At 39.5% G+C, this 125,272-nt stretch overlaps 29 protein-coding genes across 29 annotated transcripts in view; 12 read left to right on the top strand and 17 right to left on the bottom strand.

Annotated features, from left to right (window-relative positions):
* The window catches only part of EAF02_010890 (uncharacterized protein), a gene marked incomplete at both ends in the record, with an annotated part of 1,165 nt that extends 220 nt beyond the window's left edge, over window positions 1-945 (bottom strand). The window contains 3 exons of the mRNA XM_038906938.1: window positions 1-385; window positions 484-633; window positions 831-945. The exon at window positions 1-385 is cut by the window's left edge and continues 220 nt beyond it. Of these exons, the coding sequence (XP_038753228.1) occupies window positions 1-385; window positions 484-633; window positions 831-945 (650 nt within the window). The remainder of the gene's footprint in view (window positions 386-483; window positions 634-830) is intronic.
* A 777-nt stretch (window positions 946-1,722) lies between these two features.
* Window positions 1,723-4,001, bottom strand: EAF02_010889 (uncharacterized protein). Its single transcript, XM_038906937.1, has 3 exons — window positions 3,676-4,001; window positions 2,172-3,561; window positions 1,723-2,125 (listed from the first exon to the last, which is right to left on the bottom strand). Exons 1-3 carry the CDS (start codon window positions 3,714-3,716, stop codon window positions 1,865-1,867), a joined length of 1,692 nt encoding a protein of 563 aa, XP_038753227.1. The 5' UTR covers window positions 3,717-4,001; the 3' UTR covers window positions 1,723-1,864.
* Window positions 4,002-4,155: 154 nt separating this feature from the next.
* On the top strand, window positions 4,156-5,247 carry EAF02_010888 (uncharacterized protein; the record flags this gene model as incomplete). The annotated part of the gene is made up of 1 exon (XM_038906936.1): window positions 4,156-5,247. The coding sequence occupies one exon, from the start codon at window positions 4,156-4,158 to the stop codon at window positions 5,245-5,247; it is 1,092 nt and encodes a 363-aa protein (XP_038753226.1).
* A 1,129-nt stretch (window positions 5,248-6,376) lies between these two features.
* On the top strand, window positions 6,377-8,705 carry EAF02_010887 (uncharacterized protein; the record flags this gene model as incomplete). Its single annotated transcript, XM_038906935.1, has 2 exons — window positions 6,377-6,715; window positions 6,792-8,705. 2 exons carry the CDS (start codon window positions 6,377-6,379, stop codon window positions 8,703-8,705), a joined length of 2,253 nt encoding a protein of 750 aa, XP_038753225.1.
* Window positions 8,706-9,851: 1,146 nt separating this feature from the next.
* On the bottom strand, window positions 9,852-11,213 carry EAF02_010886 (uncharacterized protein; the record flags this gene model as incomplete). The annotated part of the gene is made up of 1 exon (XM_038906934.1): window positions 9,852-11,213. One exon carries the CDS (start codon window positions 11,211-11,213, stop codon window positions 9,852-9,854), a length of 1,362 nt encoding a protein of 453 aa, XP_038753224.1.
* A 323-nt stretch (window positions 11,214-11,536) lies between these two features.
* Window positions 11,537-12,059, top strand: EAF02_010885 (uncharacterized protein; the record flags this gene model as incomplete). Its single annotated transcript, XM_038906933.1, has 4 exons — window positions 11,537-11,566; window positions 11,722-11,793; window positions 11,850-11,924; window positions 11,979-12,059. 4 exons carry the CDS (start codon window positions 11,537-11,539, stop codon window positions 12,057-12,059), a joined length of 258 nt encoding a protein of 85 aa, XP_038753223.1.
* Window positions 12,060-12,328: 269 nt separating this feature from the next.
* EAF02_010884 (uncharacterized protein) lies at window positions 12,329-13,009 on the bottom strand (the record flags this gene model as incomplete). Its single annotated transcript, XM_038906932.1, has 3 exons — window positions 12,329-12,519; window positions 12,572-12,686; window positions 12,833-13,009. The coding sequence occupies 3 exons, from the start codon at window positions 13,007-13,009 to the stop codon at window positions 12,329-12,331; spliced, it is 483 nt and encodes a 160-aa protein (XP_038753222.1).
* A 236-nt stretch (window positions 13,010-13,245) lies between these two features.
* On the bottom strand, window positions 13,246-18,540 carry EAF02_010883 (uncharacterized protein; the record flags this gene model as incomplete). The annotated part of the gene is made up of 7 exons (XM_038906931.1): window positions 13,246-13,480; window positions 13,534-16,338; window positions 16,401-16,586; window positions 17,109-18,116; window positions 18,164-18,239; window positions 18,295-18,380; window positions 18,512-18,540. The coding sequence occupies 7 exons, from the start codon at window positions 18,538-18,540 to the stop codon at window positions 13,246-13,248; spliced, it is 4,425 nt and encodes a 1,474-aa protein (XP_038753221.1).
* A 575-nt stretch (window positions 18,541-19,115) lies between these two features.
* Window positions 19,116-22,635, top strand: EAF02_010882 (uncharacterized protein; the record flags this gene model as incomplete). The annotated part of the gene is made up of 5 exons (XM_038906930.1): window positions 19,116-19,135; window positions 19,196-19,335; window positions 19,395-21,580; window positions 21,743-21,830; window positions 22,073-22,635. 5 exons carry the CDS (start codon window positions 19,116-19,118, stop codon window positions 22,633-22,635), a joined length of 2,997 nt encoding a protein of 998 aa, XP_038753220.1.
* A 5,015-nt stretch (window positions 22,636-27,650) lies between these two features.
* EAF02_010881 (uncharacterized protein) lies at window positions 27,651-29,138 on the bottom strand. Its single transcript, XM_038906929.1, has 2 exons — window positions 28,473-29,138; window positions 27,651-28,245 (listed from the first exon to the last, which is right to left on the bottom strand). The coding sequence occupies exons 1-2, from the start codon at window positions 28,702-28,704 to the stop codon at window positions 27,866-27,868; spliced, it is 612 nt and encodes a 203-aa protein (XP_038753219.1). The 5' UTR covers window positions 28,705-29,138; the 3' UTR covers window positions 27,651-27,865.
* A 3,202-nt stretch (window positions 29,139-32,340) lies between these two features.
* On the top strand, window positions 32,341-36,940 carry EAF02_010880 (uncharacterized protein). Its single transcript, XM_038906928.1, has 8 exons — window positions 32,341-32,666; window positions 32,752-33,175; window positions 33,235-33,279; window positions 33,329-33,883; window positions 33,933-34,283; window positions 34,334-35,157; window positions 35,215-35,708; window positions 35,766-36,940. Exons 2-8 carry the CDS (start codon window positions 33,073-33,075, stop codon window positions 36,085-36,087), a joined length of 2,694 nt encoding a protein of 897 aa, XP_038753218.1. The 5' UTR covers window positions 32,341-32,666; window positions 32,752-33,072; the 3' UTR covers window positions 36,088-36,940.
* Window positions 36,941-37,085: 145 nt separating this feature from the next.
* On the bottom strand, window positions 37,086-38,375 carry EAF02_010879 (uncharacterized protein; the record flags this gene model as incomplete). Its single annotated transcript, XM_038906927.1, has 3 exons — window positions 37,086-37,977; window positions 38,044-38,219; window positions 38,271-38,375. The coding sequence occupies 3 exons, from the start codon at window positions 38,373-38,375 to the stop codon at window positions 37,086-37,088; spliced, it is 1,173 nt and encodes a 390-aa protein (XP_038753217.1).
* A 381-nt stretch (window positions 38,376-38,756) lies between these two features.
* EAF02_010878 (uncharacterized protein) lies at window positions 38,757-39,623 on the bottom strand (the record flags this gene model as incomplete). The annotated part of the gene is made up of 1 exon (XM_038906926.1): window positions 38,757-39,623. The coding sequence occupies one exon, from the start codon at window positions 39,621-39,623 to the stop codon at window positions 38,757-38,759; it is 867 nt and encodes a 288-aa protein (XP_038753216.1).
* A 6,076-nt stretch (window positions 39,624-45,699) lies between these two features.
* Window positions 45,700-47,137, bottom strand: EAF02_010877 (uncharacterized protein; the record flags this gene model as incomplete). The annotated part of the gene is made up of 4 exons (XM_038906925.1): window positions 45,700-46,396; window positions 46,446-46,584; window positions 46,643-46,905; window positions 46,959-47,137. 4 exons carry the CDS (start codon window positions 47,135-47,137, stop codon window positions 45,700-45,702), a joined length of 1,278 nt encoding a protein of 425 aa, XP_038753215.1.
* A 479-nt stretch (window positions 47,138-47,616) lies between these two features.
* EAF02_010876 (uncharacterized protein) lies at window positions 47,617-49,213 on the top strand. Its single transcript, XM_038906924.1, has 2 exons — window positions 47,617-48,346; window positions 48,396-49,213. Exons 1-2 carry the CDS (start codon window positions 47,804-47,806, stop codon window positions 48,963-48,965), a joined length of 1,113 nt encoding a protein of 370 aa, XP_038753214.1. The 5' UTR covers window positions 47,617-47,803; the 3' UTR covers window positions 48,966-49,213.
* Window positions 49,214-53,821: 4,608 nt separating this feature from the next.
* On the bottom strand, window positions 53,822-56,188 carry EAF02_010875 (uncharacterized protein; the record flags this gene model as incomplete). The annotated part of the gene is made up of 1 exon (XM_038906923.1): window positions 53,822-56,188. The coding sequence occupies one exon, from the start codon at window positions 56,186-56,188 to the stop codon at window positions 53,822-53,824; it is 2,367 nt and encodes a 788-aa protein (XP_038753213.1).
* Window positions 56,189-56,858: 670 nt separating this feature from the next.
* On the top strand, window positions 56,859-57,329 carry EAF02_010874 (uncharacterized protein; the record flags this gene model as incomplete). Its single annotated transcript, XM_038906922.1, has 1 exon — window positions 56,859-57,329. The coding sequence occupies one exon, from the start codon at window positions 56,859-56,861 to the stop codon at window positions 57,327-57,329; it is 471 nt and encodes a 156-aa protein (XP_038753212.1).
* Window positions 57,330-60,319: 2,990 nt separating this feature from the next.
* On the bottom strand, window positions 60,320-61,514 carry EAF02_010873 (uncharacterized protein; the record flags this gene model as incomplete). Its single annotated transcript, XM_038906921.1, has 3 exons — window positions 60,320-61,037; window positions 61,090-61,153; window positions 61,205-61,514. 3 exons carry the CDS (start codon window positions 61,512-61,514, stop codon window positions 60,320-60,322), a joined length of 1,092 nt encoding a protein of 363 aa, XP_038753211.1.
* A 3,020-nt stretch (window positions 61,515-64,534) lies between these two features.
* EAF02_010872 (uncharacterized protein) lies at window positions 64,535-65,967 on the bottom strand (the record flags this gene model as incomplete). The annotated part of the gene is made up of 4 exons (XM_038906920.1): window positions 64,535-64,618; window positions 64,727-65,022; window positions 65,088-65,235; window positions 65,866-65,967. The coding sequence occupies 4 exons, from the start codon at window positions 65,965-65,967 to the stop codon at window positions 64,535-64,537; spliced, it is 630 nt and encodes a 209-aa protein (XP_038753210.1).
* Window positions 65,968-67,150: 1,183 nt separating this feature from the next.
* Window positions 67,151-68,170, bottom strand: EAF02_010871 (uncharacterized protein; the record flags this gene model as incomplete). The annotated part of the gene is made up of 3 exons (XM_038906919.1): window positions 67,151-67,214; window positions 67,342-67,520; window positions 67,655-68,170. The coding sequence occupies 3 exons, from the start codon at window positions 68,168-68,170 to the stop codon at window positions 67,151-67,153; spliced, it is 759 nt and encodes a 252-aa protein (XP_038753209.1).
* Window positions 68,171-70,891: 2,721 nt separating this feature from the next.
* EAF02_010870 (uncharacterized protein) lies at window positions 70,892-71,619 on the top strand (the record flags this gene model as incomplete). Its single annotated transcript, XM_038906918.1, has 3 exons — window positions 70,892-70,991; window positions 71,055-71,149; window positions 71,224-71,619. The coding sequence occupies 3 exons, from the start codon at window positions 70,892-70,894 to the stop codon at window positions 71,617-71,619; spliced, it is 591 nt and encodes a 196-aa protein (XP_038753208.1).
* A 1,589-nt stretch (window positions 71,620-73,208) lies between these two features.
* EAF02_010869 (uncharacterized protein) lies at window positions 73,209-73,513 on the top strand (the record flags this gene model as incomplete). Its single annotated transcript, XM_038906917.1, has 2 exons — window positions 73,209-73,223; window positions 73,268-73,513. 2 exons carry the CDS (start codon window positions 73,209-73,211, stop codon window positions 73,511-73,513), a joined length of 261 nt encoding a protein of 86 aa, XP_038753207.1.
* A 144-nt stretch (window positions 73,514-73,657) lies between these two features.
* EAF02_010868 (uncharacterized protein) lies at window positions 73,658-76,888 on the top strand. Its single transcript, XM_038906916.1, has 4 exons — window positions 73,658-74,232; window positions 74,431-74,585; window positions 74,929-75,054; window positions 75,170-76,888. Exons 1-4 carry the CDS (start codon window positions 74,205-74,207, stop codon window positions 76,256-76,258), a joined length of 1,398 nt encoding a protein of 465 aa, XP_038753206.1. The 5' UTR covers window positions 73,658-74,204; the 3' UTR covers window positions 76,259-76,888.
* Window positions 76,889-92,120: 15,232 nt separating this feature from the next.
* On the bottom strand, window positions 92,121-93,954 carry EAF02_010867 (uncharacterized protein; the record flags this gene model as incomplete). Its single annotated transcript, XM_038906915.1, has 3 exons — window positions 92,121-93,611; window positions 93,693-93,776; window positions 93,829-93,954. The coding sequence occupies 3 exons, from the start codon at window positions 93,952-93,954 to the stop codon at window positions 92,121-92,123; spliced, it is 1,701 nt and encodes a 566-aa protein (XP_038753205.1).
* A 1,756-nt stretch (window positions 93,955-95,710) lies between these two features.
* EAF02_010866 (uncharacterized protein) lies at window positions 95,711-96,749 on the bottom strand (the record flags this gene model as incomplete). Its single annotated transcript, XM_038906914.1, has 4 exons — window positions 95,711-95,779; window positions 95,834-96,038; window positions 96,095-96,173; window positions 96,476-96,749. The coding sequence occupies 4 exons, from the start codon at window positions 96,747-96,749 to the stop codon at window positions 95,711-95,713; spliced, it is 627 nt and encodes a 208-aa protein (XP_038753204.1).
* A 1,731-nt stretch (window positions 96,750-98,480) lies between these two features.
* EAF02_010865 (uncharacterized protein) lies at window positions 98,481-101,646 on the top strand (the record flags this gene model as incomplete). Its single annotated transcript, XM_038906913.1, has 8 exons — window positions 98,481-98,684; window positions 98,734-98,824; window positions 98,931-98,965; window positions 99,013-99,271; window positions 99,340-99,559; window positions 99,611-100,910; window positions 101,007-101,515; window positions 101,598-101,646. 8 exons carry the CDS (start codon window positions 98,481-98,483, stop codon window positions 101,644-101,646), a joined length of 2,667 nt encoding a protein of 888 aa, XP_038753203.1.
* A 14,397-nt stretch (window positions 101,647-116,043) lies between these two features.
* Window positions 116,044-116,553, bottom strand: EAF02_010864 (uncharacterized protein; the record flags this gene model as incomplete). The annotated part of the gene is made up of 1 exon (XM_038906912.1): window positions 116,044-116,553. One exon carries the CDS (start codon window positions 116,551-116,553, stop codon window positions 116,044-116,046), a length of 510 nt encoding a protein of 169 aa, XP_038753202.1.
* Window positions 116,554-117,666: 1,113 nt separating this feature from the next.
* EAF02_010863 (uncharacterized protein) lies at window positions 117,667-118,592 on the bottom strand (the record flags this gene model as incomplete). Its single annotated transcript, XM_038906911.1, has 2 exons — window positions 117,667-117,702; window positions 118,041-118,592. The coding sequence occupies 2 exons, from the start codon at window positions 118,590-118,592 to the stop codon at window positions 117,667-117,669; spliced, it is 588 nt and encodes a 195-aa protein (XP_038753201.1).
* A 3,579-nt stretch (window positions 118,593-122,171) lies between these two features.
* Window positions 122,172-125,272, top strand: EAF02_010862 (uncharacterized protein; the record flags this gene model as incomplete). Its single annotated transcript, XM_038906910.1, has 4 exons — window positions 122,172-122,889; window positions 123,142-123,651; window positions 123,704-123,874; window positions 123,927-125,272. Coding segments are annotated over 4 exons (2,745 nt in total), but the record flags the coding sequence as incomplete, so codon positions are not given.

Below are 125,272 nucleotides of genomic sequence, written 5' to 3'. Positions count from 1 at the left end.
TTCTCGATCTTCCATTCTCTTTCTCCTTCTCTATTAACACCTGTATTAACACCCGAAGAAGAACAAGCCGAAGCAAGCGCACTCCTCATCCACGCCTCATCAGGAAAAAACCAGGGATCCGCCTCCCTCGCCCTCTTTAATCCCCCCTCACAGCGACGCCCAATAACACTCAAAAACGCAGTGCGCATCTCGGCTACATTACCCATACCTCCCATTTCGAAAACGAAAATGCCGTTGGGTTTGAGAAGTCTTTTGACTTCTGTGAAGAACTGTATACGGATGGATTCAGGGCGGAGGATCCAATGGAGTGCGGCGTTGGAGAAGATTTTCGTGTAGCTTTGGGATGGGAGAGTCGAGAGATCTTGAAGGGAAGATGCGTCGAGGACTGGGTTGTGTTAGGGCAGTGTAAGTTTGGTGTGGAGAATGCGAGAGTGAATAGATGGATAGGAGAATGGGAGCAAAAATGAAAATGTAAGTAAGTACCTTGAAATGTACAAATTCCCGGAATCTCTTCACCCCCTGCAACAGCAGCCTTTTTGGCAGCAGCAATCATATCCTCCGAACTGTCAATTCCATGGATACTTCCTGATCCTTTGGAAAGCGTGTGCGCGATCTGAACGGGGATAATTCCATCTACATAGGCGAGCAAAGTCAGCATGTTTGTTCTCGTTCTGTTGCATTTCCTCTGGTTCTTCTCTCTTCATTCTTCTCCCCACTCCTCTCTCGAGTAAGACGATTCCCGAAAGAAACGATAGCCCAATCCAATACATCCACCTCGCGCACCAATACATTTGCAAGAGAAAAAAGAAGAAGAAAACACAACAACTAACCACCACACCCAATATCCAACACCACATCATCACTCTGCACATCCAACCAACCCAGGACTTTCCCTGCAAGTTTCGGAACAAAGGAAGCGGAGTTTGATAGGCCTATTTCATACATGTTAGCTTTATTTTCTAATCTTCATTCTCCCCATGGATATCATTTTCTTATTCTCCCATTTTTCGTCACATTTTGTGGGGAAAAAATTGTATGAAGGAACAATATCAAAGAAAAGTTAGAACAAAGAAGAAGGGAGGGGCAGAAGAAGAAGAGGGAACAATACCGAAGCAGACCAGTGATCCTCTTGATTCTTAGCTTTTTCCATGATTTTCAATCACAGAAATGATAGTTCTAAACTTGAATTTCGGATTCGAGATCTCTATCCTAGAGTTTAGTTCCTAATCGTGGCTGTAGTTATAGCTGTTGTCGTGGACGTCGTGGTGATTCGATGAAAGGTCGATTCGAAATGAATTAAAATATCGATACCAAGAAATCCAAGAACGGTAAACAACAAGTAATGATCACTTAATAAGATCGAACTGTCGAATTTTTGAATTGGGTGCAGATGTCTTATCTCTTATATACCACTAGCCCTCCCGTGAGATGACATCGAATGTAAAGTTGAGGTTCAGATGTTCACCTCCGATGTCGGCGCGATGCGAGATAGGGGACAGAAGCGAACGCTCGAAACCCAATCCACCATTGCGTTTTCCTGCTTTATGTTTATGATTTTAAAGCACGACAGCTGAGTTGACTCGGGGGTTAGTTTAGTTTGGAAGAAATTCTCAATATATGACAGTGACTCCGATCGCGCTTCGAGTTATCCCCCCCTTTTGGGTCGGTCGTTCAGGCTACGACCATTCACAACTTTCGAATTTCACACTTATGCTAACATACTAGTTTTAGAGGGTATTTTAGATATTGATCTATTCTATCAACTAAATCTCACTACCGTGTCAAAAACATGCTCAATATTCAATGACCTGCCTCCCAACTCCGAGTTCGCTCTTGAAAAGCAGTCATACGTAAGATCACCTTCTTAATCGATTTCCAAAAGTTTATATTTATCCTCATCCAATAAATCTTCAATCCTATGCATAATAGCAAGAACCTTTTCCTCTTCCAATCTTTGACCCACCACTTGTATCGCTACCGGAAGTCCATGCATAGCGTTTGCGTCGTAATGCTTATAAGCACCGTATGCGACACCATTGAGAGATTTAAGGGAAAAATTGGATGGGAGTTGATCGAGTTCTTTATCGACATGGGTAATAGGCATAATACCTGCAGTGTAGTCGAGCTGTTTTGTTAGCTGTGAACTTCAAGGGGTTATGCAATAGACTCACCAAGTTGAATAAGAAAGTGTAACCACAACTGCTGACTGCATCTTTCATTCCGTCGTGAGGCAGCGCTGGTGTGGCATTTGGTGGAGTGATCATGAAGTCGAGTTTCACTTCTTCTTCCCACCAAGCATGGAATTTAGCTTTGTAAGCTTCTCTTTTGGCGACGAGTTTCCATTGCTCATAAGCAGATTTCTCATGCCATTCCTTGATCAATCCAGCCCAAGTATCATCTCTTCTAACGTATTTGACCCAGGCCCAATACATCCATTTGAATGGACTTGGTAATGACATAAGAAAGCTCATTGCTTTTGCTCCAGGATCTTCCCATTCGCCAGTTCTGAAGAATGATTTGAATGTCTTGCAACCATCAGCGTTGAGAAGTTGTGAGCCAAGATAAAGTGCTTCGTATGGAGATGGTGGATTAACATCATAGACTTCGTGGCCATCTTCTTCCAGTACAGCCACCACTTCATCCACAGCTCTCATACAAGCGGGACTTGGATCCACAACACCATCAGTTCTTAGTACACCAACTCTAAACTTCTTCTTTTCGCTGAAATCCTTCCATGCTTCCTTTCTCCATGGAATAGGGTGGACACTATGATCATACTTCCATGGTTGCATACCAATCATAGACTTTGTGAAATATGAGAGGTCTTCCAAAGTTCTTGTCATGGGACTAAACACACTAGGAATACCTTCTTGACCTGGCATACTTGTGCACATACCATTCTTCGGCCATCTTCCAGTTGAGCACCTCAAACTATAGATTCCCGAGAAATGCGCTGGAACTCTAACTGATCCAGCAACATCTGAACCAATTCCAATCCTTCCACCACCAGCTGCTAATAAAGCAGATTCACCACCGGTAGATCCACCTGGCGAGTATTTGTTATTATGAGGATTTGTGCATCGTCCCCAAAGATCGTTTGTTGATTCGAAACTTAGTAATGTAATGGGAAGATTTGTCTTGACATATGGAATGGCTCCAGCATCTTTCAATATCCTCACCATGGTTCCATCCCTCTCTACCTTGTTACCAACATTGCTACTGTATCCTACGGTTGTATCGAAACCACCAACTACAATTGAATCCTTTAGACTTATAGGGATACCTGCTAATGGCCCCTTGAAATTAATACTTCCATCTGTAGTCCAACCTTCAGCAGCGTCAATCATAACTTCCGTTACACAATTTGTTTTCTCATGAGCTTTGATTGCAGCTTTTCCGTATGCTCGAAGGATATCAATTGGTTGGATAGCTTGATTGTGAACATCTTTGACTAGTTCCTCAATGGGTTTCGAGAGAACTTGTCTTTCTGGATTGGTAAATGCTCCATGATAACTCGTGAGGCTTTGTATTCGTTGAGTTCGTTCTGCTTGTTTGAATTGACTATATGGAAAGTTAGATATTGCTGTGCTTGGCATTCCCCAGAGTTCCTCTCTCGCACCAAGGTGATTTTGATAACGATAAGATGTGAGCATGGAGCGTGGGATGAACACTTACCAATCCCTCCTGTGTTGGAAATAATCAAGTAGGAAAACCATTTTGAATATGAACAAGTAGACACTGCGCAAATATGTGAGGGTATTTACAATATCAACGACACAAATAGGAAGAGAAATCGACGAAGAATGTTGGCTCAAGTTATAGCTAGACGGGGGACTTTAAAGCCATTGATATCCGGCCTGGAACGGAAGGACCCCTCCCTCCAGATAAGCGGCTGTACATTCCTAATTTGGCCAATTAGTTAGAATTCAACGCATTCCAAGGTTTAAACGTATCAAATCAGAAAACAAGCATATTGCGGGGAAAAGTGGTGTAGCGTGCGGTATCTGTGGTGTGTCAAACAAAAACTCGACCAAAATCTTCAAACAAATCATATCAGGGGAGGGCGTCAACACCATCTCCTGATCATCTGACTACTTTCTACCCCTCTTTTTATACATTTTCCAACACTGCCACATAGTTATCTTTCTTATCAAGATGTCGACTCATTCAACTCCATATTCTTCCATCTCGACACCGGCAGCCATAGTTCATGACGGTGCTGTTCACGATTTCGAAGATCTTCGTCACGAATACCAAACCCCACCGGCATCCATCATGTCCAACTCAGAACATCTACTCATATGTACAGCATGCGGTACACAGTTTGATGCCGAAGAGCGATCGATTCTTACCAGATGTCGAATATGCGATGACCCACGACAATTTGTACCGCCCAGTGGTCAAGCATTCACTACACTTGCGGCTTTGAAAGCTGAGGGTCAATATAAGAATCAATGGAAACAACTCGATAACGATGATCGATTCTGGAATATATGGACCGAACCTAAATTTGCCATAGGACAACGAGCGGTTCTTATCAAGACGCCGCTTGGGAATGTGCTGTGGGACTGTATAGCTTATTTGGATGATGAGACTGTGGACTGGATTCATGGGCTGGGTGGGTTAGCGGCGATTGTGATATCTCATCCGCATTATTATACTACACATTTGGATTGGGCAGAGACATTCGATTGTCCTGTCTACTTGAGTTGGGAGGATAAGAGTTGGTTGAACCGACTTGATAGAATGGGAAAAGCTAGAACATTTATTGAGGGAAAAGAAGAGGAGCTTGAGATACGGGGTGAGAAGACTGGTGTTAAGATGTTGAAGCTCGGTGGGCACTTTCCAGGAAGCTTGGTTTGTCTTGCTCATGAAAGATTATTGGTAGCGGATACTCTGGTAACCACACCAAGTGCATTGGGAGATTGGAGTAAGGGTCCTGGGGGAGGAAAAAATACAAGACCGGATGGAATGAATAGTTATGCTTTCATGTGGAGTATTCCTAATATGATACCCTTGAGTGCAGACGAAGTAGCTGGAATGTGGGAGGTATTGAAACCTCATGGCTTCTCAAGTACACATGGAGCTTTTGTAGGCACGGATGTGGTTGATGGTAGTAATGGAAGCGAGAAAGGGGTCAAACAGAGAGTACTTGAAAGTATGCAAATTCAAGTGAGGAGAATGGGTTGGAACAGTCATGTCTTCTTGAAAGAGAATCTGGATGAACAGGAAGAAGAAGTTCTATGATACTTATGATAACGATAATGATGATTGATACCCCCATGTTTCAGTATAGATCTATATTGTCTTATCTGATTTCGCCTGGGAGTTTTAAATGTTTCTGAACAAGCTTGGATGTTGATCAGAAATCATACTTGGTTTATATCATGTCCTTATATCGCTAATGTCTACTTCAGTCTTATTTCGAACGCAGCGAGCAAAGGGGGTTTGGGGGCTTGCCCCCTTGAATGGGATTATACTGATCGCATAAAATCAACAATTTGCTGGCCTTTATAGTATGAGAGACTTGACTATTTGCAGAGCTGACTATAGTACTAAATTTTGTAAGATGGATGTTTGAGTAGGTAACTTTAGATGACGCTCCGCTGGCCCTCCGGGGGCCACTGCCGTGGAGGCAGACTAATCGTGAGGGAAGAGATATATGTATATGATCTGATTTAGTATCCAATTTGAGTAGCCAGTCTGTATAGTTTCTATATACTTTAACAACTTTCTCATTCTTTACTCTGTGGCGTCTAGTCTTGCTCTATAGTTAGCCTGAATGTACCTAGTACTTTTATATAGTAATAGATACGTTTCTGTAGTTATGTTTGTATATAGATATATATATATATATATATGGAAACAAACATCTAGATTCTCAAATATGGACTCCGCTCTCTTCCAAATTGTTTCATATAAAAACCTTATAAGTAAATAAATAAATGAATGTATAAACTTTCTTTCACCTAGACGACCCTAGTCGAAGCCCCTGAATATCAACCCTTACCTATCCATCGTTATCGCACAATAATCTACAGGGTCCTTCCAGGGCTCAGCCTCTCATCTGATCCCCAATTTTAGTTCCTGCAAGCTCCAAGCTTGAATTTCCCAGCGTCGTAATCAAATAATTTCCATCGAGGACACAAAAAAGTCATTTACCCCAATTCTAGGTATGCACAGAGAAGAATACGAATTCTCCCACAAATACCCAGAGTAGGCATTGTATTACACATAGGAGGAGTACGTACCTTAATATAACATAATTTTTGGTCATCATTCCTTGGTACCGAATCTTAGCCAAGGGGATTCGGGTATGGATGGCATTTGATACTACATAGGTAGGGGAAGCAAACCACAAGTGGAAATTGTCAGAATGGCAGCTTTTTCTCATCATCCTCAATATACCCATTCGACGCGCGATCATTTTAGGGAACCTCCTTCGATCTGGAGAAGGTTATTATTGGTTCTGCCGACGGATCTGGCCGTGTCTTTGCAGAGGATGGCAGACCAACAGAATTCCAATATGGTTGGGGGGAAGACATCGAGAATACCGAGGTTAGTGAGGGGATGGATGAGAGATTGGAGTTGGAGACGAGCTTTCAGTTTACCGCATTTGTTGGTGTGTGTTTGGGTGGTTGTCTTATTGTCTGGAGAGCGCTGGGTTTTCGAGGAAGCTGTGCGAGCTTGTGCGTGGGAGGAATGGGAGAGATGGGTGAGTTTTCTTGAGGAGGGGGCGATATTCTTGAGATGGATAGGACGAGGCTGATGAATATGTTCTATTTGAATAGCCTCCAAATACTACGCCCCATCACTTAATCTTTCTGGCAGACCCTCAATTAACGGATCCGCATTCATACCCTGATAGGCCATGGCCGTTGTCGACTTTCACCGTCTGGCACACGGACAATTATATGAAGAGGTCTTATATACAGCTTTCGAAGCAATTACATCCAGATACTATATTTTTCTTGGGGGATTTATTTGACGGAGGAAGAGAATGGAAGACCGCGCATGGAAATTCAGAAGATCAAGCATGGGCAAAAGGAAGACGACCAGAAAAAGAGCAAAAACATGTGGAGAGTTGGGGGAAACGATACGGAGAGGATTTTTGGCTGAAGGAATATGGTCGATTCTCTAGAATCTTCTCGGACAATTGGAATTTAGGAGGAACAGAAGCTGGAGTTGGGCAAAGAGGACGAAAGCTCATTGCAAGTTTACCAGGGAATCATGATTTGGGCTTCGGCGCACAAATTAAGGTTCCCATTCGGGATCGATTTGAGGTTTACTTTGGAGATGTAAACAGAGTGGATGTTATTGCGAATCACACCTTTGTTTCTGTGGATTCGGTATCATTGAGTGCTGGAGCATCAGAACGTCCAGTTAGTGAGACTGCACCTATTACCAAACCAGTCGAGGAATTTCTGAACAATGTTCAAGTCTCCAAACGAAAAGCCGTGGCTAGAGAGTTGGACTTTCAGGCTGGAAAGGAAAGAGTTATACAATATTCTCATTCCGTTCAAGATGTTGAACTAGCAGATTACGCACACTTACCAACTCTTGACCCTGGACCAAATGGTGCTGAATTTCCTACTATTCTTCTTACGCATGTACCGCTATATCGAAATCCTGGAACTCCATGCGGTCCTCTCCGAGAACATTGGCCACCAACTCCGCCACCAAAGGGTCAGACCATGCCAGTCACACCCGATCATAGAAATGCCATTAGTGTATCCAAAGGATATCAATACCAAAATGTCCTCGGCGATGACGACTCCAAAAAACTAATCTCAAAAATTGGCAATGTAGTTTCTGTCTTCTCAGGCGACGATCACGATTATTGCGAATTAGTACATCCAGAAGACAAAAATCACGCCCGAGAAATAACAGTCAAAAGTATGAATTGGGCAATGGGAATTCGAAAACCTGGTTTTCTCATGCTGAGTATGTGGAATCCAGTTGGCGCGGATGGAAAACCTTTACATGCGATTCCTACGGGTCATGGGGCTAAAAACACGCATACTTCCACGACGATGGAATCGCATCTTTGCTTATTACCGGATCAAATTGGTATTCTTATAAATTATGGCATTTTAGTGGGTATATCACTTCTTCTCCTGATTATTCGAGCGATCCTCGTGCCTTTTACAAATCTTACCCCTTTCGCCCTCGATTCAAGAGGGTCTCCTTCGGGCCCGGGTAGTCCAATTGATTCGGAATTCTCGCTGTTGCCAACTAGTATCAAAGATCTCAAACGCGAAGATGAAGAGGAAAAAGACCGGAGGAGTGAAGGGAATTCGTCAACTTCGAGTACGGCTACGGTTAATAATCTCGCAACTCGGACTTCTAGAACGAGAACCTCGAGTCCGGCGAATGGATATGGGTTACCAGGACAGGGATATTCGAATGGAGGTCTGTATCAACAGGCTCAGCCGTTGATTGAGAAGGCGGGGTATTATGGTGGGTTGGAGGGAAGACTTAGGTGGGAAAGTGAGAGGGAATTTGAGATGGAGATGGAAAGGGAAAGGAAGAGGAAAGTGGAGATGGAGAGGAGGAGGAATTATAAACCCTGGAAGATAGTGGTCTGGTGGGGAGGATTTAGAACTACGAAAATGGGGAGAATACTGAGAGAGATGGGGTGTAGTGTTTGGAGAGTGCTGTGGGTGGTTGGTGCCGTTTTTATGTGGTTTACTTGGTTTGGTTAGGGGGCTGAGTAGCTGGGTAAATGAAACGAGCCGAAGAGGAATTTTAAGTTGTGTTTTTATCTTATTTTTGGCTGTTTGGCGGGCGCATTGGCGATGGGGCATTTGAAGCGTGTCTGCTTACCTACTTGTGTGCTATATACTTTATACTTTCTACCGTCACTTTTGCTTCTACTTGTAATTGGGGATGGGCTCAGGCTCAGATCTGTTTCTCTTTATAAACATAAAGACAAGCTTCGATCTGGGTTACTTGCGTCGCTAGCGGTTGATTGGTTGCATTGGGATATGGTGGTGGATGGTGGGATACGCTGATCTGCATCGGTCTGGGTTATGGATGGATGGATGGATCGTTTTTTATTATGATCGAAGGCTGGAACTCAAAAAAACAATGGGGTTAGGGAGAGGATTGCTTTTGCAGCCAGCGTTTGTTTGTTATGTTGCTGGGATAGCTGGTATGGTATGGCATGGCATGGCATGTAGGTAGCTGTTGAAAATGGAAATGGAAATAAACATTTGGTTATGAGGCAAGAAAGGAAAATGTTCAAATTGGATGGATGGTTAGTTGTGAACAGTGATTGCTTGCTTGCTTGACTGATTACACAGATTGGTGAAACGGCAAATATTGGATGGAGAAAGGGGGAAGTAGACGAGACGAGATGAGGTAGATGGGAAAATGGAGATAAGAGGTGATATGTATGCCTGACGCGATATGGTACTAAGTAGATAGTGCTGGCTTGGTTATGGCGTGGTAGGTAGGTATTCTTGGTGGTTTTTGTGGATGCAGTGATGAAGATTTTTGAGTGTGGGAATGATGGTGATGATAATGGTTATTTGTAGCTGTAGACGATTTGCTCTTGCTGAGGTGAGTATTGGAGGGTGTGGTTATTGGAGGGTTGGAATGGGATGGATATCCATATATATGTATTATGAAGAGTGCTTTGGAATTACTTGTGTATGTATGTATAAATGAATAAAGATGATTTTGACATTGGGGATTCGGACACGATTTACTATGAAGCTACCAAGTACCTACCTAGGTAGGTATGTAATTTAAGCTTCTCAAGGCTGACCAAAAGTACCCACGCCAGGTGATTTTTGATTCAACATCTATAATGGTATCAACGTCCTATCTTACAAATCCCATCTCTCTCAAGACCCATCAACAACCTCGTCCCTCCTCACCGGTGTATTCCCAAAGCTCTCCAACCCCCTATCACCAGCTCCAATCTTCTCTTTTGCCATCTCGCTAGAAGCATCCACGAGACCCTTCACATCATTCATTTCCAATTCCTTGATACTCGCATCTGCTTTGAGCGCCGCATATCTCTGACCCGCTTGCGTTAACAACACTTGAACTTCCTGTTCCCTTTTCCCAATTTCCAGTTTTTCCTTTTCTCCTTCTTCAATTTTCTTTTTTCGCTTAGATAATTCAAGTTCCATCGTACTCAACGTATTCTGTAATCTTTCCAAACACTCCGATAACACCGGAATCGGTGTGATTCTCGCCGGAACCTGATTTTCTTCCCTCGCGGCAGCCGCATCATCATGTTTATGAAGACCATCCATACCTGCTCTCGTTTGGGCAGCTTCATAAGCGGCTCTTCTTTCCGCTTCTGAATCATCACTTTCTTCATCCGAGCTTCCTTCGGCTTGTTGGATCAGATCTGCCATTTCTTTCTTCCGACGTCGTTTCTCCTCGCGTTCTTGTTTTTTCCCCAAAGAAATCCGTCCATCGTCTACGAATTCTTCAAATCCTTCCATGATTTCTTTATCGTCGCGCACTAATCTTGATTCTGGTTTCTTTTGTCGGGGAAGAAGTGAGGTAATTCTTCCTCCATCTGGTTCATCATCATTTAACGAGATGAAATCTTTTTCCCTCGCCATTCTCGCTCTTCTTTCTTTCTTTTCTCTAATTTCCGCTTCGGTAGGTATGATCGCAGCACTCCCTCCAAATCCTCCAACTATATCTCCGTTCCCGTGTAAATCCACAATCATTGCTCCCTCCAGCTCACTCGCATCGAGGAACGGTTCTTCTCCTCCCCCAACTTCTACATCGGCCAATTCTCTCATGGCAGAAGCCTGCGAGCTCTTTAATTCTTTCAAGTAGTCTTTACTATAACTCGGTCTTCCCATATCTGAATCCCCATCTCCATCCCCATCTTCATCCCTCGTCCTCATCGGCAATGGTACCCTCGTATTAATCTTCTTCGCATTTCCCTCTGTAACCTTCCTCGAAAGAGGTTTCTTCACCAACGTAAACGATTCATCTTCCTCGAGATTCTCAGCATCGGAGCCAGATATTATATCGCCTACTCCAAAGGAGAGACGGGAAGATGCGGGTCTCTTTTTCTTTTTGAAAGAGGTCGTTTTGACGCTCGGGGGTTTGTTTAAGGAGCTATCGTCGCTGGGAGTATCGATTTTCGACGTATGGTCTTCATCTTGTGTTAGATCTTCGAATGCGATACTCCGGCGCAAATTAGATTTCTTGAGGGGTTTGCGAACTGCCGACATCTTGTCTCTCTTCAAATCTGAAGTTTCTCTTTCCGTAAAACAGGTATATCAATCAGTATCCTCTGCTGTCCAATTAATCAAAAATACTGTCCTCAAGTCGTAACAAACAAAGACGCGTCTTCTGCAATGAAGCTGTCTTCCGCCTCGCCATCCCGATAAATAAAAGTCACCCAGATGCACCTTCTTATCACCACGTGACCCTAACATCAGCCTCACGAAACCTCAATACAGCCACGAAATTTTGGTGTGTATTCGTCGCAAGCAGTCAAGCTTCCAATTTAACACCATCTACCCGACGCATTCTACAAAAATATATCGTCAAGATGCCTCAAGCTCAGCCTGAGCTTAAGAAGGTATGTGCGATTTCTGATGTTCCGTATCTCTAGGAGTTGGCGGCAATATGAGCAGGCAGGAGATTGAAAGCACATTGATCAACTCGAGCTACTGCGTGAGAGTCAGGCAATATGGGAGAGTTGAAATTAATGGCTGATACTATACGACGATGTAGTACCTCGATAAGAGACTATTTGTGCAGTTGAATGGTAGCAGAAAGGTTATTGGTGTATTGAGAGGTTATGATGTGAGTTCCTCTTCTTGCGCGCATTCCAATTCATACTAGCTAACGCGCATAAACAGGTCTTCTTGAACATTGTGCTAGACGATGCAGTTGAGGAGAAAGACGGTGGTGAGAAAGTAAAGATTGGAATGGTTGTATGTTCTTGCATCTCCCGCAGACTCACACTCAAACGTTAACAAGCCCTTTAGGTTATCCGCGGAAACTCAGTTGTTATGCTCGAGGCATTGGAGAGAATAGGTGGAGGAAGGGAAAACCGCGAACAGCATTAGGGTTATCAAGGGATTCGATTTGTTGGAGAGTTTGAGGATGGAAGATGAATGGGAAGGACATCAAAGTATTATATCTGGACCCGGGCGTTTACAGGTTATATGAAATACAAATTGCATATTGAGGAGCACGGAAGAGGAGATGAAACAATCTGTTTGGCAAGATGAACCATAATTTCTCGAGCTGATGCTCTTTTCAGAGGAACTTTTGCAATTCATGGACTTGGGCCTACTATAATGTGAAATGCGACTGAAAATAATATCTGTATCTCTTACTTCAACTCCTCCCACTTCCCCTCCTCAAATCCATCCATAAGCATCCCCTCAAACTCTTTCACCCACCCTTTAATACCACCCTTCAAAACCGCAACTTCCATATTACTTTTCTTTCCAAACTTCGCTACATCATCAATGTAATCCTGCATCCAGCCTGCACATCTTGGTCCCCTCCCAGTTGATGATCCTACATCTCATAAGCATCTCATTTCTCAACCCCAGACACGAAAAGTACATACCACAATAGAAAATGACCTTTGTGATACCCGCTCTATTACAGAGTTCATACAGCGACTTGCGAGTTTGATAGAAACTCTGAGCGGGAAGATTGAGTGAAGTTTTGATGGTTCCGCCCTACACACACATACATCAGAGATATCCAACCTCAACCTTGAACTGAGTTTCGTAGAGAATGGTATGGTGTCCTAGATTCCCGCTCGAGAAAGCTCTCAGAGTACGTAGACTATATCTCCAATGCGATATATGAGGAATATACATACCACCCAATCATCTCTTCTAACATCTACCAACAAAAAAGATCTCGGCTCAGATGTGATATCCATATCATCAAACAACTTCATCACATCATCCGCAGTGAGCTCTGAACATTTTGCTCTGGCTTCAGGGAACGCTTTCCACCATGGAGCTTCTGACTTTGTATCTTTTGTGTCCGTCATGATTGTTTTGATATGAGATGAAAGATGTGTAAAAAGTTTAAGAAGTTTGAAAAGTTTTGTTTGGTGGGTGTGTCATGAGTTAGGCAGCTTTTCTTCCATAGGTGGCTTGCCAATCTCACGCATTTGCACCATGTCATTAGTTTCAGATTCACGTTCATTAGTCGAAAAGCTCAATATATGTGATATTCCATATCATTTCGTTCATTAAAATACAGAGGTATATACAGGATGTTGGATTAATACAACTTGAAAACGAGAAAACTAATGACCCTTTTTACCACCTTCTTCGCCTTTTTATGCGCCTTTTCACCCATCTCCTGCTCATAGATTTCTGCAGCCGATTCTCCTGCCTTTCTCTTGGATTTCGCACTCTTTACACCAACCACTATATCCTTCTTTCCGGATTTAGCAGCATTTTTGACTTGCTTCTCGGCTTCTGCCCACCCTGGTGCTCCTGCTTCGATTTCATATCTGGTCAACGGATTAGTATTGTAGTATCTGAGATGGCTAGATCAAAAACTTACTGATCTAAAGGGAGAGCATCAATAAGCTCCCTTTGCTTCTCCTTCAAAGCTTTCATAGCTTCATCTCCACCTTCCTCCAATTCTTCTTCGAGTCCCTGTTCTAGAGGTACGAATCTATCATCTACAACCTCGTCGTCCAAAGCTTCATTTGCATCTTCTCTACTGACACCGATATTTTCCCGACCTGGCATCTCAGCCTCAATGGCACCAGAGACCAAGTCACCAAAATGTGAGCTCATCTTACGCATGATTTTGATGAACATGGCCAAGAGTTGAGATGATGGAAGAGACAATTCGGACTCAATGGCGGTCAGATCCTTTCTCTGCAAGCCAACGGCAAGTAGTATCGATGATTGAATACCAGTGAGTTTAATGTTGGACTTCAAGCGACCAGTGAAATACAAGTTTGCAAGTGTTGGAATGAGATCCAAAATGACGTGATAATCAAGCATGTTATTTGCATATGATTCCAAGCGTTTAAGATCGAAAGGTGACATAAGTTTGTCTAATTCTTCTTTTGAAAGTGGCTTGGGGGCGGCTTCTGGGTCGGATTTTGAACCAGCGTTTGCTGATTCGTCAATGCTCAAGGCCAAAACTGAAGGGAATTCGCGGAATTGGTATGAAAGAAGGGATAAGAATCTGCGATGGAAATCTCTAGAGAACGCAGACTCCCATTCTCTATCTTCACTATTCTCCAAGGTGCGAACCATGACACAAGTGTGCTCTCCTGTCAATTCGTTTGGTGTTTGACGAAGATAGAGAGGTACAAACGAAGCCCTTTTCCAGAATCTGTGCAGAGGTTGAGTAAGGCCGTAACTCACACCAATATAATCTAGGTTGTCGGGTCGCTTTTCGGACAATTTTGAGAAAAGGGGTGGCATCTTTCTGATGTCTCTAACCTTGATGTTATCCTCAAGAAGAGATGAACTTGTCAACTCCTCGTCTGTGACACGAGTGATTGTCTCTTCTACGTAGTCATTCGTAACTTCCGAGAGGTTGGTAAACTTCCCTTCGGAGAAAGCAGTAAGGAGCTCGAGCGCTTTGCTTCCATAGCCCATCTTGATGTAATCAGGATTTGTTGCTATTCTGACTACTCGTGCTCCAGAGAGACCAGCGAAGTCATCGTCTTGAAATTGTTGACTGACCAACCAAGGAATGAGATCACCAGCTGCTCGCTGACCTCTACTCAGGCTGTTCATGACACTTTGTTTGCTAATTTTTCCTTCGAGAGCCACTTGAATTACGCAGAGAGGTTCTGGTAAGTGTTTACTGTTCTCTTCAATAGGTGGAACAAGGACAAACAATTGATGAGCTGGAGCATCACTCATCAATTGCAGGTCATCTGGGGTATTTTTGTAATGACTTGCGACATAAAGAGCAATCATTTGCTGCAAAAACTTTTCGGAAACATCATGGAAAGAAAAGAGGGTATCGCGATTGACATTGAGCAGTTGACATTGTGAAGGATCTGGGCATCCTTGAAGAGTGTTTAATCTCGAGCGAGGTAAGGTGGCGTCAAGGCAGAGCAATTGATTGAGCCATTTCTCAACAGCGTCACCTTGTGCATAACGAATAGGTTCAGACAAGGTAATCTCTCTTAGCGAACGACCTCCTGAGAAGCTGTTGTCGGCACCTTTAGCAGCAGCCTTGCCGCTTGATCGATCAGCTACCTCAACATCTTCTGTTCCATTGGTTGTTCCTCTAGATTGTTCTCGAAGTTGTTTGATCAATTTCAAAGATAGAGATCTTCCAGTACCTTCGTATCCATTAATGGTGGATGCCATGAATACTAAATAAGGACCCATAAGCTTCTTGACAAGTGGCAGCGGTATTGCAGCGGCTTCATCGATAACCAATAATTCGGCTTGACCAAGAACATGCGCATCCTGTGGTCTGATGTATTGGATGGTTTGACGATGTTGACGATGAATGTTTACTCGAACAATTGCTTTGTTAAAATCCGGGTTTGTAGACTGTATGATTGAGTAGTCGACGTGATCCATGTAGTTAAGAGCATCGAAACCCTTAAAGATAAATTCAAACAGGGTTTTCAAATTCTCTGGACTTGGGGATGTGATAAAAATGTTACTATATCCATGCGCGACGGCTGCTGCCACAGCCACACCAAGCGCTGCAGACTTTCCACGTCCTCTTCCAGCAGTCAATGTGACAGTGTTCCTCAAGGTTTTTTCGGCGATGGCGTCTACGAAAGTGAGAAGAGCTTTGGCTTGGTCCACGGTCTTTGCCAAAGTGACAAGAGATCCAACTGGTTGTGTGTCTTGTAGGGCTTCTTTCATGCTATCCAATTCTATCTGTGATTCGCTTTTTGGCTCGTCCAAATCCGGCGGAGGTAAAGCCTTCACGTTCTTTCCACCGGATATAGGAAGAACATTCAGCTCGTCGTCGATCACTAAACAGGACTCGCATTTTCCAAGGGACAAAATGAATCGCTCGTTGAATCTAGCAGTAACATCGTCATGCGCTTCGGTTCGATATCGAGAATGAATATCCATGGACAATGTGTATAATTGCTTCAAACTGTTCATGCCTTTCAGTAATAAAACCACAAGCCCTCCACCCTCAACTGTTTCAATAGTTCTGGCTAAAAGGTTCGGTGTGATGGCTTCAAAATCCTGCAAAATACACATTCCAAAAGTGTTTCCCAAGATTTTCTCGGTTTCCTTGTAGTAAACATATCGAATGTTGTGCAGCGACACGAAAAGTTCGAAAGGATCCTCAGTATTTGCTTCTCTAATTCCACGTTTGATTTCCTTTTTAATTTTAGTTTCTCTCTTCTTTCGATGACTATAAGTAGCAAATTGATCAGTATGCAGCTTCAAAAGAAGGTGGCCATCTTCGCTACTGACCTCGTGAATCCTAGAAGCTTGTTTTTATATGCCCACATGACTGATTTGTTCTGTTTCATGTCCATACTGGACATAATATAGTGTAGATGTACAATGACATCCTTCGTTCTATCTCCAACAACGACAATGAAGCTTCGTTTCTTCTCTTGGATGCCATTGCGAATGAGCGCGGGGATGCGCTGATCCCTATTGATGTTAAGGTCAGTTGTTAAGATAAATACAATTCGGAGTAGCGATTAAAAGCTTACACTGCTTACGTTGGCCGACCATAATTTACAATTGTCTGAGAGATCAAAACCTATTCAATGGCGATATAAACACCAACCAATTGAGGTATTGATGCGCCGGGAACTTTTTTTGGCGATTGCACTTATCTCGAACTTTTTTTCGACAAGGCCTTGTGACGCTAGAGCGTTTGGAGTGTAGTAAGTATGCAAGGCTGCGCGCGGATAAGAGCACTTTTCACGAGGCTGAACATATGTAATCAATATCTGCCTCACTACTACAAAATGAAAACGGTTTCAAGGGTTTCTTGTGTCTGAAGATCGAAGGTGATGTATTAAACAGCTTATGGTATTGTGAATTCTCTCGAGGGACTATGGTCAAACTTGAATCTATCATGCTTTATCGCCAGCTATGCTTTTTGATACTCCAAATATGTACCATCCAAATTCCAAATTATAAAGCAATTTCTCAAGAACAATTTACTGTAAAGATTCAATAACAAGAGCAGATGCTCCACCACCGCCGTTGCAAATACCGGCAACACCAATCTTTGCCTTTTGCTCTCTCAGCACATTGACCAACGTGGTGACGATTCTAGCTCCGGAACAACCAAGAGGATGTCCGATAGCGACAGCACCTCCGTTGATGTTGACCTTGGATTCGTCCAATCCGAGGATCTTCATGTTCGCCAAAGCGACAACCGAGAAAGCCTCGTTGATCTCGTAATAATCAACAGCTGAAGCATCGATCTTGGCGTGTTTCAAAGCCTTAGGGATGGCCAATGATGGCGCGGTGGTGAATTTGCTTGGTGCCTTTTCTGCATCACCCCAACCAAGAATTTTTGCCAAAGGCTTAAGACCGAGTTCCTTCAACTTAGCTTCCGAGACTAGAACAAGAGCTGAAGCACCATCGTTAAGGGGTGCAGCATTTGGTGCGGTGACGGTTCCTCCATTTGGCAAGAAAGCTGGTCTCATAGCCTTTAGTTTCTCAATGTTCAAGTTCTTAACCTCATCATCTCTCTCGACCTTGACATTTGGCTTTCCACGGCCACCACTGACTTCAACTGGAACGATCTCGGTCTTGAAGAGACCAGCTTCGGTTGCCTTTTGGGCCTTTTGGTATGACTTGATAGCATACTCATCTTGTTGCTCTCTACTGATGTCGTGATCGACGTGGCACTCTTCAGCAGCCATTCCCATATGCTCCTTTTTGTTGTAGGCATCAGTGAGGCCATCCTTGAGAACACCATCTACCAAAGTTTGGTCGCCATACTTGGCACCATTTCGGAGAGTTGAGAGGTAGTGAGGAACGTTAGACATAGACTCAGTACCACCGGCTACAACAATATCGGCGTTGCCAGTGATGATTGTTTGAGCAGCGAGAATGATGGCCTTGGTTCCAGAAGCACAAACTTTGTTAACGGTAGTACAGATTACGCCTTCAGTGAGTCCTCCAGCAATGGCACATTGACGAGCAGGGTTTTGTCCCAAACTATTCAAATTAGTTTTGAATCATCTACAAACAAGTCATTGGCTTACTTTGCGGATAAAACATTGCCGAAGAAGATCTCCTCAACATCTTCAGGCTTGATTTCTGGTACACGCTCAACGGCCGCTGAATATCCGTTAGTCTCAGAACTTTCCACACCAGAAAGATGTAGTGAGCTTACCCTTGATGGCGATACCACCTAGTTCAGTAGCACTCTTGCTAGAGAGGGAACCCAAGAATGAACCAATGGGTGTTCTCACAGCGGAGCTACAAACAACACATGGTCAGCATTTCTCATCTTTGGAGAAAGGGTCACGAGAAAATGAGAGGGGCATGTATGCCCAGAAAACCATCCAAGTGGTGTGAATCCTGAGGAAGGAGAATGGACAGAAACTTACACAATATAAACTGGAGGAACTGAAGACATTTTTTTGAGTAGAATTACAAGATTTGAAGTTTGAAAATAATACTTTGGGAGAGGGATTGAACCTCAACAAAGCTGGGCCAGATATTTATGGTGAGGGCGGTGAGGTGAGGTGGCAGATAACTAATCAGCCCCGCCTATCCTTGAAATCTCGTGCCACTTTTGAATCTTTGCTTTGTTTGTGTTGAGAACAATGTGAAGGTTCATCTTCGGACAATGCCTAGGTGGACATAAAGTAAAAGAGTTCCTCTTTGGACGACAATGTCTAGGTGGATATAAAGTAAAAAAGACTCACAAAAGCAGCCAGAATAGTAATGCAACCCTTCGGAGTCCGAGGTCCTGGTGGTCAGTAAATGATCTAATCTAATCAATCTCTTCATCTTCATTCTCCACTATCGATCCATTTCCCTGTTTTTCATTAGATGAAGTTTACCTAATGTGACAAGGCTGTGTCACGTGATCTCAAAAAGTACCATCGCGAAACCTTGAGTTTTCGACGCGAGGCCGGTGAAGCTGTAGCTTCATTTCTTTGACATCCCTTGATTTTTATACAATTTTTCTGCATTTACTCAGTCGCGATGGATGACCTTTACGATGAGTGAGTCACCTCGACGTCTTAAGCTCTTGGGAAGCTTGGCCACAGCTAATGTTCTTGCAGGTTTGGAAACTTCATTGGTGAGGCCGAGGAGTCGGACGAGGAGTCTCAACAAGGCAATGATGCGAGCGCATACGTCTACGATGAATATCCAGAGGAGGCGCCAGAGGAACCCACGGGACAGGAATTGATGGACCTTGATGGTTGGTTATAAGCATTTTCTGGAGCTCAGAAGGGCATCAACTAACAACTTTACATTTAGATGAGGGACCTTCGAATGCAGTAATATTACATGAAGATAAACAATATTACCCTACTGCGCAACAAGTATACGGAGAGGACGTAGAAACTATGGTGCAGGAAGAAGATGCGCAACCCCTCACGCAACCAATTATAGCTCCGGTCGAACAGAAGAAATTCAACATCCAGGAGGCGGATTTACCACCGGTACATTTCGATCGAAGTTTCATGGCCGACCTCATGAATTACCCCGAACAAATTAGAAATATTGCTTTTGCTGGGCATCTACATCACGGGAAAACCGCGTTCATGGACATGTTGGTTCTTGAGACTCACGACATTGCTGAGCGATTAGAAAAAAAGACCGGAAGGAAAAAGGATGAGCAATTGCGTTATACAGATATCCATGTTGTCGAGCGTGAACGAGGACTATCTATAAAATCCGCACCTATGAGCTTGGTGCTTCAGAGTACCAAGGGGAAGTCGCATCTTCTGAATATCCTTGATACACCTGGCCATGTGAATTTCGTAGATGAGGTCGCATCCTCGTTACGGTTGGTGGACGGAGTGGTTTTAGTTGTTGATGTTGTTGAAGGAGTGCAAGTCAATACAGAGCGGATTATCAAGCATGCTGTTTTGGAAGGTTTGCCTTTGACTCTTGTTGTCAATAAAATGGATCGTCTAATCTTAGAGCTCAAGCTACCACCTACGGATGCTTATTTCAAGCTGAAGCATGTCATTGAAGAAGTCAATACTGTGATCGAGGCTACTTTACCAGGTCAAGACGAGAGCCGACGACTTAGTCCAGAAAAGGGCAATGTGCTCTTTGCCTGTACCAGTATGGGGTGGTGCTTCACGTTACAATCATTCGCAAAAATGTATGCGGACAGTTACGCCCCAAAGAAGAACCGAGGTCCTGGTTTGAACAACGAGGAGAGTGGTATTAATGCGCACGAGTTTGCAAGGAGATTGTGGGGCGACATCTTCTACAATCCCTCAAGGAGGTCATTTACTCGAAAGGGTGTTGAGGAGAAGTCAAAACGCTCTTTCGTCAATTTCATCCTGGAACCAATCTATAAATTATACTCGCATACCATTAGTGAGAGTCCAGAGGATTTGAAGGATACTCTGGAATCACTGGGGATATTCCTCAAACCATCACAATACAAGACGGATGCCAACGTCCTTCTGAAACTTGTCTGTGAACAATTCTTCGGTCCATCGACCGGGTTCGTCGACATGGTTGTACAACATATACCTTCTCCGGTGGAAGCTGCAGAGAAAAACTTGGAACGTCATTATACTGGTCCATTGGATACAACGGTTGGAACGGCTATGAAGAATTGCGATCAAGATGGTCCATTGGTCATTCAAATAACAAAGCTTTTGAACACAAGCGATGCTACAGGATTTTACTCATTCGGAAGAGTGTTAAGTGGTGTTGCACGAGCAGGCACGCAAGTACGAGTCCTTGGCGAAGGATATTCAATTGATGATGAAGAGGATATGAGTGTTGCCACCATTTCGGATGTGTGGATCGCTGAAACAAGATACAATATTCCCACAGACGGAGTTCCTGCCGGCAATTGGGTTCTTCTTGGGGGTGTGGATAATTCGATTGTCAAATCTGCAACCATTGTACCCCTTGTGTTGCCAAATGAAGAGGAGGCATACATTTTCAAACCTATTACCCATTTCACCGAGTCGGTCTTCAAGGTAGCAGTGGAGCCGATCAATCCTTCTGAGCTTCCTAAGATGTTGGATGGTTTACGAAAGATCAACAAAAGCTACCCTCTTATCACTACAAAGGTAGAAGAATCTGGCGAACACGTCATTCTAGGCACGGGAGAACTCTATATGGACTGTGTCCTGCATGATCTCCGACGATTATATGCAGAGATGGAGATTAAAGTTTCCGATCCTGTCACACGCTTTTGTGAGACAGTCGTTGAAACATCAGCTATCAAATGTTATGCCCAGACACCAAACAAGAAGAATAAGATCACCATGGTGGCAGAACCTCTCGACCAGGGTATTGCTGAAGACATTGAAAGTGGCAAGGTCAGCATCAAAAGTCCTGCTCGAGTGATTGGCAAATACTTTGAGGAGAACTATGGTTGGGATTTATTGGCTTCTAGAAGTATTTGGGCATTTGGTCCCGACGACTTGGGACCAAACATCTTACAAGATGATACCATTCCATCCGAGGCAAGTACATTCCAGAAAGCACCTGTTCGCTTACCCCTTGTTAGTAGCTAGCCTCCTAGCCAGGCTAGAGCTACTATCGTGAGTGCCTGCATAGGCTAAACAGCCGTTGTGTTGCACAAACGGAATTATTCGGCCCTTCTTATGCTGACTGATCTACAACAGGTGGATAAGAAATCACTACTTAGTGTACGGGATACCATTCGACAAGGATTTAGTTGGGCTGCTCGAGAAGGACCACTGTGTGAAGAACGTACGTTTCCACTGACTTTTCATTTGTCCTTTTCCCCAGACGCCCTCCCTCTCTCTCCCTTAACCCTTTTGCTCCTAGGTCATTATAGATCGTAATTGTGGACGACCTCAAACCACAATATTACTGAATTAATATGGAAACTTCCGTCCACTACTTTCGCACAGACCCTTGAGCTATAATCCTACCCCTGTATAACTTTTCATTGGTTCATCTATCCGAGTTAGTGCTAACATCCCTTGTAGCAATCCGCAACAGTAAATTCAAGATAACAGACGTGATATTGGCTCCTGAAGCGATCTTCCGGGGTGGAGGTCAAATCATTCCCACATCCCGACGCGCATGTTATTCTTCCTTCCTAATGGCTTCCCCAAGATTAATGGAACCCGTCTACTCCTGTTCCATGACCGGACCTGCAGATTCCGTCACTTCGCTATACACTGTACTTGCCCGTCGTCGCGGTCACGTCTTGTCTGACGGTCCTATTGCTGGTACACCTCTCTATCGCGTCAGTGGACTCATCCCTGTCATTGATTCCTTTGGTTTCGAAACCGATCTCCGTATTCATACTCAAGGTCAAGCAACCGTTTCCTTAGTCTTTGATCGCTGGAGTATCGTCCCCGGTGACCCATTAGATAAAGATGTTATTCTTCGACCTCTCGAACCAGCAGGCGCACAGGCCACAGCGAGAGATTTCGTCCTCAAGACAAGAAGAAGAAAGGGTCTCAGTGAAGATGTAAGTGTGGCTAAATTCCTAGAACCAGAACTCTTTGCTAGTTTGAAGGAAACGGGTATTTTGGACGGGTAGGTAGGGTTTATCGAGTAAATCTATCAAACGCGCGTCCTGGTGGGAAGGAAGAGCTTGGCAGAGATCTGTGGACCTGGGGTTTGATTATCTCATACTACATAAGGTGTGATTGTTCTTCCAAATCTAGAAGAGAAGTGATATATCATATGAGCGTTTTTTGGGTGGCTCGTGCATAGCGAATTGAAACTACTAAATAAATGAAAAATAATTAAGATCTGTACATGCATGGTTTTTGGTGCGTATGTACAATTAGAAATATCATCAAGGTGAAATCAAATCATAGTAAATTCACGTATTGAAAGTTAGGTCACAAGATTCCTGGGAGACATTCCTGCATGAAACTGGGGATGGTGGATTTCCCACTGCACTCTGTGCATGTTCGTCCACTGCAGCTACGCTGGGATATTGACAGCAGTAGCTCGAGTGCTGTCGATTTACTTTTATCATGCCGTGCACACTCAGCATTTATAATAATGGAGCGCAGAAGTCAAAAGCTGGTTGGAACTTGGGGTGAGACAAGAGAAGTGGAAGATCATCCGATTGAGAGGGCTGCTAGACGTTGGCGATCATTTTGGATGGAAATCGGATTGGAGATGGAAAATGGATGTGGGGTCGCTTGACTAATAGCTGCAGGTGTGCATATATGCATTTGAACAATTTAAGGCTCTCTACATCCTATGAGCCTTATCTCCATTTTTCCATCTGCATGTGCCTGACACCTACTTTGTCAGTGATAACTGAATAAGCAAGGCAATGGTATGGAAAATTGGGATACTTGTGCATACAAAGTGACCTCAGATGACTTAACCCCCCCTGTCTACTCATTCACGAGTCGCGACAATACTAACAGAAACAGAGATACCGAAAGCTCGGGATCTCTGGATGGACGAAACTATCACTTCACCCACTTGTTGAGTAGATCGAAGTCGTCATGCAGAGGGAATCGCAAAATCGATTGGCACGGGAGTGGGAATGGAAAAACTATTGTTCCCTCCATATAAACCCCTGGGATTTACGTTACTGTACGTACAGGTACATGTGTTTATGTGATGACCCTGGCCGTTGATCTGAAGTTGGATTACTCGATTCATAGAACGATTGAAGAGATGCATGCACCTGCTTTGTAACATTAGGGTATGCAGGCTTTGGTTTCGGTACCTGGGAGTTGGCATCGTATTGATAATGTCATGTCATGTGTACGATTATAAGTAAGTTTACATACACTCAATTTAATAGTGTTTCCAAAACCTTAAATTTCAGTGTTTTATTAAAAACACCTAAACATTAGATTTTCCAATTTCAATCTACAATACCTTTACCAATTGTAGTTCAATTCAATTGAAAATTTAATTAAATGATAGAGAATAAGAGTGCGTTCGGATCGATTTTCGATTTATTTCATGAAATTTCTAATAACGTTAAAATGGCAAGGGTATTCAGGCTAATATATTTACGAGGGCGTGTCTTTAATGAATGCCGGGCTGAAATTTAAGCGAATTTCCTCACCAAAACCATGCTTTATTCTATATATTCTACGGCCCGGTTGAAAATTACTAATAATAATAATAATAATAATAATAATATTCTATATATTTATAAATATACAATAATTCAAATATTCATTATAAAATTTTGAAATTTGAAAAATGTAAAGAAATTTAATTAATAATTAATTTGATATTAGAATTATTAAATTTTAAATTGAATTGATAATAAAATTCTATATAGAAATTTGATTCTTAAAATAAGTATATTTCTTATAGAAATTTTAAGTATTAAAAATTCAATATAAATTTTGACTTAATTAAAAACTTTAACAAAAAACTAAAACTATATTATTAAATTTCAAATAAAAATTTATTATTTTATAAAATTTCAAATATATAATAATATTAATTGATTTAATATTGAATTCTAAAATGAATAAGTTTTGGTGTGAAAAAGTGCTTGCGCACGGACCCGGCAATCATTAAAGACACGCCCTCGTAAGTGATATTTTGATAGTTGAAATATATTTAAATAATGTTGAAAAATTGTGTGAACAAGAGTATTCACTTCAAAGGAATGTGTCACGGGGTGACACTAAGCCCTTTCTGTCCTGTCCTGTCCTGCTATATATGTGAGAGTAAGGTAGAACTTCCAGTTCTACCTCCTAGTCTTTTGGGCGTTTAGCTCAGCGGTAAAGCTTCTGAATACTCCCAGAAGTGATCCCGTGACAGAATGACTTGAATACAATGGCTACTGTATCAAAGGGATTTAGGCGAATGCGAAAAAGACTAGCTCTTTCAATAGTGTCTATATAAGGCCTACTATTTTTCCCACTTAGCTAGCTCTTTAGATTGAATACAAATAGACATTTAGGGGCCTACTAATAGTGGGAACCACGTCTTCCGTATCTTTCTCGAATTAATAAAAATGATAGAGGTAAATAATAATGAAGATTTATTAAAGTTTTATTTATAAATTTCAAAAAGTTGTTTTACAATTAATATATAAGAATCTTGAAAGCATTCGCTATTTTAAAAATTATTTGATAGCTCCAAGCATTCGCTAAATACATTTATTTATCAAATAATTCCCTAATAATTTATTTCGTAATCTCAAGTGTTCGGTAAATCTATTATTTCAATTATCAGATCTAAATTATTTAGTAAATAACCTCAAATAAGTCGAAATAAATCGATCCCAACGCACCCTAATAAACTATATTGTTCATATGATTTTCGATTGTTTCAAATCGGTATTAATCGAATTGAAGATTTCGAGGCGAAAGTTCGAAAACAATCAAAAATAGCTTAGAAACACATTAATTTTTAATCTCAAAATCGAATTTTTAATCTATCTATCTTCAATTTAATAATTACCTCTTCAAATTAATTAAAAACTAATATACTAATTATTCTAATTAAAACAAGAACTATTCTGAAGAGTTTTTTCAATTTAAAGATATATTAATAAATCCAGAAATAATTAAAATTGAATCTCATTTTGATAAAATTAATGAGGAATAAAATTTCGCTTCTTTATTTTTGGAAATGAGTTATTAAATCGGGTATAGTACATACATGCAGTAGGCGCTGTACACACACATGCGTAGGTATGGATTGCATGTCAAGAGGAATTTGGTGGATGGATTGTGGTAAGGCTACGATCACGCGAAAACGATATCTCTCTGGAGTTCTCCAATTCCAATTATTCTTAAAACAGAATCAAGAAACGCCATCTGTATGGCTGTTAAGATCAAAGAATACCGCTATGCGTCGGTACAATAAGGAGAGAAATTTAGTCCGTCAGAGTGGTTCCCTTTGCTACAAACATCCGCCCTCCAAAAAGAAAAAGTAAGAGAGGATGAAAGATGATCCGCGTGCGCGCGCGGATATGCACGGATAATTGATAAGATCTATAACTATTCCTCCTAATGCAGTCATCAATTGTACCTAGGTAGCTATAGTAAAGTTCAGGGCGCAAATGCTACCACTTCTTGAATCTTGATTTCTCTATCATACTATGTTCACATCCTTCCTTTGTATCTCACAATACTATCCAATCAAATAATTCACCAGGTGGCATAAATGTTCCATGAATTTAATACAATTATGCGGCTCGGTGATGCCGATATGTATGTACTATGCATGATGTTCGAAAATGTGAATGGATGGAAGCGGATACTTGTCGTTAAGTGATATTGTATCATAATGAACATGGATGATGAGGTTTTTGATCTGAACGGTTGCCAGATTTTCATCTGATCAACGAACGAACGAACGAATGAATGAACGAACGAAATGGTCGAAATACTGGCGGAAACCACATGCACTAGGACCAGGATAATGATGGCTAAAAGTAACTGAGTATCAATGTTGGGGAAGGATACTTTGTGATTGGTACAGCTCCTGCTCCAATGAAGATACAGGGGAGTGGAATGTTGAATTTTTAATGGTGATAGGATGAAATGGTTCATCCAGAAACAGACTTATCATTGAGAAATTAGATTATAGCAATTCCTCAATGAAGAAACTCAATGCAGTTGGTGGCAAGTGTGGATTAGAAGATTTTGAATTCCGTGGGGGTAAACTGGGAAAAAGAGGAAGGACGTTGCAAACTTAACCAGCATTGGCTTATCCAGGAAGGCATCACAGCACGTTTCTCTCGTAAACTCTATGCCTCGTGAAAAACTCGTGTCTACAGTGTCCGGGCGAGAATAGTGACAGGCCCAAGAAACGTAAAAGAGGCGAAGGGCGGGGGGTCTACATATTGAGCACGTGTGATGGAATTGTTCTAGATTTCAAGGATTCAAACTTTTGAGGTCCCGGAAACCTTCTTTTCATGGGATTCTGAGAATTATGCTTATCTTGTGTGGAGAGCTAACGAGAAGCGAAAACGAAGCAAAGGTTTGAACCCAGCCCCTGAATGTGAAATGAATGGGCGGCATTAAATGTCGTGCAGTATTGTGAAATGTGATGAGAAAGCTTCAGATGAAATTAACAATTGCCCATCAAAGGAAAGAGAAGACGAGGGTCTACGTAAGCTTCATGACAGTTTTTTTGTCACTACCACCCCCGAGGCATAATTGATTAAGCCCTAAGGTTGTAATCTGCCAGGGCGCATCTAGTGGGTCGAAAGGTCTCGAGTTGCTTGGGAATGAGGGAATATTGTGAATAAGTGGAGGTGCTGTTGTGTTTGTGGGGGTAGAATTTGCATGGGAGCCCTGTCAGAGAGTTGACTTTTGGTAGGCCGACAAGCTTTGCAATATGGAGATGTGGATTGGTGGCACCTTTGCAGTAGGGATGGAAAGTTTGATTGGCTGTAGTCCATGACACTTGTGGAGATCGACGATGGGAAAGTTCTTTGGAACTACCAGAACTTTGTGAACATTGACCATACCAATTGAACTTTGGGGAATATTGTGACACAAATTAGACAGCAAGGCGCGGAAAGATTCTTTAAGAGTTTCTCTTTGACGAGCACAGTATCTGTATCGTGGTATTACACGCACATGCACATGCCAAAATCGGGATGTAGGTAGTATTTGGTGTGGGTTTTTGTGATGATACTTCATATTCGTAGTTCATTAATGGGGGACGGATCTGCGTAACTTTAAAAAGAATCACAATATTGCGGAAGTGATCTCGTATGTGGCAACGGTCTTCTCGATTTTCTCATAACGAGAAATTCTCTGCACTGGCTAAAGCAGTCTCAAAGAAATCTTATGTCTGTGATTATGATATCATCAGCCATCAAGACAGGTTTTCATCATCTTCCTTAGCAAATTCATGAGATTGTTATTCTCGAGGGCAGCCGCAACACGCTCCTTGTCAGCCAGTTGTTTGTTGACTTCGTCAGCTTGGCTGTGTGTATCCTTCTTGATCTTGACCTCGACTCGGTATCCTGGCGGAAGAGCTTGTTCCAAACGTACTCGCACACCAAGTCCAATAACAGTTGCTAGGGAGCAATGTGAAACCGTTGGCGTCAATTCAACCAGTACGCGAGACAGTGCTGCTGGGTTTGTGAGGTCAGGAGGCGAAACAAGATGAACATCCTCAAGCTTAACTACTCCGAGAGACTCCAATGAAAGAGGATGCTCGGGGTCGGAGATCGGTGCAATCAAGTCTTCAAAATGTCAGCTATGCAAACTTTGGAACGCGACTGACCCAATTTAATACTGAAATTCAGATAGCGCTAGTTATAATAGTGAATGGTAGAGGTATCAGGATATTCATTTGATTTTGAGATACCTACTGATAATTGCACGTTTGATATGTGATACGATGCTAGGATATATCGAGAAATCGAAGAACAATTGGTATCAAGTGAATTAGAAATACGTGAATGCTTACCATATATTTCCTGTTCATCTATTGGCTCTAAGCCAGAGTCGTCTGAGTCTGAGTCTTCATCTGAGAAATCTGACATATAAAAAGGATCCAGTGCATAGCTGGGTTTTGCCATCAATATGCTCTGTATACCATGTTTCTTGGCCGAATAATCTCGAACCTTGCGCTTTTCTCTTCGACGTGATATTTCGGACACATTCAAGATCGTAGGGTTCGCATTGTCTGCCGATGCCATGTTGAGATGAGTTGGGGGCCACTTGGGGCTCTGCTGGCTAACAGGAATGGCTTTTCTGTGATAGTTGGATAGCTGACAGGTTCAACGTTGCGACTCGGGTTAGATATGTTCAGCTGGGCTTGCGAGTCGATAGGCAGCGGGTTATTGAATGGATTGCAGGTTAGAGGTGCAAGAGCTTGAGCTATGGTTTCTTGAAATCTTGAACGTAAATTTGATAATGACGAAGAGGTTTATCAAATTCCCTTTATCGATAAAGCGAAGTGGGATAAATCTGAAACCTGAGGCATGATATCAGTTCATGACTAATCACCTAATGATCGAGGAAAGCCAAGGACAAGTATTGAACTTAGAACTCGTAAATACAATGATAAATCATAATACACCAATAAACACTGGAGATTTTTGCGTTGATACTGTCCCTCATTGCATTCCCATGCAAGTCCCTCTTTTGCCCTGCTCTTTGTTGTTATATAGTAGTCCTATTTCATAAAGTGTCTATTTCCATCTTGTGCAAAGTTTCGAGTCCCATATTAGAGACTAACTTTGATATTTGTGGCACGCTCCGCACAATCCCATGGCCAGAACATGGAAGTTCAAGGATGTATCAAAATTCACCTCAAAATCTAATAAATGTCCAGAAGATTCATGAAGGATCAACAAGCACGAGCCATCTGCATCTCGTGGCGATCCTGCGCTTCCAAGGTTAAAGGTTCCGTGCTATACTCGTTTCCGTCCCGGAAGATCTTTAAACCTGGTCTCTTCATATTTGAGATTGCCAGACAAATGAAACTCGTCGGCAAGCTGGACCCTCTGGGTAGCTTCAGATGATCTGATCAGACAAGTTATGATCCGAACCTCCGTGATGAACGGTGTAGATTTTGGAATTCGGACTTTTACTCTTTTGCTTTCCAAGAAACCAGCTTCAATGTACGTTCCAGGTAGATTAGACTACCACTGCCTGTGCGTCTCACGAAGCCAATGGCCTTCCACGCCCTTGTTGGCAAAACAAATACTGAAATCAGCTTATGGCCGCCATAATATCTACCTCTTTAATGTACTCTTCCGTGCGAAAGGTTGCTGGCTCGAGGAACTGCAAGGGGGAGAAAGGTTGTAGAGAGATTATCGATCCATCTGCAGGATAGGCAATCTTTGTCTATCGACGCCCAAAGCCGTCAAACCCTTTTCCTTACTCCCAGCAAAAAACAATGGCCCATAACAAGACCTGCATGTATTCTTCTTCCCTTGTGAACAATCTTCAATGGACATGAGATATCTTTGAGCCACCGAACCATGTTGCCGGGTTCGTCTCTGCTTGTCGAGTGGCTGCGGCTTTAGGGCACGGAATCATGAGGTTAAAACATCCAATCTTTTGGCTTGTCCTGAAATCCCAATATTCCTTGTCAGAGCCGTATCGCATGTGCATTGTTCGCTGCATTTGCTGGCAACTGCGTCCCATATCGCCTGAGAACTGATACCCGGCGACCTTTTCTGGGGCTGTTTAGAGGCTAGTACAGTGTTTGCGGGGCAGTAGTACCTGTCCAGAGATCCTTGGATCCACTCATCATCTAAAGAAAGGCATTATTAATGGAGCAGTTTTCTGAGAATGTATTGAAAATATGCAAAAATACATTAAACAGATGCAACCCTTCATGTACGTTCGTATTCACCTGCACATGCCCCAGTACTTCGGCATGGAAGTGCTTTTGACACACCGCCGACGCCATGAAATCACCACAGACGTCTTGAAACAGACAATCTACAATCTATTTGTTGTTGTACAAAAGTTGCTAGACGTACAGTACTTTGATTGTATCGTAAGTTCGTGACATAGGTGATGTGCGCCTTAAGTCCTAAATTACTAGGACTTTTCGGTGATATAACGGTATCGTTATCAATCAAATGAAAATGAGCTTAGGGGCAGAATAAATATCCGTTTGTTATGTGCGAGTACGACGGACCAACGACTAACACTTTTTCCTATTTCTTTTCTAGTGCAGGCAGTAGAAAAGAAAAGAATGGTATCTATTTGCCGCGATTACCCCTCACAATGCCCTAAAGCACCCTAAAAACGAACGCCTAACCATATGAAAAGCAACCTCGGACTATTGCCATAGACCTAAAGTCCTATGATGCTTCTAAGTCTGAACCCTAAATCCAAGTACCTATAATCTATTGGTAGGTGCCGATGTGAAGTGCCTACAGCCTTCCGCACCTCCTGTAGCACAAACTCCATTTCAGGAACGATGCCTGCGTTCTGTGCCCCACGATATTGAGTTATTCTTTACTTCTTTCTTCCTTTCTCACGAATCGGTATATATGAACATGACAAATGTGAAATGTATTCAACTTCTTGCATTTTGACATGTTAAATGTGGTACCTATCATCCAGGAGGCCATTGTGGGTACAAGACTAAAGAGAGCATCACATCCTTCCACTGATCACCGTTTCACACATCCCAAACTGGTTTACCATGCATCACCGGTCCGAAGGCTACATTCTACGGGATCTTTTACTTGTAGAAGGATGAGCGAGTTGGTATGGTCCTTTTAATCAATCTTGTTTGTGAATCTGCGATCCCATGGCTATCTTCGAGACTTTAACCCATATAACCTACAACGAATGATTGAACCGCATATACGCCTCGGTAAATTTAGGCCCTATTTTGCAACCACCGAAAAGCCTTCTCCCCGGAAACTTACAGTAGCACCGGGTACCTGTACCTGTCTGTACCCGTACCAATTACCCTTTCAACAACATTACGAATGAAGATAAGATGAATGAATGCATGTGATAACAGGAATGACAATCAAGATTCCAAGAGTTGATGTCTTCGGCAGTATCCGCGTCAAGACGAAGGTGTTAGGCGGTTTTATCGAGATTACGAGTGAGGAATAAGGAGACCTGCCGTATTTTTTCTTGGGCTCCCCCCGTTCTTTCCCATATTGATAATAATTTGGTGATTTCACTAATATATGAAAAGAGAAAAAAGAGGGGCCAACCTTATTGGATCATTACCAAATACAAAACACCACTTTAAATTCGGACTTCAAGCCTTCCCATTCCGATTTTTCTTTCGTTGACAGGGAAGTCGGTTACGATACTATTTTCTGCCTCGTAGAAACTAGAAGGATGCTACATCATGATTCATAAGTCTGTCTCTTCTATTGGACTTCCTTGAATTTTCCCTTTCTATTTTAGAGAGATTGTCCTTCAAGCACTTTGGAAGTTCCCGGTTCTAGGCAAAACAATATCTCCTTCATTTTGCCTAGATACGTACTGGCCTTCTCAACTGGTTAGCAACAGAGGTACCTATCACTACTGTATGTTTGACCGGGATTTTGGAAACCAGCCGTTTCGAGTTCCCTGCTATCACCTCCCGGCATACTCACTTGCGGGTCTTTTCTTGTCAGACCTTAGCTTGCCTGAGTCCATGACACCCCATACAACAAGATCCATGGTCCCATAAATCCATTATCACCCATTATCCCTCCTTCCACGCCTGCATGAGGTAAATACCCTCACGCCTAACACTTCGGTAAGAGAAATTTGGGATTCATTGGGAATTGCGTCTATACCCTTACCTATCTATCTACCCTACCTATCTATACCCATACCCACAGCAAATTTATAGGCCAATCCAATATTATTGTCCATCTAATACCTAATGCTTTATAGATTCTGGTCTGGAAGGGTGGTCATCCTTCTCTGGCATCACTTGCACTAAATTATACTTTTGTATTGTGGCGCGACCCTAGATCAATTCAAGCTTCTATCGAGTGCGGAGTACTCTCTCTTAGTATCTGTACATACAACTACCATCTTCAATCGATTTTGACCAAATACCGCATCAAAAGAAATTACACCATCTGTCAAAAGTAGTCAATCTTCTTTCCTTTTCTATGGGGCAACACTTTCTTCGTTTTATGATACAATATCAGTATACCCCAACCTTGATCAATTGGTATGTGAGAGAAGTAGGCGCATGTTGTGCTACTCATGATGCCTTCAATCATAGATGATTAGCTGACCCTGATCTACTTCCGCAGTTTCATTCTTCGATATCCTTGAACTTCCGATACTCCGCCATTCGATTTCAAACGTCCAGCTTCGTGGCCTCTCGAATTAGTCTGATCAAAACCCAATTCGTGCTTATTCTGGACTTAGAACGTGCCCCCTCATCTGGATGCGGCCAAGTGATTGATTTTTTGGGTTCACGACGCTCCGCTTCCTCAGATCCATTTTCGAATATATCGACGATCCTCACTGAAAGAGGTTGTTTTTTCTCTCATCGGATACTCGACAAATAGGCGCCTATAACCGCGGTACGACATCGTGTAGGAAGCCGAATTCGCATTTCAAAATAGGATATGTCCCAAGACCTTGGAACAAGGAGACTACTCCCCCAAAGCTCACAAATGCAGAACTTTTCGTTTGCGCCAACAAACTTTGGCCCAAGAGAGAATCAAAAAAGTGCGCGATCTTGCTTTCATTTGGGTAATTTGGAGTTGACATGGGCTGATATATCTTAGATTATGTCTTTGTTGACGAACACAATCGCCACAAGCGTTTGAAGGGTATGAGATGTCCTCAGTCTATGCGCATTCCTCTACTAATGCAGCATAGTGATGCGAGCTTGTGAAGGATGTCGAAGAAGAAAAATTAAGTGTGATGCTGCAACAACGAACACCTGGCCATGCTCCGCTTGCACAAGGCTCAAGTTGGGATGTGTCCCCCCAACAGTGAACTACGATCGCGATTTCCAGCAAAGTAATCAGACCTTTGAAGCAGAAGCGCCGCAATACGATAATGGTGGAAATCCCAGCGGTGGGTACCATCAGCAAGTTCCAGTACAACAGCAAATGACAGGCCCCTCAAAGGTGGTACCTCCAATTTATACACAACAACCTCCATATCCCGATCCGAATAACATGTATCAATCTATTCCATACGGAGGACCCTCGAGTGCACATAGTCAACAGAGTATGCATTATAATGCTCTTCAAACTCCAGTCAGCGCACTCAGCCAACATACAGAATATTCGCCACAAGCGGTATATCCCACAGCCCCTCTTCAGCAACAAACACATGATTCACCGGAAAATTATACCCATAGTGAATACAGCGGGGAGGATTTGGCCGACTTGCTAGGAGAACTCAAGATGAACCCCGCAGGCACAGGTAAGCGATTTGCTCGTCAATTTAAGTTATGGTTCTGATGAAGAAACAGCTCCATACTTGAACAACAAGAACAGGACCAGAGCGTTGGTAGAAGAACCAGCTTTTGAAGACATCGATGAATACAAAAACGCTTTACCCCCAATTACATTGAGCGCCGACATGAAGATCAGAATACCTCCCGAGTTGCTTCCAGACGAACAGACTATCCTTCATTATTTTGAGATGTACTTCACAAATGTACATCCTTATGTACCTGTCCTTAACAAAACTTTGTTTTACCAACAGTGGCATACGAATCGAGATGCTATCTCACCTTTGATACTGGAAGCTATTTTTGCAATCGCTGGAAGACTTGATGATGAACCAGCGCAGGGCCATCAGTGGCTCGCCCTTGCTTCTAGTATGACCTCATCTTGTAGCTAAATGAATCACTCCACTAACTTCATATAGAACATGCCGATGCTTTTATGGATGTTCCGCGATTGAGCACTCTTCAAGCAAACCTAATAATACTTAAAGCAAGAGAATCCGCTCCAAAGCGTGGATATTATTATCGTTCATGGATGACTGTAGTAGCATGCGTTCAAATGGCCAAGGATCTGGGTCTAGATGAGCACTATGAAGATCACAAAGCAGGCCGATCATGCGGTTCTGATCTTGCTGACTGCATTACCAAAACTCGAATATGGCAAACCATATTCGTTTGTGAATTGATGATCGGTTCTCCACAAGGTCGGACGGATCTCGCGGTCGACATGGAAACACTTGACTTGAGCGTTCCCAGATCTGGGATCGACAATGGAGAACTCGCCATCACGCGCAATTTCACTTGGTTCACACGTGTTGTTCGCAATGTTCGGAGGATGAATAATGTTTACGCAAAAGTTAAGAAGAGAAAGGAGTGGGGTATCGATCCAGATTTCGTACAACTCAACCCTTCCTTCGAAACTTGGATGAATGATCTTCCCGAAAACCTACAGATTGATTTTCCAGCGGATGGATCCCCTCCATGGCTGCCTACTCACTTCATTGGCAATCTTCACTCCTACTATTACCTGAGTATTATCATGCTTCATCGTCCACAACTCACTTTCATGGAACCAGGAATGGACGGGTGGAAACACCATATGCTCATATGTTATAATTCTGCGAAGCTCTTATGCAGACTTCAAGAAAGTGTCTTACAGTCATTTGGCTTAACTGGTCTATTATGCATGCAACGGGGAATCAACTTCACTATCTATTGTGTTCTGACTTGCACAGTTCTTCACTTGGTATGTACAACAGCCAATCTACTGACTTGATCTTCTGGTGTGTTGACAATCTTATAGGTTGCGATCACATCCCCGGATCCAGACTTGAACTCAGACGCCCGGGAATATTTTACCAGACATATGAGAATCCTAGAAAAATGTACCAGCTCATGGCCCATGCCAGATATGCAACAACAGATTGAGTCACTCAGGCAGGCATTTTCAGCTGACACTAGGAAACCTTTCGTTCTGAAGCCATCTTTTCCTTATGGGAGTCCAGCTGCACCGCCCCATACTAGTCCTGCAAGAGGAAATGTTCAACAGTATCGTCAAGGAAGCACCTCATTGGAGAGTCAAAATTTGGGACATCAAAATGCCCAACAGCAACAAGTCAGTTACACAAGTCACCCCATTTCACCACCCATTTCAGCTGGGGGCATAGACACGAAAAGTGACTCTCCCGCTGTACAGTCTCTGGTCATGATGGCCACTGGTCAAAGACCCCCAGTTCCAATTACAAGCGGGCTTCAAATGGCAGATAACTCGACATGGAACCCGTCAAGAATTTTTGAGTAAGTTTATTCCTAACCCGTACCTCAAAAGTACAAATACTAATTGTGTCACCTTAGCCAATGGAACAGCACTTTCGGTACGCCTCCCGCTTCGAGCAGCTCTGCTTCTGAAACGACCCCTCCTCTAAAAACTCCCTCTTCAGGTGCACAAGAACTCCCGACACTCCCAGAAATGCAAATTCTCCCCAACGTGAGCTTACCGCCAGGCTCACAACCTATGCCTCCACAACAATATTCTGGAGCGCCCATCCCCTCATTTGTGAGCCCAAGTATGTGGCAAGAATCAGTCGCGAATGTGTATGAAAGCGGAATCAAACGACATTGGGATTACTCAGATCCAAATGAGATGGTGAATCCTATCGCAAAACGAAGAGGTTGATCGTCTCGATCTGGTGAAAGGTGAAAGGTTGTAGGTACGAATACGTACGATTAATGAACGGCAATCGAATTCGATATCAAGAAAGCCAGATCCATATACACCCCATACGCACAATTCATTTTATCCTGGAGATTAATTGTCTAGTTTACACTTTTGTACGGACGGGTCGATAGATCCGAAAGATCTAATTTTGGGTATATATACGTCTTGGCTCGACCGACGCGTCACGATTTCCATTGATATTCAGGGTAAATTTTCGCATCACGTTGGATTTTTCATATTTTGGGTCAATAAATTATCAAATGAGTACATAAATAAATTTCCATACACAATCTCGAGGAGCATGGGGGGAAAAGGTCGGATTCATCAGATAGGGAGTCATACACTGGATAGGATCGCTGGATTGGCTTGAAAGCGGGATGAAGAGGGAGCAATTGGGCGTATCATTGGGTTTGGGATGGCTGGAAAAGTGTTGTGATTGGCCAAGATAATCGCCGGGTTGCTTGGAGATCTTGAAAACTTAGCATTGGTATAATGATGAGATGGAGGAATACAGAAAGGGAAGGAGAAAAATGTTTTAGGTTGGAAAGATGATGTGTTGATACTGTATGTTGCCGCGAGAAATACCGTGGCCCATGGTAGGAAATGGAATGACTTGTATGCTTGATATATTATTATGTCATCATATTTTGGTGGCTGCATTGTATTTATGTATTTCAACGGTGCATTTGGGCCTCTTAGAAAGGAATACTTGTCATACCTATCTTTGATTACGTGTATATAGGAGAACTGGCAAGAGTTTAGGAGGCGGGATTAGAAATAGTTGCATATACACATATATTTATTCGCGTCACAAAGACACATACGAGTTGGAAAGGAGAAAAGCTGCTAAACTGCGAGATACTATTGAATGAAACCTAAACCGAATCCGAATTCTAACCCATATCCATACCGAACCAAATGAACTCAATTCAAATCAAAAGCGAAAATCGAAACAACTAAGCTAATAAAAAAACCCCCCAAAACAACAGAACAGCAAAGGTGAAAACCAATCCACAACAGATGGCAGTGAGACGTGAAAACCCGATACGCCATCTCTTCACTTCCCAAAAATGACGGGGTTTCAGCTCATGTAACATATATACTGTCTTTCGACTTCCTATGTCTTCCTCTATATTCCTAGAAAGGCCATCCTGTGAATGTCCAAACGTGTTATTTTTCGACTTTTCAAACGTCCCAACTTCCACCAAGCTGTACATAAATCCACCTCCCAGCGCCAAAATCATCCCGGATATGTGAGCAAATCCTGTGAATGATGCATTCGCATCTCTAAAAATCACAATCGATATCGCAATCGAGATGACTTGTTTGATATTCCCCAACACGGCCATCGTAAGGGCGCCTGCCTTTTTGTTCGTGGTAAAACTCGACCAGTTTAGTAGGAATGCTACGAGACCGTTTGTGAGAATGAGAAGGATACCGAAGTGAGAGGTCGAGAGGGGAGAAGAAGTGGAAGATATATGTTTTACGAGAAATTCGTCGATTTCGCCGTTCATGTAGGACCAGATTGTGGCTTGGATGCCGGCGAGAGGGGCGACGTGGTGGATGATTGTTAGAGCGGGGATGGAGAGGTGGGTTTGTAGGGAGTTGGTTGAGAGGGTTTTGCAGGCGGAGAGGAGGGCGCCGAGGAGACAGAGTATCGTGGTGTCGAGAGTGAGGGTGAGGGAGTCGTGGGAGACGAGGAGGACGCCGAGATTGAGGGGGAGGAGAGAGATGATAGTGAGAGGAGAGTAGGGTTTTGTGTGTAAACGGAAGAGTAAGGAGAGGATGAGGACGAAAATGGGGATGGTGGAGCGGATTACTAGGTGGTCGGGAATAGTCATTATTCCACTACCGAGGAGTTAGTCGGGATTAGAATGAAAGAATCAAGAGAGAGAGAGACAATTGAAGACTTACAGTGAGACATTGCTGACTGCAATATTGATCGTGTATAAGATCGAAAATAAGAGTATGTAATAATTCTTTCTTTGACTTCGATGTTCAAGATTTTGAGAATCAAGTCTTCGAGAAATATATGTGCCCATGGAAGAGCAGAGTGCGTGCCATGCTGTAAGAAGCCATGGGTATGGATACTATGGTTTGTTAGTAGGGGGACTTCTTTTATGAGAGATGAAAGAACGTGCTTGACATAAAATACTTTTGTTCAAAAGTGTGAGGAGCAAATTCAGAGCTAGGTAAATTATGAGATGGAATTCGGGAGTGTTGAGTGAGCAAGTGTAGCGAATCATGGCGGCTGTGAAGAGTGAACTGGAGCTGGAATGGTGAGAAATCGAGACGCCATTTTGTAGCAAAACAGTTGAGAGTTTACTAGAACTCGAGGGCAGTAGCCATCAAGATTGGCTTCTGATTATCACACTCTGACGTTAATAAGGATGAGTCGCAATCGAAGCTTATAAATCTCGAGAGAATAATCGACTGCACCTTCCCAAAGAAATTTCAATGAAGGAGGTGGTTTCCGAAATCGGGTTGATATGAGTAAAACAGGTGAGGAAGAATACTTCACAAAATATCATAACAATCCATTAGGTAATCGTCAGTTCGATCCCATTGCATCTCCTCGAAGCTATTGATATGCTGCGAGTATTCATCTGTACACCCTGCTCCACGAATTAGGGAATCTGCATGTGATTTGTTGGTATGAAAGGAGATATCAAGAACTTACAATCCATTTCCTCGGTGATTCTCTGGTTCTCTGAATCAAAGACAAATTCAGGGGAAGGAGGCTCGGCGGGAATGGGAGCGGCGGGCCGATGAGGACAGAACTGGATAGGTGCCGAAACCGGCGAGAAAAATGGTGAGTGAGGTTGTTGCTGCGCATAGAAAGGGAGAAAGAAAGGAGGGAGAGGCATTGGCGCAGGTACTGTTGGTGCCGGTGCGGGCTGCCCAAACGACGTAGAAGAGAAGAGGTTTGAAGCGACAGGATTCGGCGCTGGTGCTGTTGCCTGTACGGGAGGGGAAAAAGAGGAGAAAGGTGCCGAACCAAACATTGGCGCTGGCGCTGGGGGTGTGACAGCGGAAGGGAACTGTGGGGGCTGGAGGAAGGTAAACGGAGAGGAAGCCGGGAAAGTCGGCGCTGGTGCTGGTGCCGAAGGGAGCTGGGGAAGGAAAGACGGGGGAGCAGAAGGGGCGTAGGGAGGAAGATTTCCGTATGGAATTGGAGCAGCCGCCGCTGTTGGTGGAAGGAATGACGATGGAACGTATGGCGGTGGAAGGTGAGAAACTGGTGCCGGAGAAGAGGTTGGTGGTCGGTTGAATAGGCTACCTGCCATTGAGAACGGGGTGCCATTGCTACGCTTTGGCGGGGCCACCGCTGGAGGTGTGTTTGCGGGAGTGGGGAGAGCTGGAGCTGGAGCTGGAGCTGGAGTACCGAACGTCGAACGTCCGTTCTTGGTGGTAATCAAAATGGTGGGCCCCTTCTTTCTTGGAGCAAAAGCATTGGCTGCCCATGCAGCGTTGGGTGGGAGATCAGGATTCATTGTTAAATGTGAGAATCAGAAAGCTTTGAGAAGTGGTATTATAGCAGGTAAATTACTGATGGACAGCAGGAATTGATATGATAAACTTCTTTGAATTGCTTTCGTGTGAAGAGGAAAAGAAGAAAAAAGTATTGAGAGAAAGACCAAAGTTCCTACTGATATAACTTTGCGGTACAGCTCAACTGTGCCATTTACACTAGCAAGTGATTGATTCTACTAAGGTGAATACAACTGACGCGACGCGACTGTACAATAGAAACGATTCGCTTGCCCACGAATACAATAAGATTAGACTCGAAAGTGAATATTAGGTGTGTGGAAGGGGGATTCACTTTTCTTTTTCGGGCAATGGCGTCTATGATATTGTCTCTCGTGAGATGGAACAATAGAATGGCCAATACTACTGAATGCCACAAAAACAATAAGTAAAGCAAATCCATAGGCGGGAAAGAATCCTCGCAGACTACTCACCACATTGACTGGAGAGGAAACAGCTAGATAGTCTTGCTAAGCGAGAGTGCTAGCTTATTGTCGGGGCTATACTTATGGCAGCACTCCACATTGTCCTTGAAGCATGGCATATTCAGCTTTATCCATTGTAATACAAATGCCAAACAAAGCAAGAGGTTTAGATAGTGATCGAATTCTAGGTCTTTGCTTTAGTCTGATTCGGTCTGATTCGAGTGAGATAATTCCACATTGTCGTGTCATTGATGTCTAAAGTCATTAGATACAACACAAGAAAAGGCCTGTGAAGAACGAAGATCCAGCAATGGAACTATATTATCCAGTTGTAGCGAACGAAAGAAGGGCTCATTGCAAAAAGAGCGATCTACCGTTAGGTTCATCGTTCGAAGTAGTATCTGAGTCCAAGGGTGAACAGGACATCTACGCCAATGATTGAAGAAAAGACGTCAAGTAGCGACTAAGTATGGCAGCCTCTACCCCTGAGCTGGTGGAGGTGAAGCGGGGGATCATGCTACTACCATAAACAGGGCCGGCCTACCGTTTTATCTGGTTGTTCGTATGAGATCTTAGTCTATAGATTTGATAAGCATCGTAGTGATTGGAGGCAGTCCAGAAAATAACTGAAGCTGGAATGTGAGACTTCAAATGTGACTGCAGGAGAAAGTTGAAGGTGACCTAATGACCATAGACAAAGGCATTCCGTCGTGGTATTTGACGTCTATTTAGACTTCGAACAAAAGATTGGCTGATGGAATACTATGTTATCTTTTTGGGTTGAAAGAATGGGTATTATCCTCTCAACTAAGGGACAGCAGAGCAGAGGCGCATCTCCGATTAGGTACGCCTTGAAGGTCGTGAAACGTCGCCACATTCATGATGAATGACATGATCTCCATATGTATATTTGGGTTTTGTCAATATGAAGCTTGCTATGTTCATGTCAATTCGCATACTTCAGAGGTATTGGTCCACCTAGAGCACACTGTAGACAAGTGAAGATGTTATTTGGGAACAAAAAGATCATGTGACTCGCTTCTAAAACACTGTGCCTAGATTGGTCGTGTAGCCAATCATAATACCAGAATATAATTATTCCGTGACAGAGAAACCTTAAATTTTGTTGCATGTCTAACATTTTCTCGGTCAGGTGGAAAAATATCACAAGACCTATGGGAATTCTTTAGATCCAAGAATACAAGTCAGTTGCTCAACGACATTTGTATGCCCACAATATATACATTGAAGCTTCACGTATATAATAATATCAAGCTTAATGATGTGAATGATATTGTCACAAATCATCGATGGTGTTTCTTGATATGAGTGCCTTTTTATATTATGAATTCAAAATCACCCCGTACTAGGTCGTACGTGATGTACTTGTTTGGCCTGAAGTCATCATTAATGTCAGATGAACTGTTTAGTATAAACATTTATACTGTTTTTATATATTTACCTCTTGATTACTTCACTGACATCCACAAGCCGTATGAGAGCAATGCGATGTGTCTAAACACCCTTTCCAGTTGTGTCACTGGTCTATCAAACATGACAGGGACCACTATCTTTCATCGTATTCCTCAGTTTGCACTTTCAACCGCTGCACGGGACCTCAACAGCAAAAAGTTCATGGTAAAGACTCGTCGTTCCTTCCGATAGTTCGGGAGTAGACAGTTGCCAGACAACGACCTAACATCGATAATAAAGCTGGCAGCTTAGGGTACTCCCTTCCTAAAGTAATACCCCCTTCTAATTGTCGGTATTATACTGTCAAGGCCCACTTGAGACATCTAGTTGGGAGTCCAGATTAAGATCTGCAGTAGGCCAATGTGGTTTCGTACCATACATTAAAAGTGTTATGTTGGCTTGATCCAAAGTCATAATGGGGATGAAGTCCCTAGGCCATTGGAAGCAAGTGCGATCACTTCCCACTCCAGTTAGCTGATACAAAATCTAGCTCTACATTTGCGACTGGAAAGATACTTTGCTCATCCGATATCGTCGAACTACAAAGGATTTCCTAGCAAGTTAGCTCAAGTAGTACATGTCAATGTACTTTAGTGTCACAGCTAGGTGCAAATAGATAACTACTTGATAATTGAATCTTCCAATCAAGACATTCAGAGCTATGTGAAATAGATTTGTTGCACATCTGATCTTATCAATTTGCAAGGTACATCCTAACAAGCACAATAAGAAGCTCAAATTTAGATGTAGCTGATAAATTCGCTTCACGGCCATTCCCTATCCATCAATCATTGCCCTCATCCTCCCCCCATGCATGAATAAGATCCGTTTTTTTTTACCCTAATCACGCTTAAACTATGATCTTCATATTGGTTTATGACAGGTTCTAGAGATTTAAAATACGTCGATAAATCAAACAAGAGCTTCGATCAAAAGAGTATCTTTATTCCTCTCCGCTATATTGCATGGATCGACTAACTCGGAGCCTTCCAAAGCTTCTCAATACTTCTAGAACATGCCGACAGATCATCTCTCGTATATTTCTATGTTCTGAATTGTATTCATAGATAGATAGCCTTTTGGATGAGTTCCTGCGATTCTGCTACACTGAAAGATTCCGGAGAAAATGCTTACTTCTCTATGCTTCGTCAATAATAATATAGTAAGGTCAATCAAAATCGATGACAGTGTCAAACTAGTCTACTACGCCCAACTTTCCTTAGTGGCATAATCATCATCTTCTAACATCGTAGACCACCACTAACAAAAGTCTAACATCGACATACTTCCCGAGTAGTTCTGGGTATCTCCTAACCACCCAATAGTTCCATACAAAAAAATCATGCAGATCCCCCCTCCCAAGATTCCTTTATAAACCCCATCTTCCACGCCCATTTTAAATTTCCTACTTCTTCTTCTTTCCTCTTCATCACACAGCAGATATACCAAGTCGATTGCTACTTTGAGTCTTTCTCCGGAAACCACCAAGTCCATCGTTACTTTGAGTGATCTCTTGTGCGATACGTCGAAAAGTCCTACCGAGTCAATCGCTACTTTGAGTGTTTCTTCGGAATCTACCAAGTCGATGGATACTTTGAGTGTTCTTTTTTCTTTACTATACCCTTTTGCTATACAACTTTTGCTATACCCTTTTGCTATACAACTTTTGCTACACCCTTTGCTATAATTTTTTGGTCAAGTGATCTTTTTTGCCACAAATTATGTCCAGGATTTGAAGCGTAAGTTTTTCTTTTTTTTGCCCTCGTGAATTACATTTGCAGGAATGGTAAGTTGGTACCCCCTCTTGCGCAATCTCATATTCTGATTTCTCCTCTTGACGACAATCTGTCATTTCCTGGTTTTACCATCCGTGTGGAAAATCAATCCGCGCCTTCCATGCTTGAAGACGTGGAGCATTTCTTGAGCAAGTCTTTCAGGCCAGAGAGACATTATTCTTGACTCTTTCACATTCACTGATATGAAGTAACAATGAAATTCCACGTGGTATCACGTCTCATGTTCCATCAAAAGCAATCAAAATTTCTCAGTATGTCATTTTTGTCATATCTCGAAGTGCTACTCTATCTTGTCATCTGATGGAGCGTCGTGGTTGAATCCGAAATCTTAAACTTTGATCAGGCGCTAAGTTTACTCCAAAATGAGATGAGGTACTGCTCTTCAAAGTTCAACTACTCTTCTTTCCTCATATCTTCTTGATTCCCATTTTCCTGTTAACGTCACATCCTCGCTCTTCAAGTTTCATTACAAATTCAACAATGCTCACTACTAAGGTCCTTTCCTCCCTCACCAAATCCCTTGTTTCGTTTGTCAGCCTTTCAAAGCATATTGTACTGAACGGTAAAATTGAACGGTTACAAGATACCAGTATCAATCTGGAATGCCGAGAAGCACCCCAAGAGCGGATCAGAAAACAGAAGTAAGCACTAGGTAGTTTATAGTCGAAATTGTCAATCTATACACCCTAATTTCTGTCTTTTGCAGCGGAAGAAAGTTTGCTGCTAGAGTGCAGTGTTATCAACCGGAACTTGAAGTCATACAATTGAGAATAGCTTCTATGGATTCTATAGAAGAGAGATTCGGCCACTACTGTGAATGATTCAAAAACAAAAGAAGAATCGTAAGAGTTCTGGAACCTACTCACCGCACCCCATATGGTTTTGCGACAAAATCCCTGCAAAATGGCGTTTTCCCATACAAATTAAAAGAAATTAATAGCGTTTTCAATCCAAAAGATTTTATTTCGAAAATTGAATTATATATAAATCATATTATAAATTAGTTAAAAAAATGAATAGTTTATTTTTAAATATTTTTGTTAGGAAACTACATAAGTTTGAAATTGAAAAAATTGATTTTTTTTAACTTGTAACACTTTTTCTATACAAAATAACGATTTTTTCGAAAATTTATGAATTTTGTTTTCAATATCTTATAACTCTATAATCAAAATAGCTAAAATAAACTAGCGTTTTTTTAATTAAATTCAAATAAATCTAAATCATTTTCTATTTGATTATATCGTTTTATATAGAAGTATAATAATTAAATAGGAAATTTAAAAAGTTGAAGAAATAAGGGTTTTAGCAGGGAAAACGATTTATATGCAGTGAGCAGGGGCCAGAATTCTTACAATAGCCACAGCTGATTTTTTCACCAAGAGTCCTCGAATGATGAATGTTTGTATTGGTTCGAGAAGGATACAGAAGACGTAGCACCCACGTATTCGTAGGTCCTAAATGTCTTAATTGTATTCTATCTAAAGAGCTAGCTAAGTGGGAAAATATTAGGCCTTATATAGGCACTACTGAAAGAGCTAGTCTCTTTCGCATTCGCTTAATACCTTTGATACAGTAGCCATTGTATTGAAGTGATTCCTTTGAAGTGAATACCCTTGTTCACACAGTTTGTGGGAAGAAAAAGAAGACAAATAGGGAAGAAGAACTCTGTAAGAACTTCGTAAAGATAACATTCACAAAACGAGATACGGTGGAAAATGAAGTCCTTAATATGATAACTCTCTAGCATCAATCGAGCAAAATTGTGATGCGCAATCAGTACTTTCAATGTGTGTAAATATATGCCAATTACGATAGCATGTCAATAAAACAGTTCGTATGCATTGCAAAGGCAATGAAAGACAGTAAAGGATCAGCTTATAAACATGACATTCCGCCTCGAAATTCTGAAAGGGGGAGAAGAAGGGGGCAAATTGTGGAAACGAAAGAAAACGCATTGACTCTAGAATACTACAAGACAATGATGTCATAACATTGCAATACGCAAACTGAAAGAATTTGCACATATTAATGCAGTTTTAGAGAAGAATCGTTACAAAGGACTAATCAGTCTTGCTTTGACTCGCTATTTTGCGTATTAATCAAATGTGTAGTACATCAGATAGGTACTTTCATCCCCTCGTAAACCATCGCTTCCTTACCCCAAGCTTTGCCTTTCTAGACTAGTCCAAGGTAATACGCTTATAAAAATCCAACTCCATTAGTAGAGTATGGGACTCTATTGTTCCACTCACCTAAACGCCTTATCATCACATCCATGTGTGTCTTGATACCCACCATGAACGCCTCAAAACAAAACCCGATATCCACTAAGCACAGTACCATCAGCTGACTGGGCCTCGTGGTAATCCAATAGGTCTTTGTTTTTTCCTTTGCACTCTTCTCATTTTAACTTGCATACTTGCAGCGTCAAACTCCTTCTTTTTAGGATCCCAAGCTGCGATGACATCAAAGACCACGAAAGCCCTGTCAGATTCCAGTTCGACAAATCCAGATACTTTAATAGAACCCCTTGGATGAAGGTTTTGAGTTGGCCACAACCCCCTGCTGGCCTCGACGTATTTGTATTTGAATGCCATGAAGGGTTTTGCAAACCCTGCGTGGATGTCCCTGATATTGTTTACAAGTGCAGGGAAAATCTCCTCTTTCACGGTTGATTTTCCGGGTCCTGTAATGTCCCTAATTTCTTTACTTTTGTCATCCAGATGCTGTTGTGATGGCTCATCCTTCGCATCTAGTGGCCCTTGAACACCCCCTGGTACCTTTTGTTGTCCTTTCAACCCCTTCATCGTTCTTTGTAACGTTAAAAACTGCTCCAGTGATTGTTGATCAGGACTCGTTTGAACTCCCAGGCCAAGTATTCCTGCTATATTTCTTAATTCCTCTGCAGCCAGGACTTTTATAAAACTCCATGAGGATTGAAAAACAACAGTTGGCCATAAAACATTTCGGATTTTGTATACTAATCGGTGATCGACGGGCTGTGTGACCCAGGATATTGCATCGTCAGAAATTTCGATACTGATATACATTAGTCTCAACCCATGTAATTTAGCGGCGAGCGACTTACCCTGATCTTTCGAATGACGGTGGAGGAATTGAAGGAAAGTCAATATCGAGCCAAATCCTTCTGCTTTTTAGATTCTTTCCAGTAAGTACAACGACCAGACTATTGCAAGCAACATCCCGCATCATGTCCGCCAAGTCAACTGAAGAATATCAGTAACCATAACTAGTAATTTAAATGAGTTGAGCAGCAGACGAAACCCCTAATTTTATTCATAAGCTTTGTATCCTGGCTAATCTTGATGAACTCTTGGAATTCTGGATCAGTTCCTTTATAAGGAATAGTAGGCAGCTGTTTCGTGGTGCCAAGGAAGGGTATAAATAATGGTGGTTCGGCCTCTTGCCACTCCTCCTCCGGTATGTGTTTCGATGCCTCCTCAGCAGCCTTGTCTAAGGGACCGAGAACTAGTCTGGTGTAAACTTCAAAGCAGACATATACCACCATAAAGCTGATGGCGACGTTTCTAAATAGCATCAGCACATATACTTCCTGCAGACAGACTCCGAGCATGTATACCTCATTCTAATGGGTGATTTCCGGAAGCGAACCACATGTGGATTTGACGCCGTTCCTGCGTATCTCGGAGCATTGCTGCGCATAGATAATGGATTCGCAGCAAAACGGCCAGGTCCTGATCTCGCCCGTACATTTGTTGTCCACGTACTCGTCAACCGGGGTTTAATCAATCGGAACATCGTGAGGGGTAGAAGTCAAGGCCCGCCTTCGAGTTGGCGAGCCCTTGATGGCGAAAATCTGTGGCGAAATGAATAGATTCTCGGGGACCACGAATGCGATGGCGATGCGAGATCCAGTAGAGTCTATGGGAGGGAATCGTTGATGATCAAATAATAGTCGTTGGGTACGTGTGAAAGTTGAAGATATTTGGTAGCAGAGCACAAGAGCGCAAGATGGATGAGGTAGATGGTCTAAAAATACTGAGTCGGCATTGTACCCATTTATCTCCGAATAAAGCAAATAAACACTCATACACAAGGAAGGCCTTTGATGACAAAATTCCCAAATTTGGGTCAATAATACGGTAATATCGAACAATAAATAGCTTCAATGGGTAAATATTTGATATAATTACAATTAAATATAGTACTACTACGAGTATGTATCTCAAGAGTTCCCAAAAACATTACCTAAGAGCCTTCAAACAATCTTCGATATGTGATCTGGAACTTTTTTGGACATCATGAATGCATATTCTATGATACCAGCCTAATTCGAAAGTGGTTAGCGTCTAACCTGTGCTTAGCTTGGTACAAACACCTTGAGGTTATCAGCGTCGACGCTCTCCCAGAAGATCACCTTAGTATGAGCCTCTCATATCAAATTAACAAAACTCATCAACAAATATGAAGCTCTCCTCCAGCTTCCTTTTGCCATTACTGGCCAGTACAGTTTGTGCTGCATCAGATTCCGCTCTTGCCTATATCCTCGAAGGCCAACAAAAGCCAAACAACCTCATATCACCTCCAGCTCTTTCTCCAAATGAAGCACGACTCGTCCTCGCACAAAGATTGGGCGTATCACAATTTCACGATGTCGGATCGGTTGGCAGTGAGGCCATTAAATACATCAATAAATTTGGAGGTCAACGGAAATCATTATTCAACGATGCGCCAAAAGACAGGGCGGCTGAGTTGGTTATCATCGTTGAGGGTGTATCCGAAGAGACGGCTGGATCACTACTAAACTCGTTATCTTCTATCAAACCAGCATTCACAATCTCAAATCCGCCTACAGCTAGGACGACAGAAAAGTTGGCGGATGATTTGGAATTGCAAGTCGGAAAGGCGAAGGATTGTACCCTCGACGATGCTATCAATCCATTCGCAGATCAATGTTGGAATGGAAAATCAAAGATTATGCACCTTGACTTGAACAGAAAATCCGAGGTATGGGAATCGTTCTATTCGTGATGTTAATGGCTAATGTTTGCGACAGCACAAGGAGTTCATCAACACATCTTACGAACGATTGACCAAATTCGCCTCAAAAGCAGAAATGAACGTTATCGTCGTTCTCATGCCTGAATCCCGCAGAGGTAGCGGCTCTTACGTTTCTTATACTAGGCCCTCACAAAAGAAGCTCTCTAGCAGACAACAATTCGAAGAACCAATGGCTGAGTTTGTCGACCACCAAGTACAAGAAGCCTCAAGTTCCAATTCTTCCCGCAACAACAATACCGTCATCAAGACAACTCTCCCCGTTTGCCACGCTTCCTTGGATTCTTGTATCTCTTCTACCAATAACTGCTCATCAATGGGCGCTTGCTACAAGAAATACACGTCCCAATCTGGCGATTGTTTCGCCTGTAGATGTGGCGTTGATTCAGGACGTGGAGGATCCGCTTGTCAAAAACGAGATATCAGTGGACCATTCTGGTTAATTTTCATTTCCAGTCTCGTTCTCGTTGGACTTGTTTCTTGGGGAATTGGTATGCTATATAGCACTGGTGATGAAAAATTGCCAGGTGTTATTGGTGCTGGTGTTTCTTCCGGCAAGACGAGATAAATATTTGTATGAATTCTAGAAAATATGTATGCTTAGGATCGAAGGTTGAGAAGTTCGAAGGGCTTTCATTTTATCAGGGTTGGCGTTTCATATGAAGAGGGAGATCGAGAGACTTGTATTTGTTTGTCTGGGCTGGCTGTATAGTGGCCGGTGTATAGACACGGCTTGTCACTTATTTATAGCAATAAAATTTTATCAGTCCCTATTATCCTCTCAAGAGGCCGCATATGGATAATTTAATCTGTTTTTCATCTCATCCATGTGCTTTTGAAGATGTATTTGCTCACATTCTTTCAACCAAGTGGTGGCTCAGGATAAATGGCTCTGCTAGAATTTATGGGTGGCATTTCTTATAATTTCTCGCCACTTTCTACTATCACCACCATTCGTATTCATGTTCAACCTCGGGAATTCAATCTTTTATCACCTTTGTATATACTGAAGTGCGGAGGTATGCATGGGAGTCTGGCTGCGTTGGTGGGTGGGGGGTTGTAGGACATGAGATGAGGATTATAACGGGAGATTGTATTATCTCCTTGAGTATAGGAAGAAGATTTCTGAGAGAGAATTATGGTCGCAACTTGAACTAAATGACGGCGAATTTGAGTTGTAAAAGGCTTGCAATGGAGAGGTCGCATGTAGAGTGATATATGTTATCAATCGAGGTCTACATGCTTTGAGCAACCGTTCTTCTCAGCGGGGGTTGTTTTTCAAATCTTATTAAATCTCTTTTCGATTGTTGATTTTGCGCTGTTATTGCTTTTTCACTGAATGAATGACAACACTTTTCAACGGTTGCCGCCAGTAGCTGTGAAAACTTTGACACTTGCACTTATGTTGCCCTTCATCTTACCCATACAAAATTATAACTCGATATTTTAGTCTTTAGCATCCGCTTTAGCTCTCTTGATGAAAACGCATCAACAAACCGCGGAAAGAGGTGTTGTTGTTCATCTAAGCTCTCCATGTTTTCAAGAGAAGGCGATTTTTATATAGTCATGGGAGGGTACTAGAGTGTAATTAATTTGTGGTTAGAGCTCATTCTTATTAGAGTATCGTTCCAATTAATTCGACTACGGTCTAAAAAATAAAGTGGGTGTGGCGATGTGTGTTCCATTTCCTAGGTTTCATTCTCGGATTTACTAGAGATATTATAAGTGTGGGAACAGATCAATCTTTTCATATAAAACAAGAGTTAGATGTCTCCTAAGTATCAGCAAACCCCCGAAAGATTGGTGCGTGGTGAGCCATAGGGCAATTACTCGAGTTCCAGGCTTTTGCACAATCTAGTGTTTGTATAACGAAATTCCCGTCGACGACTGGACTTTCCTTGGGTTGTTATAATATAAAATGGGAATTGATAATAGCGTTGAGATGTGGCCGAGAAATTGACAGTGATCGATCTATGACAACGGTTCTGATGTTTAGCAATGATAATGAGAGCTTCATCTATCGACTTTTGGGTGTAAATCTCTTTCTTGATAGAGACGATGTATGATGGAATGACTTCTGGAAAGACCAATGGGAGCCAGGGCCTTGTGAATACATTTCTCACTTTTTCTTAGAATGTAGATGAAGATACAAGAAGTGGAGGAGGTAAATCTTTTATATAGCATCCGCGACAATACGATGTCGTTCAATTCCTGGATGTATACAGAGGACATTAGAGCCGTGGATTTTGCATGAGTGCAAGGCAGCACGATATGAGATTTGTGGACTCTAGTATCATTCGTTTTAACCCGCTCCGACTAAACTTCCTTCCATTTCCATTCAATCTACCAGAGCAGACCAGACACACATAGCTTACACATCTCAAGCGATATAAGCCCACTATTCTTCTCTCTGCTAGATTCTCCATGCACGAAACCAACTGGATTGGAAGGAATCATTATGTGTCATGGAGCTATTGTTGAAGGCTCATTCCGCAACGTGCAATAAATCTTAATGGAACTTCTCTTACCTGCCACGTGGGAGTAAACGAGTGTTTAACTCCAATAACAAGAAGCATATCAATTAATCGACAATGTGTATTCACTGATACATCGGTGGTAATAACATATCCTTTCATCGTCGAGAAAATCCCAAAGTTACTGAAATGCATCATCCTTCTCAGTGGAGTTTGCACCAAGGGAGCTTGCGCACTTCTTTTCGGATCATCTGATGCTTGATTCTCCTGTCTGTGGTGTCCTCGTAATTTGTCCGAAGTTGTAGTTATATTTTTAGAGACACGTAGGTTTATATACTTGAGATTGGGAATCTTCTGTGGTGCAGGATCGACGAAATGGATATGTGTAGTGGGAATTTCTGGAGCTTTGGAGTAGATTTGGGTTTGAAGAAGTCGAGGAACATGCATGCCTTTGATTGACTACACTATAGAATTGTTGTTCTTTTGATTTTGTGTCTAGATATTCTATCTCACCGCGCTGGATCAATGTGTATAAAGCCATCGATCTACAAATGGGTTGAGTTCCATCAAGCACTGCTATTCAATAAAGAACTAGGGAAAGTAGGCACGCCTACATTCATCCCGGTATCGCATTGGGATTACTCATGTGAAATGAAGTTCCACTTACATCAAGCTCTGTTTCTCGCGACAGTCATACTTCTCCTTCCCCCTAATTTTCTCATCTAGTTACATTTCATCACATCTACACTATCATTGCTATCTTTCCACTGCCAGAAGTACAGTTCATCATCAACTTCCTTATGGACACAATCACCACACGTTTTTTTCATTCGCCTATCAAAATTACTACAAGTGGCTCATATTGGAAACTTATGCACAGAATTACATCATTCTAGCTCTCGCCTACCAGAATGGGTCCGTTGCCTATGTGAAGTTTTGATGCCTTTTTTCTTGGATGATAGACGCCTCTTTATACTACCACTTGAGGATTGAGCCTCACTTTGATAGCTTCACAAATGACTCATCCTCCTATCCAAAGTAATCTAGCTCAAGCTTTGGGCTATTGGTATAATATTTACCCCGCATCTTCAGTTTCATATCAACAGTCGGGTGGTGACTGCTTATGAGTTTCAGGTGTGTATATCCACTATAGACTCCAGAAAATACGTAGTTAAAGATAACGGAAGTTAAAACAACTAGACCATTCTGAAACTAAGCATCTCTTGTGCGACTTTCCCCGTTTACGGACAGCTTCCTAGAAATCTTCGTGGATGCAAACGTCCTTTCTTCACCATCGAACGGTCATATTATGCAGTAGAATTGACTTCGGAAAGGATTAGAGCTACATCCGTGTTTGCTCAAACTAGGCGATGATACAATTCTAAAGGTTCATATATATCTAGAAGAGATTTCTCCGTCTGTGAAAACTACACATTCACCGATGAATTCTCAAGCGAAATGACAGCGTGACCATAGCAAAGTACGGCGTGATGACAATGCTTGATAGACTACCATGAGAATTCTCGAATTTGTATACTAATTCATTCTGTCTTTGATTAAAATTTAAATCTTAATATTGGTATCGAGACCCCAAGGATCTAATCTTGATCACGCGGTGGGGTTAGCTCCCATTTGTCATATAAGGAGGAGAGATGTTAAAGAGGGACTGAAGTTCTGTATATCCAATGAAAGAAAAAAAATAAGTCCATCACAATCTCAAGGCTCAAATTCATTTCTAGAAACTTCTCTACTCAAGCCTACCTATCACTCATTAATATCCGACTCTCAGTACACTCACCAGTCGTCAAAGTATCGTGCGTATATACGTGACACATCGAACCCCCATTCACAAACGAACGAATAATCAAGTAATTCAAAATAACAAAATAATTCTACCAGCAAGAGATATGCGATAATTGATCTTCAACAAGTATTTCAACAAGTAACATCACATTCCAGGTTAATAGATAGATATACAAGATCTATCCAAGCAATTCCAACAACATATACAATTTAGCAACTCCAGTAGAGCTTCAAACCTGATATGAATGTAGATATCCTCCTTATTCACTCCTATCTGCAATTCAATTCTGGAGCCAAATGTATATATATATATATGAAGAATCAAACACAGGATCCTCACGCGAATATAGTCGTATATACAAACTCAATGAGTAGTTCAAATATTCAACATCTCTTCCCTCGAGTACTTTTATTACCATACATTATTAGTTATACAGATGACCCAATCCATTTTCTGCTTCCGTGTACTATTCTGTTTGCACTACCCAGTTTTATTGAAAGATAGCTATTATATATCTCATGTTTGTTGTTCGCTCGTATATGATACAAGATTGCTATGTAAGTTTTCATCTATGCAAATTCGATGGATATAGATGTGTTTTTTTACTTTGGACTGGCAGTATATTTTATCATTACTAGCCTTAGTGTTTATTTCTCTAACTCATTCTTCTTCTTTGTTGTCATTATCATTATCATCATCATCACTTCACCAAAATCCACTCCCTTGAATCCATACAACTCCCAAATATCATAAGTATTTCCCCAGGCTCTTTCCCCAAAACTTCAACACAATAAGTTCATCATTTACCTCTACTTCAATTATCGCATCTCCATTGAATCTCAGATCAGAAATGACTTGTAATATCTTTAAATTCTATAAAGGGTATCATATCGCACATTATATACCTCCATTCCAGGTACACCCGACATCATCCTCCCAAGTTTTCGCTAACGCTATCCAAACATCTCATTCAGACATCCAGCTACATCCAAGTCCAATCCAGAAAAGTTAACCCACGAGCTAGACTAATCCAAAAGCCCATCTACCTATCCATCTCCAATCAAAGCCAGATCCACACCAGCACTCTGCTTCTAAAGCTCAGCGCGGAATTCATTCGCAAATTCATATGTTCGTAAGTTCATCCGATCATTCTTCTCTTATCCCTTGCGGCGGAATAGCATTTTCGGGGCCTTGTCCTGGAATGTCTATTTCTGCCTCTTTCTCCCTTTCCGTTTCCTTTCCCTTGCCTTTATCCACCGCAGGGATTTTATTATTTTCCACTACTCCAATCGAAGCATTCCTCGCATGCGTCCTCTGTGCCTCCATCCCAGCAGAACTTGACGCGTTCCCTCCATCTCTACTGCCTAAACTTAGTCCCCTTAATCTACCCCCCACAACCCTATCCAAAAATCTTCCTTCCTCCCTCTTCCTCCTCTCCTCTTCCTCCAAAAACTTCCTCTCCTTTTCGGCACTCTCACTCTTATCCCTTGCATCCTCTTCTCTCCTTCTCACTTCCTCCTTATCCAACATTTTATCTCTCCTCCTCACCACTTTCCCCACCACTTTCTTTGCTCTCTTCCTCGTCTTCACATATGCTTCTAGTCCCACCAATACCGCATACGATCTCGAAATGCTTACTCTTCCCATATCACAACCTTCTCCTTTGAGATTCTTAACAAAAGCGCGGAAATTAGAGACGGGAGGTCTATAATGTCCACTTAATGGACTAAGTTTTGTCAATCTTCCATCTTTGATTTTGATCAACCCAGCTGCACTAATTCGACTGCCGTGAAGAAAAGAAGAATGTTGAAATGCGCCAGATTGTTTAATTCCAACATAAAGACGAAACGAAGTATCGGCTACAAAAATCCAGGTATTCTTCTTAACCGAACCACGAAGGAGTTTATTGAAGATGGTAGATGCGGACATGTGGGAAATCTTTTTCATGCCCTGTGCGTTGTCATATTCGGGAGATGCGTATTTAGACGCGCGGGATTCTTCTTGTTCGGCTTCGAGTTTTTGTTCTCGAGTTTGAGATTGTGTGTGGATATGTGGATGTGAGTGATGATGGAGAGGAGATTCATCGCTGGAACTGTCACTGTCGGATTGCCCTTCGTTATCTGCTTCACCGCTTAATGGTGTAAAAACAGGCGTATCGTCATCATTTCTCACGATTCCTTTGATACTGTCCCTCCACTCCGTTGTCGTATCAATCCTTTCGCCGTTCTTGGCCCAACGTAATCTTCCATCTCCATCAATTTTGACCAAGTAATCCAATCTCTCCTCCTTACTCAAATATCTCACTTGTTCTCTATCCAGCCTTTCCCTCGGACAACCTTGACAATCAATAAATCTTCCCTCTCCATAATCCAACCAATAAAAGAAATTCTCATTCGTATTTGCCTTCTTCCATTCCCCGTGGTACGTACGAAGGTTCGAGCCATACCTATGTTTAAGATCGACCATCTCAAGAAAATATTGCAAATCCATTATTTTCGCTGCTTTTTGTCTTGCTGCCTTTTCTTCCATTCGACGTTTTCGTTTTGCGGCACGTTCTTCTTCATTCAGCTCTTCAGAATCTTCATCACTTTCTTCATCTGATTCCTCATCTCCACCTGCTCTTCGAGCTATCATGCCAATTTTCTTCCAATTTTCTCGGGCGTGAGAGGTTCGATTTTGTGTTGTTGCTATTGAACTTCCCATTCCTTCTGTATGTATCGACGGTTCTCCCTCAACATCAAAACTCCTACTGCCTCTTTCTCTCTCCCCACTATCTCTCGCTCTCGGTGTCGTCAAATTTCTATACCTAGCCTCCTTAACAGCTTCCACCCATCGAGTCCCAACATCCAATCTTTTTCCTTCCAGAATCCTCCGTTCCCTATGTCCTCTATAATTTCTTTGGATAAGTTCTGCGGCTTTCCTCCTTTCATTTTCACTCAGATTTGGATTTTCACTCAACCGTCTCGCGATACCTTCGACCTCTTTTTCTTCTTGGACATGATTGATTTCTTGAATGACTTCGGGCGGTGGCATGGCGAGCGAATTAATATATTCTTGATGGGATTTCGATGATGCTTTGCTAGAAATGCTAAGACGGGATGGATGACGTGAATGCTGGGAATTTGATCGATCGTGAGATAGTTGAGGATTTGATCGATTGCGATTCGTATTTATAGTCGTTGGATTTGTACTCGCCGACGGCGTCGTCGTCGTCGTCGTCGTCGTCGTCGTTGTCGTCGCAGATCTTGAAGGGAAAGTAAATTCGCTATTTGGTGTATCCTCAAATTTTATTTTCGAATCGCATTTCTCTTGACTTGTATGTCCATTTATTCCATTGATCCCATTGATCTCATTCACTTCTTCGTACGGCTTATAATTCCCACCATGCGCATTCACATTCACATTCGCAGTCGGTATATCTTCTCGCACGGAACCCAGGCTCCGCCTCGATGTATTTTCATTTAAAGATACATCATAATCAGGGTATGAAGCCGCAACCAATGGAGGGGTCATTTTCATGACGGGAATTCTTGGCGAACCGGGATTGAACCAGAGAGATTAAGGATAAATGGACAATTGTCTTCATCAATTCGAGAAATCTGAAGGCTAGCTTTTGTTAATTGAGGATAGAATATTGTTCAATAGTAAAAAGTATCAATGAATGAATGAGAGTGAGTCAAAATGAAGTCAAAGTCGAGGATAAGAATATACAAGACAATGGAAATTCTGGAATGTCTCAAATAACATTCCATTTGCAGAACCTCGGGAGTTGTTTTCCCTCCGTACCATGATTTAATGGCAGATCCAACATTGTACTTTCTGCGACTATTCCAAGTCTTTTCATATCTGCATCCGGAATCTCAGACCATACCCAAGTCTTCATACCAACATTTCGACCAATACCAACATCGAATGGTTCTCGTTTACTTCGTGTGTACATCTTGGGCGTCTTGTTGGCGTAACAAGGTTTCTTCACATTTCTTCACAATGACGTTGGAAAGTTCATTCGTTGCGTAACTTCTTGCTCAGCCTTACAAGTATCCCCGCTGCCCCGGTTAGAGTTGTGGCTCTCGAGTGGCTGTATGTTGGTAGCGTGATCTACACAACCACGTGATGAATTTACGTTTCTATTGATAGCAGCTGGCCCCGGGAGTCTTTCTATGTGTGTGTGGCGCACACGGTAATGGCATCTCTTTGCATGGCATGTAAAAGTGAAACTGCACCACCGTCTTACCACTATTTCACTCGACTTGTCAAATCTCTTGCCACGTATATCTGTTCTCGAGCATGTGAGAAGTCGACATACCAGTTCGAATTGGGTTGTCATTGCAGTTGGGTTGGCTCTATGGCCCAGAAGCCGAGAATTATTAGCCTTTTGCCAATATCATCGGATTCGCTCGTTAGACACAGTGCTGTCAATATGATTCAATCTACCAAACCACAAGACAGTATACGCTTGTACTTACTGAATCCCGAAGTGCCATTTCCAATATTTAACTGGGCCTTCAAGAACTTGGCCGTATGGAGTGAGGCCTGGAAGCCAAGTGATTCCGACGAGGTTTCATTCTCTAGAAGGATCGAAAATGCCCATGTTATCTCGAATGTAGTGGCGGAGAATGCTGTGGGGTCTCACTCTTCTGCTCGGAACCTTTGAAGATACAATTTCCGTATATAGACCTCTGCTACACGATTCCATGGAAAGGTATACATGGGATGAGGCAAACGGCGGTAGACGCTGGAAAGACTGTCATCGAGTCCCCTACAACATGATGCCTGACACAACTAAGTGTATCTTTCCTATAAACGCGTCAGTGGTATGCAAGGACCCGTGCTGAATGACTACATGTGGGAGAGCGGCCTTTTAAGATCACAGATGATGTGTGTATGTGTGTGAGGACGTTGAAATGTAGGTACATGCAGTTGGGATTCGAAAATGAAAGGAATCTATTACGAGGAGATTCCAGTTTTCTGTTCTAAGAAACTATGGTAATTCAATTTGACAGGAGGTTAGTGAACACGGGATATGTTTGTCCGCTGTTGGTTGAAGACTATCGACCCGTACCCACACACGCATCTCCCATCAACTATGATTCTCCTAGGCCAACCCAACTCAGAACCCTTTTAATTTGGTCAATCACGAAGAAAAATATTATATATGATCTGGTGTAGAGTCATTGTATATCTCATTCTATATAAGCTTCCCATAGTATTCCTTCACAACTACACAATTATGCGAGAGAACACAACTTTTTGTCGTAGTCTAAGTAACTATTTAACCGGCATCTTGGTTCAAAGTCAGTATGAAAAATAATCTTGATAATGTCCCAAAAGACCTACCTAAGACTCGACACTGTGATAAGCTTAGCCTTAAGCATGAAATTTTCGAAGGTCTCTTTATGTCATTAATGTAACTACACACACCTATTTGAAAGGACGAACAAACCTCACTGCTGCCACTTTCGCACTAATGTCACCTAGAAGCTCTAATTTCATTGTCATCAGCCATCATCGTTGACATTCTCACCATCATTCCCACTACAAAAGTCTCCTTAGTTGTCCTCTCAAATATCGCTCTACTGACATACCTAAGCCCTGCCATCTTCTATATATCGATAGATGTTGCTCCGGCTTGGACATTACCGTTGCCATTTTCCAGTCTTCTTAGTTGCTCTTCACTTTGCATACCCATTTTCTTACCATGATTGTTTTATATAGCCAAACGAGACGATCCTTACTAAAGCCTACAAAGATATCTATAAAGCGCTGTTACATGCAGTCACGCTTTTACACTCTGTCTTGTGTTCATCCTTTGTATCAATCAGGGCGCGAGTCTCTTTTATACTTTTATACCCTTGCTTAGATATACAAGAAACCTTCGAGCCATAGTGAGAATTATTCAAGCTGATGTAGTCATTCATGTCACAGCCGATGCCGTGTTTTGAACTCTGGGGTTGCTATAACTTAACTTCATCACAAGAGCTTATCTCGTCTTCACCAGCCGAACTATATATATTTCGCATCCGGTTTCGTATCTTTGATATATCATATCAATACGCAAAACACAATCCCAGTATTCAGGAACTGAAAAGCAACATTGTACTTTTACGATTTGAGAACGAGCAGACTTGAGAGTTTACATGCTACTTTCGTAGATGATGTTTCGTGAAACACTCCGGAAGACATGTTATGGGAATAAGAGCTTTTAGTTGGAAATTTAATGGTAGTGTCTTCAGTATTAACTAGCAAGATCAATCATAATACATTATTGAAACGCAAATCATATTAAAGGCACTTGAAACTCAACATCTGACACTCTAGATATTACCTTTCCGAACTCTATTCCTCTAATTTTCTACTTAACTACCCAGGTAGATAACATATCAAACTATCCTCTCCAGCCAGCAAATCTCCCCTTGACAACTTAAAAGATATTAGACTTCGCATTTACCGAGATCATTGCGCGAGATGATGAAATTATATCCTCCCAACTTCGCCTCTACAATTCCATCTTCTTAATCAACAACATAACACACTTATACTCGAGCTTTAGGGACTAGCGACTTCGTAATTTGTATTCGAGTATCCTTCCTTCTCTTACTTCAGGATGTCAGATTTGAATCAAACGAGTTGTATCGAGACGAGACGAGACGAGACAAAAGTAGGAGATAAGTGCATCCTGCAGTGAAGAATAAGCAACAACAACGCCCCCAGATTGATGATAAACCCCCACGATGCTCCCCCCCAAAAAGAAAAATAGTAACAGCATAATATTCTATAAACCACATAGATATCAACACTCCTCTAAAAACTGCGAAAAATCTACTCCGGAGTTCAGATTCCGCTCTGCTCTCGTGAGAAAGGAAACTATCCTTTGTTTCTACATTCTAGCGTACATACATATCTAGACGAACTCTGATCCGCACCTTTTGTTTCATTTGATGGTGTCCTACAAACATACCATGAAGAGAAATTCGTACAAGATTCGATATAAATTCATACTTCTCCAGCCTACCCCCAAAGATCTATGCACCTAGACACTGCATTTCCCCTCCTCCACACCCCATAATGGAAGATCATTCGTCCATTCACCCCTCATCCCCACCTAGGAAATTCTCACGCTCTAAATCAAACAGACAAACAAACCATCACTGACCCAAGAAATTCTTCCTCAAAGCAACAATGTAATAATTAAATTCTTGTTGACCAACCCATCCTCCCATGAATACAAACAAAGTTACAATTATAACCAATCATAATCCTTCTCTCTTTCCCATCATAAAAGCCGCTGCAAAAAGGTATGATACCGCTTAGCGCATCGTCTAAAATCGTAAATAACAAGAAGCGCGCTAAAAATATGTAGTCTTACAAACACGCGAGGACGTCGGAATTCCGGATGTGGTAGGACTTGGTGCCTCTTTTTCTCGAGTGAACTTTCGTCACAGAGTACACGTGCCTTGTCGTATAACCACGACCTGTGAATTCGATTCGCTTCTTTTCGTCACAGCTCCCTCCGGGTTTCAATGTCGAATCAAATTGGTGGTTCTCGGAATATCCCCTGCACATGCCGCTCTGAATTAATCTCATCGCTCCAAAACCCAAAACCTTGACTTTATCTTTAAATCTTAATTTGACTCCGTCATATCATTACCTCCTCCCGAAATGTCCCCCATCCATCTCATGCACCGTTCTCGGCTGTTCCATCTCGCTCGGCTGCGGTGCATAATACCCCTTCTTATCCGCCATCCCGATTCCACCCGCCTCTCCCAAATTTCCCCGTGGATATTCAGTTCCAATTTCACTTGGAGTATGTTCTCCACGCCCAGCCACTTCGTGTTGGTTTTGCATAAAAGCTCCTCCTGCAGGCTGATATCCTTGTGAATTCTGATTTAGATTTTGATACTCTTGCCCGGGAAATCCTGCTTCATCCTCAGGAATTTGATTAGCCTGTTGCTTTGAAGCGCGTCTTTTTCTCCATAAAAGCCACCCAAGACCCGCGATAGCAAGTATACCACAGGGGATAGCGATGCCGGCACCGATGGCGACAGCGTGATTGGAAGAAGATGCGGTTGTGGTTGGTAGAGGGGCGGTGGATGTCTGGGAGACGGCTGACTCGGAGGTTGCTGCTGTGCTTGAACTGGATGTGGTGGTGGTTGATACCGATGAAGTAGCTGCGGAAGATGTAACAGATGTAGAAGAAGCAGAAGTTGTGGATGATATGGATGATGTGGATGATGAAGATGATGAGGTGTAGTCGAGGGGAACTTGAGCGAGAAGTTTGGCTACGGGCGAGATGTTGAATATATCTGAGTCATCATGGCAACAAGCGAAACTCCCTACACCGTTGGCACCAGTATCACAACAACTGTCTTGGGTCAGTATCGAAAAATCCAATTCTTTTAGTTGGTAGAACATACTATTCTGTTGTTGATGTTATAGCTCCATTACAAAATCTTATGCCAGCAGTTGAACTTCTAGCATCTGAGAATTGGTTAGTATTCTCAGCCCACCAACATAATTTGTATAACTTACAACTAGTACATTGATTTAAACAGGCTGGATCTTTCCATGTAGGATCTGTACATCCAACTCTTAAATAATCCTGAACATTTCCATTTGCTTGTTGACAAACACCATTTGAAAAACATATAGCACCAGCTGCACAACATGAACTATGACCCGTGGTTGAATTATCACATCTATATCCTGCATTGGCATTATGTTGTCCATTTATAACATAACATGTTGTTGGTGTATCCGTCGTGGCAGCTGATGCTAATAATGGTAAAGAAAATGAACAAAACAATAAAAATTGGGTTTTTATTGATATTCGTGAAGCCATTATCTCTGTAAAGAATGTAGTGATATGCCAAAGAATTCAAAAAGTTAATGATGGGGAAGTAAGGATGATATGAGCGTGGCACAGATCGAAATTAATCAAGATGTGGATATCTAGAACGATACAACAAATGATTTGATCTGATAAATCATAAACCAGCTTCCGAATTAGCTACTCCAAGGAATGATTTGAAAATCAAATAGTTCATAGACTACGAAAGAACGTAAAAGGATTGTAAAAACAAGAGAGTGAATGAAGAGCACGAGAAAAGATCATCAACCAGGTCTCAAGGAATAGCTGAGTTTAGGAATAGCTGAAGGAGTCAACGAAGCTTACCTTCCCTTGAGTACAAACCAACCTAGGGATTGTACGTGAAGGATTTATATGGGTCTCATATCCCTAGCCCTGTCAGATTTATTTTCCGTTTTCCCCAAGAGATTCAAAATGGTAGGTTGAGCCCCCATAATCCCTTGAATGGACATGAAAATCAACATGGATCCCAAGAAAAGCTCCAAGCCAAATCTAGTCGCCGACTTGAAGAAGAGCATGGCGGTTAAAGGAAATTCTAGAAACTTATGAAACCAAGATCCCACATTTCGCGAAATACAATGGAAACGAAGTATTTTTATCCAACATGAGGATTTGATTGCGAGTTCTATTCTATAACGTTAAGCGCGCTCTACTTGAAATTCAAGACTGATAAGAAAAAAGTATCACGAATGTGAAACGCGAAAGGGATCTTGCCTGAAAAGTTGTGGATCTGTGGCATAACTTTCCTTTCACCTCTTTCGTCTTGACAACGAAATAATGGAGAAGAGAAGCGAAATTTGATGAAAGGGTGGATAAGATTTGAAGCAATCTCGAAAGCAGTCTGGCAATGAAGATCAGGTTTAAATTAAGCTTGTATCGTAAGCGAATCCGATTATCGTAGAGAATGATGATTAATTTACTCTCCAATCATCGTGTAGACCAAAATACGGATTTTCCTAATCTGGCTCGTCTGGTTGATGTGAAGTTCAAAAATACGACCTAACCATGTTTTCACAATGAGAGTTAAGATAAACTACCAACAACCACCAACAAATGATGAGATCTTTTAACGCAAATGCCTTTAGAATCATCATACCTTAACATGGATATGAACTCATCAACTCAGCATACTAAATCAACGACTATTCCTCCTCAAATTCATCTAAATAATAATTCGCATCCCCTTTTTCTTCTTCTTGGAATAGCCGGTTCTATCCATCCCACCATCCAATCACACAGTATAATTCATCATGCAAACATACTATCAATATCATATATAATATACTTGACATCCCCCAATCTCCAAATTCCAAGCTTGCATCAATTGACCTAGTCACCTTACCCATTTTCTTCACCTCGTGTATACCACGCCGCAGAATGGATAGCCCCGGGCGAATTTCAAACCTGCATGAAGATCCAGGGTATGAGACGAACGACCTCAAAAATAACCTCGAACGAGGCTATCATTCCTCATGCTACCGTTACATTTGACATGGTGAGTATCCGAGTGGATGGTGATTCATTGTATTATAGTGATCATCTTTCCCTTCTCATCGTGTTTCTTGCTCTGACCCTATGTGTCAGAAATCGGGGATTGATAGATGGAAGTTCACATCTCAATCATCGAAACCGAACGAGCGGAAATTATTCGGAATTATCTACAAGAGGTATCCCTCACAAATCCACCCCAAGAAACCCAGGAAACCAATCTCCAGTGAGCTGCAGCATATTCACATGGCACGAATACGTAGCTCCACAGCACACCGTAGGTATATGGAGAGAGATAGATGTAAGCTTACACTTTGCGTCTCCGCCTCCGCCGCTTACTCTCAATCAACACATCCAAGAATGCATTCAAGAATTCCAAATGAGAAGCATATATCCACGAGAACCCTGAATCGAAGAAAAGTGTCAATCTAGATATCCGGCGGTACCATCGAATTTCTGGGATCATATCCATATGCATGTATTGGCAAAGTGCATATCGTACAAGTAAACTCTCCCCAATTCCACACATGCAACATGCAACATCTAACATCATTACCAAAAGAAACCCCCCACTCCCACAGCCCCATCTCACTATTTCCCTATCCCATCAAACCCAAACCCAAACCCAAGCTTCCTCTCAAAAACCCCAACTATCTCTTCCTCTTCCCTCCTTCAATTTCCTTTCTATACAATCCATCCATCCATCCATCCATCTCACGTTTAAATCCCAACACCTCTTGCGCCACGCGCGAATTCCCCATCATACTCATACTTTCCCCGACTTCTCAATCCCCAACTCCCAATCCCTAGAGAAACCTCTGGATTCCATGAGTAGATTGCATGTATGTATGCTATTGGTATGGGTATCAGTATATACATCCATAGACCTCCCAATGATAACCTTACCTCGTTACACGAAGCGTGGTATATATTTCTCCCAACCACCAACCTGATACAATTGAACAGTTGCGCAGTTACACAGTTACTCCATCCCACACCTATACAATAGCATAATACACACAATGAGATAAGATATTCACACCATACTATACTATACCATACTATTCCATCCCATCCGGCTGAGGTACAAATATGCCTATGTGAATATACCACACATCACCTCTTCTTTACCAAAACACTCCAAACAGCACGAGGAATGGATGTTTTTTTAATGATAAATTCATAGAGCAGGTGTAAACAAAATTGTTCTCACCGTTCCCATTTCCGTGCTAGTTATCACTTGTATAATCAACAGGGAACGATTCTCACTACTACCTGCAATTTGCCCTTCACCCATATCATAGAATCACAAGAAATAAGAGATAGTACAGGATGTTGGATTCCTTTCTAGCAAGAAAGAGCAAGATATTCTTCGTGGGCCTAAGAACTTGAGCTACTCTCTCTCAACCATGCACAATTTCATCTACCCCGCAATTTCATGACCCCAGTTTCCGAATCCGAGCTGCGGGACGTAATCGACTGACCAGAAAAACCACACAATGTCCTCATGCGACGTTCTTGTCCAACCATTCTTCCCATTGGTCGGCAGTGAAGGAGCTGCCGATTGAGTTCTCTACAACTCCATCGAACTAAAATCAAATCAGTAAATCTTATCCAACATCCTCTCTCTTCCCCGTTCTTCAAACACAAAACCACAGTCCCCTCTAAAAGCAGCCAAAAGAAAAAACACTACTCACAACAACAGTTGGTGTAACATGAATTCCCACCAATCTATTCATCTTAACCAACACCTTAAGTTGATTCGTAACCCCATTTCCAGAGTTCATACTTCCATCTGGACCTGGCTTATTATCAATCTTAAGCAGATCGTACATTTTCTCCTCGTCGATTCCTGCTTCTCCTCCAATCTTTGCGAGACGTTTGTATGTTGCATTACGTGTCTCATTAACGACGTTTGTGTCATAAAAATCCTTTTGTTGTTTGAAAAGAGAGGCAGAGAAAGGATAGAACTTTTCGGGTGAGAGGTTTAGGACTAAGTGGAACGGGTCAGTCATGGGAAGGAAGACTTGGGAGAGAAGGTAAAAAGATAAAGCATACCAGCGACACCGGCTTCGTGGACCAAGGTACTACTTGGATGCCATGGTTGAATTTGTTGACGGAAGATAATTTGGACTTTTGATGCGTATTTCTGTTTGATTAGGGGAAACACAGAAGTATAAACTGTGTTGAACATCTTGGCCGAGAACTATGGAGAGGAGGGGTATTAGTTTGTGATTCAGGTTTAAATATGAGAGGAGACTTAAAGCGAGAGTGTGTTGGAAGTAGAGGATTGTGGAGAGAGAGTTCAAGATAGAAGATAGAAGATATAGAGAGAGCCAGACAGAAATTCAATATAAGAATAATCGATGAGAAGAACTTCATCCCACAGAAATGTTCTACAACACCCTCGATTCGAAACCACCTTTATCTCCCAAATTCGCAACCATATCCAACTCAACTGATTTACCACTGGGTAAAACAACTGCCCACGAGCCGCAAACCTCACAAAAGGCCTCATAGAAGCCATGATACCAACAGGCAGATATAGAACAAATTGAGGCTTTGGGAAGACAAAAAAGACACCGAGTAGATGGTTGAAAATATCAACAAGACCCATCTCCATTCGGACCCATCTCCATTGGGTACAACCCAATCCAACCCAATTTCAATTCACTTGAAAAATGATACACCAGCTCAACCTCAATCCCAAATCCATCCACTGCCCCTCCCCCTCCGCCCTTCTCCTCTCCTTCCCCTCCCCCCACCAACAAGAAACAAAACCCAAACCCAAACCTAAACCCAAAAGAAAAGAAAAGAAAAGAAAAGAAACACATACCGGACAAACATAATCCAAATACAATTCCAACGTATGCAATGCCTGCGCCGGAGCCTCGGAAGCCAAGAATCTCTGACCTGCGAATTTAGGTGGGAGAGCCATCTTTTCTTTCTTTTTCAGTCGAGTTTAATTACTGTTGTAGATATGCAGTGCGCACTATAAACTCTGAACTCTGAACTCTGAACTCTGGACTATATCAATCAAAACGTAGGTAGGAGGAGTAATAGACGAGCATCATATCGCTCGCTCGATAGACAGGCTACCATAGTACGTAGTTGAAGCACCCAAGCCCGGGCCGAGATGACGTGACGTGACGTGACGTTGAATGGCAAGGCAATGGAATGTGGGGTACTAGGTAACCTACTCACACTTCCTCCATCCCGAGGCTTCCCTTCCCTTCTTTCCTTTCGAGATAAGATAAGATAAGATAAGATCAGATCAAAGTACTAACAAAGCAAGGCAAGCTCGAGGCAAGTATCTAAGTCTGTGATAAATACTAGATACCTTCATACATATGTATGTATTGTGTATATTCACACTATCTAATAGTCTACAAGAACTTTGGATTGGGTATCTATATGGGTATCTATATCAGGAGGTACATATCTACCTACCTACGTAGGTAGGTAGCTTCATATGATAGATACTAGGTCATTAGGTATCTCATCTTTCCATCTTTCCAAAATCACGAATCGAGTAGGGTTGAGGCTGGAGTAGATATCTAGGTAGCACATGATAATATAACCTAGTACATAATAGACAAACCTTCAGATACCAATGAATAAACATCGACACGAGCATTGATCATCGATCATTGATATCACCTTACTCGAGACAGTACATACCCCTAGCTACCTAATCCTCGACGACTCCCATTACGGATCATTCTAGGAGTACGAAGTAAATAAATCCTTTGTTGTCTACAGTATCACTGATATCATTGAAATACAGAGAGGTATATTATCCCCGTCGACGCTTTATAGCAGAGGTTCCCCTGTGTATGAGCCATCCCATCCTCCCCAAGTAAAACTGGGTATCAACGTCCTCCATTTCATTAGAAAACTAAAAACTAAATGTGTATATATGTACTTAAAGAAAACATGTACAGCTACAATTCTCCCGCTCATATATGGTCTGCAATTCATATCGATAGCAAAAAGGCTGATTATATATACCTAGGTATCCAAGTCAAGCTAAACAACTCTTTCCCTTCCCCTCCCAATGTAAGATGACAAAATGTTGCCCTATCTCGTCCTTGTTAGTCGACTCGTATTCAAGGCACGACTCAAGAGAATAGGAATTCCTTTAACACTGGCGAGCTTGTAAATTCGGGATTGAGTAAAATACAACTATAAATCCTCATTGTTAGCCAGTCGAACTCGTGTATCTCTCAACCTCTCCTCCATACAATCACATCCTCTCCTCTCCCTCACATATTCTCCTCAATGTCAGAAATAGATAAGAGATACCACTCACTTAAGAAAATACTGTAAACCACTCCTCCTATTTTCCAAAAACTTCGGTCGAAACTTCGATATAACACTTTTCCTCGGTAACTCTGGTATTGTACCCGCCGAATTCGGGAATGTGCGAAGAAGTTTCGTTCGTAGATCTGCAAATTCGCTGTAGCGTTTGCGGATTATTATTGGAGTTCCCTATGTCCATATCTCCATTAGCATTGATCACAATACCCATTTACTTTATTCTGCAATAAGCTCGGAGTTGAACATGAATGATATTGAGGTTAGAAAAGGAGAGAGAGAGAAAGGGAAAGAGAAAGCACACAAACCTCCAAAGTATCAACCTTCACATTCCACACCACAAATGCGCCAATGCCCCCTCCTATCCCCAGTCCCTTCCCCGCAATCCCTCCTATCCCACCAATTCCACTCCCATTCACAACGACATAATCTTCAATTACTACACTTCTTGCCCAACAAGCTTCATTTTTCCCCCTTCCATTGATATTGGCATCATCTTCATCTCCATCTGCAGTATTGTCCTGCAGAGTGATCCCGCTTGGGTGGATCGAATCTATTGAGATGTGGGAAATCGAGCGTGTGTGCGATTGTTGCCAGTAAGGAGGGGAGATTGTCGAACTGGGTGAGGTGATAGTTGGAGAGGTTATGGGAGATTCATTGGCATCTGGGTCTGAGTTTTGCGCAGCTGGAGGAGATGTATTGGTGATGATTTGATTCGAGGGCTTAGAGGAGGTTGGTGAGGTATTAGAATTAGAATTAGGATTAGGGTTATTTAATGAATTGCCATTGCCGTTGCTAGAATGAGGAGGAGTAATGGACTCCATCCATCAATATCGAAATGGCTGGGCCACTATGTGCGTTCCCGCTTTACTTATGCTTGTGTCACTGTGATGATATTTCTAGTGTAATAATTTGTATGTCGAAGCAAAGATTTCATGATACGAGTGGCCAAAAAAATGAAGTTGACTTTGAGAATTAGTTTAAAAAATAGCTACACTAGAGGTTTCCTGGGCCTACCCGACCAGACCACTGTTCTTAGTGAGAGTAACCAGTGGAGGAGCCGAGAGATGATCGTTTTCACGGCTGGATCCTTGTTTCCCCAACACAACTTTAAAAATAAGAGGCAACGAAGTAAAGAAGAAAGAAGAAAGTTTATCGCCGCTTTGTTCTTTGAGAGGACTTGGTGAGACAGGACAGGACAGGAGAGTCTACATTCTCGATATGTTGAATTGTGGCGATGCTAGAAAGATTGTTATTATGTTATTAGTATTAGATGGGTACACCAGTAGGTAGATGGAGGAGGTAATGCCCAGGCCAGGGTATTCGATTTATAATTCTTCAGATACGATATTCCTATCCATGAATACGATGAATACGAAAGACACGGAGAATACAGACACACATCATGATAGCAATTATAATGATATCAAACAAAATTAATAATGATAAAACAAGCAGAAGAAAATCCAACCGAGACATCTGACCTAACCGTCCGTTACTTTGTTGAATCAATCAGTCAGTCCACCTTCAACATTCATAACATCACATAGCATCACACCAGATGGTCCGTCTGGTCTGACAGATGCTGCACGGAGGACCTAGATAGAGTTCCAAGTGAGGAGAAGCGTGAGGTATGAAATTAGTGTCGGTGTGGAGCCGCTCTGAGCGATTTGATATCAAAGGTTACTCCGAAGGACGACTACTTCGTACGCTAGTCGGTATCCATTCTGGAGACAGACGTTGCTGGCAAAGAAAGATGCAGGACCAGGATGCGATGCGTACAACATACTGATCAACTGGATACTCGTACCGTACCGTAGCGGAATTTCGGGATAAAGGATAGAAAGGGTGGCTGGAGGGAGTCCGATGAGAATCATGAGATGGAGTGGATAGAGTAGAACGACTGGTGGAAGAGTACCTAGCTCAGCCAGAAGAAAGTAAGTATTTTTACGGAGGCGGGGAGAGAACGGATTCAACGGATCATCCGTTTTGTGTCATATGTATATTGAATGGAGATCCACGAATGAATGGATGTATTATCTACAAGTAGTATCCCACTTATATTCACATAGATGCAGATCAACGAACAGCTGGTCATCTGATATCTAGATCTAAGTCTAGGTCTAGGTCGAGGTCGAGGTAGCTAAAGGGGGGAGTGGATGTATATAGGTACTCGGTCGAAAGACAAGTATCTACCTATTTGAATCAAGAATATAAATAGATGAAGAAAGCGCTCACTGTTGGTTGTATATCTCATGAAGAATGGGGTGGTGGGTGGTGGGAAGAGGAAGAAGTGATGAGAATCCAACGAGATGTGATCAAGAGAGGCGAATAGTCTTGATATCTACCTAATATCTCGTTCATGCACAATTTTATTCTTTGAGTCTAGTCAATACGAAGAGTACATGTATACATACATACAACATACATACATACAACATATATATACACATACATTACCTAGCATATTCATTCTCAATTTCTCTCAATCATCAAATACCAAGTGGTGTATGTATGTGTAAGTGAAGTGAAGTACGATGTAGTATTTTCCCTAGTCATAAATTATGTTGTATCCCAAGGAAAAGTCATCCATCCATCCATCCATCCATCCTTCCTTCCATCACAAAATTCAATTCTTAAGATAGTAACATGGAACCTTGGAACTTTCGGAAGAAAAGTTGTGCATCGACTCCGTACATCTATCCATCTCCACTAGCTGGGGTGGCAGCTATCGGAACTAATCTCCATCGAGTTACCTGCATCATCCATACCGCTGATACATTTACGCTAACGAAGACATGTCTTGATGCGCAAAAGAAGAATTGTTAGCGTTTTTATAGTATTTCACAGTAATTCATAGCATAGCATTTCATAGCATTTCCTAAAATCTCCTAAAATCTCCTAAAATTGATCCAATTTCATGCATTTGATAGGTTCAAATTCACAAAGCTAAACTAAATCAAGCTTAATCCGGATTACGGGGTATCCCATACTAGCTCAATCTTGGTGCAGATGGAGGCGCTTTTGGATGAGTTGGGGAAGGAAAGGGCTCACCAGATGCAGATGAACACTCGGCCAATTTGGATATTGAATTGAACTTATTAAACATTGATCCTCTCTCTCCTCTTTCTCCTCCGTCTCCATCTTCCATCTACCGTACCGTACTCCTTTTTACTTGATTACATCCTCCTCTCGAAATCACATTCGCTTTTTGCTTTCATAACATCGAATATCAAGAATTCATTCGTTCAATCCTCTTCTCTCAATAACTCACATACCATACCGGTCAACCCATTTTCTGCAAGGTAAATAAACATTCATTGATTCCTCGTTACATTCCAATCTGGCAAACGAAAACACTCCCGCCACCACTTTTAAACTTGAGCAACATCTCACTTCTGGAAAATAAAAACTCTTGAAGAATGGAAAGCTGACCTTGGATATTCATTGATAGTTTATTCGAGAATATCATTGTCAAACGCGAAAAGCTTCTACTTTGATATCAATCTTCTACCTCAACTTAACTCACCATCACATAACTCAAAATGCGTTTCTCTACAGCAACTTTCGTTGCTACAGCTCTTGTTAGCTTTGCCACTGCTCAATATACCATTGATCCAGAAAGTGTACCATTGGCGACTCGCAGTAAGTTTTTCCTCCACTTTACCGACTCTGTGACCGAGAAATATACTAATTCTCCACTCTTAGAAAGCTGGTGTCAATCACAAACACAAACATGCCCATCGCTTTGCTTGCAAAACGGCGCCGGTAGCTCCACCACTACTACCAACACTTGTGATCCCGTAAGTATATAAATTCCCACCACTATCTTCCCCTTCCCCGACCTGAAAAGTAAATCCGACTAACTCTCAATCAGGATACTCTCGACTATGCATGCATTTGCGGCAATGGTCTCTCTCCAAACGCTTCCGAATACTCCTTGACCCTCCCATACTTCATCTGTACCCAATACGCCACCAATTGCGTCATTGCATGCAACGGAGATAATACCTGTCAAGCAGCATGTCGAGATGACAATCCATGCGGAGCCCAAAACCCAACCCGTATCAATACCACCTCTAGTACCACTCAAAGCGCAACTGGTACATCGGGAGCTTCCAGCACAAGCGGCGTTGCATACACAGGATTGGGTGGATCATCTTCAACATCCACTCCTAAGAGTGGTGCTCAGATGACTATGGACTTTGGAAAATCATATGGCTTGGCGGTTGTTTTCACAGGTCTCTTTGCGGGGTTTGCTTTGGTAATGTAAATTGACCGCTTCTTTGATGGACGGAGACGGTGTTGGCGAAGTGGATTAATCGGTCGGGTTGTTTCGTTTGTGAGATATGGCTTCATATCATCTCATATCGTATGATATTTGATATTGATATCAATTATCTCCATTGCACAACGAAACATTCTCGAATTGGGTACCTCGGGTGTTTTTGAAACTTTAGCGATCATTCAGTGTGCGTTTGTTTTCGGCTTCCTCTTTTTTCCTATTTTGAGGATTTTGAGCGTCGAGTTGGTTTCTGCTTCTTGCACATACATATTACAATGTCTGACATCCTGGATACAAACATGGATGGGCTTAATGGAGAGAGCTTTAGCTAGATTACTTGCTTAAGTATATAGCTGAGTTCGGGTTGGATTAATGTGGTAATGAAGGGGATTGTGGAAAAGCGTTGTAGGAACAGTCTAGATCTTTTAGATTTAGACAAACAAGAGCTATACTTCTGGCTACGAAATAGAAGCAAAACATTTTAAGCATACCTACTGTTCCATGACTCGAAGTGATATTGTTGAGATGTAGCGGTAATCTTGATGCAATCTATTTCGACTTAATTTGAAACTGTGCAGTGTAGGCAGTGTAATGTAGATGGAATGAAGGTTATCCATCCATGAATGCTATGTATGTTGTACTGTGTAGATGAAATGAGGAAAAGAAGAAAGATGTGCATGATGATTGATATTTGCGATAGAGTACGGGTATTTTACTAATGGGTAGTAGTTCTCTGAATGGCTGGATGTGGGAATTGAAAGATGTGATTGGTTAGACTTAGGCTCGCAGGTAGACAGACCTACTAGGAACTTATGTACTAGGAAGACCTAGACTACTCCGTACGGAGTATCGTAGACGATAAAAAAAAATGAGATGGCTCGGATGGGAAACGGCGGTCGATCGGGTCGGTACTTTTTAAGCCGTGCTCATTAGGCCCCTATTTCTTGATTTGGTGGTAGGTGAGTGGATAGATAGATGGGTAGCGGTAGGTAGGGTAGATAGGTAAATGAATGAATAAATGAATGCATTGACATGTGAAAGGAAGAAGGAAGGAAGGAAAGAAGGAAAGAAAGGAAGAAGGAAAGAAAATTATTGTCGAGTGATGCTTAGATTGTAGGTAGTTGGGAATTGTGTGGTATGATATTATATTTGTACTGTAGTATTTTATGATACATGTCATATATGAGTAAGTAGGTAGATGAGTAGATGGGTGAGTAGGTAGGTAGGTAGGTTGATATTATATATGTATATGTTTCTCACTAGACTCAGGAGTGCGAAGAAAGGGTTTGTAAGGGTTGTACGTATGTGTGTGTGTGTGTAGGTGTAGGTGTAGGTGTAGGTGTAGGTGTAGGTGTAGGTGTAGGTGTAGGTGTAGGTGTAGGTGTAGGTGTAGGTGTAGGTGTAGGTGTAGGTGTAGGTGTAGGTGTAGGTGTAGGTGTAGGTGTGTAGGTAGGAGGTGTATGAAATGATTGCCTATTAGTAGTAAGTAAAGTAAATATCACATGAGAGATGAATGATTTTCGTTATGTGTACTATGTATGTATGTATGAGTGTATGTAGTAGGTGTTGTATATAATATGGAGATGAACGGAGTACGTGGAATTACTGTTCTGTCTGTATCTTTACCGCTTGCTAGATATCTCAAGTCTTCATTAAGCGATTGAATCGCGAAGAGGGGGCTAGAAGGGAAGAAGGGGAGAAGAAGGAAGAGGAAGAGGAAGAGGAAGAAAGAAAAGAGCTGACGTGGAATTCATTTGTGTCCCTGGTCAATTGGTATTATGGAGTAGATAAATCTTCTAGAAGAGCTTCCAAGTTCCAACACTCAACCAGAGTGAGTTCTACCATCACCATTAGCCTCGAGCCCCTGACCCGACAACTTTAAAATTTTGATGTGGTAGATCTGTTGGGTTAGCCTCTTTTTGATTCTTCCACCGTTCCCCCCTAGTAATAATTTAATATGTAGCTAGCTAGCTTTCCAACTTTTTGGCTTGTGAAGATTTGATTGATTTGATTGATTTGATTGATTTGATTTGATTTAATTTGGTTTCTGGAAGTTTTCTACTTTTTCTACTTTTCCTACTTTTCTTGATCCATCCATCCCTCTTGATTTTTGGATTGATTTCGTGTTCATACGTACTTCACTCGAGACATCGTTCATACATACAACAAACGAGAGAAGATCGATGATGAGCAATTAACAACAGATTGACGATTCACATCTCATCACACAATACACAATACACTACACATTACACATTACACACTACACCATTCACGCATATCATCGGCCTCCTCCGCAGCTCATTCATTCAGCCTGATAACCAAATCCCCATCTCATCTCGTCTCGTCTCATCTCACCCCTCTACCCGCTAAAACAATCCACTTCCATAAATACTCAACCTCACCCCAAGGTCGCGAGGGTCGGAAGCGCATTCCACCCACCTCGATTGAAAATTCGCGAAAAGATTGATAAGTTGCTGGCGGTGAACACGGCGTCGGCGATTGGTTATCGAGAAGAAGACGGGGAATTGCCTTTGCCGGTTACGACGCCTAAGACGCCCAAGGAGAGGGGAATGGGGCTGGGTATGGCGCCGAATAAGAGTGAGTGGTTTTTTTATCTGATTCTTCTGCTTTTGATTTTCTTTTTCCTGTTGGATTTGGGATACGGGTTGCGGGGCTCGAGAATGAGGGGGAGGTAATGGGAGAGGAGAGGAGAGGAGTAGAGGATACAGTGTGGCATGGCATGGCATTGAATGGGATTTCTTCGCAGATTGAGCTCTCACTCCCAAAATTTACAAGTTTGGAAACATAAGAATGCAAAGCTAACGAACATGCACCAAATAGAAGAAGCAGCGCATGAATGCGTGTCGGAAGAAGCACTCGTGCATTTGAAATCGTATAAATATTCGAGTGTAGATAAGAGTTTGATTTCGAATTACATTTTGAAGCATTACGTAGGTGGCCTTTCTTTTTATTATCATTCCTGGGGCTTGGAGAAGGATTCTCGCACACGCCTTGAACAGATTTGTTCTACGGCGTGTATGAAGTGCGGAAGAATTCTACACGATTGGAACGCTGTGAGGACGGGAGTTTGGGACTTGCTGGGTGGTCTCGGAAAGCAGTGAAAAGCTCTCAAGAATCATGAGAGAATTGCTATCGAAGCTTTGCTCTATTCTCATACATCACTCAACAAATAATTATTCTAGATAATCTCGAGCGCAGCGAGCAATGGGGGTTTGGGGGCTGGCCCCCATAAAGAAGAAAGAAGAAGAAACAGACTAACAGTTTTCAATATAGTGGAATGGCTTCGTCGAATTATTGCCATTATGGTTGGCACCAAATATGGTTACATTATTGGGATTCTTTTTCATCCTGAGTAATGTTATCTGTTTGGAGATTTTCATGCCGGATTTGGTGGGGCCTGTAAGTTCTCTATTTCTACGTCTACTATTGTGATTTTTTTCTGCATTGTTTAAACTCTACCTATCCATTCATTTGCAAACCTGCGGAGCAAATTACAAAAGCTAATTCGACTCAGGGACCATCATGGTTATATTACAGTTTCGCATTCGGATTATGGATGTATTCAACAATGGATAATGTAGATGGAAAACAAGCTCGAAGAACCGGAACATCTAGCGGTCTCGGTGAACTATTCGACCACGGAATCGATTCTCTGAATTGTACACTTGCATCTCTATGCGAAACAGCTGCTATGGGTCTAGGTACATCGAGAGCTGGAATCTTTACCGCATTGATTCCTTGTTTGCCTATGTTCTTTTCAACCTGGGAAACGTACCATACACACACATTATACTTGGGAATTTTCAATGGACCAACTGAGGGATTAATCTTGGCTTGCACGATTATGATCTTGAGTGGTTATTATGGACCAGAGATTTGGACACATCGAATTACGGATTTGGTCGGTCACCATTATTTCCTCGGATATCATGAATTTTTCGGTTCATACTCCGTTAGAGATTTATGGGTCCCAATCCTCGTTGTCTCATTATTCGGTATTCATGTTCCTTTCTGCGTTATCAACGTAATCAAAGCCAGAAGAAGAGACAACTTGCCTGTTTTACCGGTTTTCCTCGAATGGACGCCTATGGCCGTTTTTACTTTCAGTATTGGAGCTTGGCTTTTCTCTCCATATTCAACCCTCATGGAAGAAAATCGTTTGGTACTTTTCTGTCTTACAATGAGTTTTGTCTTTGGAAGGATGACGACAAAGATCATTCTAGCACATCTCACAAGACAACCATTTCCTTACTGGACAGTTATGCTTACACCACTTGTTGGTGGTGCTATTCTTGGTAATCTACCTCGATTTGGTCTACCGGCTGTCAGCGTAGGAGTGGAATTATGGTATTTAAGAGCATACTTTATTTTTGCTCTAGTGGTTTACTTTAGATGGGCTTGGTTGGTTGTTACGAGTATTTGTGATTACTTGGGAATCAACTGTTTGACAATTCCTGAACAGAAGTTGGAGGAGATTTATAGAAATCAAGAAATGGAGAAGAGATTAGAGAAGAGAGGATTGGAGGTCAATGGAAAGAGAACCCCAAGTGGAAGTGGAGCGAAGAGTCCAATTGGAGTACCAAATGGAAAGAGAGCTGATTAGAGGAGTTGAGATGTTGAGATGTATAGAGTACATTCTTGAAGTATGTGGGCTTGTGGAGGTTGGAGAAGCCATTGGAATGATAGACATGGGGGTAGATCGTATGTATTTCGTGGGTATAGCTAGGGACACGTAGAGATTTGTTTCACTCGTGGGTATGGTGGGTACAGGTAGATAATGGATGGATGGATGGATGGATGGATGGGTGGTGATGAGTAACGAATGGGTCTCTCGGACTTGACTTGAGGTCAAACAAAAAAAGGAATGAGTTCATGTATGGAAGGGATGCATGTAGATATTTTAATACGGAAAATTCTGAAGGGAGGGGGAGCGAGTACGAGGTAGATGGAGGAAGAAAGAGGTTATGTTGTTAAGCATTGCATGGCGTTGCGAACCCTTTGTGGGTGAAGCGAATAAGTAACTTGATTGAAATCCTAGTTGCATATTGGTGGATTTTTATTTGATTGGTTTGGATTGAATGGATTGGATGGATTGGATTAGGTTCGAAGAGGATGAGTGAATGAATGAATCGGAGGGTGGGAGCGTGGGAGGAAGGGGGAAAGGGAGAGATTAGTAATTCCGTACTTACTCTCCGTATAAACTTGTTAATAATACTTCTTTGCTGTACATTTTGGTTTGGTTTGATTTGATTTTGTTACAGATGCTACCTATCTAGTAATACTATAATGAATGAATATAAGTAGGCAAATATAGTTCTTTATTTTATAGTCTTTTAGTTTCTTGATTTTGTAATGAGGATTTGATATTGAAGATTTGATTTTGATTTTTATACATATTTTTTTAGATGATATTTTTTTAGATGATATTTTTTTAGATGATATTTTTTTAGATGATATTTTTTTAGATGATATTTTTTTAGATGATATTTTTTTAGATGATATTTTTTTATAATTATGATTTAATTTATTATTAAAATTTCTAAGTCTATTTATTTAAAGAAATCTTTCATTTTGATTTCTTATCTTAGAGTTTATATATATATATAAATGAATATGTGTTTAGTATAATTTGAGAAGGGGTGGATTTGTTTATTTGTGTCACGGGATCACCTCTGGGAGTATTCAGAAGCTTTACCGCTGAGCTAAACGCCCAAAAGACTAGGAGGTAGAACTAGAAGTTCTACCTTACTCTCACATATATAGCAGGACAGGACAGGACAGAAAGGGCTTAGTGTCACCCCGTGACAATTTGTTTGGTTTTTTATTTGTTTATTTATATATTTGTTTAGTTTTTTATTCATCTACTTTAAATAATTAGGTTTTTTTTCGTATAATACTGTGGAAAATGTAGTTGTTATGTTAGGATAGCTAGCTATTTGAGTATGGGTAGGTAGTTGTTTTATGATTTTCGTAAGTGTATATGTATATATGATATTCCCTTCCAACTAAAAGTTAAGAATCATATTGTTTACTATATGATTTAGTAGCAGTAGCAGTATCAGTATCAGGACTTCGGAGCTTCCCATCTCTCTATCAAAGATACCTCTGATCCAATGATTCATATGTAATATTTATTCACAGCGCGTCGCTTGCGAGAAATTCCCTGCGCAGTTTGTTGTTTCGATGGATCGATCACGTTCAACAGAATCATGAAGTTGCAAACCCTAACGCTATCTCTACGGTGGATTTCGGGGACAGGTTCTACAGATCATATGATGTCTGTGGGTTCACGGTTGTTGGGGTCTCGGTTTCTGCGATACGTGGTATGGATGCGCGCTATCGAATTTGGGATTCAGCTTGTGTTTTGAGGGTGGTTTTGGATGGGTGGTTTTGGATGGGCGACTTTCTGCTGCGCTGTGTTGTAGATGGTGTTATTGGGATTGAGGCGAGGGGTAGGATGGGTACTTGTGTGTAATATGTGTTGGTGGGCTTGGTTTGATCTATTTCTCTCGGAGTCAAGTAATAGTAAGTGAAGGCTCCGAAGTCTCTGTTCGACTGACTCTTGTCTTCTAGATGTTAACATGCAAACACTGCGGAAATCCTCCGGACTCTGTATAGGTTTACTACATAGTACACTTCTTGTGTTTTTCGTCGAGCGATGTTTTTACTCGACAATGAAATGGGGTTTGTAAGGGGAGATTCCTTCGCATTCTCGCCGTGGACATAGATGGCGTAAGCGAATCTAAGATGTACGATTACCACATGGTAGATTTCTATGATATCCTGTGAAAAAAACTTGAAAGCACCGTGGGTTTCAAGTCTAATCTCCCCAGGAGTCATTCTTCGAGGGCATCTTGGGCGGGTGAAATATCAAATCCGTCGAGTTTTGCCGAGGATGGGAGATCTCTGTTGGGCTTAAGGAGGCGTATTATGGCTAACAGATTGGTTCAAGTTCATGGGTGAACGTATTTGTGATTATATTTATCAGTTTCCAGTGCCAATGTCTATAATTCGCGCCCCTTCTTTGTGAAAATCGATCTTTGGATGAAGAAGATATTCACAAGCTTCTTTCACCAAACAATGATTGTAATTGAGAATAAAATTGGATGAGCGCAAGGAATGATGAGATTCTATAGCGAGCAATGATGCCGGACAGAGAAGTTGAAATCTCAATTGGAAACAGAGGGCACGTTTAACTTTGTTATTTTCTGAGAGGAGCGAAGCCTAATAATTTAGATCTCTTAACTATTAAGACAGGAGGCGGTTGGAAAAGTAATGAATTAATGAGTGTAGCTCAAGCCACAGGACTTACTGATATGAAATGAGGCGGAGAGAAACGACTTTCGATATCTGAAAACTAATTCCAAGTGGAAGGACTGAGGCTTTGGACTTATTATGGCAAGATGAGTTCGTGTGAATATTGAAGTATAATGGCAGTAAGGATGATTTAATTATACATGGGTTGATAATGTAAATAGAAGCTCCGGTGACAGCATTGTATAGTATAATAGAAGAGACGACGAAAATCATTCATTTGTTAACATTGTAATAACGATCGAAACATGAAGCCCAGTCATAATAGACAAAAGCCTTTCATTCCCTCGTTACACCCCTTTTTGTTGTCTCTTTCCCGAGAACTTTTTATAGATAATGAACCGTTAGATATAGTAAATTGCCAGTATTTATACACATAGAATATCAAGCATGAGCTAGGGTACAAGCAGCTGTACCCTATATTCTCCTAGTATGCATAAGATCGACATTTCCACATACAACACCTTACTCTTCTAGACAGTATAGAACTCCCTACACTATCACCCTGAAATATAAATCAGCGTTCAGGAATCTCTAATTCACACAGAATAGATGTAGTTCTGCTGCGATACGTAGACACAAGGCTTTTGTGACATCCCAATGTAAAAAAGAATAAGGAGCATCGAGCTCAGAGTTCAAAGATGAATTCTCGGGCTAGAAATTGAAAATAAATTGTTGTTGATAGTCTTAACTAATGATGTTTATGTAAATCGAGTAGCATACCTAGTGATAATGTCCTTTCGACAACGAGAATAGGGCTGGAACCGTGACCAAACGGTCATAGGAAACGTTGGCACACTCACTGACTCTTGAGTGCGAACTCCAACCCTCACTTTTATGCATCTGGGAATATCTAATTTTCATAGAAAGATATCTATCTTTTGACTCGTTTTTTTATACTCAGACCCAGGAAAATCTTTCTCGCATCATCCTAGCCCCTCCCTCTGTCCTTTCTACACTCATTCATTCGCACATATTCAATACAATACACCATTTATTGTGATTTCATAAGCCCGTTTGACCTTCCAGCTATGAGCACATTATCATCCACAGTATATATTTACTACTCCACCTCCAAAGAAACAAAGCATAAAAAATTCAGAGGGTTCCAGGCGCGAAGGGATTCAAAGATGGTCGAGTTCTCAAAGCAGAAATATCTGTTCAATCTAGGTAAAAGTTCTAAAAGCTTCTCACTGCACATTTAAGCAAACTCTTTCCAGCCACCTCATGTTCGATACCTTATTATAAATATTTAATAAAAGACTCAAAAAAAAAATTTAATTTAGTTTCAAAATATTAATTCAATTTAATGATAAAAGTATATTTCTATAAATTTTATCAAAATTGGGGTTGATTGATTGATTGATTGATTTAATTTAACGTCCCGCTTCAGTCCATGACTATATAAGACGGCTAGGCCATAAGGGCGCTAGCGGATAACTTTTGAAATACACAATGGGAATGAAATAATGGGGGAAGTGAAAACAAATACTGGGGTATAGCGCCCACTATTGTATGTAGTCCATATCAAAATTGGGGTATTTTTTGTTGAGTTAAAGTATTTCAGATATATAATAATAAAAAATCCTGGAATTGAATAGAAATTTTTTTTTGGGTATATTTTGAAGTATAATAAGAGGTATAATTAAATCTAAATTTTATAGAACTATATAAAAAGGAAAGATATATCGATTTTTTATATTATCAATTAAAAAGATTTAATAAATTATAAGGATTTTAGGTAAAGATTGAAATAAAAAAAGAATGATTTTCAAATAGATTAAAAATATATTAGAGATGAAAACTTTGATATATATAATTTTGTTGGAAATCACATGTGTAGCACGTGTGTGGCACATGCACACCACTATAAAACTCCTTCTTCAGACTTCCCGGATATATAGATCTGATATATATATTTCAATATATCACTCTTTATGCATAACTTGCTATCTATTTCTGACAGGTTATAAGTGTCGCATCATTATAAGCTTCATTTTATATCTCTGTATCCCCTGAATCTCGAATTCTCATTCCCCTACAGCTATTCCTACTCTTGATATCATGGTAAGCAAGATCACTATCGATACAGTCCAAATAAAATGGGGAATACTAATCACTTTTAATAGTTATAATTGGATAGACTTCTATGAAGCTATTCAAATTACTATAATAGTAGTATTTACACTATCCTTGTACACAGGGAGAAGTGTAAGACTAGCGAACGATCGAGCCGATATCGCTGAATGGGATAGAAAAGCAGGAATTGTATTTTCTATTATCAATTTCTGTATTATTTTTATATACTACTTTCAATTTATATATATAATTGATGCAGAAGACATTGTAGGAATCTAAGCGAAACTTTTAATATTCAATAATAATACGAATCTTTAATACACTTAAAATCTCTGATAATAGTTTATTTACAAGCAATTCGATTTTAAAATAGAGACGATTCAATTCTTCTTTGATCGATTCTTCGATTATTAATATAAATTATTTACAATAACATAATCTTTATTCGAAATAGAGGTCTACTTTTATCTTTTGAGTATATTGCTAAATATAGAAGTCTGGTAGATATAGCAAAACTTTATTATATCATCAAATATGAATATACGAGATATATTATATGCTCTACAACAAGCTAAGAGAATTTCTTGAGATATAATAAATCATTCAGCAATAGTTAATACTGTGTGAGGAAATATAAGAGAAAGAGGTAATAAGAGAGCTCGAGGAAGAGACAGAAAAGAATATGGAGAATATTATAGGAATAAAAGAAAATATATGCTTGAGAAAGGCAACAATATTTCGCTAAGTTCTAATAAAGCTATTAAGGCTAAATCTTATATTTGCAAATTCTGTAAGAAGAAAGGATACTGGCAAGATGCTTGTTAGGAATATAATAAAATCAGAGAAGTCTGGTATTCAAATAAAAATACTGAGAATGATGGTTTTGTATAAGTAGCTATAGCAAATGAATATACTGGTTCTCTATATTCTAATATTGCAATACATGTCAAAGTCCAAAATAATATATGGATTCTTGATTCGGAAGCCTCTCATTACTTTATTAGTTTTATTAAAAATCTTTTTAATATCGTATAATGGGATACTCTACGAAGAATCAAAACTGCGAATAATATATATTCTATAAATACTATATATAGAACAGCCACTATTGGAAACTTTATACTGAGAGATATCTGGTATATCAAGGATTTTCGGAATAATCAACTTATTTCAGTTGGAACACTTGTCGAAACAGGTTGAAAAGTTATCTTCGAAGGGGATTTAGTGTTATACTGGAAAAATGATCAGTTAGAAATGGTTGCAAAATACATCAATGACAATTATATTATTCGATAACCATTTATTCAATAAATATATATAGTGGATACAGATTCAGAAACAAAAGAGATTGATATGAATAACAATAAAGCTGAGATTATACATCAACGCTTAGATCATTTCAATTATAACTAGATGAATAAACTAAAGAAAGCTTTAAATAGATTGTATTATATTAAAAGAAAAAAAAGTGCTGGTCGAAAAGCTTGCAAGCCTTGTTTTGTAGAGAGGATAAATGAGTATTTCAATAAACATATAGCTATCCGTATATCTACAAAACTATAACACTTGTATATGAATCTATCAGGGATTCAAGAACCTTCTGAAAATGAAAACAGATACTTTATTGTAATTGTTGATAATGTAATAAAAAGAATTTGACTTAGATTCATAAAAGATAAATCTGCAGAGACTGTTATATCTATATTGATGGATTTTATTAATTAGATTGAGAAAGAGTTCAATTATAAGGTTGCTATCATTAGAATAGATAACGGAAAAGATGAATTTGGGATATTCTTTCAAATAGAGATTGGAAAAAGAGAATTGATATTCGAACCCTTACTTTTTGAAAAGTATTTTATGAATAGAGTAGCCAAAAAGAAGATTTAAAATATTAGTATTATAACGAGATTACTGTTAAGCGAATCAGATATCAAGTTTAGTATATAGAAACTCACCATCAAATATATTATATATTTAAAAAACAGATTATTTATTAAAATATTACTCTTTAAAAAGATAAGAATGCTCTCTATATTGATAATGCTATATAAGGTTATATACAGCAAACAGCCTGACTTTAAAAAGCTCAGAATATTTGGTTGTAAAGTGTAGGCTAGGAACCCTTAGCAATCAGACCTGATAACTAAGAAATTCGAATCTAGAATACTCAAAGAAGAGTATATTATAATTAGAATGAATAGAAATAATATCTATCGCCTTCTCAATCTTTATATCAAAACTATTACTAGAACAATAGATACTAACTTCAATAAATACAGATATTCATTTAAAGAATTCAAAAAAGAGAGTATTTCAGAATTGCCCAGAATAGAGAGGAAAAGGAAACCTCATTTATATAACAAGCAAAAGACTACAAAAAGAAAGATGCAATTAATAGTATAAGAAGATATATAAGAAAATGTATATATTAATAAGCAAAAAAAAGTTCAGATTTAAAATGAATAAGAGAAAACTTAGATTTATTTTTCATGAATATTACAATAGTAATAACTATAGGGAACTGGATATCCAATACAAAATATATAAGTATTTCTATCTTCAAAACAAAGAGTATAAGTAGTTATAAAGATTCTAAGAATTAGGCCTGTTCTGATAGCTATTTTAGTCCGAGATGCTCTAAATGAAAGTTATAAGAAATAACTAAAAAAGATTTTTAATAATCAGATTGTTTAATATATAATTATACTATATACTATCTCCACATACTCTAAAGATCTTTCAGTTAATAATTATAATTCAATACTTGAGGAATCAATAAAATTCGAAAATATTATACAAGAGGATACCCAAGTATAAATAGAAACAATCAAAAATGAATTATAGAATCTCAAGGATAATAATATCTTTGAAATTATAAATAAAACTGTACTCGTAGGCCGAAAGCTATTAAGTAATAAATATATTTTGAGAAATAAATTAAATCGTTTTAATAAATTAATTAAAAGAAAAGTAAGATTAGTAATTAAGGAGTATCTTTAAGAATATGGAATAGACTACCAAAAGACTTTTGTCAATATAATAAGATACTCGATATTGTATACTTTATTAGCAAAAGCTATAGCAAAAGATTTAGAGATTGATAATATAGATATTGATATTGTTTTCTTGAATAGTAAACTAACAGATATAGAAATCCTTATAGAAATATCAGAATTTTTTAAAGAAATTTTTTTTGAAATCAAATTCAAAAGCAAATCATATTTCAAACTGAAAAAGTCATTTTATAATCTAAAACAAACACTAAGAGTTTAGTGAATTGTAATTCGAAAATTCTTTAAAGAGATTGGATTTGAAAAATCGATAGCAAATCCAAATCTCTTTATAGAAAAGAGAGTGTATATCCTATTATATATAGATAATCTGCTGATAATAGGAAATCGTATCAATGTGAATTTGATGAAAAAGATAATCGGAAGTCGATGGAAATACAAAGACTTAAGCGAAACCAATATGTTTCTAGGCATTTAAATAGAATAATATCGATAAAATTGATTATTTAAGATATACCAATCAAATTATATAAAAAAAATCTTGTAAAGATTTAGGATCGACCTTATTGATACAAAAAATTTGCTTTTATCTCTTGATACAGCTATACGAAATACAAATGAAAATGAACTTTTTTATTAAGACAATATAATATTATATCTTTAGATTATTGATAATACTATCTATCTCTCAAACTACACTCGATTTAATATAATATATGCTATTAGCCAGCTTGCTCATATTATATATACACCAGAGAAAAGTCATCTAGTATTTACGAAATATTTGTTTCAATATCTTATTGATATATATTTAGTAGATATAGTCTATTCAAATCAATTAAATATATTTGTATACAAATATTAAGCTTATATAGATTCGATTTGGGGATTTACAGCCAACAGGAAATCTGTTCAAAAAATAGCTTTTATCAGATATAAAGGAGCTATAGTATGGTCTTTAACGAAACAAAAATCGATATCTTTTTATACAATAAAAATTGAGATTATAACAACAAATGAAAATACAAAAAAATTAGTTTAAATAGAAAAGCTAATAAAAGATTTAGAAGAACATTTTAAGGAAAAGCCCTTTATCCCAACTTTATACTACAACAACATTAATAGAATTAATTGGATACAAAAGAATAAGTTTTCATAATAAAGCAAAGCATATTAATATTCGATAGCATTACATTCGAAAAGACATGGTTGACACCAAAAAACTATATATTATATGAATTCCAGAAACTAAACAAATAGCCGATATCCTTATAAAACAGCTTATATACCCTGGCTTTATAATTTATAAAAAAAGTCTAGGATTGAATTTGGAATACTGAATACAAATATATCAAAGAGAATTAATAATTACATTTAGTCAAATCAGTCATCTTGATCGATTTAGTTGATTTAAACCAAATTAACCAAATTAATCAAATTAACCAAATTAATCAAATTAATCAAATTAACCAAATTGATCAAATTGATAAAAATCACCAAATACACCTATTTCAACAATTTCATCAGATTCATCAGATTCACTATATTCATCAGATCTATCGAATTTATCAAAAATTATCCAAATTGATCGAATTAATCAATTTATTATGAATTGACCAAATTGACCAAATTGACTATTTTAAGAAAACCATATAGAATAACAGATAAGCTAGAGGTCTGTTCACATAAGATTGGATTTGGATCGTTTACTATACTAAAAAGATAACCCTACAATCCAAAAATAACGAATTCGAAGTAATCCATTAATATACACACAAAAAAGATTTTATAAAAACAGATTGATATTCGAATTACTAAATGAATTGAATCCGATCTGATATGAACAAAGAAAACAGAATTCAGATAAAGAATACTCTTATACTGCAATATGATATTAAATTGTAAAATTATCGAACTCTATTGGAGATATAAATATTATAAACAATTCTGGAATATTAGTACTATCGCAAAAGTTAATAAGGCTCTTCACAAATATATATATATAAAGAGTTTATATAATTTAGATAGTAGATTCCTATTATAAAAAGGATATTGGAAATCACATATGTAGTACATATATAGTACATACACACCACTATAAAACTCCTTCTTTGAACTTCCCGGATATATAGATCTGATATATATATTTCAATATATCACTCCTTATGCATAACTTGCTGTCTATTTCTAACAAATTTATCAGGAATTATATAGGAATGGTTATAAATGTTATATAGTATATTCTAAACTTTTTATTTTAAAATAATAAGTAAAAAGAGGTTAGATTTTATATATATTTATTAATAATAAGAAACTAGTAATATTATTATTAGTAACCCTAAGGAGAATAATTAAAAAAAAAGTTATATAATCGGATAAGAGCTTTTTTGAATTGGAAAAGAATAATAGGGTTTGGATTATTAAAAGGATTAATGAAAAGAAATATTCCTTGTATATTAAATCGATATATCGATTAGAAAGGGTATCAATAATGATTTGGGATATAATCAACTAGAATTATAAATTCCTATTAGTTTTTTTAGAAAAGAAATTAGAGACTAAAAGCATTAGCAGTTCAGTATATTATAATCAAGTACTTAAACTTATTGTTTTTCTATTATTTAATAAATTAAGCCCTTCTGTTAGAAAAGGTGCTTATACCGCATATCACGCTATGCTGTATCGGGATTAGCCTGCATGTGACTCCGTCGAGTCCATATATATATATTGTATCGTTATATAGAACTTAATAATATTAAGGCTTTTCCACTAACTTATATATGATCTTCTAATAGGTTATGAGCCTGGGTTTGTATAGCACTAGGATTAGTCTTCCGGAATCACTTGATTAAAGCTACAACAGATAATAACTACTTCATCAAATCCGAAGATTGTTGTTTTCATAAATATAATTCAATCCTAAAGATATTTAGGTGGTATTTAGTCCAATACAATTGAGCAATTGGGGGAGCGCGATTCCACTCGACAAATGAATCTGGTTTCGATACTATCATAAAATTCTGGTATCCTATATAATATTATAAAATATATAATACTATCACAATGGAAATTGTAATGAATATTCAAATGCATAGTATCAAAGCGATTCAGCCTGCAAGATTGAAGATAATGAAGATTGTAATAAATACTTAGATGCACAGCATCACAACAATCCAATCTACAGGGTTAAAGATAATGGAAACTATACGAAATATTCAGGTATACAGTACTACAGCGATCCAATCTACAGGGTTGAAGATGATGGAAATTATATAAAATACTTAGATGTATAACACTATAGTGATCTAACCTATAGGGTTGAAGAGGGTAATGAAGTTCTAGCAGATGATTGCTATTTATTCTTATCTTCTTTCGACAATTCGAGAATCTCAGTTACAATATGATTTCCTCGATCTATTTTCGATTTTTCTCTTTTCGATCCCCATAAGCCCTATATCAATGGTAATGATGTGATATAAGCAATCGGCAGTGCTTTACGAATTAATCAAACTTTATATAGTTGAGGGTTACCTATAGAAAACCTTGAAGTTGAGAATACTTTAAATATAGTTTATAGGGAAACTACGAAACCTATTTGATTTAATAAAGATTTTTCTTTGTCTCAAAAATTTTCTTGCTATCCTCTCCCTATTTCTTCGACAATTTTCCGATTATCTATATCTACAATCTGATGAGTGTAATGATTATTGAATTATTGTTTTTATTTAATACCAGTTTTTATGGAATTTAATTTGTTTTGCTCACTAGTTCTGCTATTTTACAATATCTCAGCTCTCAATCTCATCTCCTTTCGATTTCGATATTCTTTCACTTACTTATAGTTCGTATAATATATTCTGTTTTGACAGATCAGTGTATATTACTAAGCATAGATCGATTGTCTTTCTTTTCGATTATTGTTTTCATACGATTTCGACTTCGATCTTCTTTGTCGATAATAGCTATACTGGCAATCAAGAGGGAGAGAGAGTATATAGGGAGCCGGAGGGTCTATAGGGATCCGAAGGCATTAAGTATAAAGAGCCGGAGATCCTAAAGGGAATTGGAGGCAATCCGAAATCATATATAGAGAAGGAGCGAATGATTATAGTAATAAGAGAATACATATTACTATACTTGGGGGAACATTTTGATATTCCATTATATAGGAGATAGTCCTATTATCTTTTATACTTCTTATAATAGAAACCAGCAAAATCAAGGTAATCAAGAGTATCATTATTAATCTTGTATTCCCTTTTGAATATATCCAAAAAGGAGAGGAAGAGTTGTAGGATATACTTTATAAAGAAGCGCTCTGACATTCCACTATATAGGAGAGGTGTATAATATCTTCTATACTCTTATAAAGGAAAGCAAGAATCAAGAAATCCTATATAATCAGGATAATTATATAGGAAACTGTATCCCAGTTTTTCTACTAAAAGGGAAGAGTTATAAAGATATAGGCTTTATAGGTCAATAGATATTGTACCACCAGTATGATTTTTATACCCTTAGAGAAGCATTTATATTAGATATTGGGTAATTCTAGAGGAGATGATTTTCTTTAAAAATTAGTGAAAACATTAATGTCTGGAAAAGATATTATTAATAATTAATACCTTCATTATCAATCACTTACTAATTCCAAAACACTTCCTAACAGCTTTTGAGATTTGACTTACTAATTCCAAAGTATTTCTTGAAGACTATTGAGATTAACACTATAACCTCAAAGCACTTTCCAATATACTCTGAAATCAACTCGCTAGCTTCAGAATACTTATTAGCGCCTTTCGAGATTTATTAAATAAGAGCAATCGGATACTGTATATACATCTTTACAATATAGATTATACTATTTAGTTTGATTGAGATTAACTATAGCATCAATTTACAATATAGCTTTCATAACCTTCCTATAGCTTTCGATAAGCTATATAGCTTCAGATATGCAATATTAGTATAGAGAAATGTTAGAAAAGATGCTTATATTGTATATCACACTATACTATATCAGGATTAGCCTGCATGTGACTCCGTCGAGTCCACACATATATATCGTATCGTTATGTAGAACTTAATAATATTAAGGCTTTTCCACCAACTTATATATGATCTTCTAACACCTTCTTTTATTTTTATAAAAAATGATTCGAAGATTCATTTTGGATATATTCGATTAGTTCGATTAGAATATAGTATATAAGGCTTCAATTAGTTTTCCTTTTTACTAGATTTCAATTTAATTGAAAAGGTATAGTAGTGAATAAAAAAGAAACTAAAAAAGCTATTATTTGTATCTACTTCTATTTATAAATTGAGATGTAAGCTGATAATATTTTGGGAGAGGGTAGATTTGATGAATTTTCGGGTATATATTGAGAAATTAGTGTACAAATTAAAGAATATGATTCAAGTTATAGAATTATTTATTATTTATTAATATATTGTTCAATTTTCAATAATAAATAATATGATATTGAATAAATATTAAATTTAATATAAAGTGATTGAAAAATGAGGGGGGTGCTATAAGCAGGGGCCAGAACTCTTACATAATGTGACGGAGGAGGATGAAAACAAACGAAAAGATGGAGAAGTTCTCGATGAATTGAATGCTTGAGAAATGAATGAATGAAAAAAGAAGAATAAAACTTGTGACGGCGGCAAAATGTATGAAGGTAACGATAAATTTGAAAGACATCAATATGGTAAGCTGGACAATGATCTTCCGGCTCTCCTCCCATATCCGTTGAAGCTTTTGAACTGTAACGGATCAAATACCATAAGTAGATAGATATGACCAAATATCTACCACCTGACAGAAGCTTGTCAAAAACAATTCCATAACTCAAGATTCACTAATCTAAAGGAAGATGTTTATGTACCTGGATCCCAAAAAGCTCTCCTGACCACGCAGTGCGAAATGGTAAATCTCACCATCATCCATTTTGATGTTTACTCTCTCCATACCCTTCAAATACCACGTGTGCCTTGTCTACACATTCTTCTTACATTTCTCACGGGACTACCACGTCGTATAAATATCTCTCCTCTCTTTACAACGTGTACAAGCAATCTCCAAACGGCACTTCAGAAAGAGAATGACGTGGCACTTTTGGCCAATGAAAGTTTTGCTTCGGTGATGAGATGGAGATATAACGCGAATTTCAAGCCGAGAGGATAAAAGCACTTGGTTTGTTGTTCTTGAGGGTTGTGTATAGAATTGAGAGATGGTAAGGACGGTAGTAATATAGAATATAGCAATTGATATAGAAGTGATAGGAGCGACGAGTTATTAGGAACCCGACATCAAATATGCTTAAACAACAATATCAACTTTCATCTGCCTCGTTCTCCCCCAACCCCCTCGGAAGTCTGTCCTCATACAACTAATCCGCTGATCTCTCTACAAACACATCTATCAAGCAAAAACCAGTCGGTACTCTCAATATCAATCCCATGTAGCAGCGGGAAATGTAGATTACACCCCCATTCCCGAGAAAGAAGAAAAGAGAAAAGAGAAGAGAGAGGAATACAATGTTTTATAATCCTCTCTTCGCGAGGAGTTCCCCAAGCCACTACCTTTCTACTGGAAAGGCCATGTATGCTCCAGCAAAGGACCTCTAAATCGATTCTGACCGGGTCGAAGTAGATGTCATTCAATCAAGATTGCAAGATCCATGAATCCAGCAAATGCACCATCTCCTCATGGAAGGAGAAGGAAATCCCTGAATCGAGATTCTCTTAGACAAGTTTCGATGTGTAATCCCTCCCTAGTCGCACTCGCTTCTATCAAACCACAGCAGATAAAACATTCTCCCTATCCCCTGACTTCCTCGCTATAAGAACGACACAAGAGAAACTGTTCCAAATTTAGTGATAGATCCCCAATATATTTTCTACAAGCTGGGCTCTCTTTTTCTCAACCTGTTTGTCACATTCTCTTCCCTCTTTCCTCCTCTCTCGTTCTTCCGACTCTAACATAACATACAAACATACAGTGATATTGAATACATGAAAACAGCAACAAAGTGATAGTAACGGTGCCATACAGTGGTAAAGAGTCACAATTTATAAGTAATCATCACAACAACAATACTGAAAACCCCAAGTACTAATGCCATCTTTCCACGACCACCATTTCCATCACCATTTCCAAGCCCACTCAAAGACTCCCAAGCCCATCCCCAAAAAACCACCCACCATCCTCCCATCACATTTCCATAAATCCTTAACAGTCTTCCCCATTCACGAACCCATTTCAAATCATCAAATACTCACTGACAGTTCTTTAAAAAAAAAAAAAATAAACCATCTGCACTAGCACTAGCACTGGCATTAACATTAGCAGCCCACAACAATCTACAACAAAGAGAAATGTGAGAAGCTATCTCCACTCTTACCTCTTTTCACTGAATCGGCATCACTCTCTCCCTCTCTTCAATAAATTAGCATCACTCTCCCTCTCCCTTCACCGACACGAGGACACCATAATAATCAGACTCGGCAACAATGAACTGCACTGCACAAAACCACAAACGTCTATAAAATCATCGATTGTATTGCTCATCAACCCCAGCAAGCACCCAAGAAACTTTTTTTACCCTACGACTCATATGTACTGTACAAAGGTTCTCTCTTCACCCTATGATTTTTCGACACCATTAAAAAAACATTCCTCTCCTCCATCCTCCAAAACCTGCTCTAACCAAAATTTCTCATTCGAGGAAGTTCGCTTATAAGAGTCTCCACTCGTGTCTTGTACTGAAAAAAATAGATGCTATATCCATTTCCTTCCTACCTTTTATTATCTCTCCCCGGCAAAAACAAGTCAATTGACCTGCTCCAAATGCCACATCGCAATTCTCGCACCAATCATTAAGGCTCAAGTCAATCGACTGTATATGTATGTACGTTTCACTCCCAATTCGTCCCAAAATGCCATTTGCAATGCCAGAGAAGAACCAAGTCAAGTTAAAAGGTACATGAAAAGCGAGTATCTTATTCGTTTTACGAGAGATACGTAACAAAAGAAATATTAAAAGAAGTCTAATGAGAGTGACCATCATGGTCTGAATGGTCATGTTGAGGCTCTACTGCCTGTGTCGAACAACATCCCTTTCCCTTGCAATTATCGATACATTCGAGTAAACATGAATCATCATCCTCCATCCCACATTTGGTTTGAACTTGACCATCTAATCCGACCGAACCATTAAAGATATGGTCATGATCTTTGTCAAGACAAAATTCGGGTTGAAGAGTTGCGCTGTGGATACCGTGGCCGTGTAAGCATTCTCGAATCTCCTTTGCCAATTGCATGTATTTTTCCCCGCCATCTTCTCCTATTGGGAAGGCAACTTGTATATGCATGGATGCAACAAGTTGGGAGTCACTAAGTTGCCAAATGTGGACATGATGACAACCCTTCACAGCGTCAAAGTTTTCGATATCTTCTTTGATAAGTGCGACATCAATCGAATCTGGTGTAGCTTGTAGTAGAATTTGAGCAGTAGCCTTGGTCAATGGAATGCAAGATCGAAGAATAATAATGGTAATGAAGAGTGATACAGCAGGATCAGCATATAAACGACCAGGCCAGTTAGTCAACCAGATAATCAAAGCAGTGACAATAACTCCAACATTTCCAAGAGCATCACCAATAACGTGAAGAATCATAGCATTCATTCCCATATCATCATGATTGTGGCCATGACCACCAGACTTCTTCTTGGATTTATTGTTGTGATTATGCGCCGCATGCTTAGATTGACGGCTCGAATGATGTTCGTGATGATGGCCTGCGTCGTCGTGATCATGGCTATGAGCATGAGTATCTGCGTGGTGGTCATGATTGTGTGAAAGGAGAGGACTATTTTCAGTCGGTGCTGGTCCAGATCTGGCATGGGTGTCGTCATCTGGTTCACTGGAATCCTCGCTTTCAATTCCATCTAATTGTGTTTTGCTTGCAGCGATGATATCTTGTCGGAAACTTGCCGGGTGAATGCTTAGGTTATCCAAACTAGAGAATTGGGACTTGCTCGTTCGTCTTCGATGAGAGTATTGCTTGGAACTTCTGCTTGGCGATCTAGTCATGATACTGCTGCAATCGCGAGCTGTCGAAGCATCTTCATCGGGTTTGGTAAATTGTACTTGTCGTTTGGCGGCAGCTTTTGCTACAACAGCTTCGGGAAAAACTTCGCCCGCATTTCCACTTCCTTCGTCAACCTCATCTCTATAAGTTTCGTAGTTGCTTTCGTGGGCATGACTATGACCATGCGCATGTCCTTCTTCCGCATCGGCGATTTCGTCGTGAGAATGTCCATCCCCTGGGCCATGAGAATGACCATGTCCACCTAATACGAAGAATCCAGCCAGATTCGATGCCAATCCCAACGATCCAACAACAAGTATAAGTTTTGGCTCACTAATCTCAGGTGGGTCGAAGAAACGTCCGACGGCTTCGAGAACAATGGATACGCAAAGCGCAATAAGGAAGACGGCGTTGAAAAAGGCGCCAAGGATTTCTGCTCTTAAAAACTACATAAGTTGTTAGTTTCCAGCCTTGGTAATGTAGCTTTCCGTTCGGCAAAGGTTGGGGTATATTGTGCGACGACTTACTCCGAAAGAATATTTATCCGTGGTATTTCTTCGCGCAGCTTTAACAGCCCACAGTCCAACCGCGAGAGAGATAATATCGTTCAGCTATGTAAATGTTAGTCTTCATACACTTCGTACCTTTTTCTCGGCTACTCACCATGTGAAAGGCATCTGCCATTAATGCCAATGATCCAACCCATAAACCAACGCCCAATTCTACGATGAAAAAGACGGCATCGATCAATAGCATGACCGAAATGCGTGTTGACTTTGACCACGCCATCTTTGAAGGATTTAAAGAGTGCGAACTCTTTTCTCTCTGTCTGTCTCTTTACCAGTGTGTTGTTGGGAGAAAGAAAGGACGGGAGAAAAGAGTGGGCGTATTTATTGAAGAAGTATGGATGTATTTGTAATCGTACAGCGTGAAGAGCTGGAGTTGGAATGAAAGGTGGCGTGGTACCCGATGATTTCGAGATGACGCCCCTCTCTCTTCAATACCTAGGTATCTTGTGGAGGTTATGATTGTTCTTGTGTCTCGCGATTTTTTTGTTTTTGAGATTTCTTGCTTGCCTGCTTGCGATTTCGGATCCTTACCAAGCCAAGCCGCTATCAAATGATTATGATTATGATTTTGTTTTTCAAGTAGTATGGGACAAGACAAGGTAAAGGTAATGTATTATTACGCAATTTATCTAATGCGTATCTAATGCGTGTTCCGTACCCAATAGTGCGGTTAATGCTGATCAATGAATACCAGCAGCTGTAATGAAATTTGGTATAAAAGAAAAAGGGGGAAATACGGTATGAATAATAGATTGGGATGGAGAATCGATATGGGATGGTCTGAATAAAAAGAGAAAAGAAAGATATCAAAAGAGTAAGTAAATCAATAAAAGTAACTACCTCGGCTCGAGTCTAGAGAGATCAATTGGGAACAGAAGAAAAGAAAATTTGTCAGAGAAGTCAGAAAAGTCAGAATTAGAAAAAAGTATAATTAATGATGTAAAACTTGAGTGAAGAGTCTGAAGACTCACTGCCTCAGTACTTTGCAGTATGAGTATATACCAGGACTAGGTACATACATATCTGGAGCAGGTACGGGCGTACACAGATCGCCGCCAAGATAAGAGACAATGGAGAACATCATTGGATGTCAACAAATGTCCATAACAACGTTTGGGTGCGAAATGCATGTGATAGGAGATCACGTGATCGTGAGATATCTTCCCGGTCTTGCATGTTTGTTGTTATGTGATGATAGTGGTGATGATAGCGGTGATGTTGGTGGTGATGACAGTGGCTGTTATTAGAGACTCATCGCATTTGTTTCCATAGCATAGTCGTAGGTTGAAATGTATCCAATCCAATCATGACTTGATTGTTCTGGCAAAACAATTGGAGTGAGCCGTAAGACAACAACAAAATATTACTCAAAGCATCTGCAATGTATCAAGAGCAATCCAATAGTCACGCACTTACTTGTTGGCAAGGTAGGTTTAATACATTTATAAGTCAAAGTGCCGTGAGAGCTGTCAGGTTTCTATTCGGTATTATGGTTCGCTACTTCTTCCCTTGCATAAACAACTTTAGAAAAGGAACGCCGTGCCGAAAACACTGCTCATCCGGATGCAGATATTCCCATCACAACCTCCGGGCATATTATAAATGTTTCACAGCTGGTGCTATTTGGCTACATATGCAGATTGAAATTATCCATCAATAATTTCCCATGAACAGTTTCCCATGTGCAATAGCATAGCATCAACTTTATGCTCATCTAACCCCCGTTATTCGGCACTTAGTGCCTAAGAGCAAAATCAGCCATGCTTCTCTCCTCCCCATATAGTTCAAGCACGTGCAATAGCGGGATGTTCTTGGCTGTTAATATACACCTCCCCGATTCCCCCGATACAGCGAAGTCAGATGGGCAGACTTATAATGATTTGCTCCAAGGAAATATTAGTCCGGAGAGTCCGAAGTAGAGGTCATTTATCCATCACATTTCGATGGTCCAGAGGTCAGCGAATGAACATGGCCACTTAATCAGACTTCAAATATTCCTTTATGATGTCCACAACAATCAAGAGCACAAGGAACGCTAGGAAAATCTAAGTCTAGTCAGTAACGCTCACTCAACGACAATACGCTTGAAGTTTACTCACAAAGAAGAATCCAACCCCGATGATAATGATTTCAAATCCTCCTGAAAGAGCTTTACCTCTCACAATAGCATTCTGATGTCTCCAACTTCTGATACTTCCTACCAATAACGTTGTTATTGCAGCACCTTGACATATACACGCCAGAGGTTTCCCAAGTACGAAGAACCCTATCAATGGATTTGGTGTGGGGGAATGCTGTAATCGGCTGGATATATATCAGTAAAATGATCGCGGTATGATTAAGCTGTATAGAAAACATACAATAGTTGTGCAACTGATACGCCTAGCATTGACAAGGCTAGTGAGGTTCTGAGATATGCTAAGAAAGTGCGTTCGAGAGCTGATAGAATTAGCCAATAAGTTCGTCTACAAAACGCTAAACGGGGAACATGTAGAGCAAACGATTATTTCTATACGGAAGCAAGAACTACTGAGTAAAGATGGTACAGAATGCCAAGGCTCAAGAAAAGAATTCTGACAGAAAACTTGATGTAGAGAGGACTGGAAGCAGATGGATGAAAATAAACTCCCAACTGATAGAAGTATTTCGGCCCTGGACGCCGGATTCTACAATAGGTAATATACCTTGTCATTGATAGACCGTGTGAACCATATTGAGAAAACGGATAAAAGGATACATACCGAGATGATCTCTACATGCAACATGGTCAACGGTCACACTGATTTGGTGTCTCCAAAACTTCGAGACATTAAAGACCAATTGACCAATACATCCATTGGGTGCTGTACTACCAGGACCCAATGCATGAGTAGATGAGGCGTGTGTATAATTCTGCCTGATGTGTTCCAATTCCGAAAGTTCAGTAGATTCCCATTGATCTCTTTCTCGTGAGGATAATTCGGGTGGGTCTTCGGGTTCTCCAATAGATTGATGTTGGTTTGATGTTTCAGCCATTATACTCGGAAGGCGTAAATGCAAGATGATATGCAGATATTAGAACAATTTATGGTAGTTACCTAAGTTTCACGAACTGTAGAGATCTTGCATAGGTGGAAAATAGACAGATTTAAAGAGGAAAGTTTCAGATTTGAAGATAGGATTACAGGTAGTTGATATTATACCTGAGTATTACTGTTAGTTGTAACTGAGTAAGTAATCCTGAAGCTGAGAAATAAAGCAAACTTTTTTCACTCCTGTCTTTCCGATGAGAGTACAAGTATCACTTGAGATGAAGTTTGAGGTGTAAAAGAGTATGTAAAAGTACGCTTCAAGATAACAATTGATAATGCCATCGCGGTGTGAGAGACATGATTCGGATTATCTGAAGCGGGCGAATTTCCGAGGAGTCCGAATACGTAATGAGAATGGATTTTCACTCCACTACGGCGCTAATTGAGAAGTAGTGTCACGTGATTTCCTTCTCAATGCTTCTAGAACTTATCCATAACTGGTTAGTCCAAGCGTTTGCCCGAGTATTCTCTCCACGTTGTTGTTGATTCAACTTCTTACGCTCGCACAGCCTCGACGTCGGCATATAAAATTCAGACAACAAAGCTACCATAACATTGAGATCTACGCAGAACTTATCCGTCGTGAGTATCAATACATTTCCGAGTGGTCAATATAATTTTCGGATCGTATCTATACATCCCCAAATCTACGATCGTGCTTATGGTACAAACGAAAGCTCATTGGAGGCGAGTCCGGGCCGCATGTCCGCTTTACAGATGCAGACGCATCTCAACAGAGTATTCATCGCCATGAGCTTTTCGAAGAAAGACGTGACAATACCACCTAAGTGAATACACTACATTACCTAGGCGAGATCTCTGCAGATTGCCTCCTGATATTCATTTCAAGCTGAAATTTTGGCGAGGATGGGTAGTATTTGCTCGAGTTGATAGAATCTCTTTACTGTTTTCTTTCTCCACCATGATTTCCTTCATTCTGCCAGTATAGCAAGGTGATTTCCGTTAGTGTCTCTCACGAAAACCATTGGAACAGCTCGTCTTACCTTCCTAAACTGTAAGAAAATCGCTGAGCCGGTCCGTTCATACCGTTGTTGCTATTGGATTGCCGATTATTTCTTGCCCAAGACTGAGCAAAATTATCATTGATCTGATAGAAGCTTATTCTCACAAGGACCATTCGCACCAGCAATCCCTTGCAAGGTGTGCAGGGTTGTAAGAATAGCACCAGCCTGTAGCAACCATTGTACCGAATCTAAATTGAATTCTATTTCAGCCATTTTCATGCATGGGACAAGTGTATCCATGTTATATTCGTAATATTTTATAACGTCTTATCTGATTCCCTGTGCGGTGCATGGGAAACTCATCCGCAGGGCACCGGCTATGAGGAATATTAATTGAAACCAGCTGATCGGGTGTCGGTTTCTGGGAAGATTGATACCGAGTTGATATGCAACGTTGGTTGCTTCTCGCGTACTACTCTAGCATTGAGCTCTATAAGACATCTCTTGGTTCCATTTCCATCTAGTCATTCTAACTCTTCTTTGATATCCGGAGGATTCATTGTTCATTAGACACGCGGCGCAACTTCTCTGCCTCGCCGCACGCTAGCATCAATCAATTCTTCATTCATTCGTTGATATCCCGAGAGCACTTTACTACACAATTTTCCGTTTTCATAAATCCCCTTCAATCGTTTAACTGAAACGCCAAAATGGCAGAATCACCAGAAAGTCAGATCTCGGATCCTATATTTGACAGGTTCGAAGAAGGGTCGGATATCCTTTCGAGTAGAGACACAATTGCAACACCAGATTCTGAAATCTCCCCTCCCGAAAGTCCTTTGGAAAAGCACGCTATACTTGATCCTCGAACAAAATCTCGTCAGTTGGCTGCGTCCTTGTCGCTCGAAGAGCAGGTAAAGTTCCTTTGTTTTGTTAACTGCACCCTACTGATGAACTTCTCAGGTCTCTCTACTAGTGGCTGCAGATTTCTGGAGATCAAAATCAATTCCTTCCAAAGGCATACCAGCATTCAAGACATCCGATGGCCCAAATGGTAAATATTCATGTTCTCCTAAGCATCCATAATCCCTCACATTCGTCCGTACAACACAATATTTCTTCATTCTTTCATCTCACATTAGTACTAACACCAACTATAGGTGCTCGTGGAGCCATTTTCAAGGCTGGAACAAAGGTTTGCTCGAATTACCTCAACTAAGAGGAACTTTCTAACATATCCAGGCCGCCTTGTTTCCATGCGGTATATCGCTAGCAGCAACATGGAACACCGATCTTATTCACGAAGTTGGACAACACCTCGCAGATGAAACGAAAGCTCGATCTGCTCAGGTTTTATTGGCACCTACAGTCTGTTTACATCGCGGACCCTTAGGGGGAAGAAACTTTGAATCTTTCTCAGAAGATCCTTATCTGACGGGAAAACTCGCCATCGCTTATATCAAGGGGTTGCAGGAGAAGGGTATCGCTGCAACAATAAAACGTAAAAACTATTCCTCTCTGTTCCTCTATATGGTTTCGTCACGTGCATTTGGCTGACTGTGTACATAGATTTTGTTGCTAATGAACAAGAGACCTTCAGATTAACTATTGATTCTGTTGTGCAAGAAAGGCCTCTGCGAGAGTTATACTTACGACCTTTCGAGATGGCCATTCGGGAAGCTAATCCTTGGGCTGTCATGTCCTCCTATAATTTGATCAATGGCGTTCATGCAGATTGTAATTTCCACACGCTGAGGGAAATCTTAAGGGAAGAGTGGAGCTATGATGGGTAATATTGTCTCCAAACTTTATGGCATACAAGTATACTCACAAAATCTAGTTTGGTTATGTCCGATTGGGGTGGAACAAACTCAATTGCGGAATCCATCGAAGCAGGTTGCGACATAGAAATGCCAGTCTCAACAAAATGGCGTGGCGAAAAGGCGATCGAAGCAATCAAAAATGGTGAATTAAGCCGAAAAGCCGTCGAGAAAGCCGCTGCAAACGTACTATATCTCGTTGAGAGGACAAAAGGAACAGATATGACACCCGAAGCCCCCGAAGCTGAGGACAATAGAGAAGAAACTAGAAATTTGATTCGTCAGGCTGGGGTAGAAGGATTGACCCTACTGAAAAACGAGAATAACATCCTACCAATAAAATCCTCTCAAACAAAGGTTGCAGTCATAGGACCAAATGCCAATCGCGCGATTGCTGGTGGTGGAGGTAGTGCTAGTTTGAATCCTTACTACAACACCATCCCCCTTGATAGCATCAAAGCAATCCCTGGAATAGATGTCACTTACGCCTTAGGTTGTCACACCTACAAATGGCTTCCTCTGGCCGCAGACTACTGTACCACTTCCACTGGCGCCCAAGGCGTAACTCTCGAATTTCACATTGGCGATAGATTCGAAGGAACTCCTCGAATAATCCAACACCGCACCAACACAGATCTCTTCCTTTGGGATTCGGTTCCAGAAGAAGTAAATCCCATCTGGTCCGTCCGTGCAAAAACCATCCTGACACCTACCACCACCGGCTTACATACCCTCTCCTTCTCAAGTGTCGGTCCTGGAAGACTTCTTGTAAATGGAGATGTCAAAGTCGATTTGTGGAATTGGACGGATTTGGGTGAAGCTATGTTCTCAGGGTCAAAAGACATTCTCTTTGATATCTATCTCGAAGCCAACGTTCCAGTACAATTGGTCGCTGAAACAACAAATGAAATTCGACCATTGTCCAAACAAGCACAAGTCAATCAAACCCATGCAACGGGCGGCTGCCGTATTGGTTACAAAGAAGCCGATGCTGAGAATTATTTGCAAAAAGCTATTGATGCGGCAAAGTCCTCCGATGTGGCGATTGTAATCGTAGGATTGGATGCGGAGTGGGAAAGTGAGGGTTATGATCGTCAAACTATGGATTTACCGAGTGATGGAAGTCAAGATCGATTAATTGATGCAATTGTGGAGGCGAACCCAAATACAATTGTGGTCAATCAATCCGGAAGCCCTGTAACGATGCCTTGGGCGAAGAAGGTTCCAGCCATTTTACAAGCGTGGTATCAGGGGCAAGAAGCCGGCAATGTATTGGCTGATGTCCTTTTCGGATTCGAAAATCCTAGTGGAAAACTACCTGTAAGTTTTATATCCATTCGACACATTGCATCTTTCTTTTTAGTGTCTGTTCCTTCCCCCATACCCAAAACTTCTTCTAATCACTCCCCTATATAGACAACCTTCCCAGTCCGCCTCTCAGATAACCCAACCTACCACACCTGGCCCGGCGAAAACCTCCGTTCCCTCTATGGCGAAGGTCTCTACATCGGTTATCGACATTATGACCATCTGTCTCTTCCCCCTCTTTTCCCTTTCGGTCACGGTCTCTCTTACACGACATTTTCTTACTCCACTCCTACGCTCTCCTCCCAAACACTCTCTTCCTCAAATCAAGATAAAATCACCCTAAGTCTCAACATCAAAAACACGGGATCTAGAAAAGGAAAGGAAATAGTACAACTTTATATCCATGATAAGAAGAGCAGCTTAGTTCGACCGGAAAAGGAACTGAAAGGGTTCGCGAAGGTAGAGCTTGAAGCTGGAGAAGAAAAAAGTGTGGATATTGTAATTGATAAATACGCATTGGGATACTGGGATGAATCGTTGAGACATGGGAAAGGGCTGTGGATTGCGGAGGAGGGCGAGTTTGAGGCTTGGGTTGGCGCTAGTGCGGAAGATATCAGGTATGTGGAACATTTGTTTGCTCTTGTCGTTGTTTGGATATTTTTTGAGTACGTGTGCTAATCATCTTCTATTTATTTGTAGACAAAAAACTTCATTCGAAGTCAAGGAGTCTTTTACTTGGATTTTTTAATTGGGTCGGATAGGATGGGGAGAGATACTGGGGGAGCGTGACAGAAGAGAAAGGAAGGAGAGAGGAAGTCGATCGACGGAAGGATATCTACATACAGTAGAATCACTGGGGAAGAAACCGGAAGAGAGCAAAGGCGGAAGCGTCAGGACTGGAAAGGAATTTCTTCATACTTTATTCCCAGGTTTTATGCATGCAATAATAGCGCATACTGATTCAATCGGCATTTCTTTCAAACCCAATTCAATTAATGACTGACGCTACGCATTTCTCATTGACTGTGTTTCTTTAAATGTTCCTGTTTGTTACTTGCTTGCTTGCACTGTCTACCTCCATAGTCATATCTATATCTCACAGTTCATAGTCAATAGTTCACACAATAAGTATCCATCCATAAGCATAGGTACACAGAAATTCATTAACCATTGCTCGATCGAATGCATCCAACCTGAAAACTTGACATATGAAAGCTTGAATAAATACCTTGCTAGCCTGCGCTACTAGTACCACCACTGCTATATCTCTGAATATTGTCCTTCATTCTCTTCAAGATGTTCCGTGCGAGGGAATTTTTTCTTCGACGATTCTCACCATTCCTTCCGTAAGTCTCAATTCTTCTCCTTGCTTTTTAAATAATAGCTCGAGAGCTGTTATCGGCAAGTCCGTTGCACTTATAATCATTTTGATTAACTCTTCTGTGGCGTCCATATTTGCTTCCCGCTCCCCAAGTAATTGTATCATTATATCTCTATTCAAGGTCGAATACGAGCTTTCATTCCTCCTGGTACCTCGATGCCTAGATATTGCTTTCATGACCTCTGGTGTGACATTGATATCTGCTCCTCGCATATAAAGTAATACCGCGATAATTGCTCTCCCACAATATATGTTCCCAATTGCCGCAATCACGATTTCCTCTGTAATGACTATATTCGCCCCTTGATTTACTAGTAATTGTCCAACGATTGTATCACCCTGCGTATATTCCCTATTGCAGTGATCATGATTTCCTTGCAATGAATATATCCGCCCCTTGTCGTGCAAATAACTCTCTAATAATCGTTTCCCCATGGTATGTATTCCCCGCTGCTGCGATCATAGTCTCCTCTGTAATGACTATATTCGCCCTTGTTTTGCTAGTAATTGTCCAACAATTGTATCACCTTGGCGTATATTCCCTATTGCAGTGATCATGATTTCCTCTGTAATGACTAACCGATATCCCTACATCTTGCACAACCCTGTATCTTGTACACTTTACTTCTTTTTATATCAATATTTTAAATTCAATTATAATTAACAAATTATTATAATTTTTTAAAATTTATAAAATAAATAAAATGATATATATTCTTTATTATAAGTTAATTAAAATATTAAATATATTAATATGTAAATTTAAATCTTAATTTTAAAAATAATTTTATAAGACTCTTTATATTGATTTATTTAATATTATAAATAAAAAAGAATATTTATTTTTTTAAAATCATAAATTCTAATATATTTCAATATATATAATTAAGAAAAGTAATTTTTTGAATTAATATTTTTTCTAATAGAAATCAATTATAAATCGATAATTTTATAATGTTTTAAAAAGATCTTAATTATATTTTGATATTTATATATTAATTATAATTAAAAAGTATAAATAATGATATTTTATATTATGAATATGTATATAATTATTTATAAGAAAAACACTAATAAATAGAATATAAGATAATATAATATTTAGGAGATATTTTGAAATTTAAATTTTTAATATAGGATTCTAGAGATATAATTATTATTTATATAACATTTAATAGAATGACTTATAATATCAATTTATAATCGAATTTAAAATTCAAAATTATTGAGAATATTATAGAATTTGAAGATATTTTCTAATAAAAATTCTTTTAAAAATTGAAAAAGTATTTATTGATTTTTTTTTTAAAAGTATATCAAATAATTATATTCAAATATTTTAATAAATATATTTTATTATATTATTCTTCCTTTTTATAATTTTTAATAAAATTAAATATCATTTTTAACTAAAATTATATTATTATATAATTTTGCTATTATTATATTATTATATAATTTTGCTATTATTATATTATGTTGGAAGTTGTGGCACGTGCTCTAAGCTACTGTGCATATATCACTTCCACTTCGTAGTTAGATTTTACCTTAACACGATTAATCTATATAGTCAATATTACATACATTCCACTAGCCTGCTCCTTAATTGTGAATAGGTTATGAGCCTGGTAGCTTTGTAGTAAGATTAAGGCCGAAAAGCTTTTTGAATAGCTTATATTGCTAAAGTAGAGGTTGACGATGAGAAGCTTTTACGTAATGCGATGTCAATATACAAAGTGCGTATAGTAAACAGATTGCTGAGTAGCGACAGCAAAGTAAATCACTTACATCGCGCCCTTTCTTCAAGTAAGAAAACTACGAATTATTACTGAAAGGACTATCCATTCCAGCTTGATACTGAAGAGCATCACTAGCTATATAGTGTTTAATATCACTTTAAAAATCATTACTTATAAATCAAAATTCACTATTTTCAATTACCCTGCTTTGAAGAGAATTCTCCCTTCAAATACTAGTATATCCAAAACTAGAATAGTGCAATTTACAGTTTCTCTTTCTCTTCCACTTTTTTATTTTATTGTTAAATCATACTCAGATTATTAACACAAGTTTCCTATTTGCAGAATCTCAAAATAAATGAAGACATGTCACGGGATCACCTCTGGGAGTATTCAGAAGCTTTACCGCTGAGCTAAACGCCCAAAAGACTAGGAGGTAGAACTGGAAGTTCTACCTTACTCTCACATATATAGTAGGACAGGACAGGACAGAAGGGCTTAGTGTCACCCCGTGACAAGACACTAGATTCAAGGATTACTCCAAGCATATCTCTTCTTTCATTTAAGAGAATCACAAACACTAGACTTGTCAAATAAGAATTCAATTTCGAGAAAAAGGCTGGTTCTATATATATGAGAAACATTGCAGGAATATACATAGATTACAGATACCGATAGATTAATCAAGGATTTTGAAGAACTCCAAGTTTCCAGCGGCAGTGGTAATGTTATTACAAAGATTCGACTTAATATCAATAAAAAGGCCATTTTTCTTAAGGATGATGCTAGTGTATTATCTTATATCTGTTGCTTATTATCTAACGATAATGAGGTATTAATAAATGAATATGATACAGCAAAGAAACTTTGGGATTATTTAGCCATTAAATACTCCAGAATTAATAATATTGCAACAAACAAGTATCTCCTCAAGATCAAGATCTTTTTTTTCAATAATACCCCTAATATGATTATCATAAATGCATGGGATAAGCTCAAGGATCTTTGACAAAAGCTTTTATTTGCGAACACTTCAGCCAATACTTTGTGTATAAATAAATTACTTTTTCAAGTCTGACCTTGTTTTTTTCTAATAAGTATAAAAGTTATTATTGATATGATTTATATTATCAGTTCTATTTTAAATATTAATAATAAAATCAAATATTTGTAGGTCAAAGAAGTCGAATACAGAACTCTGGAAGATTCGGCATATCTTATAAAAGGAAAGAAATATATTCTATTTTATTGTTAGTATAAGGCTAGTACAGGTCGGCGAAGACGAAGTCTACCTGTACGCGGTTGCCGGCTACGAACCTAAGGGTACTACTACTGAAGAAAGAGGAGTTGTACACCTCAATCGGACTAGAGTGAAAGTACTCAGAGCCAACAGGACTCATACGATAATAGAACGTCTCGAGGCAAATAAACGAAACAGCTTTGCAAAATATACGAAAATGTATATAGCAACTATAAGCAAACAAACAAGCAATTACAATATACATATCTTAAAACAAACTGTTAAGCCGAATATATAAAAGAACAATAAGTGATCTATCTATTAGATATCTTTTAGAAAATCTTGATATAAAGGAAATACACACTATATAAAGCATTATATATTAGATAACATATAATAAATAGTAAGTAAGGAAATACTTTGAATTAATCTAATTGAATAGGAGATTGAGTTGATAATAATTAAAAAGAAAAGGTTTTAGAATGATACTCGCCAATGCTTATAACATACTCTTCACATTTTCGATAGATTTATACTTTTCTGAATATCTGAATTTTCATTATACAATCTACTTTTTTTTTGCTTAATCAGGATAGAAGATGAAGAGCTTTTTGCAAAAGTGGGGTATCTCATTTTTCTATTAAGTTCACTCTTTATTCCTATAAATAATATTCAGAGTAACTAAACTCTATATCCTTTACAATAATAATACTATTATAATGAAAGAAAGGAGAAAAGGAAGGAGAGGAGGAAGGATATTGTATAATAGAAGAGAAATTAGCTTACCTAATAGAAGAAAGCTTTAGGTTTTAAAAAGCTAGCTCTAATTTGCCTCATCAAAATATATACAAATACTAATACCTAACTATTCAAATAGTATTCAATCATATTCCCCTGATTATTAGTTATAAAGAGAGCACAAAACCAAATTCACTTATTGAATCTACTATTCTTTTCTTCAGATCAATCTTTAAAGTAATTGTTCTAAGGCTTAGCAATTGTAATTGTAAAAGAGCGAACATCTTCTCTCATTAATATTAAACTATCAGATTCAGACAATACAGAAGGAATTGGATTTCCCCTTTGAGGTTTTACTAGTATATGCATCAGCGCTCTTCTGTATTTGTAACTCTTTATCCTGACACGTCTAAATACTTTTCGGGAGGTCAAAACAGACGTTAATTAATATAAATAAAAAATAAAAAAATAAGGCTAGTACAAGCGTTGGAGTTTGATATACTCAGTTGTTATTTGCAAAACTCTACAATAAATCTGATTATTCCAATCCTAAAATGCTTTTAGTTCTGGCGTGCTAAGCATCTTTTGAAATCTGATTCAAAGTATAAACAAAGAGAAGATAATCCATCTTTTTATTACAAAGAAACAAAAGCGTAGGGAGTATAAAGCTCATATCGCTAATCAAGCTTCGATATTATTAAAAGTGTTATCGATAACAAGTCTGATTCTGAGCATTGTCATTTTATCAAAAAAGCATTAATAAGGCATCCCCATTGCAATGGTACGCTGATACCGGCGCCACCTTATATATATCTAATCAATATTCTTTTTTCAAAAGTCTAACCCATACCCCGCAACGAAGGATAACGATGGTAGGGGAGCTATATACTCGGATAAACAAGAAACAATGGATATGGTATACAAAGATAGAATAAGGATATTGTTAGCTAGAATGCTATATATACCTGGATTGGGGTTCAATCTACTTTCAGCTAAGAGAATTTGTGAGGCAGGACTCAAAGATACATTCAGTTTCAAGGAGATATATTTCATATCAGAAAATAATAAAGATAATAAGATTATCAAAGCTAAAATAAAAAACAGAATATATATCATTTCACATATGAAATCAGAATACAAGGATTCTGCATTCTTTGTACTTCTGTAGAGATTATTAATAGAACAAAAGGAGAAATCGAAGAATTAATTATAACAGAAAAGAAAAGATATCTTCTTTAATATAAATACTTCAATATCTTAGCCCTAATAAAATCAGGAATCTGTACAAAATCATTATACTCCAGAGATCAATCAAGGTCTCTTCAACTCTTGATATCTATGAAGTATGCACTTTTACAAAGATGACTAATAGGAATCCTAAGCCAATTAAGTGCACAAAAATCCAAAAGGCTAGAATTGATCTATTTCGATATTGCTGGTTCTTTCCTAAAGATTATTTAAAGGTATAGATACTTTCTTTTTATTATTTATTTATTTATTTATAGTGATTAACATCTAATATCGGACCTCCCAAGGGGTATTCTAGATGTACTAAGGAGCGGGGCCTACGGGCCGCTAGCGTTCCAGCCGCTTATAGTAGTGTAATGTTAGCTAATCAGGGGCTTGTTGCCTCTGGTATTCCCTCGCTTAGTATTGCTCATAACAATCCTGTGGCTATTCTGTCTAAGGGTTTATAATCCTATTTCAGAGAGCCTTGTTTCGTATGCTATCCAGGTATTAGCGGATGATCAGATCGATTACTATCAATTGGGAAAGCCTCAAAAGCGCTTATAGCTATTCGATATGGGTCTTAGGTTATTAGGGTAGAAAGTTTAATTCTGAAGTATTGAGTAAATTGGAATTCGTATAGTTTTGTATAGTTTGAGTATATTCTAATATAGGAATCTGAATCTAACAAAAAGATCAATAAAATTATATTGTATTTGCAGGATGTGGTGATATATACTATTGCGTTTCATTTGGATTGACGTCGATTTGGTATAAGCGGCCATCGCTGTATATCTGATTATTGATTGAATATTGAAAAAAGTGTAGTAGGCTTTTCTTAATCCTGTATATATAGATATTTATATTATTTTCGTAATTAAATCTGATTGATAGACTGTAAAGTCACCATATCCGATCCACATTGCTATAATCTGTATAATACCCTACAAAAAGCTTAAGGCTTTCCGGCTTCGAGATATTATATACCGGTTTCTATATATCGTACGTTTCGAAGATCAGGCCCCTTTTTTCCTTTTACTATTTACTCTTGGCGCATCGATATTTGGTATGTAGGATAGAGCGGGAGTTGCGTGACTGTGGAGAGGCAGGATAGGCTAGAGTTAAGCGGTCCAGCTGTGCCCTGATCAGTGAGGCGATTGGCTATCTTGTTTACCTTCAATCTTAGTATGTCTAGGGGACCATTTGATTATAATATTGTAGTATTGTATCGCTTAATAGCATTTGTGATATATTATTGAAAAAAGATAGCGGTGCTTCCTCATATTTCCCAGATTATTGAAGTATTATTAATATATAACTATATTCATTCTAGTAAGGGCAATCAATGATGTTTAGAGGTGTTCTAATCCCTGCTATGTGCCGATTGCCTTAGTGTTAAAATATGCGACTGTTTGTGTATATAGCTGTAGCCACTATCGATTTGTTGGCTTGTTGTAGTAGATTGTAAAGCTGTATTTATATAATAATTGTATTTATTGTATTATTCAAACCCGTCTGAAAATACAGAGTAGTCTTCTTGGGGGATTAAGTTCTATTATTTCTTGAATACTTTCATGGCATTCTCTTTGTTTATACTATTTGTTGGATCGGTACGGCACTCGGGAGAGAAATAAGGCCATAAGAGTTTGGGATACTTGGTGGCAGGGATTGTTTGTTCTATTCTTTGTAGTTTTGTATTGGAATCTTTTAGAGTACCTGTGCCTCATCTTTTCTTTTTGATATATAGCTTTAATCGATTTACAAATAAGTATTGTATATTTATTATCTGAAGTCGAAATGCAAATCTCAGTCTGGCTTGCTTTAATATAACAATTCCAGCTAGGAGATCAGTTTCTACAAGGAGTGTGGTCGTTGGGATCATCTTGTAGACAGGTAAAGCTCCTCGTGTCACACTATGAATCGTTTTGTTGATTAGATTGATATATTTCTTGATCCCAATGCCGACCGGAATATAGTCTACATTTAGATGTTGTTTATATAGCCTATTGAACTATACTTTGGAGTTGAAGAGGACAATAAAAAGTATACAGATAATAATTGCTTTTCACAAGTAGGCTATAGATGGTCTGTAGATTGTATAAACTATTGATCGAATATAGGATGTAATACATATAGCTTTCATGGTATGTGTTTTGATATGCTATAGGAATATTAAGTGTTAATCAAAAAAGACGTCAAGTCAGTATAAAGTTGGTTGTACTCCGTTGATAAGCCCTAAAGAGATCAGCATAATGATTAGATTTTGACTTATCCTTATAGCCGGATTTGCAATTTCATATTTCCTCGATATATAAAATAGCTCAAACTTTTCCGAAGCGAAAAAAACCTTATTCTGATCTCTCTATCATAGAATGCATCGAATGGTTTAACAAAGCATACATATATTTGTGGATAGTTCTTAGATATATAATATATAGCTATATTGTTAGTATATCTAAAACGCTATGCTTTATCTTGATTGAGAAGCTTAGCAAGGTAGAGGGTATACAGGATAGGGGAGAGTAGCGATCCCTGGGGGGTATCGTATACAATCAGGAAATTCTATATTGTAATCCCTTTAAGCCTTACATGCATATATCTTTTAATTAGGAATAAATTAATAAATTGTAAAAACGCTATAAGCTAACCCTGCTTCTTTATATATTATAAGAGCTGTTTTTTAAGGAGTATATTATAGGTACCTTATATATCCATTATTATTAGTATAATCACTTTGTTAATTGCTAAAATAAGTTCAGTATTATAAATGAAAGTAACTGTAAGATCAATACCAGCTCTTTTCGGCAGCGCTTCGTAATACTGAAAGCTGATAATATTATATCTCATAGCTGTTTATACAATTTGATTGGTGATATACCTTTCTAATTTTTTTTCAATATACAATATCAATATAATCAGTCTTTATAATCTCGGGGATATTCTATTCTTTTTATTAATTTTAGGAAGTATAACTACTTCAGCAAATTTCTATTTATTAGAATAATAACTGAATCTAAGGTAAACTGCGAAAATCTTATATATTATACTCTTTATACTAGGCCAGTATACTTTGAAAAGATAAATAATTACCCGATTAACTCTAGATAATATACTTCTGATTCTTATTATATATTTTTCCATTTCCTTTATAGTAATTGTTCTTTTTTATAATAAGATCATCTAATAGTCCTATTCCTATAGAGAATTGTATTATAGATTATCTAATACTTTAAAGCAATCGAGTATTGTTACAAAGAGTACTTCAGCTTTTTCCCTGATATCAATGATCTCCTAGTCTTCAATCATTAGAGAAAGGGCCTTAAGGCCTGCTTCTGGGATCAGCTTATACTAATTCATGACTTTGTATAGTTCCTAATTGTTCTGTATATTGTTCAAGTGTTTAATTTAATAGGCTCGTTTCGATACTCACATAATCCTCTATAAGTTCTACTGAGCAATTGCTATTCTATTAATAGTTCTAATTCTTCTAGTTTGTATATATATTCGGTATATCTTCTTATACTTATTAATCTATTATAAGAATAATCAATAGAGTTTGCAGCCTTTCTGCCCCACAACTACTATAGAAAACACTCAGTACACTTATGAGTCTAACAATCAGTCTGTCGATATCATAAATAGACCAGAAATCCGGGTTCTGGAGGTTCACTAAGTAATTAGCTATTATATCTATCAGACAAAGTAATTTGAATCGTATATCCGGATATGTATTTGCTTGTATTTAGAGATTCCTCTATCCGAGATGGTAATAACTTAAGTAGCATAATTAAAACTACTATGCAAATCGTCATCAATTATTGTTGTAGTAATAATCAGGTTGGAAAAGGTAGGTCCAGAATGTGTCCCTTTGTATGCGTAGGGGCATCAGGAGTCCCGATATACTCCATTCCCTGTTCGGCAGCCTATTGTACAAGCGTATCACCTTGATTGATAGTTACTACTCCAGGTTCCTATAAATCATATTAGTATTGAAATCACCTCCAATAACCATACCAATCCTTAAAGCAATCTCTAGTTCGAGTATATATTCTATTGTTAGCAGATCAAGCAGAACACAATAGGCATTGAGGATCGAGTACCCGTTAACATTGATCCAAAGTAAGTCCCTGCTTCCGGTCTGCTTATTTGTCTGACCTTCAAGTTGCCTCCTTTTCGTATGTAGATGATCACTCGTGGCCACGCTCAGGGCCATCAGCCGCCCCTTTCTTTTATTATAAATAGTATTATAAAGGTAAATTAGGTTATTCTATTAAATAGAAAAGCGATACAATTCCCTTATTGAAAGTCTGAAAACAAGAAATTGAACTTGCTATAGGAATAACTGTAATTACTATCAGAATCAATAATACACCAGAGCTTCTTCAAGCCATCCGGGAATGAAAGATTGGTATGCGATTAGAGATTACAGTGATTATATTATCTTATCAAAATGGTTCAGTTGAACACAATATACGCATTGCAGAACTAATATAAAATCAATATTGAAAAAAGCTCATTTACTATTAGAATTTTGGGACAAAACTATTAAGTATAATGTATACATTCGAAATCACACTAATATTAGTCCAAATGCAAATAGAATCGATCAAAGCTTACTCGAAGCATTTACAGATACATTACTAGATATCGATACATACAAGATCTGGGGGAGTCGATGTTATACCTATATCAACCCCAAAACCATCCTAATAGAACAAAGGTATAATAAACTTCGCAACACAATAAGGATTGGAATATTCCTGGATACTCAAAAGATACTATTAAGTATATAAAGGTTTATTTATTAGATTAGATTATACTTACCGCTCTTATCGCGTTACAATTGATAAAAACTATAAAGAAGGGGATCTGGATTTCAAACTCAGAAACTATATAGTTGAATCATAAAGTACCAAGAATATAGAACCTGATTGTAGGCCTTATAGGGACCTAAGAAGATCCCTGAATTATTATCTATTCTAATTAATTTATTATAATTATTAAATAGAATAATTATAGACTCAATAGAGATATACTTGTTAATATCAAAAACAAACAAAAACCGAAATATTATACTTTAATAAAAAATAAATATGGAAATATCCGATAAATGATTAATGATTCACCAAAACTAATAAAGGAAAACGATAAAGAATTTGAGATTACTTTATTTTCTGATTCTAACTATCAGATTCGATTATATTATTTGATGAAACTTTATTACTTACAATACCTGTTCTTATATCTATTTCTATACTAACAAATTCGAAATACAATTTTAAAAAAGAAAGAGAGATAATGACGACAATATAAAAGGACATACTTTCAAAATCATCTGATCTCTATTTGCCTCTTTGAATAAAATCTGTACCAGAATCAATCGAGTATACTATGATTGCCATTCCAAATATTCACTAATTCGAATAAAAACGAATAATGGAATTGCTTCTAAGATCTTGATTCTTTTGAAAAATACACCAACAGAGACTGAAACCATTCTACCAGTAATAGAAATATTCGGAATCAAAATACTAAATATATACAAAAAAGCAATAACAAACAAAAAGCATGCGAAAGATTAGCAAGCTATAATTCAAAAAGAGTAGACTTATTAGTTAAGAATAATATTTGGGAAGAGTTCATTTTATTATAAGGAAGTAATCTAGTTTTAATAAAATAGATATTTCTTATTAAAACAAAAGATAATAAGGTAGAGCGATTCAAGATCAGATTAGTATTAAAGGGTTCAGTTAAGTTTTAGTAAAGATTACAACAAAACTTTCGCCTCTATTATTCGACTCGATATTCTTTGCCTTTTCCTTATGATTATTATAAGGAAGGATCTCGAGTGTTCCTATTTCATATAAAAAAATTATCGTACAGGACAATAGCATATCACGATGGAGGGAATGATTGGACAATAATGGTATAAGTATGAAAAGGTGTATATCTCCTCATCTACAGTTTAGAACTGATCTCTTCTCGTAGAGAAGAGATAGGATTATATACTGGGTGATCTTCGGGTACCGATCACGGGAAGCGGTGATCGGTCCTGCGGCCGATCCGGTTATCGTTGTTCCGCTCCGGAGTATTCTATATAATGAATACCTGACCATCACATATCTGATCCACGTGGTCTACAACCACCGTTTCCGTCACAAAAATACATTTACTAAATTATACTTAAAAGAAAGAAATCTATTAGCATTTCCTCAAAGTGTCTATGTTCGTTGTAGCTGTATTCTATATACACTTCAGAGTCTTTATAAGCTAAGCAAGCTGGTTGTCATGGGATCACCTCTGGGAGTATTCAGAAGCTTTACCGCTGAGCTAAACGCCCAAAAGACTAGGAGGTAGAACTGGAAGTTCTTCTTACTCTCACTATATAGCAGGACAGGACAGGACAGAAAGGGCTTAGTGTCACCCCGTGACACTGGTAGAGATTGGAGCTTTTTTTGAAAAGAGAGTTAATCAAGATAGGTTTATATAAAGCCTTGCGGACTCATGTTTATATATCAATTATTTGCATCAGCTAATTCTTTTAATATATATAGATGATATTGTTATTATTGCTATACAAAAACGAGATATTCAATAATTTTATTACAACCTTTCTGCTCGATCAATACCAAAAATCTGGGGGAGATTAATAAGATCTTAGAAATACATATTTATTGTAACAAATCAAAGAGAATATTAATTATAAATCAAAAAGAATATCTGGATACAATATTTACCCAATTCAGAATCTTCTATAGTTAACATATTTCAAAAAGATATCAATCTCGAATTACAATTAATTACAATTAATACTTCTAACAACAAGCTTACTGATATAAACGAATACCAGCAAACAATCGGCAGCACGATCTACTCTATAGTTTATACTAAATCGGATATTACATTCAGTCTCAAAGATTAGTACAAGCTATATTTAACTCTGCCAATATCATAGTATTATATTCAAAAACCTTAATAAGATATTTAAGATCAATATTAAATAGAAGCTATGTTTTAGGCCTGGGGGAGTTCAATCAGATATTTGTAAAGAATATGATTTTTTATAATGTATTATCAAAGTATATACCAATACAGATTGGGTAAGTAATAGAATTGATCAAAAAAGCATCTCTGGTGGGGTAGTAATGTTTTATAGTGGATCAATCTTATAGGCAAGCAAGAAGCAAATATCTGTAGTTATATCTAGTATAGAAGTTAAGTATATTTCTATGGTAATGTTTATCAAACAAGAGTAATGAGTAGTCCAATTCTTAAGGGATTTAGAGCGATTATAGTATATCGGAAGCAATAACAAAATTCAAATACTCGGAAACAATCAAGAAGTGTTAGTGTTAACCAAGAATCTATATCTATACAAACAATCAAAGCATATTAATATATATCACCACTTTATTCGAGATTTTACAAAAAAACATTTAGTCAATACCAGCTATATCAATACAAGTAATATGACTACAGATAAATTAACAAAACCATGTGCAAGGGTGATATTTGAGAGATTCAAGAGCATGCTGGGGCTTCAAAGAGAATAAGCTCTTTGGGAGAGTATTGGAAGCTATGGTATATGCAACTAAATCGATCAAATCGATCAAATTGACTAAATTGACCAAATTGATTTATATTGGAAGTTGTGGTCTGTGCGCTAAATCGACCAAATTGACCAAATTGATCAAATTGACCAAATTAACCAAATCGATCAAAATCACTGAATCCACCTATTTCACCTATTTCATCAGATTCATTAGATTCATCTTACATCGAATGTATCAAAAAATTAATGATTTCAAGAAAATCACATGGAATAACAGATAAACTTAAGGTCTGTTCACATACGATTGGATTTCGATGATCTATCATATTAAAACAATAACCCTACAATCAAGGAATAACGAATTTCGAAGCAATCAGTTATTGGGTGTATAAAAGGAATTTTAAAGAAACTAACTACTGAAGCTGAGAGAATAAGCTCTCTGGGGGAGTGTTGGAAGTTGTGGCACGTGCTCTAAGCTACTGTGCATATATCACTTCCACTTCGTAGTTAGATTTTACCTTAACACGATTAATCTACATAGTCAATATTACATGCATTCCACTGGCCTGCTCCTTAATTGTGAACATATTATATATTTTCCATTATTAAAATATTTCATTTTATAAATAAAATTTAAAGAATCATTTTCTATTTTTAAATTTTATTAAAATATATAAATATATTTTAAAAATAATTTTTCAATTATTTTTATTTTCAAAAAAATCATGTATATTTTTAAAAACTTTTATAAAACTTTAATTTCAATATTTTTTGAAATTTTAAATTTTATTTCGATAATATTAATATAAAATAATTCAATAAATTATTTTAAAATCTTATAAACGAATTCTAATATAAACTTTTATTAAATTATTAATATTTTAAATTAATATCATTTTAAATCAATCAATATTTTATTTCGTTTTTTAAATTTTTCAAAACTTCATTATTATATTATAATAATATCAAAATTTTTATTAAATAATTTTGAGATGATTATAATAATATTTCGATTTATAATCTATTTTTGTTTTGATAAATAAAAGTGTGCAAGATATAGGGTTGTGCAAGATATAGGGTTGTGCAAGATGTAGGGATATCGGTTATATTCGCCCCTTGTTTTGCAAATAGCTTTCTAATAATCTTTTCTCCGTGATATATATTACCCACTGCTGCGATCATAGTCTCCTCTGTAAATGGCTATATTTGCCCCTGTTTTTTTAGTATTCAAATCCATGATCGCAGGAATGTCGGATAATGCATTCGCGCTATAGTCGCCAACGATCCGGTATCAACACATATATCCGCGCCTCTTGCATCGAGCAGCGATTCCATCTTTTCCACAGCTTTCCCGTCCTCGGCGATCGTCCCTTCAACAATTCGCTGTTAATCTTCAAATCAGCGCTGCGTTTCTTCATCAATGACCTCATTGCATTCCGGCCACAATTCTTGGCGATGAATTGTACCATCTCTTCTGTCATCTCGCTGTCCATTCCTCTTTCTTCCAATAGGATAACCATCTTTCCATCGCCTCTTATGGGTTTGGATATGGCCTTCACTAAATCTTTTGTGACTGAAACGCTATCCCTTCCGAGGCAGAGCAAAAGTTTGAACATTCTTTCATCGAGGTGCTCTGCTGCTTGTACCATAGCCCTTTCTTCGATGCAACTATTACTTTTGATTGCTTCCAACAATTCTGTCCTGAAACCCCGCAATTGTTCGGCTCTGGACGGCCTGGAAAGGACTTCTTCGTCTATATAAGCCTTTGCAAGTTCCATTTTACTATTTAAAGTATCTTGATGGCATTTGGCTTGGAGATCTTGTCTGGCCCTTATCACCTCCAAAAGCAGGTTTTTCGGCCATCTTCCACCGATTAGAGCTCCAGCATATTGACGCAAGTACCTCTTGTAATGATAAGATATGTATATCGTCTATTCCAAACAGTTCCTCGCATTTTTGAATATCTTTTTTAAGCTTAGCTTCTGCCATAAGAAGGTCCCCAGTGTCTTTTAGGATCAGTGCTACTTCAAATGATCTCATTGCTTTGATCGTATTAGTCTTCAAGTAGTCCGGAACTACAGAATTGATCTCCATTTGTGGCAATTGAAGTGACGAAGAATGTTGTCCCGGAATTAATCCCATTGCCACACAAGTAGAAATTCATGCGAGTAATCAGGTGTCGAGGACATAGACAATTGAAAAGAGCTATGTTTATGTGATTGTTGGCGTAGATTGACTGCAATCATGATGATACCAAAATGATCTTCGAATGCTCTAACAATAGTTGGGTTTGAAGCTCCTTCTAGAAGGCAGATAACATCGTTTTTTCGAATGGATTCTGCAGAAGCTGGAGTGTCCAATGTGCCCCATAATTCTTGTAGTACTGAAACCATAGTGGTCTGTTGTTGAATGTAACTTCTATATACTGTCCAGGATATCGATTTATGCCATTCCTTATCGAGGATACATGCCCTAGAACATAACCACTACTCTTGATTACGGCCGCTTCCCTGTCATCCCAAGCCTCTATAGACACACTTTGGTGAAGGATGAAATTGACAAGGCGTCGAAAAAGTGTCTCCTATGGAATCGTGTAATCGGGCAATAAGCCAGTGTGGAGCTCAAATGATCAGAGCACATACCAAGTAAGGCATACACCTTATCGTGACGTACTGTGGCTTTGTGGTTATTATACATATCAATCAGCTCACCTAGAGAGAGATCGCCTAGTAAACTCGAGTTGTACTTTGGACGGAAAATTGATCTCTTATCAAGTGGATCGTTGGACGGATCACCACTTTGTAAATTCGAATAATTTTTTTAGCCAACGTTCCAGCTTGCTAACACCCGAACAGAACGTATACCCGTTCATTTCCACTGAACACAGATAATCAGATACTTCGAGCCAAGCCGACCTCCTGGAGAACCTACAATTTTCCTGTTAGCTTCTTCGAGTATTCCTCCATAGTGAGAGTTTCCAACAATTGAAATCCCTTGATGCTTTTCGATGGTTTTTCTATGATTAAACCACTTTCGAAAATCAATTCGCTCAGGAAATTCAAAAGAGCTCAGATGTCTAACCAATTTGGAAAATATAAACTAATTGGGATCTTCGGTTGACTCAGGGCTTGGAATATTGAGACTATTGGAATAATTCGATACATCCAAACAAACAAAACACCTTGGAAGGATGAGAAATTCCACAGGTAGTTCGCTACTCCCAGCTTCCGCTTTCAGATATATCGTTAACTGTAAACTTACATACCCAGATGCGCTGAAACCATGGTCTTTTAAGTAACCTGAGGATTGACTCTTGGTTCTTGTTGCTGGCCAATGAATTTGTAGGCTGTTCGTTCTCATCATCTGCTGCAACTCGTATGCTCTCAAGAGCCATATCACTGTCATCCGCAGCTTCTCCGAAATAAACAATGACCTGGGCTGCTTGGCCATAGATCCTCGGCATCAATTGAATCTGGAGACCTTTCTCTTGATCATCTTGCTGATTGATGCAGAGAGCATCTACCCATATGACTCGTTCAAGAGTGTGATTTCGAAGACGTAGCAAGGCTGCATGCAGATTCGCTGTGGTGGAGAGAGAACCCCCATCTATATAGATACAATGTAGAGGATCATCGAAGCCACCCCATACGTACGACAAAGCTTCGTATAAATAGGTTTCTTTGTCCGAATCTTGGAGAGAATAGTTGTGAAGTTGGCCTTGTAGAGCAGCGGTTTCGTTTCTACTGGGCATAAGAGAAATTAGGCGAATAGTGCTCGAATCGAGTGGAGGTAAGCTAGCATAACTGAATGGAGGCATGCTGAAGATGAGCCTTTGAGACCAAAGAACTGATTCCAATTTATTAGTCGTGAAAGTAAAATATAGCAAATGTTATCTTTCGAATGTGTCCAAGGCTGTGACTGCAGAGGCAGACGTTGCAGATAGCAGTCTCATCCTCAGGCAGGCTAAATACGATAATACACAATCCAATCAGTCGAAGGCCGTGGTTCATTGAACCTCTTGATTTTAACTGGGCAGATAGCTAGCTGACCGAGTTCGCTCTTGTGGTTCGAATATTATGCATAATGCATATTAAAAAAAGAGGTGGACGAAGGAAAATAAGATGTAGTAGATCATTGGAGAATCATGAGCATTGAAACGCCAACATATTTGCAGCAATGCCATGTCGTGGAACATGTCCCTGTTGTCTTGTTGATGCCTTGCGTGACTTGATTATTGAGAGCAGCAGTGGGGCCAGTTCTTATCGAAATTGAGACTTTTGAAGCTGGTGAAGCTGGAATTGAGATGACATAATCATGAGGTAGGGTTCTGGTGGTCCTGAAGGGGAAGGAGCGCGGGGTAGTAGGTTGTGCTTCAGCCATCAGCCATCAGCCATGAGCCATGAGCCATGAGCATTAGCCATTAAGGTCGCTTTCGGGCCACCCCTGTTTTGGGCCACTTTTCGATCACTTTTCATACCAAAAAATGGAATTTCTAACTTTCTTATTTATGAATAGAATACATTGAAAATTTATATATATATATAATTCAGATCGTTTTAAACTTATTCTGAAATTTTTAGATTTTTAGGATTTTTCTGTATTGAGATCTAAAGCTTCAAAATATCGATTTTTTAATTTATATGGGAATCACATACAAATTTGAAATTTTTATAAAATCTTTAATAACTTTTTAATAACAACTATTAAAAGAAAACTGTATATCTTTTTGAAAGTTTTGAATTCAAATCTATATAGAAATTCAAAAAAAAAATTAAAAAAAATTAATAGATATAGAGATATAGTATACAGTGAGTTTAGAATAGTATAAATAATCCCTGTCATTTTGAGGGTACCCTTTTAAATATTTATTTATAAAAAGATTTCTATTTTTTCTGAATCTTCTAAATAAAATATACTATAAATTTATGATAAAATTTAATAATTTATTTTTAGCAATTTTTATTAACCAGTTATTAAAGATTTTATACACTTTTTCCATTTGTATGTGATTCCCATACAAATTAAAAAATCGATATTTTAAAGCTCTAGATCTCAATACAGAAAAATCCTAAAAATCTAAGAATTCAGAATAAGCTTAAATCAATCTAAATTATATGTATATAAATTTTTATCAAATTATATTATATATTGATAGAGATATTAATAAGCCTAAAAAGTGGTTTTTGGTGTGAAAGGGTGGCCCAAACCCTGGTGGCCCGAAAGTAGGGTAACCGACTTAGCCTTCACCCTTCAAGCATCCTTTACCTTTCCATTGATGACCTTAAGTAGGTATCACGTGATATATTAGATAATATTATCTAAGGTTACCTACTTTTGGAATGATAGAGCACTCACTACTATGTACCTACTAAATTTCTATGTGGGAGTGTGACAGTTCTTATAACACCATGGAATCAAGTTTCAATCCTCACCTGGTAAATATAATCCATATAAATTGGTACAAACATCTACCGGTACCGGTACCTCGTAAAGATGGATAACAAACATACCTCGCCACCTCGAGCGATGCTAAACAACCCCCACTTCATTCCAAGGCCATTCAATGCTTGCTTATCTAATACGTACCCAGTACACCAGGAATTTGAAGGGACCTTTTAGAAGATACCCTTACACATCCCTAGATTAGATTGAGATATGATAGACAAGCTACCGGGTACTAGGGAGCCCTTTCTCCACAGGATCATCAATACCAGTATCAATAGTATCCATCACATGATTCACATCGCTGCTGAGATTTCTATGCTTCCTCGGCTTCCACGACTTTGTAGATTCCCACCCACATAATATTAATCAAAATAAATACCCGACCGATCAACACTGTGGACCCCTCTTTCGTACTTGGTAGAGAGACCCTCTTGGCCCTCTTGACCCTCTCGACCCTCTTCGATCCTCTCCTCTTTGAGACCCTTTCGGCAACTCAAAAATTTCGATTTCTTTATGCTTGCTTGCTTGCATGGATCAATTTCACATGATCTACCGTAGTGAGGGCGGGTACTACGCACATTATTGTAGCCATTTTCACACTGGTGAAAAGAAGTGATGGGACGTTTCGTACAGTTATCACGTTTGATCACAGCGTACAGGTTATCGACCGGGATCCGAGGTATTCTCGAGAGACTGAGAGACTGATAGACGGAGGTGAGAGGCTGATGGCTTCTTTCAACTCGAGAAGGAGGGTCAAGGAGGGTCAAGAAGGAGGGTCAAGAAGGAGGGTCAAGAAGGAGGGTCAAGGAACACGAGCTACCGGTATTACACCACACATACCTACCCACACATTCATTCATCACTCGCTTTGACTTTTTGGCATGGCCACCCACTACACGATGAAAACGGATCTGATAATCAAACCTTATTAAATCTCAAGTCATTCTCGTAAAAACCGAAATCATAGATACCGAGGTAGGTCGGTATGTCTGTATGTGTATGTGTGTATACTCGTACACGTATGTATATGTTCAACAGATGCTTGACTGTCTCGAGACTGTGCAGTATATTGGCCCTTTGTATCTGTACACAAGGTCAAGGGATCCAGGTGAGTAGGTTACAAAGTTCTTAATCTAGAATCTAGATTATCTGTCTAGGCGTCTGGGTGTCTAAGTACGGACTAGGCAGGTGGGTAATGATTTTATGGCTTTCTTCACTCTTCATCACCAAACTTCACTTCAATCTGGCTGGAGATGATGTTCAACTCAGACTCACTCAGACTTCACTCAGAACACAGAGTATATACCCAAATTGATGTGTACCAGCTATTCAAAACAAGGATATACAGCAAATCTCAGTCGATACGATAAAAGGCACAATGTACATATATATGACTCGAGCAAATGAAAATGATCAACTGTCCTAAATCTTTTACTCCATTTCTCTTCTCCGCTATTTTTTTTTCCTTCTGTTCCAAATCCTTCTAGTCTCGAGTCTAGGTCGATAAAAAAGCATCAAGCTTGCTCTAACGCCGTTTTAGTCCATTTTCAAAATCCGGATTCAGCCATCCAACCACCCAGCGAACAAACTCATATGTGAAATTTTGTTTCCTTTTTCCTCCTTGATCAAATGAATTTACCTATCAATCTAATCTATCCGTCCTTGCGAATATCATCTTTTCGAAACCAGACTCTATACCTAGGTACCTAATTGTGTGCACGATTGAATCAATTGATAGTCGTCTCAGATTGACGTGGCGACAGCCTCAAAATCCCTATTCTACCACCTATTATCAACAAAATGACGTCTTAGCGGCGTTAAACCACGAAAAATCTGCGAAGAGTGAATACATACACTCGACGAGAATATCGGATGGGATCGCGAGATTGGGGGAAGTTTGGATATCTTGAAGAAACCACAAACAAACATCGCGCCGAGTCCTTATTCAATCATGGCTGTCGACAACCACCCTACCCACATCGACCTCCCTCCTCCCCTGGTATCGCCAAATGAAACCGCGAAAGGCACCCCAGTATCAGACTATGAGCGACCGATGTCACCTTTACATATGCCTCCGGGGCAAATTGATGGATTGGATGCTTTGAAAGCCCAGGAATACATGAATGGGCGACGAGGATCCGGTCAGAGTAGCAATTTGCATCTACACATACCGGGAATGGTTTCACCTGCTGATGTAGCATTTTCGGCTATACACTATCTGCCATACCCTGTAATTGTCTTGAATGGCTCCAAAACGGTGGTTCTCGCGAACGAAGCCTCAGCGAGGCTACTGAGTGTAAATGATGGCGAAAGTGAAGCAGAAGAAGACCAACAACCGGCGGAACGATACAAAGGTCAAACTCTTGCCCAACTGGGTATTGACATGATGTCAGATCTCAAGCCGGTATGGGTTACCTGGGATTTGTTCTTGGACAGTCTGGGCGACGAAATCAATGTCCATGCCAATGCACAAGAAACGGTGTCTTCGGAATGTGAAGGAGATGTGACACCAACTGCAGAAAGAGCCGATCCTCAAAATCGATTTGCGACGAACGCTGAGAAGAAGACATCCATGGTTCATGATGCGGTAGTGGAAGTTGTCATCACAGCTGGGTCGATCACAGCATCCACTTTTGCAGGACGGACGGCTAAGAAAATGGCAGATAGACGTAAGTATTCTTGCGACATTTTTTGCTCCATGCATTTTGATGTCTTTTCAGGCTTCTTCTGAAGACCATTTTACTGCTCGTTATTTAAACATGACGACCGGATGTTGGCTTTGATGTCCAATACTTTTTCTCGGACACTTTGAGCAGAATTGTCATATCAGTACAGTCAGCTCAGAAACATTCTTCCTCTATTTACCAGATTCACTTCGATCACTACGTCGTACGTGGAATATCGAGCTAAACAGAATACAGATTCTTATGCCAAGATGATCATTAGTATTTTCGAGATCGAAGATGAAAAATACTTTCTCTTGACCTTCACGAGTACTGAAACTAATCAATCTGGACTACCTAGCCCGAAGCGAAGCTCGAGAAAGATTCACAACCCGAAGTTCAAAATAGGTTCTAGTAATGGCTCCAAATCTTCAAGCACTCTATCACGTTCAAACCCATCATCCGCAAGCTCTGAACATGGTTCCAATCATGATTCAAGTCAGGGATCTAGTGGCTCTTCTGCGATTACTAGTCCTACGAATGCACCCATGTCATCTTCTCCGTTTCCACCTTTGGGTCCTCCATCTCGCGTCAATAAATCAGGAGCCCCGTCAATCCTACAGAAAGTAATTGTGTTAAAAGATGCACTGTTGGATAACACAGAAGTTCCTATTCTGGCCATGTGGAAGGATGAAAGCTTGACGATACCGAATAAAGCTGCAAGGAGACTGTTTGCGAGGGAGGCCGACATGTCAACCGTTAAAACTGGTATAATTGTGCAACTCTTGATGTTTCAATGGCAATGCTAACAATCCCATAGGGTTTGATTTGGTTCAAAAGTGGCATTGCTATAATCATGATTTTACAGAGGCTCTAGATCCGGCAGAATATCCCATCTCAGTTCTCGTCAGAACACAAACACCGTTTTCTAGCCGCTTGCTCGGGGTGTATGACCCTGATACTGGGGAAAAGATTCTATATGATTGTTTAGGTATGAAGAGGCCCTCAAGAACAACACGAAATGTAGTTGACCCTTTGTGCAGGAGAAGCAGTTCGAGATCCAGATACTGGCGAGTTTTTGGCTGGCATTGTTACTTGTAGGGATATCACAGCTGTGACACAACAGATTGCCGAAATAAAAGAGGCTGATGAGCAGAGATTCCAAATAATTTGTGACAGTATGCCACAACTCATTTGGACCACCACTCCCGATGGCATGCATGACTGGTTTAGTCAGCGATGGTATGACTACACAGGCTTAACTGCTGAAGAATCTCTGGGTGAGGGCTGGAAATTGCCATTCCATCCAGATGACATGGCGTTGACAAAGAAGCGCTGGCTGCATTGTCTAGAGACTGGCGATCCCTATACCACCGAATACCGTTGCAGAAAATATGATGGAGAATGGCGATGGATGCTCGGACGAGCTGTTTGTATGAGAAATAAAGATACTGGCAAAATCCAAAAATGGTATGGAACATGCACGGATATCCATGAAGCTGTCATGTCGAGATTCGAAGCTAAACGACTTCGTCAACAATTACTGTCCGTCATTACACATGCTCAAGTCACACTGTTCTCAGTGGATCGACATCGTAAAATCAATCTCCTCGAAGGCTCTTTCATATGGGATCTTGACAGCGATGTAGGATCTAGCGATGAGAGTGTGGCCGGTAGTGGTAAAGCTAAGGGAAGTGATTATATTGGAAGGAATGTCTATGAAGTCTTTTCGCACCCCAATAATCAAAGGCAACGACATGACATGATTCCTTCTTCACTACAACCAATTGAGGATATATTGACTGGAAAGACAATGGAAGATATGCAGGAACACGTGATCGACAATAGATGGTATCGAACAAAATTCGTTCCCGTTCTAGGTAAGAAAGACGGGGGCGGCCACATCAATGAAGCGTTCATTGATGGTGTAATTGGATTATCTATGGATATCACAGAGATCAAGGATCGAGAAAACGACCTCCAGATGCAAGAAAGAGAGAATACAAGACTTCTCGCCAACGAAGCCGCTGCCAAAGAAGCAAGTCGTTTGAAGAGTCAGTTCCTCGCCAACATGAGTCACGAAATCAGAACACCCATTGCGGGTGTAATTGGAATGGCCGAGCTTCTGACTGATATGAATCTCGATGAAGAACAACAAGAGTGTGCTGAAAACATCCAACGTTCTGCGAACGCACTTCTCACAGTTATTAACGATATTTTGGATTTCTCAAAGGTTGAATCTGGCCGATTAGACATTGAAGAAGTCCAATTCTCTTTGTCGGTTGTGGTACGAGATGTTAGCAAAATGTTGGGATTTGCCGCCGAACGAAAGAATTTAATGTTTGAATCTAACATTGCCGTCGGAGTTGAAAGAGATCTGATTGTTATG

Source organism: Botrytis sinoallii (assembly GCF_014898435.1).
Source record: "Botrytis sinoallii strain Bc 23 chromosome Unknown BSIN_028, whole genome shotgun sequence".
Lineage (NCBI taxonomy): Eukaryota > Fungi > Ascomycota > Leotiomycetes > Helotiales > Sclerotiniaceae > Botrytis > Botrytis sinoallii.
This window is presented reverse-complemented; position numbering and strand designations above follow the sequence as displayed.

Coding starts and splice junctions, on each gene's coding strand:
- EAF02_010889 (XM_038906937.1), bottom strand. CDS start 3,716: ATGGTTTTCCTACTTGATTATTTCCAACACAGGAGGGATTG. Junction 3,562..3,675: donor TTCCAACACAGGAGGGATTG/GTAAGTGTTCAT, acceptor CTTTCCATATAG/TCAATTCAAACAAGCAGAAC. Junction 2,126..2,171: donor ACACTTTCTTATTCAACTTG/GTGAGTCTATTG, acceptor CTAACAAAACAG/CTCGACTACACTGCAGGTAT.
- EAF02_010881 (XM_038906929.1), bottom strand. CDS start 28,704: ATGGCATCGGCAGACAATGCGAACCCTACGATCTTGAATGTGTCCGAA. Junction 28,246..28,472: donor AGATGAACAGGAAATATATG/GTAAGCATTCAC, acceptor GACATTTTGAAG/ACTTGATTGCACCGATCTCC.
- EAF02_010880 (XM_038906928.1), top strand. CDS start 33,073: ATGTCCCAAGACCTTGGAACAAGGAGACTACTCCCCCAAAGCTCACAA. Junction 34,284..34,333: donor GTGGCTCGCCCTTGCTTCTA/GTATGACCTCAT, acceptor AACTTCATATAG/AACATGCCGATGCTTTTATG. Junction 35,158..35,214: donor CTTGCACAGTTCTTCACTTG/GTATGTACAACA, acceptor ACAATCTTATAG/GTTGCGATCACATCCCCGGA.
- EAF02_010876 (XM_038906924.1), top strand. CDS start 47,804: ATGAAGCTCTCCTCCAGCTTCCTTTTGCCATTACTGGCCAGTACAGTT. Junction 48,347..48,395: donor ACTTGAACAGAAAATCCGAG/GTATGGGAATCG, acceptor TGTTTGCGACAG/CACAAGGAGTTCATCAACAC.
- EAF02_010868 (XM_038906916.1), top strand. CDS start 74,205: ATGGGGCTGGGTATGGCGCCGAATAAGA. Junction 74,233..74,430: donor GGGTATGGCGCCGAATAAGA/GTGAGTGGTTTT, acceptor AAAATTTACAAG/TTTGGAAACATAAGAATGCA. Junction 75,055..75,169: donor TGCCGGATTTGGTGGGGCCT/GTAAGTTCTCTA, acceptor AATTCGACTCAG/GGACCATCATGGTTATATTA.